Genomic DNA, 144179 nt, shown 5'->3' with positions numbered 1-144179 from the left:
CCGCGCATCCGGTAGCTGGCGTCGCGACGCCGTCTGCGGCTGTGGCGGCGCCGCCTCCAGTAATGGCGGCCATCCGTCTCGTGACCGACGCCGGCGGCGGCGGCGTCGGTGGCGGTCCGCCAGCGGATGCGTCACGCTCTGCAACCGCCCCCACTGTGCGTCGGGGTCTGCCGTTGTCTCTAAAGCGAAGATGAGAGATAGTCTCATCGCTCTGCGGAGACTTAGGGCTTGCTTGTTCTGCTCTGTCGTGTGGATTCAGATGGTCGGAAAGGGCGGAGCGGATACAATGTTTCTTGAGTCTCTTTGAGACCACTTGAGACAAATGAGCACAAGGCTCTGGCAGGGGTCCAATCAACTGTTTCCCGACACATTAGGTAATTTACTATCTCCTATTTACCGAGAAAATCTCGCGCACCGAATTGTCACACGTTCCTGGGGAACAGTGCAGGTCTTTTCTGCTGTGGGGTTGTGCTGTAGAACTGAAGCACATTGTAGGAGTGGGAATTGGTGGGGGCAGGGAGGAGAATAAATCTGTCAAGGTAACAACTGCATTAAAAAAAAAAAACTGAGTGATAATTTCATTTTCTAAGAGCTGATGGTACGATTCGAGTGTGGCGCAGACCACAAGAAGTCATGGACCCAAATTGTCAACTGCGCGCTGTGGAAGTTGGTGGTGGCTCCGTAATGGTGAGGGCTACATTGTACATGGAATCGACCCGGCTTTCTGGTCAACTGAACCGAACTTTAGCACGAACTCCTTTGCACACAAGAAAAGGACATTTTAATACGAAAAACCACAATGAATAAAATATTTCCGTAGATTAAAATTCAAGCAACAAAAGAATCTTTTTACAACAATTGTAACTGTCAGTTCGTAAGATACTATGACTCTGCTTTTAATGGGCTGCAGCATTCACGTTTGTAAATGAAATCCGACCTGTAACAGAACAACTTACTTTACACAGGGCTTCCCAGGGGGAATGGTCAATATACAGCGTTATAAACAATCATTCGAAGCCAAAAAGTCCAATAAACATGGGCACTAAAATCCATACCTTAAGAGTGATAAGAACTTCTTCGTCTCCAATATTGGGAAAAAAATCTCTTCTATATCAGCCTCTTTGCTTTCCATATTTTTAGACCAGGTAGTACACACCAAAACAAGATATAACTGCGCTAAACATGAGCTTAAAATTACGTACCTTAAAAGTTGTTAGCACTTGTTCAATACAGGAGATGTGTTTCACAGTAGCGAAGATGATCAAGTGCTCATAGCTCTTAAGGCATTCGCTTTAGAACTCATGTTTACTGTACATTTTTCTTCTCGTTTTGCTTGTTTTGGTCCATACTACCATCTCTAAAATATGGGAAGCAAAGAGCTTGCAGCAGAAGAGATTTATTTCTCGTTTCTGCGAACACGTGCATCAAATTTCCTCTGTGAGATACAATGACTTAACGTGTTGGCTGAAAACTCCATTGAAAAACCAAATAATCTCGCCAATGAAGACAGATTATTTTCTTTCGCTTTGAAAAGTAATGAGACTAACTCCAATCTTCTCGCGAATGAGGTTCTTATGTGCCCACCTACACGAATTAACAAAAAGATCGAACGAGTGGAAAACTAGTTCGTAAGGGTCACTGGTTAACACTGAATAACTTTGCATAGGCCTGTAATACAGAAAAAGTAAATGCAAAGCTGTCAGTCTTACATAAAAGGGCCCTTCAATGGACTACGTGATTTTGTATATAAAAACCCGGAGAAACAGTCGTATACACACCTTAACGCGAATAGTTTATAACGCGCGGGAAAGCAATGGGAGAGGAAGAGACTAATTGCAGACCCAGCTGAATGAACGGATATTAATTCCCAAATGTTCTGACCAATTTGTGGAACTGAATAAAGAAATTAACAGCCCTCACATGAAAAAGAGAAAGAAAGAGAGAGATCAGGTACGGTGTAAACACACAAAGGCTTTGCTAACAAGCAGATACACGGAACAGTCACATTAATGTCACCACCGCCTGTTCGACGCCAACGTGCAACAACCACTCACAGACGGCGGGTAGCAGCACTAGTAGTGTGTGTGTGGGGTGGGGGGGGGGGGGGTGTAGACACTGATCAGCCAGAACACTATGCTCATACACCTACTACCGATAAAACCCGTCCACGCAATAGCAGCGTCACATGGCGAGGAGTGACTGGTATTCCGGCACAAACACAGTGTATGTAGAATTAATGAGAATGCTGTCCGTCTGTAGAATGGGGAAGACGCTCGATCTATATCAGTTCGAGCGAGGGAGATTGTGATGGCCCGGAGGCTCGGGACGAGCACTTCGGAAACTGCCCGACTTGTCGGGTGTTCGAGGAGTGCTGTGGTGATTGTCTCTGACACGTGGCGAAACCAATGTGAACCGTGACGAAATGTCACGGTTGGTTCTCTGCGTCTTCTTCTTGTCCGTAGTGCGTTCCTTTTGAAATTACCACTTAGAGCTCTGTTTCCTTACCCTAGCCAGTGGGCGCTATGGCGTTGCTGCGGCCGGCTGCCTGCCGGGTTTGCGAGAGAGCGTCGGCCGGGAGGAGGGATTCTGATTGCGGACGTCTGGGAGGGTACAGGAGGCCACGCCGTTTTGTTGATGGTTTGGCGTGACTCGTGTCAGGTGTAATGCAGCGTTAAGGCCGCGATAGCAGCCAATGTTACTGTCTTGGTCGCAGATGGATCAGAGGGGATGAGGCCTGATTGTCAATTGAAACTCCTATCCTATGCACGTCGTCGGACTTAAAGAAGGACGTTTTGACCATTATTTTGTGTTATTTGCAAGCAACTGAGCATTCCGGCGTCTACAGTAAGCCGGCGAAGATTATTTGTTCCGTCGGTTTGTAGATAACTAATTAGCTGGCCGAAGTGGCCGTGCGGTTAAAGGCGCTGCAGTCTGGAACCGCAAGACCGCTACGGTCGCAGGTTCGAATCCTGCCTCGGGCATGGATGTTCGTGATGTCCTTAGGTTAGTTAGGTTTAACTAGTTCTAAGTTCTAGGGGACTAATGACCTCAGCAGTTGAGTCCCATAGTGCTCAGAGCCATTTTTTTTTGTAGATAACTGGACAAGGAGCAGTTTACTTAACGTACACCTTATGCTGGTGTTCTGCGTGTGCTGTTTGCGAGTGTAAACTTGACTCTCGACTATCTCTGTTGATTTTGAGCGCATCGTCAAATACTGGATCCAAGTTGTGACTTTCAATTAATTAGCTGGATTCTTCCCTTTCCTCGTCAGAGCCGCGTGTTAAATGGCAAAGTAGAATTGTAGATCTTAACTTGCTACCTCATTTGCGTGGCTTCATTGAAAGAGCGTAACCTGTTAACTGCGGTAAACAAAGGTATTTAAGTATGCTTTTTAAAATATTATCTGAAATTTGTCAATGGTTTATGTCGCGATACTTGATTCTGGGGTATGAACGGAAGTGTTGGCACGTCTGCCGTGTAAGGGAATTCTGCTAGTTTTGTTTGTTTTGGAAACTTAAGTTGAGAGAGAAACTAGTGTGTTTTAGTCCTGCCTTGAGTTAAGGCTATATTCGGGTTTTGGCATTTGTACTGCAAGCTGCAGTATCACCCTGTTGTTTCATGGTTGTTTTGTTCTCAAACTAGGTGTTTGCGCTAAACATGCTTTGGGTTGGGCGTTTCGCTCCTCAACATTATACTTGGTTTTCAGCTGAGTGTTCCATCGTGCGCCACATCGGTAATGGTCAACCTGTCATCAATTTCAATGCTGTAGTTAATTATAAATTAGTACTGGTTCCATTATCTTCTGACCAGGGTTCTATCTCGACGCTTGTCTTTAAATATGCCGCTAACCTGTTTGGCGTATGTCGTGGCTAGTTTAAATTAATCACTGCACAATAGCCCAACAGAGTTTGTCGACCGTCAGAATCCGTGAATGTGTTATTTATTCCTTTATTCTAGTCAATCGATAATCATGCTAGTCTTAATTTTGCTACTCCAGGTAGCCATTAAGTTGCCATTTTTGGGCTCCTTTGAGTATAGATTTATTTCCAATTCATTGTTATTCCACCAGGTCTAAATGTTTCTTATATTACTATTGAGCTGTACTTAATGCCATATTGTAAAGAGAGGAACTTACTGGAGGTTAACTGTCGCTGTAAGGTTTTGTGGACGGTGCACTTTCCTGTTATTCATCTTAATGTTCTAGTCAAACTTGCTAATTATTTTCCCTTTGAATGGAGTGTGCCAGCTTTGATGTTATAAGTGACTGTTACATAACCAAATCTTTAACGCGCAACGCGCATATTTATATGTAGGGTGAAATTAAATTGTGGTCGCCTGTTAAATTTTAACTAAAGTGCAGAAAACTGAATTAGGTGTTTATTATTGTTCTAGTGCTATTATCTGTCAAGTGTAACACACAACATTTTCTTGGTCTGTTATCAAATGTTACAATAAATGCAAATTGCAGTGATGCGATGAGCTATTTCAGTTGTTCCCGTAATTTCCTATCTCGGCATTGGTTAATCTAAACTGACAATATTTAATTGTTTCAATATTTTAGGGAGGTGCGTGTATCCCACAAGGTGGAACCATGCCCAGGCGACGTGGGCTTGGTCGTCCACCTCTCATTTCAGATGTAGGACGTCGTAGGCAGGGCAGACTGGTGAAACAGGACAGGCGGCGAACTGTGGCGGAACTAACATCAGAGTTTAAATGCTGGGCAGAGGACAAGTGTGTCTGAATACAGAGTGCGCTGGACACTCCTGATCGATGGGACTGCACATCTGTCGGCCCATGCGTGTGCCAATGTAACCATGACATCGGCAACTACGACCGGAGTGGGCACGTGATCATCGGCACTGGACGTTGGTGCAGTGGCAGAGCTTTGCATGGTCTAATTTATCCGTACACCTTCATCATGGTGGTGGAAGGGTGCCACTTCGTCGTCCTCCAGGGAAGCAGCTCTCTGACACCTGTGCGGCGGGACGGAGTTAAGCTGGCGGCGGCTCTACGGGACGTTCACGTGGGTATCCATGGGTCCAGTAGATCCGGTGCAAGGTGCCATGACGGCTGACGAGTATCGTACACTGGTTGCAGACCGCGTACAACCCTTCATGGCGATCCTGTTTCCTGATCGCGGTGGCAGTTTTCAACAAGATAATGCGCCGTGTCAGAAGGCCAGGAGTGTGATGGAGTACCGTAGTTCAGGGAACGCAGTGGAGAGTTCACGTTGGTGCGCTGGTTCCCCAGCTCGCCAGACCGCAGCTCATCGCCCCACTCCCCGGAATTTACGGGAGTTAGACGACTTGTGTGTAGAGATGTGGTTTCATCTCCCACCAACGAGCTACCAAGGCCTCATTGCTTCCATGCCACAACGCGCCGTTGATGTTATCCGTGCCAAAAGTGGGCACACCGCTTATTGGGCGGGTTGTCATAATTCTCTGGCTGATCAGTGTATAAAGTGCGTCCAGGGGACGCGGAAAACAGTGCAGTCGTTGATGCAAACGGAGTAATTCGGCTGATGTTAAAAAAGGGCATGATCACTGACTTTTGGCTAAGCTTGTAAACTGCCTGCGTGCCCCCGTGGTTAAAGTATACCGTGCATGGCAAAATGAAGCTTTCAAAAACTGGCGCCGAGGAAACTGATGCACCATAGGCCGTAGATGATGGGGGTGAATGAATTCTGGTGAGATGAGTAGACGTGCAACTGCTGAGCAGCTGACCGCCTAGGTGAATCATGGGGCTACCGATAGTGTATCCTCAACGACCGTTTCCACGTATGGGCCTCGGCAGCAGAGGCCTGATTCACGTACCCATCCTGACTGCTGATCATTGGCGACGACGGCTGAAATTTGCTCACTAATACCGCAACTGAACGCACACTGAGTGACAAAAGCTGTCCTTTTCTGATGAATCACGTTTGGGCTCCATCGGACAGATGGCCGTTGGCGTGTACGGCGTGAAACGTCAGAAAGCAAACATCGTACAACAGTCGTCGGAAACTTATAGTCTGGGCAACGTTTTCCTGACATTCCCACGTCATTATGGAAGGCACAGTGAATCAAAGCAAGCATGCATCTATCCTTCGGGACCATGTCCATCCCTTCACGCATTTCGTTTTACATCCGAACAATGGCATCTACCAGCAGGAAAATGCAAATTGTGACACAGCTCGCAGCGCACGTGCGTGGTCCGCAGAGCACATGATTTATTTACCGTACTGCCCTGGCTACCAGTCTCGCCTGATTTTAACTCAGTCGAGAATCTGTGGGATGACGTCGGTCGGGGTGCTGGCGACATGTATCCTCAAACCTACCGCAGCTGGCAACGATAATGGAGTTGAAATGGCTCCAAATCCCTATCGCTACCTCCCATGACCTGACTGACTCTCTTGCTGCACAAGAAATGATGATGATGATGATGATGATGATGTTTGGTTTGTGTGGCGCTCAGCTGCCCTGTTATCAGTGCCCGTACAAATTCCCAACCTTTGCTCAGACCAGTTTCACCACTTTCATGAATGATGATGAGATGAGGAGGACAACAAAAACACCCAGTCATCTCGAGGCAGGTGAAAAATCCCCGCCGGGAATCAAACCCGGGATCCCGTGCTCGGGAAGCGAGAATGCGACCGCGAGACCACGAGCTGCGGACGCGACAAGAGATGCTTATTAGGGCCCTTGAAAGGTGGTCACATTAATGTGAATGGACATCACACATCGCCACAATACTTGAAAATGCCGCTTCAGTGTGCCTATTACATTATGAAAAAGCAAACGTCTGTAATGACTACAATGTTGTGCCAAACTTAAGATTGAAAGCAAATTTTGCATGATATGTCACTGCCGAGTGACACTGTGAGACGAAACATAAACCATACATAGATGGAACTATTACAGTATAGCACAGAGGGTAATTGATAAAATTACCAAGTCAGATGAACAGGAATCGCGTTTTATTCAAAGACAATAACTACACCAAACTAACAGTGGTTCCTGATGGATCTTTGGGCACTGCAAAAGACTGGACGTGGTTCTTAGTAGGGTGTGAGATCACCACAGGCGACAACGCACACTCTTCAACGTGCTACAAGCTGGGCGCAAAGCTGGCAAGGAGTGTGAGTTACGTGAAACTCGAGGTGGCACACTGACAGGAGTTCTCGTGGCAGGGCATCCCATTCTTACACCAGCGCGGCTGATAACTCTTGGATGCTAGTTGGTGCATGTCGACGTACTGCGGACTAATCCACCCTTGAAAAGACGCACACATCAAGGAGTAGAGTGACATAGTATCGTTGGCCGGAGAGTGTAGCATGTTCAAAGATCTGAAGGTCTATACGTCCATGCAACATTATGTCTCCCCTCACCGTAACACTGGGATCACCGAAGAAATTATGTTCGACCTCGCTGGACCTGCGCTCGTATGGCGAAAGGTAGGTACAGGTAGTGCACTGAGATACATCGTCCGCTATTTTCGCTTTGGTGGTCCACATGTAACTATGTCGGGAGGTGTAACGTTTCATGGGCGTACAGACCACCAAATCTTTGAAGGCAGTAATCTCACCACTTAATGATATTGTATCCCTGTACTCATTCCCCATGTGCATCATTTTGAGGAGTGCGTTCAGCCCTGACTTCATTTTCGTGGATCAGAACACCCGAACGCATCGACAATCACAGCCACATGTACCAACGTCATGCAGCAGTCGTCAACCACGCTGGTGGAGGAGTGAAATGCCCTACAACACGAATTCTTTAACATCGTTGTGGCCAGCATCGGAGAATATTGTAGAGCATTCATTGCCGTCCGTGATGATCACATACCCTGTTAAAAACCATGTGTCACTTTTTCTAATGTCTCGGGGACCATGGTAAATATGGTACTGACTTCAGCGTAGTTATTGCCTTTAAATAAAATTTCAATTCTGTTCTTAACATTGCGTATTTCTTCCAGTTACCTTCTGCATTATACGTAGCAGTTCTTTCTATGTACGATCTTAGTTTCATCGATATATACTACTTGGCAGTTACACATCATGAGAAAGTTACCTTTTTTCATAAGTTTTGCACACCGTTGTTGTTCGGCATGTCGACGTAGGGAAATTAGAGGTCTGTGTCCGTTAGAGATGCATGACCTCGCTAACCGATCCTCGACGATAAGCAATCTATTGGTTAGTTAATCTCAGGTGACATACTGAAGACCTTCCTTTGCAACTGCCAACCAAAGACAAAGACGGAAGAACACTGTAGTTTCTTTGAGACATTTAAGTGCCTATTGATACAGGTATGGACACGCAGAAGGTCTATGTCTACAGCAGACACCTCCCGAAATGCAAACCGAAGCAACGATTTCTGTAACTAATTTCAACAGCATATCCGCACTATACTACAAACGAACTACAAATTCACTAAGTGAACTAAAGGAACATCAACATTTCGCATTAAGCACGGGCGGATGTCTCACTTAGCAAGTTCAGGGTTCGACGAAGCAGACGCGTGATTCACTTGTGGACCTAAGTACAAGGCACAGTGAACACGACACCAGCTCCACCAGGCGTAACCTCAGTAGGCACTTTCAACGACCCTATGCCCTCTTTTCTACACGTAATTATAGTGTTCTCTTATCGTCTTTTATTACGAGTGTGAGATCGCGACTGTTGAGTTGCGTGACCTGCTAAAACATTGTCTGCCTATTGTAATGTATAACGTCGGAGTCGCTACTAAAATAGGAAATATTAAAACTTTTAACAATATTTTACGGTAACCCTAACTGTCTCGCTAATGTTAATTACGTATGAACCTGGCTGAATATTAATAAGTACGCTGAAGCGCCAAAGAAACTTGTATAGGCATACGTATTCAAATACAGAGATATATAAACAGGGAGACTACAGCTGTGCTGTCGGCATGCCAACATAAGACAACAGTTATCTGTTGCAGTTGTGAGATCGGTTACTGCTGCTACTATGGCAGGTTATCAAGATTTAAGTGAGTTTGAACGTGGTGTTATAGCCATGGGCCACAGCATCTCCGAGATAGCGATCATTTCAATATCAGGAATCCGGTAAAACACCAAATCTCCGACATCGCTGCTGCCGGAAGAACATACTGCAAGAACGAGACGGACGACAACTGAAGAGAATCTTTCAGTGTGACGGAAGTGCAACCCTTCCACAAATTGCTGCAGATTTCAATGCGGGGCCATCAACAAGTGTTGGCGTGCCAATCATTCAAGGAAACATCATCGATAGAAGAGGGATATTAGAAATTCTTCATTGGTGTTTTTATTATTTCTTTTCATTGGTGAGAACCCGACGCGTTCATTGGAGTTTGCATTACTACTTATGACTAGTGGAAATCGGCGAATGAAAAACCAGGAGGCATTTGTGACGTGGTGTTTGCCGGCTTTCTAGCGCTGTCTTAGGCGCGCCAGTACTCTATGTACCTGAGGCGGTCTCACGCGCACCTACACTCCTGGAAATGGAAAAAAGAACACATTGACACCGGTGTGTCAGACCCACCATACTTGCTCCGGACACTGCGAGAGGGCTGTACAAGCAATGATCACACGCACGGCACAGCGGACACACCAGGAACCGCGGTGTTGGCCGTCGAATGGCGCTAGCTGCGCAGCATTTGTGCACTGCCGCCGTCAGTGTCAGCCAGTTTGCCGTGGCATACGGAGCTCCATCGCAGTCTTTAACACTGGTAGCATGCCGCGACAGCGTGGACGTGAACCGTATGTGCAGTTGACGGACTTTGAGCGAGGGCGTATAGTGGGCATGCGGGAGGCCGGGTGGACGTACCGCCGAATTGCTCAACACGTGGGGCGTGAGGTCTCCACAGTACATCGATGTTGTCGCCAGTGGTCGGCGGAAGGTGCACGTGCCCGTCGACCTGGGACCGGACCGCAGCGACGCATGGATGCACGCCAAGACCGTAGGATCCTACGCAGTGCCGTAGGGGACCGCACCGCCACTTCCCAGCAAATTAGGGACACTGTTGCTCCTGGGGTATCGGCGAGGACCATTCGCAACTGTCTCCATGAAGCTGGGCTACGGTCCCGCACACCGTTAGGCCGTCTTCCGCTCACGTCCCAACATCGTGCAGCCCGCCTCCAGTGGTGTCGCGACAGGCGTGAATGGAGGAACGAATGGAGACGTGTCGTCTTCAGCGATGGGAGTCGCTTCTGCCTTGGTGCCAATGATGGTCGTATGCGTGTTTGGCGCCGTGCAGGTGAGCGCCACAATCAGGACTGCATACGACCGAGGCACACAGGGCCAACACCCGGCATCATGGTGTGGGGAGCGATCTCCTACACTGGCCGTACACCACTGGTGATCGTCGAGGGGACACTGAATAGTGCACGGTACATCCAAACCGTCATCGAACCCATCGTTCTACCATTCCTAGACCGGCAAGGGAACTTGCTGTTCCAACAGGACAATGCACGTCCGCATGTATCCCGTGCCACCCAACGTGCTCTAGAAGGTGTAAGTCAACTACCCTGGCCAGCAAGATCTCCGGATCTGTCCCCCATTGAGCATGTTTGGGACTGGATGAAGCGTTGTCTCACGCGGTCTGCACGTCCAGCACAAACGCTGGTCCAACTGAGGCGCCAGGTGGAAATGGCATCGCAAGCCGTTCCACAGGACTACATCCAGCATCTCTACAATCGTCTCCACGGGAGAATAGCAGCCTGCATTGCTGCGAAAGGTGGATATGCACTGTACTAGTGCCGACATTGTGCATGCTCTGTTGCCTGTGTCTATGTGCCTGTGGTTCTGTCAGTGTGATCATGTGATGTATCCGACTCCAGGAATGTGTCAATAAAGTTTCCCCTTCCTGGCACAATGAATTCACGGTGTTCTTATTTCAATTTCCAGGAGTGTGTGTGTATTACTTCACATGAGCAATCGTCCCGTATCGCTGTTATTGCTGGCAGCCAAGACGTCGAAAGTCGGTACCCGTCTTTATCCAGTAAGTAAGAGGCGCTTTCGCCAGTACGCGAACTTCACCTAAATATATCTGTCTGCCACACTAATCCTGGTGTTCTGTCGCCGCTGACTTGGTGTGTTGTCTCAATCAAATGTATCTTCTGTGTTCAGATATCCGTGTGTTGATGGGTCGCCCCGTCTCGCCTACATACACTAATCCACATTCGCACCTGGTTTCGTAAAGTCCAGCAGCATGTAGTTTGTCAACTGCATCTTTCGTTGTGCGAAGACATCTTTTATTTTGTTGCTGCTTCGGAAAATCGGTTTGATGCCTGCTCGGTGGAGAATTCTGTCCACATCTTTAGTGACACCTTGAACGTATTGTACCAGAGCGAACTTTTGTTCTTCCTCCTGCTCTCCTCTCTAGCCTTCGAGGTTTTGTAATTCACTCTTTAGATATTCCTTATAGCTGATCCTGTGAGCCCTATTGGTTAAAGTGTGCAGGGTGAATTTGTTCTTCGTAGGTGATGATGAGAGGAGGCATGTAGGTACTTGTCAGTACTGGTTGGTTTCCTATATATTATATGATCCTCTTTATCATCAGGCTTTCTGTAACCGTCTCTTACTTTCCGAAGGAAGATCAGAGGGGCACTAAAAAACGCCAAGCGTCCCGCCAAGTTGAACAGAGAAGACGGGTATCGACTTTCGTCGTCTTGGCTGCCAGCAATAACAACGATACGGGACTATAGCTCATGTGAAGCAATAAGCATAGGCGCGTGAGAGGCCGCAGTTATGTAGAATACTGGCGCGCCTCAGCCAGCGCCAGAAAGCAGGAAAACACCACGTCCCAAATGCCTCCTGGTTTTTCATTCGTCGATTTTCACCGATCATAAGCAGTAATGCAAACACAAATGACAGCGTCGGGTTTCCACCAATGAAAAAAAAAAACACCAGTAAAGTTCTACTACTCCTCTTCTTCATCCTTAACAGCCTATCAGAATTAGATAACAACCAAGTCTTCAGGTATATAAGAAACAAAGTTTTCTCATTCAGTGGTGAACGAACACACCCTGAAGAAGGTCACATGCTACAGTGACCGAAACTTCGGTAGTTTTACATATTGCCAATGTGGTCGCAAACCCAGAAAAATTTTACAGGCTGTGACAATGTCAGCGGAAGCCTACGTTTATATTACTTTCCGAACTTATGCAATGACAAATTGATGTTAGTAATTGTTATTACACTACTGGCCATTAATGTGGCTACACCACTAAGATGACGTGCTACAGACGCGAAATTCAACCGACAGGAAGAAGGTGCTGTGGTATGCAAATGATTAGCTTTTCAGAGCATTCACACAAGGTTGGCGCCAGTGGCGACACCTACAACGTGCTGACATGAGGAAAGTTTCCAACCGATTTCTCGTACACAAACAGCAGTTGACAGGCGTTGCCTGGTGAAACGTTGTTGTGATGCCTCGTGTAAGGAGGAGAAATGCGTACCATCACGTTTCCGACTTTGATAAAGGTCGGATTGTAGCCAATCGCGATTGCGGTTTATCGTATCGCGTTGGTCGAGATCCAATAACTGTTAGCAGAATATGGAATCGGTGGGTTCAGGAGGGTTATGCGGAACGCCGTGCTGGATCCCAACGGCCTCTTATCACCAGCGGTCGAGATGACAGGCATCTTATCCGCACGGCTGTAACGGATCGTGCAGCAACGTCTCGAGTCCTGAGTCAACAGACGGGGACGATGGAAGACAACAACCATCTGCACGAACAGTTGGACGACGTTTGCAGCAGCAGGGACTATCAGCTCGGAGAGCATGGCCGCGGTTACCCTTGACGCTGCATCACAGACAGGAGCGCCAGCGATGGTGTACTCAACGGCGAACCTGGGTGCACGAATGGCATAACGTCATTTTTTTGGATGAATCCAGGTTCAGTTCACAGCGTCATGATGGTCCCATCCGTGTTTGGCGACATCGCCATGAATGCACATTGGAAGCGTGTATTCGTCATCGCCATACTGGCATTTGACCCGGCGTGATGGTATGAGGTGCCATTGGTTACACGTCTCGGTCACCTCGGCATTGACGGCACTTTGATCAGTGGACGTTACATTTCAGATATGTTACGACCTGTGGCTCTACCCTTCATTCGGTCCCTGCGAAACACTGCATTTTAGCAGAATTTTGCACGAACGCATGTTGCAGGTCCTGTTCGGGCCTTTCTGGATACAGAAAATGTTCGACTGCTGCCCTGGCCAGCACATTCTCGAGATCTCTCACCAACTGAAAACGTCTGGTCAATGGTGGCCGACAACTGGCTCGTCACAATACGCCAGTCACTACACTTGATGAACTGTGGTATCGTGTTGAAGCTGCATGGGCAGCTGTACCTCTACACGCCATCCAAGCTCTGTTTGACTCACTGCCAACAAAGCGTAACAAGGCCGTTATTACGGCCAGAGGTGGTTGTTATTGGTACTGATTTCTCAGGATCTATGCAACCAAATTGCGTGAAAATGTACTCACATGTCAGTTCTAGTATAATATATTTGTCCAATGAATACCCGTTTATCATCTGCATTTCTTCTTGGTGCAGCAATTTTAATGGCCAGTAGTGTAGATTGATGTTACTTTATGATCTTAAGACATTTAGTAACTTAACTTAAAGAAATGGAATTGTATTAAATACTTTAACAGAGGGTCCCCATCAATGTTGTGTGCCTCTACTTTCTCATTTTAATAAATCACATAACCATAGCACCCACTGTTGTTATTTTTATGCGCAGTAAATGGTAATTTTACGATAGCATTAAGCTAAATTAGGTACTTGAAATAAAATAACTGTGAATATATTGGACAAAAGGCACTTTTTGTAACGGATTTTGTTAACACAAATCTGTACTCTCATACATGAATAATGAAGTAAATTGTTTGTATCCTGACTTATCAGGGGCAGTTCTGTTGAGCTTGCAGTGCAAAATTATTTTCACGGATTCTTCACAACTCTTATTAATGAGACTGGCCGCCCCCGGTAGCTGAATGGTCAGCGTGACAGATTGTCAATTCTCTGGGTTTGATTCCCGGCTGTGTCGGAGAATTTTCTCCACCCAGGGACTGGGTGTTGTGCTGTCCTCTTCATCCTCATCGACTGCAGGACACCAAAGTGAAAGATCGGCAGCCGGCGAAAGACCCGCCCAACGGTGGAGGGGGGGGGGGGAGGGGGGGGTAGGCCTAGCCATACGATTAAATAAAAAATTATTTAGATAGACCAGAACATGTCATAATGTCTACCTTTGATAATCATCTTCATCTGCGTCTATAATGCGGCAGGCACCGTGCGATGTGTGACGGTAGGTACTGTGGCATCGGCTGCTATCCGGTCGGCCGCAAGTTTCAAAAACCCGCGCTGCCAGTTACACCGTCGCGTTTCCTACAGCCGCCACCGCGGCAAGAGGGCGCTGCCACAAACGATTACGCCGCTGCCAATGAGATGCGAGCATCCCCTTTCCGGAGCTCCATTCTTGCAATGGCGCCATTTTGTGTGTTTGGCAGATGAACAATATTTACAGGCTTTCATAGTGGCCAGGACTCGACGTATTCTGAATAGACATTGTATTAAAGAGCGACAGACTTAGAAACCTTTTGTCTCTGTATATATTCCGACATTTAAATCTACTGTTAGCAACTGACGCTAAAGCTATAACACCATAGTTACATACTATTTTTACTGTTTGATATTAGATGTAGAATAATTTAATATCTCAATTCTCTGTTAATCAACGGCAGAAACTCTCAACTTAGCAAAAACCGGAGTCATCATGAGGCCAGAACTTATAGAATGAAAGATTCTCAGGAGAATATTAGTACCTCCGAGAAAAGAAGATAGTCAATTGAGAAACAGAGCAAACCAGGAACTGTATACTAAGGCACAAAAAATTTCTGACGTCACTAGGGAAAGAAGGAGCATGTTCTTTCGACCATCCTCAGAATGGACCAGGAAAGGTTAACACGGCGAATCACACAATTTCTAATGAACAAGAAAACCAAAGTACGATGGATCCATAAAGATACCTGGAAGAAATGAAAAAAAAAGCACTCCGTCTTCAGGGCACGAGGGGCCTACCGGGACGATCCGACCGCCGCGTCATCCTCAGTGGAGGAAGCGGATAGGGGGGCGTGGGGTCAGCACACCGCTCTCCTGGTCGTTATGATGGTATTATTGACCGGAGCCGCTATTATTCGGTCAAGTAGCTCCTCAGTTGGCATCACGAGGCTGAGTGCACCCCGAAAAATGGCAACAGTGCATGGCGGCCTGGATTTGTCACCCATCCAAATGCCGACCACGCCCGACAGCGCTTAACTTCGGCAATCTCACGGGAAACGGTGTATCCACTGCGGGAAGGCCGTTGCCCATCTGAAAGAAATGAGAAAACATAAACCAAGATATACAACTAGGTGATTTTTAAATAAAAAATTCAGGCCTACAAAGCTTTCGAGAACGGAACGAGACCCAGAAAAAATCTCTCGGACAGAAGAACGAAGAAGGTTTCATAGTATGAGAGGGGAAGAATATTGGGAAAGAAGAAAGACCAGAAGAAACGAACCTGAAGCCAATTGACGTGGTCCTAAGATGGACAAAACGAAAGAAGAAGAAGAATAACGGCAAGAGGAAGCAATTTATTTGTTGACTCTTCTAAGAACGTAGGCTCCCAGCACTTTAAAAATGAACCACACCCTGATGCAGAATACCTTGCTTGCAGAGTCTGCCACTGGAGTTCGCTGATCATCTCTGTGAGTTCATCGTACTTACTTAATGGACCTGCGCGCTGCTCTTCTTTGGATATTCCTTATTTCCCCTGTCAGCCCTGTCTGGTACGGATCCCATACTGACGAACAATAGTGAAGTGTTGGCCGATACTTCTTAGTTGGTAGACTATATGTCCTGAGGATACTTCTAGCGAATCTGTCTGGCATCTGCTTTACCCGCTGTTAATTTTACATGATCATTGCACTTCATATGGCTCCGTATGCTTACCCCCAGATATTTTATGGAAGAGATTGTTCTCGCAATCGTATAATCATACAATAACAGGTCTTTCTGTCTGTAGTCGGGTGTTTATGTACACCTTGGTTCTTTTGTCACACGTTGTTTTATATCGCAACTAACACAGTTCCTTCGCTTTGTCTACTACGCAGTCCTGAACTGTTTCTGCAGGTAACTTAATTTTTGGTAATCCAAGGAACTTTCGTGTTTCGTCTTTCTTTGGTATTTTGCGCTCGGAATTTATTCAGTGTGTCCTGAAAGACTGAGTCGCTTTCACCGCAGGCAGCCATGTCATCAGCGAAGCTAAACTGATGGCCACCTAACACAACCACGATGTTCTTTTCCACTCTTCTGTAGGGCCATACTATCCTTGTCAGCAATTTGCATACATGAACTGTTAATCTGATTCTCCGATATGTCACGCATTTATCTGCCTTCGATATCTTCTGGGTAGTAATGATGATAATCTTCCGAAAGTCCGACGTGATGTCTCCAGTCATATACATTATAGACAATAAACTGAATAATTGTTTATTTGCCACTTCCATTCTGCATTGCTTTTGATATTACGTAAAAATGTTTCCCATTTCTTCAGCCTAGTTTGATGGCTGCAATTAAAAAGTTCTGTCAAATACTGACTATAACACTCCATCTCCTTTGTCCTCCACACCGTCACCAAATTCTTCTTCTGTCGTTTTTGCAGACAGTTCCTTCCCCGCGAAGAGGCCCTCAGCGCACTCTTTCACCATATCCACTTTCATCTTTGTGTTCAACGATAGAATTCCTGTTTCACCCTTTATGGTTTGCTTTTACTGTCCCCAACTGTTATTTTGACTTTTCTATGGGCCTATGCTGAATTTGCGCTTTCGACAACCATTATAGTTTATGAAACTTCCTGGCAGATTAAAACTGTGTGCCCGACCGAGACGCGAACTCGAGTTCGAGTCTCGGTCGGGCACACAGTTTTAATCTGCCAGGAAGTTTCATATCAGCGCACACTCCGCTGCAGAGTGTATATCTCATTCTGGATTATAGTTTATATTTATTCACATTCTTCCTGCAGCATGTCAGTTAACCCCTTCAATTCTTCCTACTGATTTCATTCCTAAGTGACCCGCGTTGATGTATTCCATTCTTTTTCTAACATTTTTGTATTCCTTTCTTTCGTCCATAAAATGAATTATTTTTTGCTGACGTCTAATGTTTATTTGTAATAACCTTCCCTGTAACTACATCTGTCTGATGAAAATCAGAATCATTATCCGTACTTCACATGTATTTTCGAAACCATTTTCATTACTGCTATGCAGAGGTAATCAGGAACAACATGAAACTCTTGTGTTATTCTTGCAAGTAAAAACTATAAACGACATTTCACGAACACAAGCTCATCAGTCAGAAGGATATATTTTCCGTATGTAGCTACTGATGTATAGGTATACTAAAAACTTCTAGGTGAACTGCTTTTATTTTACAAACCGTTTCTCCTTCTCAGATACCTCCCGGTATAAAAGTACCTCAGCAGGGCACACACAAGTTCTCAGTATGATTTACAAACTCATGCATCAAGTAAATCTGTGCTTGAAATACCATACGAACGAAAATCTCACGTTATATATATTTAATGAGTGATACGAAATGCTCACAGCTATACGTTCGTCAATACCGTTGTAATTGTCCCATATAAGATGCTCGTGAACTGTCTAAAGCCGTATTATTTAACGTTTTGTTATGAGGAAATTATAATCTCCATCATGAATGTCGTGCACCCTTCTTATGTTTCGAAATGAATCATCTCTTATTGTGGTGGCCGAGCGGTTCTAGGCGCTACAGTCTGGAACTGCGCGACCGCTACGGTCGTAGGTCCGAATCCTGCCTCGGACATGGATGTGTGTGATGTTCTTAGGTTAGTTAGGTTTAAGTAGTTCTAAGTTCTAAAGGACTGATGACCTCAGAAGTTAAGTCCCATAGTACTCAGAGCTATTTGAACCATTTGAACCATCTCTTATTGTTGAGATGAACTTCATAGACTAATATTGTAAAGTGTCACCAGAAAGAAAGTGAATGCCGCAAGAAGAAACGATGTTTTAGATCCTCGTAAGATCACTTTAACGAAGTAGTCACAACTTTTGTTGGCCTCTATGTAGGCGCCGTGGAATGTAAATTGCATGTGTTATGAATTTTCTTACGATATTGTTTTATAAGAACTGGAGTGAATGATCTGTCAAACATTAGATACATATATCTCGAGATGAGGACACTCCTGCATAAATAAAACTAATATTCCTAAAAATTCAATTCATCTAATTAGAGGAATTACATTTTCCCACTGAGATCACGAAAATAGTGGATTAATAAATGTTACCTCGGCTAAAAATCGCGTGATTTCTAACACAGTGCACAAAAGCGAGACAAATGAAAGCTGCCTGGAACATAAATACAACGTGAAGGGCATCGGTCACTGCAGAACAATTCAGTCTGTTGCAATTTGGTCACTACCGATGAAATCTGAAAGCAAGATAGGGTCACTGGAATGCCATTTCTAAGAAAACTCAAGGCGGCCTTATCTGGTTGATAAACTCAAGAAAGAACTCTGATGGAAAGAAAGAATTCTCGCCTTCAGTGAAAGGCTATATACATACGATAGCATCAGTTCGTCGACCGTTGAGGACTTGGAACAGAAGTGCAGAAAAGAGACAGGTGAATGTAGAAACACAAAGCATCTCCGAATTAAGCGCTGCTGTGCTGAGAAGACAGGCCTGGTTGCGGTTACAATAGTGACTTGAAGACGGTAGTGCCTGCACATCTGTCCGCGGGCCATTGGTTCACGAGGCTGTCATCTCGACTACATAAGAAGGTGACTTAGAGTGTCCGTGCTTATCTTTCGCACAGCCCCATAGCGGAAGACGAAGCAGCTTCAGATGAGGCGAAGCCGCTTTGCGAATGTGCAAGGTGGTAGCCAGTCAATGAATATTTTAGGGAACTTGTTTAAAAATTTTATTTCAAACGCGCCAGCCATATCAATACAAGTTTTCTTCCAGAGCACCTTCGGTGATCAAACTCGCCAGCCATATCAATACAAGTTTTGTTCCAGAGCAGCTTCGGTGACCTAAGTTGCCTGCCTTTCAGAAACGAGACAGGTATTTCTGGTTAAAGGTACTGAAAACAGACGCCTTCAGCCCTCTCCTGAAACTGCTAGTGAATTCACGCCATCGGTTTTTAGCCAATAGCGTGCCTGGGAGGCAGGTGACGTGAATGGACTCTGGAGTGTTCTGCGGAGCAGAACACAGTTGCTTCGCTCTCTTCTAATCCCAATCTCAAGTATTTTTAACAGACGTCTTCCTATGGATGCAGAGCCTCCGGGTCTGCGCCCCAGAACCGACGACTAACAGAGCGCGAACCTCGTCCAGTTCCGTTGCCCGCTTTATTTAATTGTTCGACTTCCTAGACTGGCCTACACATGGTACCTGCCTACCATTGGTGTGCCCCTTGTATCCCTTACACTGAAATACATTGTCTTTCTGTGAGCAAGTTTCCTGGGCGGTATTGCACTATCATATATCTGTGACAAATATCATCAAATATTCGTCAAACTTCTTTGACAAAGATCTTTGACGTGGCGCTGTAAAGGGGTATTACCCTGTCATCATATTCCTCGTCAAACTCCAAAATGGTGGACAACAATCACTCGTCATGATGCCCTGCAGCTGCTTGTACCACAATTGCATTTTGTATGCATTTGGAAGAGAAGCGGCGGGAAAAAGGAAATATACCTGGGTGACGCCGTGTGTCTTATGACGAAAAGATAAAAGCATTCATCAAAATCCAATAACAAAGCTGCAAGTCAAGTCTTGTATAATGGCTCTGAGCACTATGGGACTTAACATCTGTGGTCATCAGGCCCCTAGAACTTGGAACTACTTAAACGTAACTAACATAGGGACATCACACACATCCATGGCCGAGGCAGGATTCGACCCTGCGACCGTAGCAGGCGCGCGGTTCCGGACTGAGCGCCTAGAACCGCATGGCCACGGCGGCCAGCAAGTCTTGTATAAATCACTCACGAATGGAAGAGAGTGCATTTCAGTATTTGCTCAGTAAAGTGGCACCTAATATTACAAAGTAGAATACTCACTTGAGTTGTGATATGTGTGCACAAGACAGGTTCACCGTAACACTGCGATTTCTTGCTACAGGTGAGAGCTACTCTGCACCGTGCCTGTGTCTAACTAGCAGTCATTCATCGCCAGGTGATGCTGCTGTCTCCTCGGCGGGTTTGTGTAAGCAGTTGGCTGGTGATCGTAATTTTCTGGCCGATCAGTGTTTACTTCGTTACTTTAACATTGATCTTCAAATACGGCACCCTTTGTATTCCTCCAATAATTATCCAAACATTCATCTAACGTTCATTTACAATTTTCAAAACACTTCGTCGTGTCTCTCAATATTTTCGTGTTTAACTGCTCTTTACTCAATGTCTTACGATGCGGATACACGGGTAGCGGGGGCTGTGTGAAAGGGACTAGGAGGCGTTTTAGGTTAGAGGGTCTCAGGGAACCACAGAAAGGGCGTCCGTCTAAAAGGGGGCAGGTAAAACACAGTAAGGTAATTGTAGAAACGACCGGTATTGCAGATTGTTGTAGCTGTGTTGGGAAAGAACCAGAGCTCCAAGCCCTAATAGAAAGTACTGAAGCTCAAGTAATTATAGGTACAGAAAGCTGGCTACAGCCGGAAATAAGTTCAGCTGAATTTTTTTCAAATGATCTAACAGTTTTCAGAATGGACAGATTATATACAATTGGTGGCGGAGTATTTATTGCTGTCAGAAGTAGTTTGTCTTGTAGTGAAATTGAAGTACATAGTTCCTGCGAAATAGTAAGGGTACAGGTTATACTTGACAATCGGACTAAACTATTAATTGGATCCGCGGGACTGCTACGGTCGCAGGTTCGAATCGTGCCTCGGGCATGGGTGTGTGTGATGTCCTTAGGTTAGTTAGGTTTAAGTAGTTCTAAGTTCTAGGGGACTTATGACCTAAGATGTTGAGTCCCATAGTGCTCAGAGCCATTTATTAATTGGATCATTTTACCGACCCCCCCCCCCCCCCCCCCGACGTAGAAGATATAGTTGCAGAACAATTAAAAGAAAACGAGTCTCATTTCAAATAAGTACTCCGCTCATACAATTATAGTCGGTGGTGACTTCAGTCTACCATCGATATGCTGGAAAAATTATACGTTTAAAGCCTGCGGCAGGCATAATACGTCATCCGAAATCGTACTGAATGCTTTCTCAGAAAATTATTTGGAACAATTAGTTCGTGAGCCCACTTGAAGCGTAATTGGTTGCGAGAGTATACATGACCTTTTACCAACAAATAATCATGCTAAAATAGTGAGTATTGTGACGAATACAGGGATTAGCGACCACAAGGCAGTTGCTGCTAGGCTGAATACCGTAACACCTACAACCATCAAAAAGAAACGCAAAGCATATCCATTTAAAAAAAGCTGATTAAAATGCTCTTAACGCCTTTTTAAGAGACAGTCTTCACTCCTTCCGATCTTATCATGTAAGTGTAGAAAAGTTGTGGAATGTTTTCAAAGAGGTAGTATCAACAGCAATTGAGGGATATATACCATATAAATTAATAAGTGATGGTACTGATACCCCATGGTACACAAAACGGGTCAGATTGTTGTTGCAGAAGCAACGAGAAAAGCATGCCAAAATTAAAAGAACGCAAAATCCCCAAGATTGGCAAAGTTTTACAGAAGTTAGAAATGTAGCGTGTACTTCAATGCGAGATGCTGATAATAATTTCCACAACGAAATTCTGTCTCGAAATCTGACAGGAAACCCAAAGAGATTCTGGTCATACACAAAGCACACCAGTGGCAAGACGCAATCAATATCTTCACTTCGTGATAACAACGGTGAAGTCACTGATGACAGTGCCTCTGAAGCAGAGTTATTGAACACGGTTTTCCGAAACTCCTTCACCAACTGCCAAGATGAGAAACATAGAAGTAGATATCCTCGATGTAGCAAAGTAGCTTAAATCACTTAATAAATCCAAGGGCTCCAGTCCAGATTGTGTACCCGTCAGGTTCCTCTCAGAGTATGCTGATACAATAGCTCAGTGTTTAGCAATTATATACAACCGCTCGCTCACAGAAAGATTCGTACCTAAAGACTAGAAAATTGCTGAAGTCACATCAATACCCGAAAAGGAAAGTAGGAGTAATTCGCTGAATTACAGGCCCACATCACTAACGTCGATTTTCAGTAAGGTTTTAGAACGTATACACTATTCGAACATTATCGGGTGCCTCGAAGAAAACGATTTATTGCTGCTTAGCACTGATTCAAAAAATATCGTTCTTTATACCCATGAGTAAATGAGTGCTATCGACAGGGTACGTCAAATTGATTTCATATATTTAGATTTCAGAAGGCTTTAGACACCGTTCCTCACAAGCGTCTTCTAACCAAACTACGTGCCTATGGAATATTGCCTCAGTTATGCGACTGGATTCGTGATTTCCTGTCAGAAAGGTCACAGTTCGTAGTAATAGACGGAAGGTCCTCGAGTAAAACAGACGTAATATCCGGCGTTCCCCAAGGAAGTGTTATGGGCCCTCTATTGTTCCTGATCTATATTAACGATATAGGAGACAATCTGAGTAGCACTCTTAGATGGTTTGCAGATGATGCTGTCATTAACCGTCTAGTAAACTCATAGGATGACCAAAACAAATTGCAAAATGATTTATATATCTGTATGGTGCGAAAAGTGGCAGTTGACCCTGAGTAAAGAAAAGTGTGAAGCTATTCACGTGAGTACTGAAAGAAATTCTCTAAATTCCGATTAGGTGATAAGTCACACAAGTCATAAGGCTGTAAATTCAAGTAAATACTTAGGGATTACAATTACAAATAACCGAAATTGGAACGATCACATAGATAATATTGTGGGCAGAGCAAACCACAGACTGCGATTCATTGGCAAATAACTTACAAGGTGCAACAGGTCTACCAGAGAGACTGCTTACACCACGCTTGTCCGCCCTGTTCTGGAGAAAGGCGTTTTTCGTTTCGACGGGGTCTTCTCATTCAATTTAAAGCAACAGTCTTCTCTTCCGATTGCGAAAACATTCTGTTGGCACTCGCCTACGTAGGGAGAAGTGATCATCACGATAAAATAATAGAAACCAGGGCTCGCACAGGAAAAGTGGCCGTTTTTCCCTGGTGCCGTTCGAGAGTGGAACGGTAGGTTGACAGCTTGAAGGTGGTTCATTGAACCCTCTGCCAGGCACATTATTGTGAATAGCAGAGTAATCACGTAGATGTAGATGTCTTGGTTGAATTTTGATATTTTAGAACCCTTTAACAACCAGAACCATTTATCAAAACATTTAAAATAATAATTTTATTTGCTAGATTTAAATTATATTTAGTGTGGACTTGAAAACCCTGTTGACAAGCTGTTAGCTATTGGTCTGTAAACAACGTGATAGGGGCTTCTTCAAACGAGCGACTCGTGGATATTGAGACATTCCAATGAAAAGCTCCTGAAATGAACCATGATACGAATTACGAATAATGTGAGACTTCGCGCAAGTAGTCGCTATAAAAAATATCTTCCAGTGAAGAAGAGGAAATTATTTTGTGAATGGATTCACCCGGAAATGGAGATAGATACATCTGAGAAACAAGTTATTAATATTCAAATATACCACCATCAGTAAAATAAACATGGGTGCACACCAGGCTACTGAGTACGTTGGGTGACTTCATTGCTCGATTATGTGCGACCGATAAGTTGAGAATGAATATTATGCAGGAAATGACGCAAGAAAAACGGTCGTCACATTAATCTCAATGGTGTTCAGCGTTCGATTAACGAAGAGATAACGATGGAACAGGGACAGTATTCGGTGGTTCCGTGATCGAACAGCCCGCTTCTAACTTCACACTGTTTGGAGCCGCATATCGCGAAAATTCAATGTAAATTATGTTCATGACGAAGGGAGCGAGGAAGGTAAATAATTTTTAAACAATTATAAACGATCAAGTGCAATAAACAGGTCTGTTACTGCCAGAAAGCAGAAAATACACTCCACTTACGTCCAATCTCTCCGAGCTCACAGAGAAAAAGGATACAAAAACATTTACCAGACCAATGAACTTGCTCATTCGTTTATCATAACCAAGACAGAGTAGTGATGCTTCGAAATTCGAAGAGCCTGACAACAATTTACTTTGATTACGAAGACAACATAAATTCTTTGATTTGCTTTCTAATTATCTTACACAGAGTGCTTTACATAGTACTTAAAAATGTAGTGTTTCATCACCCCCTTGAATGCTGGAATTCATGGCGTAAGCGGCCTACACCTCAGGCATTCAATCACATCGTTGCGTAATAACTTTCAATCTGATATACAATTCCAGTTTTAACAGAAATCCACAAATCATTGAATGAATGACTGCATTAGTTAGACAGGCGAAACGGTCGTCTACTAGGGAATAGGGAAACAATAGGAATGCCTGGACCCCTTTTGTTACCACTCGTTTTATTTAACAATCGTATCATCAGATTCCTTTACAACAACACTATCTTAATCCTGATTACTTTAGGTAATAAGAATAGTAAGTCACAAGAATTTAGTGAATCTGCTACCAATGTCTTTTTATGAAACAAAGTCTATCTCATATATAAGAAAATTTTAAAACGACTGACAATTATCGCCTGACGGCTTAAATTAAGACACACAATATTTCTGACTAGTCTTCGGACACTGAGAACTGATGTTCTCAAAAAACATTTACCTAAATAACTACCTGCCAGAGATGCACCCAATAAAGGCTTACTAAGGTTTCAAACTTCGGCTCCAAGGCCCCGTAACACAATTAGTCAGCGCAAAATCTTACTAAGAGTAGCACAGCAACAACCTTTCACAATCGTATGTTGCTCTTGAGACAAGGTTTAATAAAAATAATGAATATAATAAATACCCTAGTAAATATAATTAGCACCACAATTAATTAGCGAGGAGTGACGCCAAGTCGCCCGAAGGCAGAACGAAAACTTAACTTGCAGAAGCCAAGGCGGAAGGCGGCAGTTCGCACAAGACCCACTTCTTGAGATTCGACCCAGATCGTCACCTCCCGCTAGCCAGAATTTCACAACCCCGTTACCATAGGTGGAAAGCTAGTGCTTACTCCAAAACACCAGCCAGTCAGCTGTCACGTCTAACAAGCACACAGAACAGGTCCGCAAGGAAAATTTAAACAACCACCAAAAGATATTAAATAACATGCTAAATGATTCACTAATAAGAGGCTACAATGCCTTTGCCCCACTACAAATGAACTACACAGGCAAGGTACAACCAACAGCGCAAATGTTATCAATAACCTTAAGGAGAATTGTCTGCTATTAAGATATTTAAAAATCTTACAATTACTAGCAATGCCAGCGGGCACTCCAAATAAAGTACTTGAACTTCACTCTTCAGTAAAAACCGTAACGAGCACATTTCTGAAAATTTCATTATAAGCTTTACTGGGGCTCACTGCGCTAAGGCTACCAAACACTCGAATGCAACATATTTGATAAACATATTACGGCCTTGCAGCTGATTACGTATTACATCAAACAACAATTTCCCACGAGCTGGAAGAGGCACGCTCGTGCATTATATTAATATTTAACATCTGTCTTAAACACCATGAACTCTTCATAGGGAAACCTTTGCTTCCATGGTAGCACCCATGCGCTTACAGTTACCAGAAGTGAGGTGGCAGCCCTCAACACCTTCACACAAATGCCCTAAGTACAATCTCAATTAACTTTTCGCTGGACGTCCGATATGGCATGCGTCGGGTACAGCAGGCGACAATAAGGCAATGGACGACCGTGGACAGCCGTGTCCGGAACTGCCAGCACGCAACCCAAGGCAGCAAGCCTCCTGACAGGCGACAGGAGAGGCTCTCAACCAAGCTGCCCCACACACGTGGTCGGTTCCCGCTCCACTACAAGTGCGCCTCAGGTAACATCGAACGCCAAATGTCCACGTACTTGGCAAGAGCCTTCAGGCAACTTCTCTGGCAAAGACAAGGCAGCCAAGACTCAGCACGGCCACAAACAAAGATAAAAGCGCGAAGGCGAGGTACTTGCAAGCACGCTGGCGCGCCAGCAAAACGCCACGGCTCAATAGGTATTGTTAGAAATTTTCATTCACTATGATTATTTGAAATCGATTTTGACAAGTACTGTTACGCCATGTATGTTTATGTTGCCACAAGCTTTCTAGCATTTTAGCGAATAGATATTTTGTTTAAATTGGTGACCGGTTTTGATCTACTGTACTTTGATCATCTTCAGACCTTGTATATTCGACGATAGTGACAGGAGCTGGGCTGGCTGGTAGAGCAGCGCAGCGCAGCTCCTGTCACCATCATGGAGTATAACGTCTGAAGATGATCAAAGGACAGTAGATCGAAACCGGTCAACAAAACAAAACAAAATATTCATGCCATCAAGACTGTTTTAGCAAATTTTTCGCTGTACCTGAGATCGCTGTTTTCCTAGACCGACATCCCAGAAAATATTTTAGCGCTTTATGAGAATTTAGAAATGAACTGACCTATACCATTCATGCAAATATTGCACTTCAAGTTCCGGTTCTGTCCCTCTCCAGCAGGGCGCAGCTCACGGGAAAAAGTCTCACGTTAAAGTCTTTTACACATTTTATTGATAGACGAGAAGTTAGATGTCAGGCAGTAGCAGCTGGCCGACACAGTAAGCGATTTTGTGACATTTTACAAGTTCCTAACCAGGAACGAATTGCATAGTTTTATTTGTGTGCTTTGGTAGTTTAGTTTCTTCAATTTCTGAGTCTTAATTTCATATTTAATAGACACAGTTCTCGCGTTTTGTTTGTGGAACAATTTAGTCTCACCTCAGTGACGCAGATCTTGCGTTTTCCTCCGTGTGTACAGGAGAGTTCTGTAGTGCATGTCACTTGTCCTTCTTTGTCTGAGAAGTATAGTTTTCCATGCAAGCTGAGTTAGTGACACTTCGTTCTCAGCTCCAGGCTGTGATGACTTCGGCTACACAATTTGAAGATGCAGTAGATGTGCATCACCGTTGTGGGCCAGGTGTGGGGATCCAACAGATGTCCAGCACATCCAAGTTCTCTGGTCAGCCCACACCATTGACCTGCCCAGTTACATTTCGCACTGGGGCTGACCCGTCACCTATGTTTGAGCAAGTGGTCGCCTCATGGCGTGACAAAAGACTTCTCAGGGGGCCGCAATTGTAACCTCTGTGGGTAGTCGGACAAACAAGTTCCAGGTGCTGTTTGTGGCTGACACTGTTCCTCAGCCAGATGCAGTTGCTTGACCTGTTTCAGAGGAAACCTCTCAGCTTGCAAGATCTGGGCAGTCACAGAGGTGGGGTATTGGTAGTTGGAAACTCCAAAGTGAGGCGCGTTGTGGGGCCCCATAGGGTCATGGATACCAAGGAGGGGAAGAAAGCCAATGTGCACTCAATGTGCATGCCGTGTGGTGCCATTCCAGGCGTGGAAACGATCCTTCCGCATGCTACGAAGAGCACATTGTGCAGCCAACTGCTAGGGGGGCTCACGTTGGTGCCAGTGGTGTGCGTCACGCAAGCGATTCTCTCTGGTTTCCAGCGGATAACAAATGGTAAAGGCTATTACTCTTGCTTGTGAGACGAGAGCAGAGTTCGCCGTTTGCAGCATAGTCGACAGGACCGACTGCACACCTCTGGTACAGAGCCGAGTGAATGGTGTGAATCAGAGACTCAGACGGTTCTGTGGCCGTGTAGGCTGCAGATTCCTCGACGTGTGCCACAGGGCGGTTGGATTTCGGGTAGCGCTGAATAGTCGGGAGTCCACTACACGCAGGAAGCGGAAACACGGGTAGCGGGGGGTGTGTGGCGTGGACTGGGCCGTTTTTTAGGTTAGAGGGTCTCGGGAAAACAGAAGTAGAACTTCAGTCACAAAGGGTGCAGGCTGAACACAGGAAAAATGTAGATACAGGAACCACTGGTATAACAGTTGTAAATAGTCGTAACTGTGTTGGGAAAGTACCAGAGCTCCAAGCGCTAATAGAAAGCACTGATGCCCAAATAGATACAGGCACTGAAAGCTGGCTAAAGCCGGTTATAAGCTCAGCCGAAATTTTTGCGAAGAACCTAACGGTGTTCCGAAAGGATAAGCTAGACGCAGTTGGGAGCGGTGTATGTGTTGCTGTTAGAAGTAGTTTATCTCGACGCGAAATTGAAGTAGATACTTCCTGTGAGTTAATATGGACAGAGGTCATTGTTGGCAACCGGAATAAAATAATAATTGGATCCTAATACCAACCTCCAAACTCTGATGATATGATTGCTGAAAGTTTCAAAGAAAACTTGTGTTTACTTTCAAACACGTACCCGACTTATACACTTACAGTTGGTGGTGGCTTTAATTTACCCTCGATATGTTGGCAAAAATACACGTTTAAATCCGGAAGTACTCAGAAAACACCATCCGAAATTGTACTAAACGCATTCTCTGAAAATTATTTCGAGCAATTAGTTCAAGAGCCCAAGCAAACAGCAAATGGTAGAGAATACACATTTGACCTCTTAACAACAAGTAATCCTGAGCTACCAAGGCGCATCAAAATGGATACAGGGATTACTGAACACAGGGTGGTCGTAGCGAGATTGAATATTGAAACCTCGAGACACTCCAAAAATTAAGGAAAAATATACGTGTTTCAAAAAGGAGCTAAAGATTCATTTGACACCTTCCTGAGAGACAATCTCCGCTCCTTCCAAATTAGCAGTGTGTGTGTAGACCAGATATGGCTTAAATTCAAAGAAATAGTATCGACAGCAATTTAGAGCCTTATACCAAATACACTAACAGACGACGCAGATGATCCCCCTTGCTCTACAAAACGGGTCAGAACACTGTTTCAGACACTATGAAAACGCATGCCAAATTTAAATAAACTCAAAATCTTTCAGATTGGCGATCCTTTACAGAAGCTCGAAATTTAGCGCGGACTGCAATGCAAGATGGTTGGAATAGTTTCCACAACGAAACTTTTTCTCGAAATTTGGCAGAAAATCCAAAGAGGTTCTGGTTGTATGAAAAGTATGCTAGCGGCAAGACACAGCCAATGCCTTCTCTGCGCCATGGCAATGGAAATACTAACGACGACACTGCTACCAAAGCAGAGTTTCTTAGCACAGCCTTACGAAATTCGTACACCATTGAAGACGAAGTAAGTATTCCAGAATTCGAATCTACAACAGCCGCCAACGTGAGTAGCTTGGAAGTAAATGTCCTCGGAGCAGTGAAGCAACTTAAATCACTTAATAAAAGCACGCCTTTCGTTCTAGACTGTATACCAATTAGGTTCCTTCATATATGGTGATGGAGTAGCTCCATGCTCAACAATCATATACAACCGCTCGCTCGATAAAGATCCGTATCCAAAGATTTGAAAGTTGTACAGGGTACACAAATATTCAAGAAAGGCAGTAGGAATAATCCACTTAATTACAGACTCATACCATTAATGTCGATGTGCAGCAGGATTTTGGAACATACACTGTTTTCGAACATTATGAGTTTCCTTGAAGAGAACGGTTTATTGACAAACAGTCAACATAAATTTAGAAAACATTGTTCTGTGAAACACAAATAGCTTTTTACTCTCACGAAGTGAGTGCTGTTGACGAGGGACTTCAAACTGATCCCGTATTTACAGATTTCTGAAAGGCCTTTGACACTGTGTCTAACAAGCGGCTTGTTGTGAAACTGCAAATCTTATTTAATATCGTCTCAATTATGTGAGTGGATTTATGATTTCCTGTCAGAGAGGTCACAGTTCATTGTAACTGATGGAAACGCATCGTGTAAAACATAAGTGATTTCTGGCGTTCCCCAAGTTATAGGCCCCCTGATGTTCCTTATCTATATAAATGATTTAGGCCACAATCTGAGCAGCCGTCTTAGGTTGTATGCAGATGATGCTGTCGTTTATCGTCTAGTAAAGTCGCCCGAAAATAAAAAAAGACTACAAAACGATTTAGAGAAGACATCTGCATGTTGCGGAAATTGGCAGTTGGCCCTAAATAATGAAAAGTGAGAGGTCATCCGTATGAGCTCTAAAAGGAATCCTTTCAACTTTGGTTACACAATAAAACAATCAAGTCTAAAGGCCGCAAATTCAGCTAAATACCTAGGAAATCTAATTACAAACAACTTAAATTGAAGAGAACACATAGAAAATGTTGTGGCGAAGGCAAACCAAAGACTGCGTTTTATTGGCAGAACACTTAGAAAATGTAACAGGTCTACTAAAGAGACTGCCTACACCACGCTTGTCCGTCCTCTTTTGGAGTACTGCTGCGCGGTCTGGGATGTTTACCGGATAGGATTAACGGAGTAGACCGAGAATGTTCAAAGAAGAGCAGCACGTTTTGTATTATCGCAAAATAGGGAACAATGTGTCACCGATATAGTAAAGGTTTTGAGGTGGATATGATTAAAACAAAGTTTTTCGTTGCGGCGGAGCCTTTTCACGAGATTTCAGTCCCCAACTTTCTCCTTCAAAAGCGAAAATATTTTATTGACGTCGACCCACATAGTGAGAAATGATCAGCCTAATAAAATAAAGGAAATCAGAGCTACGGATGTCCGTTTTTTACGCTCGCTGTTCGAGACTGGAATAGTAGAGAATTATTGCGAAGGTGGTTCGAGGAGCCCTCCACCAGGCACTTAAGTTTGATCTGCAGACTGTCCACATACATGTAGACGTACGTAGCGGAATCCCATGAGTGTGTTTACACCATGAATTTACATATTTCTGTAAGTATTTTTGTCAAATTTTCACAAAATTCATTTGACAAGCCACACTTCGTATTATTAAAAATATGTTAAAGAACTGAAAGTAACGACGTCACTTATTTGTAAGAAAACCATTTTTCTTTTAATACACTCCTGGAAATTGAAATAAGAACACCGTGAATTCATTGTCCCAGGAAGGGGAAACTTTATTGACACATTCCTGGGGTCAGATACATCACATGATCACACTGACAGAACCACAGGCACATAGACACAGGCAACAGAGCATGCACAATGTCGGCGCTAGTACAGTGTATATCCACCTTTCGCAGCAATGCAGGCTGCTATTCTCCCATGCAGGCGATCGTAGAGATGCTGGATGTAGTCCTGTGGAACGGCTTGCCATGCCATTTCCACCTGGCGCCTCAGTTGGACCAGCGTTCGTTCTGGACGTGCAGACCGCGTGAGACGACGCTTCATCCAGTCCCAAACATGCTCAATGAGGGACAGATCCGGAGATCTTGCTGGCCAGGGTAGTTGACTTACACCTTCTAGAGCACGTTGGGTGGCACGGGATACATGCGGACGTGCATTGTCCTGTTGGAACAGCAAGTTCCCTTGCCGGTCTAGGAATGGTAGAACGATGGGTTCGATGACGGTTTGGATGTACCGTGCACTATTCAGCGTCCCCTCGACGATCACCAGTGGTGTACGGCCAGTGTAGGAGATCGCTCCCCACACCATGATGCCGGGTGTTGGCCCTGTGTGCCTCGGTCGTATGCAGTCCTGATTGTGGCGCTCACCTGCACGGCGCCAAACACGCATACGACCATCATTGGCACCAAGGCAGAAGCGACTCTCATCGCTGAAGACGACACGTCTCCATTCGTCCCTCCATTCACGCCTGTCGCGACACCACTGGAGGCGGGCTGCACGATGTTGGGGCGTGAGCGGAAGACGGCCTAACGGTGTGCGGGACCGTAGCCCAGCTTCATGGAGACGGTTGCGGATGGTCCTCGCCGATACCCCAGGAGCAACAGTGTCCCTAATTTGCTGGGAAGTGGCGGTGCGGTCCCCTACGGCACTGCGTAGGATCCTACGGTCTTGGCGTGCATCCGTGCGTCGCTGAGGTCCGGTCCCAGGTCGACGGGCACGTGCACCTTCCGCAGACCACTGGCGACAACATCGATGTACTGTGGAGACCTCACGCCCCACGTGTTGAGCAATTCGGCGGTACGTCCACCCGGCCTCCCGCATGCCCACTATACGCCCTCGCTCAAAGTCCGTCAACTGCACATACGGTTCACGTCCACGCTGTCGCGGCATGCTACCAGTGTTAAAGACTGCGATGGAGCTCCGTATGCCACGGAAAACTGGCTGACACTGACGGCGGCGGTGCACAAATGCTGCGCAGCTAGCGCCATTCGACGGCCAACACCGCGGTTCCTGGTGTGTCCGCTGTGCCGTGCGTGTGATCATTGCTTGTACAGCCCTCTCGCAGTGTCCGGAGCAAGTATGGTGGGTCTGACACACCGGTGTCAATGTGTTCTTTTTTCCATTTCCAGGAGTGTATTTGAGTTCCTTTATGATTTTATGCAAGGTGATGTTTTATCGACATTGGTTGATCGATGGCTGCGAATGTGTGACATGGTGGCGTGGGTGCGAGATGAACGTCCGGCGTTGATAGACGCCGACAGGTCTTTGACCCCGGTGCTCTTTCACAGATTGGTGCAAACCTGGGAATTGATGTAGCAGCAAACAGCTGACGATCACACACCAAGTCGGTCTGGCAGGTCCTGTTTCCGTCTTCAAGCAGCTCGTCACAGAAAAGCATAAAACAATCAAAAGGGAAGTGTCAATGCTATACAGAAATGTGGCTTATGCTGTGCTACCCTGGTTAGTACACTCATTTTACGAGAAAATTTTAATTTACTTCTTCTTCTTCTTCTTTCGCTTGTGCCTTTATCCCACGTTTCACAGGGTCGGCATTGTTAGAATCGGATTTGGCAAGTTTAATGTTAAGGGATGGCTGGGTGCCCTTCCTGCCGCCACCACTACCCCCTGGGACAGAATTAGTGTACCCCAGCTGTCTGTGTCTAGTGTAATCCATGGAAGAGTGTGAACGACTTCACATGTCTGCGAGTCGTGTTACTGAGGCGGGACGTGGGAACCAGCCCGGTATTCAGCTAGTTGGATGTGGAAAACCGCCTAAAAACCACATCCAGGCTAGCTAGCACACCACACCCCGTCGGTAGTCCGCTGGGCGGATTCGATGGAGGGGGTGCGCCTACCCGAGTTCAGGAAGCAGTGCATTAGCGCTCTTGGCTAACCTGGCGGGTCCGAAGATTTTAATTTACTTAAGTGCACATTAATACGATCTGCAGTCTTTAGCGACTTAAATTTGTCTTCGTTTGTTAGTTGGTAACTCGGTTTACTGTCTCTAATTTGATACATCATTTCAAACTAAACTTTCGTGCCGACGAGCGTGCTCTGCGCATTTTGCAGTTTTTACCCGATATGCACGTAGATTGACACGCGATGACAATTGGGTCTGTAGCAATTATAATTACTGGTCACCGACATGCTAGTCGTTGATTCGTTGCTGAAGTTGTAGGGTTCTCGAGTGTAAAATGAAATCCTTGCGATTAACTTAGACAAAATAGGTATCCCTGGATGAAGCACATGATTCCACCGTACTTCCAGTGTGGCAGAGGTGAGTGAACCTCAATTAGGGCCATTCACAAACAACAACTTAAGTACACATGTTATTCCAAAAACGTTATCGTGCAAGTAGGGGCCTGGAGGTGCTGGTGAAAAAACGCACATTGATAAGGTTATCTTTTGTTTTAAAAAGGCTTTCTCAGTAATAAATTTTTAAGTCTGGCATATCTTTAAAAAAATTATTTCTAAACAATTTCAAATAGCTTGACAATTTTCATTATGAAAAGGAGGTTGATTACCAAGTATCACATTAACAACTTTCCAATAATGAGATTTTAACTTGACATATACATATATATATATATATATATATATATATATATATATATATATATATATATATGTATGACAGCAGTAAAAAAACTTTTAAAAATAGCTCTATGTAAAGGATATTGCAAGGTTTGACGTTAACAATAAGAAGATTTTAAACTTGTTATATCAATAAGGAAACAATTAAAAAAACTTCAAGTACCTAGCTTGTACTAAGCAAAAATAGTTGTCTCTCGCCACTTACATAACTTATATATGTTACAAGATAAATGTGAATAAGCCAGCACACAAATATTCACATTAAAAGTAGTTCCCAAAAAAATTTTTTTCCTTAGCTCGGTGAGGGAGTGACATGCGTAAAGGGAGCCAAATCACAATAGGTGGAATAGTTATTGGTGGTCTACAGAGTCGCAGCAGATCAGCCCCAAAACTTGCATTACAAGCCACCATCTCCCCTAGTTACCCAAAACCAGAAGATGTAGCAAGGGCAGTGCCTGTACAGACTTCGAAACACCGAGGCGCACGACACTGACCCTAAATCACCCAATCGAGGTGTGAATGAAAACGGCGCGACCAAAAAGCAATTACCACATTCCCGCGGACAGGCAAACGAAAACTGTGGTGGGACGACCCCAACAAACCCACTGGTAAAGAAACTCATACACTTCACTAGAACTTGAAAACCTTCTCTGTTACATAAAACAGTACTCAACTTCTCACACTCCACCCAAGCGCCGGGAACACGTCGCACTTCCAAATGTTCGACAGAGCCAACCGATGCCAGTGGTTTCAACGGCCGATAAGAAGACATACGGTCCCACGCGCTGATCTCCTGCACCACGGCTTCTAAGCTTCATAAGCCCCGTACATGCGGGTAAGGCAGACTTAGCCCCTGACAGCCAAGAGGTCGGCCAAAGAACGTGGCGAGCAGTTGACGACCCCCAACAGCAGGGCCCCGCTCGCGCCACCACCTCTCTCGGTCACCGCCCAGTACGTACTCCTCGATCGTCACGTGACCGTACACTCGCTCCACCTCCCGCCAGAGAGCGGTAGCGATCCAAACACCGCGCCAAACCGAAAGCGCCACCGCAAACACTAGACGCGAAGCGAAAGCACTCCGCCTGGCGCGCTTCTCGAAGAGCCGGACACAACTATGGCTCAGTAAGTACACATTCAGTTTGAGTCTTCAGACGACAATACTAAGTGAGACTACATGTAAACATTTCCTTTCATTCTCCGTAATATACTTAAGAACATATTTTCTTTCGTTGGCTTCCAGTGCTGCATCAGACTGGAGGACAAATGACCGATAAGTCTCTTGCGCATCAGAATATTCGCCGCATTTACCGTTGTAACTTAGGGAAGACTGCACGTCGATAAACAGGGTGACAATTACTTAATGACCACGTTTACACTGGGTGTTTTGTGTTACTCACTTATTTTTCTGTTTCTTCTCAACTGAAGGTTAAGCCCAACATTTGCGACATTTAGTGGTATATCATGGAAAGGTGGAATTTTATGTGCTTGCAATTACACAGTTGTAGCTCAAAGAAAGTTCCGCGCTACATTTGGTGGGCATGCGTGTTCTTCATGAAAGTAAATTCTGCGACGTGTTGAATCTCACAGAGCTAGAGGCGGTGTAATTGATAGAGGCATAGATTTGCATGCGATGGAGAAAACACTGAATGGGCGTGCGCTGCAGTCACAAACAGTCTATAGAAATATATAAGACTGTTGTCACAAAAAATTGTGTCAATAGAGAAACAGATCTCAACATTCTGAGAAAAAGTCTGAACTTGTTTCCATGCAAACTTCAGGCGTGGCACAAGCTGAATTTTGAAATTCGTCTGTCGCTATTCGTCACGATGCTTGGATTTAACTCAGCCAATCAAAGACATAACCAGAGAGACTAATAATGACAGATGACGGATACTTGAATACCCAGAATGTGAGAGTGTGGACGGAACAAATCCTATGTGAGGTTCATGAATGCCCTTTACATACTACATACTTTACAATATCGTGCGCAGTTTCAAGATCGTGGATAAGAGGCCGACATACTGTAACTGTTGATGGTGATGCTTAGAAACACTTAGATAGTTTTTTGTTCCTGACTTACAGCGATGGAGCCGCAATTTTGTGGACACGTCCTTTCAGTAAGAGAGCTCAAAAAGCAACACGAGGCTTGAAATGAGAAAATTATTCAATCTACATTTGCCATTTTGAGGTTAAGTGATACTGAATAGACACACCATACCCCAGGTTTAACTGCTCCAGATCTTCTTAGTGGGTTATTTACAATGTAAAGTGAAACTCAACAAACCAAACGACTCAGTTGATATAAAATACGCCATATGAAATTAAATTCCATTCATATCGAATGAAACACTTACCAGAGTTGTGGGTGAGGTGTCATTTCGTAGTCACGAACGCATACAATTCAATGGAAGATAGCTAAATACCGTTTTCTTCTTCTTTCTGCGAGGTTTCCAGACCATGTGTCGTCTATCTCATCCAAGTTTCCATCTCCTTCTGTCTTGCCAGTTCCTTTCTTGGATGGCTTTGTCGTGCATCACACACACAACTCCATTTTTCCTATGCAGCCGAGGTCTTCCTCATTTTACTGTGGTGTGGAGGTCTTCACTGTTATGTGTCTTTCCTCTTGCATTGTCCTAAGATGTCCATGCCACATAAGTTGCTTGATTTCAACTGTATCTACAATTTTCTTCGTAACTTCTATCTGTTCGCGTAGCAACTGATTTGTTATTTTGCCTGTCCTTGTTACTTCGCAACTTCGTCTTCAAAACTCAATTTCCATTGCCTTTAAATATTCTCTACGACTTCCCACAGCTCTGCACCATACAGATCACTGCCCTCAGCTATAGTTTTGCATATATTCTGTACATATCTTTTGATGTATTTTTAATGCAAATAATTGATCTTACCTGCTTAATTCCCACCTTTCCCACTGTGTGCTTTCTGTTGAGTTCCGATCAAGTTCCGAAGCTTCACTCTGGTTCTCTCTCTCTCTCTCTCTCTGTGGCCCTTTCTCTCTCTCTTTTCCCAATATCTCAAGCCCGAATCCAATTTCGACTACCAGTGTACCTCGAGTGTTGTTATGGATTTCGAACGCCGTCAGCCCTGTTTGTAATTAAAAGAATGACACTGCAGCTGCTTAATTCTCACGTTTCCCTTTCCTGTTCTATGTTTTCGGTTTAATTCCGATGTTCTAGTTTTGAAATTTTTACGGGTTGAAATTTTCCAAGTGATGGGGAGCAGGTTGACTGCCTGAACCTCCAACCTGGAGCACCACGTAATTTTTAATCTAGATTTTTTTCCGCTATACCGACTGTCGTTAGTGGAATTAAGGGCTCGTTACTCCCTAACTCTATCTTTCAAGAAAAGCAGACAGTGTATGTTATTCTCCGGTATTACTACTTACTACTTCACTTTTGTGGCTGAGGGTTTAACTCGAATAGAATTACACTAAGTATAAATGAGGTGGTTAATTTTATTTGCCAGCCTGTGTTTACTTGTTCTGGATGTAACTGGTGGTCCCCCTCAGCGGCCCCACGCTGTGTGCTGTCTGCTGATAGAGGCGGCATTGCCCGGTGTCAGCCGCCGATGGCGCTGTATTGTGTCAGCGGAGCGCTCCGGCAATTTGTAAGGAAGGCCGCGTTTGTTTAGCGCCGGGATATAAACGGTGACGCGGCGCGCGGAAAACCCCCGGCGGGAAATTTATGACGCGTGCGCGGCGGGCGGCCTCGGAAAACAGGCGGGGTGAGCGAGCGAGCAGCGGCCCGTCCGCCGTGCCATAAGCCGGACCCTGCCGGAGCTCTTAAAGCCACTGGCAACACTTACGCACTTTCGCCCAGAGCGCAAATGTTTGCTTGCTACTCCGCGCCGGATGAATAAATAGTACGCTCGCCTTGCGTGCGCACGCAGAGGTAGCCGCGCTCAAAGGAGACTTATTTCGGGATGCGCCACGCCTCTGATCCGGCGCCTAACCTCTGGAAATTCGCTCGCGCGAGGGGTCAGTTCATTAATCAAAACGCTTCACGTGACGTTACTGCGCTCGCGGAATGCTACCAGCTGTTTTCTGCGCGGTATTTCCGTTCCTCAACAGACCTTTACGATATCAGTTGCACAGATTCCGAGACTACCTCGTTCGTACTACTGTTTATCACAATGAAAAGAAGCGTTGCTAAAATTAATATGCGAGAGAGATCCAAAAAACCGGAATTATATATAAAAGATATATATGAAACGCCTGGTTAAATCCGCAGGATAGAACAAGTAGTTGGAATTGTGGAAAGGGGCCAAAAATGAACGGCTGTCAGTTACACTGGAACACATATAACTTTATTTAGTTGCCCAAACATTACAGAGCAAATTTCCGAGCTTAACTATCGACTGAATATGTCACAAAATCTTATGGCTTAAGGGCACAACCTCTTTAATTTTTAAAACGGCCGAAGGCCCATGGTTTAAAATTCAACTACAAGAAATTTTTAAAAGGTAGGAAGCGCAAGGTTTCATCCTTAATTAATGTTTCAAACGAAGCTGAAGGACCAAACAATTTAAGCCTTGAAAGGTAAGGAACTTTAATTTTAAAACGGCTGAAGGCCCATGATTTAAAAACACAAATACAATAAATTTTCAGAGGCAGGAGGCCCAAAGCTTTATCCTTAAATAATTTTTTAAAAAAAGGAGGCTGAAGGCCCAATCAATCTAAGACTTAACAACAAGGAATTTTACTTTTAAAATGGCTGAAGGCTCATGATTCAAAACACAACTACAATAAATTTTTACAAGGCAGAAGGCCCAAGGCTTTATCCTTAAATAATTTTTTTAAATGAGGCTGAAGGCCCAAACAATCTAACACCAAGAAAGGAATTTTAATTTTAAGATGGCTGAAAGCCCGTGACTGAACAACAAAATTCAAAAGGCAGAAGGCCCATTATTTAAAACTCAACTAATAGCATACAGATTCATACCATCGACTATGAGCCATTAAAATACACAATCAAACACAAATAAGAAAATGCAGTACAGCCAGTGGCGCTCAGAAGTTTCCGGGGGTCAGTCTGCACTTGAAATATTAACGCTCGCTTAAGGAAGACAGGTAGCTGGTCCAACTGTATTCGATCCGCCAGCAACCCAACCAAGAGACAGTCAACGGACCCACCGACAAGACGACTTGCTTTTCACCCGACCAGTACACAAGGAACTCCAAAGCCAAAACGTAGAAGGCGTAGCTGCCCACAACCAAGTATGCATAAGCTGTCAAATCTACACACATGTGTTGGACAGCGACAACACGGTGAGGAAAGGACACTGCCTGAATTTTACGTCAGTGGCCAGTGCAGGTAACCGGAACGCTAACGGCCACATGGCAGAAAATTCCGCTGATGCACTTGGACTTCAAATAACCAAAGTACAGTTAAACTCCACCGGATTGTGGCCAAACTTTCACCAACTCGAACATTGGCTGGTGCTCATGGGAATAACCCTAACAGACGACCATGAAAACCAACGGCTCAATGTGAAAAGACTGGCTTCGGTAATTAAATAACCACTCAACTCTGATGTGCTGGGTCGGTGAGCCACGAACCTCGTAGCAATTGGAACAGCTCCCACACACTCCGACACTGCGAAGAGACCGCCAGCGGGCCCAGCCCACTGCGCCGCACGGAGATTTCCTGGCTGATACACACCAACCGACCGTCTGCCGCACAGCAGCAAGGAGACAGCACTAAAATAACTCAGCAGCCGACATCACAAGCTATACACAGTTTCACGAACACTTGCATGAAGGACTAGACAATACTAATTGCAGAAACTGTGCTATAACAAGAACGAATCACGAGTCGGCACACACCGGCAACCCATAAGCGATCGCCAGCCAACATACACGTCATCTGACAAGACAACCGACCGACGACCATTCAGGGTAGTCCACACTCAAGCGATATGTATCAGAAACTGTCAGGCGAGCCATGGCTGTCCGGACATCACTGCAGCTGAGCCCTGACCAAACTTCTGCCGCGTCGTAAGTCAAACACTGCCAGGTCCTAACTGCACTGCTAGCGTCTCCCAACTCACTGGCAACCCCAACTAATCCGAACACACGACAAGCGAGAAGTAATAGCCGTCAGCAAAGATAATACGCCAGGGCTTATAACGATAAGCGTCGCTGCTGCCGCTCACAGGCAGGCAAGGCAGCAACTCAGTGACACCAGAAACTGAAATCAACATAACGAGGTGGTCGTACAGTAAAAACAGGATGTCAAATGAGTTATTGCACAAACATGAGCCACGCATGGCTCAATATATTTTCAAATTGCTTACAAAGAACCCTTCAAAATATTCTCCATTACAATAACACATTTGTGCCACCGGTGCTTCCATTGTTCGAAACGTTTTTTGTAGGCATCTTCAGAAATGGCTGAAAGTTCTTCCACCGTTTTTTTTCTGTGACTTCTTCAATGTTGTCAAGTCGGTGTCGTTCCATGAGCCTTTTCGTGTGTGGACATAAGAAAAAGTCACACAGAGCCAGATCAGGCGAGTATGGTGCGTCGTGCAGCGGAACCACCCATTTATAGCAAAAAAAAAAAAACTGTCAAACAGAGAGGTGTGGAGGTGCGTTCTCATGGCGCAAGAACAAGTCTCCTATCTGCCACAAGTCCGGTCTTTTTTTAATGAACGCTGTTGAGCAACCTTCTTAACACTTCCAAATAAAAACTTTGATTGACGGTCTGCCCTGGGGGAACAATCTCTGATGGAACTACAGTCTTGGGATCCGATATTTCGATTTGACTTGACGACATTTCTTCGGACGGGTGACTATGACGTCTTCCATTGGTTTCACTGTTACTTTGTTTCTGGATTGCAACTATAGCACCATGACTCATCACCAGTAATGACCTTTGACAGAAAACCTGGATCACTTTTAAGCTGTTGTTTCAAAGCACGACATGTTTCAACTCGACGTTCCTTTTGATTGCCTGTCAGAACGCGATGAACAAACTTGGGAGCAATACTTTTCGCTCCCAAATCTTCCGTTAAAATGCGCTGAACCGAGCTCCAAGATAACCCACTAATCTACGACAGTTGATCAATTATCTGTCGACGGTCTGTGAGTACAAACTCTTGAATTTTTTCAATGTTTTCGTCGATTTGGGCAGCTGATGGACGCCCAGAACGAGGTTTGCCATCAGTCAACATATCGCCATTTTTAAATAGAGCAGACCACTCGTACGCATGAGTTTTTCCCATAGCGTCATCTTGGTGAGCTGTTTGCAACATTAAAACAGTTTCTGGATTGTAACTATAGCACCATGACTCATCACCAGTAATGACCTTTGACAGAAAACCTGGATCACTTTTAAGCTATTGTTTCAAAGCATGACATGTTTGAACTCGACGTTCCGTTTGATTGCCTGTCAGAACGCGAGGAACATACTTGGGAGCAATACTTTTCGCTCCCAAATCTTCCGTTACAGAGTACAAAACAAAATTTCACAGCTGCACTTTGTTCAGTTAAACATGTCATTATAAAAAAAGAAACAAGAAGATAACAGCGCTAGTAAAAACCATCACTACATGTGAACAGAACAGAGTTGTGCTGTACACGCCCAGCGGCAGAAATGTGTACTACAAAGCTCCGCCCAAAGTAATGTTATTCATTTTTCTTTTCTTTTTATTGGGCACCCCTAGTATAAAGGGCTGCCAAATGTTTTGTCTAAAACTGTAGGTCGGTTTTCCCTTTCGTGTGTACATGAGCGTGTTTTTCATGTAGAAGAGAGTGTTGTTGCTTGAGACACTTTTCAGACGTTCGCCTCTAGGCAGAAGTATAACGTACACCTAATTTTGACTCCATTTTTAAATGATAACATTCCCTTTTTCTGTGCTGCAATCTCTTTCAGAAATAATAAAAATTACTCTAGGAAAGTAAGGTTATTCCAGTTGTGGAAAAATGTTCCAATGTACTACATTGTCACGTACCTAGGAACACATATTCTGCAATTACAAAAATTGCTCCTGGAAACTGAAGTTCATCTACATCTACATAATATCTCTGCAATCCACAATTAAGAGCCTGGGAGTGGTTTCAACGAATAATTTTCAAGCTATTTCTGTACCGTTCCACTCTTGAACAGCGTGCGTGAAAAACGAACACTTCAATCTTTCTGTGCAAGCTCTAATTTCTCTTATTACGATTGTCGCTCCCTCCTATGTACGTGGGCGCCAACAAAATATTTTCCTCTCGGAGGAGATCCTGCTCCTTTGTTTAATGATAGCCACCTCAACTCACCCGTCATATCCGTGACACTCTCTCCCCCATTTCTAGATAGTGCAAAACTGTCTGCCCTTCTTTGAACGTTTTCGATGTCTTCTGTCAATATTACCTAATGCGGATACCACATCGCACAGCAATACTTCGAAAGAGAACGTACAAGCTTTTTGTAGGCTGTCTCCTTAGCAGACTGATTGCATTTTCTCAGTGTTCTTCCAATAATAGTAGTTTTTGGGTTGTTTCAATCTATGTGACTGTTCCAACTTAAGACATTCGTAACTGTAGTCCCTAGGTATTTTGTTGAATTTACAGCCTCTAGATTTGTGAGATTTATCTTGTAACCGAAATTAAACGAGTTCCTTTTGATAGTCATGTGGAACACTTCACACTTTTCATTATTTAGAGTCGATTGCCACTCTTTACATCATACATATATCTTGCCTAAATTATTTCAAAATTTGTTTTGATCATGTGACGATTTTACGAGAGGTTGAATGACAGCATCATCTGCAAGCAACAGTGCTGCTTAGAATGTCTACTAAGTCGTTTATGTATGTGAGGAACAGCACAGGGCATTGTTTTTCGTGAATTACTACGAACTGTGACTTCTCGGACAGAAAATCACGATTCCTGTCGCCCCAGTGAGATGATAATCCACAGGCACGCAGCTTGTTTGAAAGTCGTCCGAATGTGAAAAGATGTTCCAAAGTACACCTGATAACAAATATACTGTTGAAATTTAAAAGGGTTGCAGTCGAGAAAACCTTATCATCTGTGCGTTTAACAGTCTATCCTGTAACGTTATTATCCTTCTACATACTAATAAGCATTAACTGAAGTCACAGTTACACGTTTAATACATTTTGCAATAGAAACTATTAAAAAGTAAAAGAACATTTGTACAAGTAATGTATTTGCAGTTGCGAATATTACCAACCATCAGCTGTATAATGGAATGACGACAATGAAAAAAATCGTGTCGTACGGGGACTTGAACCCAGCTTTCCCGTTTATCGCGACCGGTTTCCTTTCCTTTTGGCCAGGCATGCACGCCTCACGGCCAGACCAAATCCTCCGCATCAAATGATTATTAAATCAACACCCTAATCTCTTGACAGGCGTTGATATACATCAACTGGGACAGGTGAAAATCTGTGCCCCTACCGGGACTCGAACCCGGTATCTCCTGCTTACATAACACACGCTCTATGCACCTGAGCCACCGAGTGCACAGAGGATAGTGCGACTGCAGTGATTTATCCCTTTCACGTTCCCCGTGAGACCCACATTCCGAACTTAATGTCCACACACTACATTTGTAGTGCTCCTGCCTATTACACTCGTTATTCGCGGCAGACAATCTTACTGAGTTCCGTAAGAGTTCGGGCAATGCGTGTGCATCCAGCACAGAAGAAGGTCAATGGCTGGTTAGCCTTAACTATATGAAAATGTTATCTGTTCTTTCGGACATGTCCGAAAGAACAGATAACATCTTCATACAATCCTCCGCGTGTCGTCAACTATGCAATGAAAGTGCCGTAAAGTAATGCTCTCTAATTCTTTATGCGAAAACACTTAAGGCTTTTTAAATCTACCAAACGTTACTAACATTCTACTCCTTTATTCGACATACCTGCATATTTGCAGCCCTCTGTCATACGAGGGTTTCGAACTGTAGCGTGTAACATGGCGGGTGTAACGTAATTACGTCAGTGCGTGAGAAACGGGGTGATGTAATCGAGTTTCGAGTTCAAGGAGTTCGTACACATGGAGCAACTTCTCCTTCAGCGTGGCAATGCCAGACGACAGCCGGCCGCTGGTGGCCGAGCGGTTCTAGGCGCTTCAGTCTGGAGCCGCGATACCGTTACGGTCGCAAGTTCGAATCCTGCCTCGGGCATGGATGTGTGTGATGTCCTTAGTTAGATTTAAGTAGTTCTAAGTTCTACGCGACAGATGACCTCAGAAGTTAAGTTCAAATGGCTCTGAACACTATGGGACTCAACATCTGAGGTCATCAGTCCCCTAGAACTTAGAACTACTTAACCCTAACTAACCTAAGGACATCACACACATCCATGCCCGAGGCAGGATTCGAACCTGCGACCGTAGCAGTCACGCGGTTCCGGACTGAAGTGCCTAGAACCGCACGACCACCGGGGCCGGCAGAAGTTAAGTCCTATAGCGCTCAGAGCCATTTGAGACAGACCACATACGAGTGCTGCGAGATAAATATGTAGACAGGAGGAATAAAGGTGTAGAATGATAACAAGGTTGGTTTCATTCGAAACTCCTTAATAACTTTAACACGCACACGCACACACACACACAAAAAAGAAAACGGAGGCATTACTTTTCAGCATGTCCTCGTACAAACTGTATCTGGAATGCGATAGGCAGCTAACCCAGAAATTGTTAGAAAGTTATTTGAATGTTTAGATTCAATGATTATGCACTGCTTGACAATTGCTAAGGAACAACTGGCACTTGCTAAGGAACAACTGCCAACTGCTGCGGAACAATCGACAGTTGCTGCGGAAGACTCTCCCAGTAAAAGAACATCTAGAGGGCCGGGCTGTTAACTGCAGCTAAGCCCGTGCAAAAGCTGTGTGTGCAGTCGATGCTTGGTGGAGTATCCCTCAATATATGAAGAACTAGTACTCGCCTTTATTCTTCCACTGTAGAAAAGAAAGATTTTGGAATATATTCGAATTTTAATAAAACCCGAAGTATCTCAGTTCCTTGTGTGTGTGTGTGTGTGTGTGTGTGTGTGTGTGTGTGTGTGTGTGCGTGTGTGTTAGCTCGGGGTCTTCCGTTCTAGTACTGTTCTCAGTTAGTACACAGGATGCTTATGATCGCTATGAATTTGAAATAACTAGGTTTGTGATTAATAAATAAGATTTATGATCAAATGCTACTAAATGAAAGGTCGTTTGTATTGTGCCACATGCTTTTCGCTTCTTTTTACTTGTGAAGCATCTTCAGTGACCTGTAATATATGTTTGCTTTTGTACACAATAATTTAATCATGTAGTGACTGCAGATTTGTTATTACTGTAAGGGGAAGTGGGGTTATGTTAATCAGAGATATGCAAGTGGCTCTGCAAACAACCTTTCATTTCGATGAATTAGATGGAACACATCTCCAAGAAAGCATTAATTCCTTTGCTTTCTCATTTTTACAAATTTTTTCAGTACACTTTTGTATTCTGCCCATGTTCTCTATTTTCACCGCCCCTAGTCTTCTTGGTTTCCTTCTATATTTAGTATTTTATTCTTATTTCATTTTTCGTCTGTCATTTACGATTTTTGATATTAATTTCTTTCCAGTTCTTTTGTTACTCTTGTTATCAAAGCCATTGTCGACTTCCGACATACGCGAATATTTCATTTGTTAGTCTCTCTTCTTTCAATTACCAATCTAAAAAATTATCTTGTTCTCTGCCATTACTTCTAATTTCATCTAGGTATTATCTTTAATTAATTAACCTATTTAGTTCACTTTTAGACCAACTCTTACATCTGACCAAACATCCATAGTAAGAGTTATCAGTATAATATAGTTATTACGTCTACAGTACTTGAAGATAGTAATAAGAATCCTAATAATAATAATGATAGTAGTCATTAGAAGATACATAGTATATTAGCGGTGCTATGGCATTTAGGTACTGATTTTCATACAGTTTCTTATGACCGTTCTTTAAATCACTATTTCATTAAACTGGCCGCATACAGTTAAGGTTGCTACTTAAAGTTTCTCCCTCTCCGTTTCTGCAGACATAACCTTTGCTAGAAGTGCTTTTTTCCGGGAGAAATGGGGCAGGGTCAGGCGACCTGAGAAATACACGAAACATGATGCAGAAAAAATGGATGATTTATACAAGAAAAAGTTCTTCAGTAATCCAGCAGGTCAATAGGCTTGGCCCACCTCTGACCCTTTTGCAAACAGTTATTCAGCTTGGTATTGATTAACAGTTGGATGTCCTCCTAAGGAATATCGTGCCAAATTCTGTCCAATTGGTGCGTTACATCGTCAAAATCTTGAGATGGTTGAGGTGCCCTTCCCATAACGCTACAGACGTTCTCGATTGGGTAAGATCCGACGACCTTGGTGGCCAAGGAGGGGTTTAGCAAGCACGAAGAAAAGCAGTAGAAAGTCTCGCCGTGTGCGGGCGGACATTATCTCGCTGAACTGTAACCTCAGGATGATGGGCAAGAAAACGAAGCGTAGAATATCGTCGACATGCCACTCTGCTGTAAGTGTGTGGCGGATAACAACCAAAGGGGTCCTCCTATGAAAAGAAATGACATCCCACACCATCACTCTTAGTTGACGGACCAAATGGCGGGTCGATAAGGTGCCCCTCCCCCCCTTCCCCTAGTCTGGCTAGTCTGGGCAGTCTCCAGACACTTTTTCGCAGGTCATCAGGGCTCATTTCGAAGCGTAACTCACTACCGAACACAATTCTACTCCAGTCCAATAAATCGGAGGCCGAAGACTCGTCTGGTGACTGCTTTCCGTGCAGTGGTCGGATACCAACCTGATGGTCGCACGCCATACGACCCCACAACCGGGAGCGATAGTCTGTGGTGCCATTTCTTTTCAAAGCAGGAAGACTTTGGTTACCATCCACGGCACTCTTAGAGCACAGTGGTATGTCGACGATATTCTACGCCCTGTTTTGTTGCCATTCATGGAGAGCCATCCTGAGCTTACATTTCCACAAAATGATGCCCGCGAGCACACTGTGACTATTTCTACAGCTTGTCTTCGTGCTTGCAAAACCCTATCCTGGCCAGCGAAGTTACCAGATCTTTCGCAACTGAGACCGTTTGGAGCGTTAAGAGAAGGGCCCTCCAACCAGCTCCGGATTTTGCTCATCTAACTCGCCGATTGGAGAGAATGTGGCAAGATATCCCTCAGGGGGCATCTAACAATTGTGTCAATCAGTGCCAAGCCGAATAACTGCTTGCGTAAGGGCCTAGGGTGTATCAATGCTCTATTGACTTGCTTTTTCTTTTGAATAAATGATCCACTTTTCCTGAAATTGTAATCTCCGTTTGTCTGTAAATGTACATCATATATCGATTTCGGTACCAATCGGGTAATTTCTTGGTCGCTTTTTTCTCTCAGAGTGTAACTTGCTTCTGTCAGTCCACTGTGACCCAAGGGATTAACGTTACTCGTTCATTGCCAGTAGGATGACAAAGAGAACATAGTTCTGCGTCTGCGCTGTAGTGACGCTCTGACCACACAGTCGTCGGGCATTTTACTGTTGACAGTTAGCAGTTTTTCAGTCGAGTGTGCTATGATTTTTGGTTGTCATAGTGATTCGTTAGAATCGGGTGGATGGAAACTCAATTTTTGATTGTAACAGAAACAGGTATGAAATATGTGTTTAATGTTGGCGATGAATAAAGCAGGATTGAAAATAGCTCAATTAGGTAAAATTAACCATCGGGTGTGAACTAGAAGAAAATGTAACTTTCACATACTATAGTACAGTACGTTTTTCGTGGTTTTCATGGAGGACAAAGCAAAACAACACTGACCACAGTGAAAATGGTAGCGCAGATCGTGAGTGCGCGGACTGAAATGATAGTCAGGCAGAGATTATATTCACATGTTTTACTCCTTCTGATTTATCGAGAACTGAACAGTCTCAGACTGATAAATTAAAATACAATAATAATGCAACAATTTAAATCAAACGGTGAACGCGCCAGGATAACCGTGAGCGCTAACGCGCTTCTTCCTGAACTCGGGTAGGCGCGCCGGCCCTGGATCGAATCCGCCCGGCGGATTAACGACGACGGCCGGTGTGCCGGCCAGCCTGGATGTGGTTTTTAGGCGGTTTCCCACATCCTACTAGATGAATATCGGGCTGGTCCCCACGTCCCGCCTCAGTTACACGATTCACAGACATTTGAAACACATTCACACTATTTCACGACCTTTACTCGATGCAGACAGCTGGGGTACACTAATTCCATCCTGGGGGGTATGGGGTGGCGGCAGAAAGGGCATCCGAAAACCCCCTAAAAATTAAGATGCCAAATCCGGTTAACCATGGCTGACCCTGCGTAACCGCGGGACAAGGCGCAAGCGATAGATAGGTAGATAATTGAATTTAAATTAAACCGTGAGAATGAGCTAGCTTACGGTCAGAACTCCTGGCCTTGCCGTATTTACCAGTGTGGAGCTCTACGCTACACGTAGTTTACAACTCCTGTAAGATAAATTTGCGATTCAGAATGTCATTGAAATATAGCATGGAGTTGGAACGGAAGTTCACATGCTGCTCTCTACAGGAAATCCCCGCTTGCGCCCACACTGAACAGAAGAACTTAAGACACTTGCACATCGCGAAACAAGGTGTCATTTTCCGCTAGGAAGGAAAAGGCTCTGTTATTTGGTAGCTGAAGAGGCCGGCAGGGGTCTACTAGCCAAAAATGTCACACTTTCTTATCTTTTTTCCGAATTTTCAACTCAGGAGATATGAGTACAATAAACGATCCGCGCTGAAAAACTGACTTTTGGTGTCTGATAGTCGCGCACTACCATTTCACGTTTAAAACGATTCTGTCATACATCATGTTGTAACTTTGCGATAAGAATGCACTCCGACACAGTCTGTGAAAGAAACAGGTGTGGTGCTACCAGAAGATGGTTAAATTCCTCGGACTTATTGTCCCTTTCTCTAATGGTGAAACTAGAAGGAATAATATGTGACGAAATGAAAAGAGGTTGGAAGTGATCATGTCGATGCCTCACGCATTCCAAAGATTTCCGTTCGACGGCACCTTTCCTTCATAGTGGCCACTGGTTTCTTCCAAAAATTCGTATTGTAGATGTAAGTAATGCGATACGCCTACAACAAATGTGTACGAATTCCTAAGGGACCAAACTGCTGAGGTCATCGGCCCTAGATTCACACACTACTTACACTAACTTATGCTAAGGACAACACACACATCCATGCCCGTGGGAGAACTCGAACCTCCTGCGGGAGCGGCAGCGCAATCCATGACACGGCCCCTAGACCGCGCGGCCACTCTGCGTGGCTACGCTTACTTGTTGCATGAGGAGCCACGATGACGTTTTTCCTCTATAAACGTGACTCACGAGGAATAGTAAACATTTTAGGAGGTGGTTGTTTAGAACTGGAAGGGCAGATGCATGGAGTTGCTATCATCTTCAAAATAGATTCTAAGATGAGCGACAACAAAAGTAAAACGGGTGGTGGAATGTAGTCGAATTAAATCAGGCGATTCGGAGGTAATTAGATTCTTAAATGAGACACTAAAAGGAATAGATGAATTTAGACATTTGACCAACAAAAAACTGGTGACTGCTAAAAATAGAGGGGGTATAAAACGCAGACTGGCGATAGGAAGTGAAGTAGTTCTGAAAAAGAGGAATTTGTTAACATATAATACAAATTTTCATGTTAGAGTATTTTATTTGAATCTATTTTAACTGAAAAGTTGCCTTGTACTGGAGAGAAGCGCTCACGGTAAGCAATTCCGACAATATAGAAGCTTTTGAAACGTAGTTCCATAGACGAATGGCGAATATTAGCTGTTTACATCTAATGAGGAGATACTTAATGAAATTATGAAGCAGCGAAATATATGGTACAACTTGACTAAAAGGAGGGATCGTTTGACAGGACACAACCTGAAGCTTCGAAGAATAATCAGTTGGGTAATTAAGGCCACAGTTGGGGCAAAAATTGTAGAGGGAAACCTAGGCATGAAATTAGTAGGCAGGTTGACATGGATGTAGCTTGCAGCAGGTATTTGGGTATGGAGTAGCTTACACTGTATACAGGGTGTCCCATTTATCTTGACGACCCTAAATAACTGTTTGTCTAGAAGCAAATTGCAAAAGATTTCAAGCAAATGTTCCTTAGCCGTCAGGTGGACATATTAACAACGGTATGACTTTTTTAAATGGCACCCAATATTTTTCCTCTCCTAAAAACCTATTCAAAAATATACCACAGTGTTTCATTCACTGAAAAACAACGTTATGAATTAAATAACACAACAATGACTTTGAGCCTGGGATCAGAAACTCGTCCACTTGCTGGATTTGTCAGAAAACAAATGAAAACCAATTAAAAACATAACACAAAATTGACTTTTACTCTTCTGTGCCATTGCCCATGAGTAGAACATTCAAAGGTGCTCGAAGTGGTGACCCTGGACACCAATACACTGGTGTACTGGCCGAATGAAATAATTATTTACTGCTTCTAGTGTTGCCTGCTGAAGAGAACTACAAGCAAGCACGATACGTTCCTTCCTGCATTTCCTCTGGAGTTATTTGAATATCGCGAAAGACAACGTCTTTACTGCATCTCCAAAGAAAAACATACGGAGGATTTAAATCAGGAGACCTAGCAGGCCAAGTAACTTCCTCCTCGACCAATCTATCTGCCAGGATACCTTCGGTACAGAACATGATGTGCACGCAATGCATTATGGGCTGCACATCCATCGTGTTGGTACCATACAAGCATTCTGGTTCTTACCAGCACTTCATCCAGAAGAGGAGGAAGAATTCATCTCAGGAAGTTGGCATACGCTATGCCGTTTAGAGTACCTCTGATGAAAAAAAGGGGCCAGGCATCCCACACCAGACGTTAACTCTCCATTGCTGCTGATGTTCCGCCTGTCTAAGCCATCGTGAGTTGTCGCTGGACTAATAATGCATGTTCCTTGTATTGCCTTTGTTTGAGAAGGAACATTCATCGGTAAATAAACCATTGGAAAAGAAGTTCGGGTTGGCGAGGATTTGCTGCTGGGCGCACTGACAGAACTGTACACGATTCCGGAAACCATTCCCATGCAGTTCTTGATGTAGGTGTACATAGTAAGAATGGAACCGGTGACGTGTAAGAATACGATGTACACTGGTTTTAGGAATGCCAGTCTCGTGTTCAAGCTGTCGTGTGCTCACGTGTGGAAGCGAGAACAGTAACTTCGGCAGCTTCGTCTGTGCAAGTGCTACGACGATTGCGTTGTCGTGAGTTGAAACGTCCCGTTTCCTGAAGCGTCACAACTAGTCTTCGGGAAGGTGGGTTCCTGTCAGGATATCGCTCTCTGTACAGTTCCGATGCCTGCGTAGTATTTCGCCTACCTTCAACAACAACAAAAACAACAACAATAAAAGAAACGTTATGTCGATGCAGTTTGTGGGAAAGACAGCTTTTACTGTATGCCTACTCTACGAAACAGTATTTAAAAGGAGTAAACTACTGTACTAAATTTACCCGTACATAAGAAAACAGTATTGGAATTACTGTTCTGCTAACTTACATTCCCCATAGATGAGCATCATTTCTACCTTCTCTTCGTTGATGTACATTCTACTCACACAACTGTTCAACTGACGGTGATTGACGGAATAACGGGTGTGCAGTCTACTTACGTTTACATTTGTCCTCTGTCAACGTCAGCACGTGGATGTGTTCCATTACCCCGAGTACCTGCACTAAGCGCTGGGAGCATCAACGTCCATGTTGTGTTATGTAATGAATAATGTTGTGTTTCAGTGAATGGTACACTGTGATACATTTTTAAATAGGTCTCTAGGAGAAGAAATGAGTTACCGAATAAAAAATACAGTGTTCCATTTAAAAGAGTCATACCGCTGTTCATATCTTTGCACAAAAAAAAGGAAAGAAAAACAAAGCTACAACGAAGGCGATCATGCTGATTGATGTCCGCCTGACGGCTAAAGAACATTTGCTTGAAACATTTTGTAATTTGCATCTGGACAATTTAGGGAGGTCAAGATAAATGGGCCACCCTGTATACCAGCATGAAGAACTGCATCAGATCAGGCTTCGGACAGCAGATCACTGCTAAACGACAGTGTAGACTAATTCCGGTAAGACATGCCGTGTAACACTTGCTACATTTCTAATGGTTACTGGGAAATAACTGTCAGCTATACTAATACTCACACAAGCAACAAAAATTGATCAAGTTCAAAGCTGGTTTTAATAAATTCCGCTTCCGGCTTGAACGCACTTTCGAATTCTCTTGTCAGCACCACGTATAGACATTCCGTGGTATTCTTGGCCTGTTTTTATAAAAGCGGCGCTATTCATAATCCAGACTTTCTCTTTGTGGCCATCGCCTTTCAAACATCGTCGAAGGCAAGTGTCTGAAGTGGTATGGTGTGGGGATCTATGTAGGCAAAAAGAGTAACAACTTCTGCCGTTGGTTCATTAGCAAACATTACTATTGCGATTACTCAGCGATTTGCAGTAAACCAACAACAAAATTCGGATCATCTACATTCACCTTGAAAAGCGACAGTCCATTCGGTTTGTCTCTCCACATTTGTTTATGATAAATAATTCGACTGAATGGTAGCCGAGCTAGACAGCATCTGTCATTGTAAAATTTTGGATAGATTAGTGAGACTGCAGTGATTGTATGTACTAACATCATTTACTCCTTTTAAACATTCTTTAATTTAAGCTGGTGCTGGCTATATTCATTGCTTTCCTGGGTGAACTTCAGAACTGAGTAGTGGTGCAGGTATAGGATAGGAGTTGTAAGTGGCATGTGGAAAGCGGCCGCCTGTGGGGCGAAGGAAAGTGGCCTACCTTCCCAGAAATGTGAGCGGCGCAGGTAGCCATCGTGATATCGTTTTGGGAAAGTTGTCTTGGCTAGTGTTATATTTGCGCCTGGCCTATTTTGTAGCTTATTGGGCACATCCATCTTGGACAGCTGTGCTGAGCGCCTTTGTCCTGGATGACGGAACTCAGGCAGCTGGGGGTAGGCCACGTTAAGATAAGCACATTTAAGTGATAAACATTTCCTGGCTTTCGGAAAAGAGAAAAAAAAAAGCCAAACAGCTCTGACATACTGCAGATTTAGAAGGTACCGCAGAGTTGGTAGATAGACTGAAGCAGCGTTTTTCAACTTTTCCCAGGGCTTGTCACGTGACATGGTTAGCTACTGCTCGAGAGGGCTCAAAATGGTTAAGCTGATGTGAGGCTTGGACGATGTAACACATAGCGCAAAGTGTTAGGATAGTTGGAAGGAAATCGAGGTTATTCAATTCTCGGTGTCTCGTCTCTTGTTGGTGGGATACTTTGTTAAGGAAGCAATCACACCATTGGCGGTCCGATATAGTTTTTAAGGGGATTAATTGCCCAGATTTTGAACAGGAAGAAGGGTGCAATCAGTTCTTTACTGACTAGAAAGAAAAGACTTAGTGTCTGGAGTTGGCACTGAAAGCATCGGATCGGTACTCCGAAACTTGCACTGCCGGCTGCAATAGCAGACGCCTTCAGCAGAGGGGGGGGGGGGTCCAAAGTTCGAGTCCTCAGCAGAGCGATCCTAGCGTTGTACCCAGTGGCAGCCAGGCATCGTGTCACCTTCCTCCCCATATGACAGTGACGATAGTCGTGAACGCAATTAGTATCCCTGGCATGTTAGGACCATAACGAACTAGAAGTTCAGATTAATGATCAGTTTTCCTTTTCTACGTTTGTCAGTGGATTCTCTTTTTCGTAGCTTTCTTTGGCTTTCCGTGCTGACAACAATGACTATAGTTGATGTGTTGGCATGGCAAAATAAATTTAAAGAAATTTTGTAATAAACTGAAGAGTTCACTTAAATCACGTCTTTGATTGGAGTAGATATTGCCTCCCTTTTCACAGTTGAAATTATGCGGTGATAAAATGCAAATTCCCCACCTTAAGATTCACTGCTGCGGCCGCCATCTTCCATACTGTTAGTCAATCAATTGTATCAATTTACCCTAGCATTGGTTCTTAGCGGTGAGTCTGTGTAACGATTATTCTGATTCAGCTAACTTAACTCTCACAACCACGTGGTGTTTCGCAAAGTACTTCTCAAAATTGTTGATTCCAAAATAAATTATGACGTTGGAGGTCGAGCAGAGTAATATCCGCATATTTTGGTACGTGGAAGTCTGATACGTGTAGGAGGACTACTAAACCATGTGAATGATGCAGTTTACTTCGTCCACACTGTGTTCATTTGCATGATCAGACTAAATATGACTGACGGGCATTTTACCACACTCCTGCAGTTTAGTGAAAACATAAGTTGAGCAGCCTTGAATGTGATTCTCTGCCACTATGTAGTCGTTTACCGTATTCTCCACAAACCGCAACATCATTTGTTGATGGTATCCTTGGGTTTGCTACAAGAACCTACAACAAAAATGACTCGACGTTTCGACAATCCATCTGTCCGCCATCTGCTGCTGCCGAGCTCGGTTGACAGTTTGTCAGTTAGCATCTCGACTCACCAGCAGAAGCTTTTCCTGAAGATGGTTGACAGATGGATCGCCGAAATATCAAGTTATCTTGATTTTAGGATCCGAGAAGATTGCCAAGGATTATTACGCACGGAGAGCCTATGGAGTCACAGCACTCCTTACACAAAATTGCTGTAATCATCACCTATAATTACTTGCGACACGCTTAAATAATACACTACAAATAGACAAGAAATCACAATCTCAATTGCAATTGTAAATTCAATTGCGCGAACTCAAGGACCACTTCATAATTTGAATTTCAAACTAAAAATGGAAATCGATATGTAAACCTACAACAACTACATTACCAACACGAGGAATGAAATCTTATTTGTGTAAAAAGCTGCGTCTCCCTAACAGCGTAAGCAGCCGAATGTCCCTAACCAATAAAATTTGTTTACTTCATATATGCATCGTATATTTTTGAAGAAGTCTATAATACTGACTTCTAATAATATATTTACTTTTCCTCCGGAAAAACAATGTGTATATCAACTTGGAAATTCCTGGTAAGGTCTTACGGGACCAAACTGCTGAGGTCATCGGTCCCTAAGCTTAGGCACTACTTAATCTACCTTAAACTAACTTACACTAAGTACGACACACACACACATTCATCCCCGAGGGAGGACTCGAACCTCCTACGGGGGAAGCCGCCCGGACCGTGACAAGAAGTGTTATATCCTAGCCAGTAATGCCACCCGAGCCCGCTGCCAAAAAGGTTGGCAGCATCAAAGTCCGGCCGCCGTCCGCATAAGCAGCGCCAGCGAGACAGGAAATCGCCGCAAGTCTGCGCGCGCCACCGCTGGCTTCTGGTTTCTTAAGCGCTGGAGTCGCGAGCGCTAGGACAGTTCTGTATTCGCCGCTCAGTTGTATACTCGCCACCGAATTGTGTACTTGCTAGTCAGTTGTGTGTTCATCGCAGCAGAGTTGTTGTTTGTCGTCAGCCGACGCTGACCTAGCCGCTCCGACTCGAACTAGACAGATCTCTGTAGACACGGAGTTAACTACTGTGTTTCTGTATCTTCGTTAATAAAGATAAGTACCGACTTTTATTTAATCAGAGTGTTTGGGTTTTCATGTTCTGCTCACTGTTCCAGCAGACCGGTCGGCCCGCTATTAAAAGTGTGGCGGTGACTTCGTAAGCCGTTTCTACAGCGAATTGTTTGTCCCTACGAACGCCGCCACAAAACTGGCGACGAGGACTTCCGAACTCGTGTGCAGGGCTGGTTCAACTTGTTTCTGGTTATACTAATTATAGCGATAAAATTTTGGGGGCTGGTTTAATTTGTGTTCACTATGTCTGCCGAATTACAACAGTTGATCTTGTTACAGAGTCAGCAAATACAAAGTCTGGTGGAAGCAATCGCCAAACAAGCGGCTAATCCTCCAACACAACAGGAACAAGCACAGGCAGCACCACCTTTCCGTGCTTTTGATGCATCAAGAGAAGAATGGCGAGAATATTTCGCGCAGTTGCAGGCGCACATGACAGTCTACAAAATCACTGGTACTGAGCGGCAGCTTTATTTAATTTCCACTGCAGGCGTGGAAGTCTATCGACTACTTTGTAAGTTGTTCCCGGAATCCAAGCCAGAAGCTTTAGACTATGACGTTGTTGTTAACAAGCTTGCTGAGTATTTCGAGTCGCGAGTTCATGTGGCAGCAGCCAGATTCAAGTTCTTCAGATTAAAGAAACTGCCACATCAATCTAATAAACAGTGGTTAACAGATTTACGGGGCCTCCCCGTCAGTGCCGATTTAATTGTGTGTGTGGAGCTTCCTACAGTGATGTCATGTTACGAGACGCTATTACTCAAAACATTGCAGATTCTCGTATTCGTGCTGCTATCTATCTTAAAGTTGCCTGACCCGTCATTAGAGACTGTGATGAACATCATTGAAGCCCAAGATACTTTTGACTATGCTGAGTGTGAGTTAGATCAGCCATGTATTTCTCAATATGCCTGTGCTAAGCAAGTTATGTCACGCCCGCGGCCCCACCGGCAGAGTCAGACTGTAAACACTAGCCGGCCGCGTCATGTTAAACACGTTCGTCAGCCGCGTGTGCAAAATGATAGAGTTAAGTCTTGCCCTAAGTGTGTTCTTGCTCATCCTCGTGAACGTTGCCCGTTGAGAAACGCGGTTTGTCACTTTTGTCAAAGGAAAGGACACATCCCGACTGTTTGTTTGCGTAAACGCAAGAACAATTCTAGTGCTGCCCAGCCCATGGATATTCATGTTCTTCAAAGCCAGCCCGCCCAGAAGGTCGCGTTTAAAGACTCTTCCACGGTTCGTGTGGGTAATGAACTTGTTCGCAATAAGCCACCCACCCAGCCCTCTGCTATGCGACCCAGGCGTAATTCAAACGCTGTAAAACGTAATGTACAGACTGCAAGTGAAGCGGGAGTTGTTGTTCCACCCTCCCAACCCACGAGTTGTCGTAAGCAGCGAACACGCGCTAAACGCGCTGATTTTGTGTCTTCCGCCTCCACTGCACCGATCCAGAGACAGTGTAATAAACTATTTGTGAAGCTACGCATCCAGGATAAGACCTTCAATTTTCAATTAGACACTGGTGCGTCTGTGACTCTCATAAATAGTGCTACGTATGCGGCTATCGGCCGCCCTAAACTTTCAGCGGCAAAACATTCTTTGGCTACTTATAGTGGAGAACAAATTCCTGTGTTAGGTGTATGTAGCGTGCCAGCCACATTCCGTGGCAATACAAAAACAGTTCCATTCACAGTGCTCCGCGCTTCAGACAGTGTAAACATTTTCGGATTCGACTGTTTTGACTTGTTTGGCCTGTCTATCCAAGACAATGTGTTGCACATTAATTCTGTTGTTGTTCCTCAAGACAGCATAACCGATTTGTGTAAACAATACAGTGACATATTTAAAGACGAACTAGGTTGTGCTGCGAACTTTGCCGCTCATATTACGTTAAAAGATAATGCTCAGCTTCGATTTTTTCGTGCTCGTCCAGTGCCTCACACCCTCCGGGCACCTGTAGCAGATGAACTTCGTCGTTGGCAAAACAACGGCGTTATTCAACCCGTTTCAGCGAGCCAGTAGGCTTCTCCCTTAGTTATTGTAAAGAAACCGTCTGGCAAGTTACGTTTGTGTGCTGATTTTAAGTCGACAGTTAATCCTCAGACTGTCATTGATTCTTTTCCTTTGCCTAGACCGGACGAGCTGATGGATAAGTTAGGGGAAGCTCGTTTCTTTTCCAAAACTGATCTCCGTGAAGCATATTTGCAATTGCCCCTCGACGAGCAATCACAACAGTATTCTGTCATAAACACGTCGTTGGGGTTGTTCCGTTTTCTGCGTTTGCCTTTTGGTTGTGCGTCAGCTCCAGCTGTTTTTCAGCGTTTTTTGTCACAACTTCTGGCTAATGTGCCATCGTGTTGCAACTATTTAGACGATATTGTTGTGTCCGGTCGGACGCCTGCTGAACATTTCCGTAATTTGGAGTGTTTGTTTACAGTGTTGTCTCAGGCAGGCCTACGTTGCAACATCGATAAATGTTCATTTTTCCTTACGGAGTTGGAGTATCTGGGACATGTTATTAATGCTCAAGGCATTCATCCCTCCTAGTCACATTTAGCAGCTATTCGTGATTTGCCCGCCCCTCGCAATCTGCTGGAATTGCAAGCACTTCTTGGCAAATTGACATATTATGTTAGGTTTATACCTAATGCATCACAGATTGCTGCACCGTTGCATCGTCTCCGCCGTAAGAATGTTCCGTTTGTGTTATCAGCTGATTGCCAATCAGCCTTTCAGCAGCTTAAAGAGGCTTTATTGAATGATCGTTGTCTGGTCCATTACGACCCTAACAAGCCTCTGGTGTTAGCTTGTGATGCCTCTTCTTTCGGCCTCGGTGCTGTGTTGTCTCACCGCGTCGGTAACACCGAACGTCCTATTGCGTTCGCATCTAAATTGCTAAACAAAGCTCAGTGTAATTATAGCCAATTGGATAAGGAAGCGTTGGCTATTGTGTTCGGTGTCACAAAATTCCATCACTACCTCTATGGTAGACCATTCTATTTAGTAACAGATCACAAGCCCCTGACGTCGCTGTTTCATCCGTCTAAACCAGTTCCTCAGCGGACAGCTCAGAGACTACAACGTTGGGCTCTTTTGTTATCACAATACCAGTATGAGATACTGTATCGCCCTACAGCTCAGCATGCAAACGCTGACGCGCTTTCTAGATTGCCGATTGCTGCGGATGATGTCTTCGATTCCTCTAACGACTCTTGCCATCAGATTGACGCCGATGAGCATCAATCCCTCCGGGATTTTCCGATTGATTATCGTCAGGTGGCACGTGAGACAGCTACGGATCCTCATCTGAGTTTACTATTACGTTTTGTTCAACGTGGTTGGCCGTCCAAGGCAAAGGACATATCGGATCCTGTGGTTCGTCGCTATTATCCGCAACGTCATCTGTTGTCTATTTCGCACGGAGTTTTGCTGTTACGCACCGAGAATGACCAGCTTCGTGTAGTGGTTCCCCAAGTGCTCCAATCCAAGGTCCTCGACTTGTTGCATCAAGGTCATTGGGGAGTGGTCCGCACCAAGCAGCTTGCCCGCCGTCATTGTACATGGATCGGCATTGATAAGCAGATTACGCAGATGTCTACAGATTGTTCGACGTGTGCCGAACACCAAGCTGCTCCGCCTCAACGCTATTTTGAGTGGGCACGCCCTGCCGGTCCCTGGCAGCGAGTACATATTGATTTCGCTGGTCCATATTGGCATTCTCGTTGGCTCATCGTGATAGATGCATTTAGTAATTTTCCGTTTGCTGTGCCCATGCAGTCTACAACGTCTGCACAAACTATACAGGCGTTGACTTCAATTTTTTGTATTGAGGGTCTTCCAGAAGTTTTAGTGTCTGACAATGGTCCACAATTTACCTCTGCTGAATTTGAAAGTTTTTGTTCTGCCAATGGCATTCGCCATGTTCTTACTCCGCCGTTCCACCCTCAATCGAATGGTGCAGCGGAACGTTTTGTACGCACATTCAAGGATCATATGGACCGCCTTCGTGCTACGCACTCTCGTCAGCAGGCCCTCATCACGTTCCTGTCGTCGTACTGGACCACGCCACGCGACGGCCCTCCGCCTGCGGAGCTTCTCCACGGCCGTCGTCATCGCACCCTACTACGGTTGTTGCACCCCCCGGATCGACCCGCCGCTTCTGAGCATCGCACGCGTTTTCAGCGCAACGACGCCGCTTTTTTTCAGAGTTTATCACGGTCGCCGTCGTTGGGAACGTGGTACCGTGATAAGTGTCCATTGTCGCGGTTTTTATACTGTTCAAGGTGCTACTGGGGTGCACAGGAGGCATCAGAACCAGTTGCGCCGCGCTGGCCGCCCGGATTCTGCCGCTCATTCTTTGTCCACAGATTTGGTCCGCGGCGGGTTCCAGCCGCGCCTTCCGACTTCGCTGCCGCCCCCAGGGCAGCAGCAGCAGCCGTCGCCGCTACCACGCCGACAGCCCGTCCCGTTGATGCCTCCCGCGCAGCTTCATCCGGGAGCGCCCCAGGTGGTCCCTCCGGCGCCTGCGGTCCCTCTTCAGTCGCCACCGCCTTCGGAGCTGATGGACGTCGACCCCTCAGCCGGGCCGCCGTCCCAAGCGGTGGCTGTGCAGCCTGTCCTGCAGCCGCTTTCCTTGGGCACCCCCAAGGAGTCTGACACCGCAGCGCCTTGTCCGGCGCCCACTCAGCAGCCGTCGACGCAGCGTCAGGAGACGCTGCCTCTCTTCGTGGGTCCCGACGCCCCGTCGCGTCCAGTACCAGAAGCTGCGCCCGTGGTCACAGGCGTGCACCCTGACCTCGGTTTTCAGTCGGTGTTTCCCGAGGCCCCGCGCAGCCAATGCTGGGGTGCGGACCGGGGACTGCCACCGACAACAGTCTCCGCCCCGGTCTCGTCCGCTACGCCTGCGGCCAGACCCCTCCCCCGCCGTCGACGCTCGCCACGTCATTATTCAACGACGGTGCGGCGATTTGGAGGGGAGGAGTGTTATATCCTAGCCAGTAATGCCACCCGAGCCCGCTGCCAAAAAGGTTGGCAGCATCAAAGTCCGGACGCCGTCCGCATAAGCAGCGCCAGCGAGACAGGAAATCGCCGCAAGTCTGCGCGCGCCACTGCTGGCTTCTGGTTTCTTAAGCGCTGGAGTCGCGAGCGCTAGGACAGTTCTGTATTCGCCGCTCAGTTGTATACTCGCCACCGAATTGTGTACTTGCTAGTCAGTTGTGTGTTCAACGCAGCAGAGTTGTTGTTTGTCGTCAGCCGACGCTGACCTAGCCGCTCCGACTCGAACTAGACAGATCTCTGTAGACACGGAGTTCACTACTGTGTTTCTGTATCTTCGTTAATAAAGATAAGTACCGACTTTTATTTAATCAGAGTGTTTGGGTTTTCATGTTCTGTTCACTGTTCCAGCGGACCGGTCAGCCCGCTATTAAAAGTGTGGCGGTGACTTCGTAAGCCGTTTCTACAGCGAATTGTTTGTCCCTACGAACGCCGCCACAAAAAGAAGCCCTTAGACCACGCGGCTACCGCGCGCGGCCGTATATCAACTCAGAGACGTTTAATTCTGTGTAATCCTGTCACACACGTGTGATAGCAGCAGATGTGGTCAGTGATAGGTCGAGAGTAACCGACTGAAACTGAACTACTGGGCTGAGTTTTCGGACGAGGTCGGCACGAACGAGCCAGCAGCGGCTGCCAGCGAATTCCTCGCCAGAGCTGAGACGTCATTTTTCTTCCTGTTTTACGCATGGCGAACTTGTATACGAGACGTTAGCGAGATGTCACTATGCCACACACGAGCAGAATTTGCGCCCGTTCATTGCTACCCTCACTTCATTTTGTGTCATTATCAGGTGAATTAGTTCCTTTCTTCGTTAACATCTTTAGACTAGTATATTCCAGAGTCGACAAATGGCGACGTATTTATATACAGAAAGAAGAGGGGCGACCCAACTGCTTTCGAAAGAAGCACGGGAAAATTATTCAGGAAGTCTTTTTGATGGGTTTCGCTAACCGGACGCCAATCTACTCCTACATCGATACCTCGTAAGTTTCTGCAGGGTGGATGGTGGGCGATACATAATGCGACGGTAATATTTTCCACTTCATCCTGTTTCTGCCGTTGATGATACAAGAGAAGAGAGACTGGCAATATCCCACAGAATGAATGCGAATTTCTCTGATTTTGCCGTCGTGGTCTGTATGGAGTCTCATGTGACAGTGAGTGGTTGATTTCTTAATTCGTTTGGAACCTGCGCTCACGGAAGTTGTTGAGTAAGGCTCTTCACGTAACACAACATCTCGCCCCACGTCGATTAGCCTCTCCGATTTGTTTAATAAACACACAAGAGCGCGGCTGGGTAGCTTCCTGCTCTTTTCCAAAGTGTCGTAGTTCTGAATGGCTGCCCTGACTAGCTCGCTGCCGCATTGCATCGTGTAGCCGTACGTGGTATGTCTTACGGAGCTCAAAGTCTTTGCCTTGGGACTGCCAGTCAGCGGCTTACCGAGAGCATCGTCTGCTGGAAGGGACCCCACTCCGTGCCAAAGTGTTGGTAGAGTGTGGACGCTCATTTGTCATTCCGTCACGCTCCAACACTTACTGGGGAGAGATCGCTACCTGCTCCTGGCTTAAACCATATTCCCAAGTTTGCTTCACTTATGTTTCTTGCAGGACGCGTTATTTAAAAAATGTGTTTCCTGCTGAGTAATTTCTGACGTAGCATGTTTATTTAAAATTGTAACGGAGCACAGTGAGTTTGGAAACATGGGTCCACGTGGGTACACATTCCGCTTTCAACCTGTCCATGCTTGCCTGTTAGCCAGCTAGGCAAGAACGTTATCAGCGGAACGGGCAGGCTGCTTTAGAACCACCGAAGCCAAGCTATGCAAACCCTAGAGAGCTAAAAGAATCCTTCTGCCTGTCCTTCTTTCCGCTGTGCTGCGCTACATAGCACTCTGCGGGCCTTCATTGCGGTGTTAAGAGTAGTGTTAGCAAGTTGATGACAAGTCTTTTTCACCTGAGCATCACAAGAAGAGATTCTTGTGGGCCAGAAAATTGCAGATTTTATTTATACTTTTCGACTTTTCTGGGATTATTTATTTATTTTGATATGAATCGTTTTCTCTGCTACCTCACCCTCTTTGAAAGAGTAGTGGCTGTCCTCAATTCTAACCATCACAAGGTCACCTCTAAAATACGTTTTGGCTGGCTGGCTGATTTGGGTGGGGAGGGGGAACCAAACAGCGAGGTCTTCGACTTCATCGGATTAGGGAAGGATGGGGAAGGAAGTCGGGAGTGCCCTTGCATAGGAACCATCCTGGTATTTGCCTGAAGTGATTTATGTAAATCACGGAAAACCTAAAGTATAATGGTCGGACGCAGGTTTGAGCCATCGTCCTCCAGAATGCGATCCGGCGTGCTAACCACTGCGCCACCTCGCTCAGTTATACCGGGTGATCAAAAAGTCAGTATAAATTTGAAAACTGAATAAATCACGGAATAATGTTGACAGAGGGGTACAAATTGACACACATGCTTGGAATGACATGGAGTTTTATTAGAACCAAAAAAATACTAAAGTTCCAAAAATGTCCGACAGATGGCGCTTCATCTGATCATAATGGCAATAATTAGCATAACAAAGTAAGACAAAACAAAGATGATGTTCTTTACAAGAAATGCTCAATATGTCCACCACCATTTCTCAACAATAGCTGTAGTCGAATAATAATGTTGTGAACAGCACTGTAAAGCATGTCCGGAGTTATGGTGAGGCATTGGCGTCGGATGTCGTCTTTCAGCATCCCTAGAGATGTCGGTCGATCACGACACACGTGCGACTTCATGTAACCCCAAAGCCAATAATCGCACGGACTGAGGTCTGGGGACCTGGGAGGCCAAGCATGACGAAGGTGGCGGCTGAGCACGCGATCATCACCAAACGACGCGCGTATGAGATCTTTCACGCGTCTAGCAATACGGGGTGATTTTTTTTGGTTCTAATAAAACACCACGTCATTCACTGCATGTGTGTCAATTTTTACCTCTCTATCTACATTATTCCGTGGTTTATTCAGTTTTCAAATTTATACTGACTTTTTGATCACCCGGTACATTTTGTGTAGTAGGCAAAAGCATCTCTGAAAGTTGACATCCTTTGAACCTAAGAACGCTGTCTCTAGTAGTGCAAAGCCTACTACAGTAAAGTTTTGGAAGTCTAGTTTCTGTAACCTTTGTGAGTGCCAGTCAGGTGTATCCCGCGTTATACCAGTTGCGATTACTTCTTCTAGGATGTGTATTCGGTCGCTGAATTCAGACCTATCGATTTATTTGAAACTGCCTCATAAACGAACCACAACTTTTCCCTGATGGATGCAAGCTCTGTTTCGTGACTAGTATGTATTCCCCAATTGTTAATTTCTCCTCAATCTCCTTTAAGTTTGGCTTGTTCATTTCGATGCTCTCACCGTTAAGACAGCTGAGCTACAGTGAACCTACGAGCGCAAACAAATACCTGGCTAGTAACGTTGGATTGATAGCACAACCTGTTGTCAGATGCAGCAGGCCGAACGGGTCCCGTGAAGCTTGCCAGGCTATCTTATTGTTTGTTTCCGGTGGCTGCAACAATCCCACGGGAAAAAGCTTACAACACTGCATCACTGTATTCATTATTCGTCTGTAGATATCTCAGTTAGTGACGAACAGCTGAAAACGTTTTGAAAAATTGAATTGATTATGGTTAATTTCATACACAGAAAATAAATACATTTCAGTTAGATAACTCCCCTATATCCCTCACCCCCCTCCCAGCACACACTGAGAATTTCTGCTGTTTGTCACAGTGCTGGCAAGTCCTACCTCGGCCAGCAAGGTCGCCGGATCCCTTCTCAGCTGGGACCGTTTGGTACATTATGGGCAGGGCCCTCCAACCAGCTACGGATTTTGACCATTTACCACGCCAGTTGGACAGAATTTGGCACGATATTCCTCAGGAGGACATCAACAACCCTATCAATCATTTCCAAGCCGAGCCTGCATAAGGGCCAGATGTGGACCCACATTTTATTGAATAGCCCAGTTCGTGAAGCTCTTTCCCTTGAATAAACCATTACAATTTTCTCAAGTTGTCAACATTTGTTTATCTGTACCTGTACATCACCTGAACGCACATTCACACGTTATTTTCTTTATAAATTCGATCCGTCTAGTTCTATGAATATTCACACTCCCAAATTGTCGATGGATCCCAGATTTCCGGATACTCACAAATTAACAGAGCAGCAATAAATGCATTCACATAGTAATTTAACAGTGTTCGATGGCTTCAGTTATCATTCCATACCAATAATCACACATACAGGGATACGCACACGCATGCACGCACTCACACATATCTCAAAGTATCATTCATAACCTGGTAGACAAAGATAATCAAAATTTATACAACATAAGTAACATGTCGACAGAACGAAAATAATATTAACTAGCGAAGAGAAAATGTTAAAAGAGGTGCCTGGTTGTGATAAGTAGGATTATAAGACGTGTAGAATAGGCTGTGTTTACTTGGCAGTGTCGTTCGGTCAAAAGGTTTTCGTTTTTACAGAAAAAGATCAAGGAAAATGCTTAAAATAGCTTAGGTAATATGTACTTCACTATAAATTTCCCAACAAAGCAGCGTCTTTCACCATGTCAAGAGGATTTCCATCTAGTATCAAATAACGAAACACGTTATTTTCTTTGGATGGAGAAATGATATATAATTCATCTTTATGTTTCTGTCGTATGTTCAAAGTTGGTGAAGGATCAGAGACAGATTAAGCCCCAGCATCTGAATGTAATTCAACAAAGCAACAACGCAATGGAAGCACAAGATCCGACCGACCATACGAAGACAGAATGCAAGTTTCATTACTACTGCGGGGGTGTATCATCATTAGAAGAAGAATTCACGTGCGAACATAAATTTACTGCAAATGACCTATCCTTCAGATACATGGTCACGAATAAGTCATTTTATGAATAAACACTGTTTTCTTACAATTTATCCTGATATAACTGGGCTAGCACACATCTCAGTAAGGAATAAGATAAAGCATTCAAATGATTAGATGGTAAACGGAAAAGAGCCTGACTGTTAGGAAATGAAAATCACGCCAATTCTTCTTCCTTATACTCACGCTTGGTTTACTTTTTGTTTTCTTTCTTCTTTATTTGTCCCAGTTCGACAGCCCTTTGCGGTCTTTGCTGGTATCTGTAATTTGGACGTTTACTGCCAAATCCGTGATGCACGGTCTATGCTTCGTTCTGTAAATTCTCCTTCATTGACACGAGCGCATAATCAAAATTTGTTTTGCACAAAAACAAGAACACATTAAAAAAAGCTGAGACTCCTCATCTAGCTTAACTTTACAGGACCTTGTCACATGCTCCATTAGATCACCCTAACTTTGATTTTCCAAGCCTTCACTCACTGCAAGGAGCCGGCTTGAGTAGCCGTGTGGTTCTAGGCGCTACAGTCTGGAACCGAGCGACCGCTACGGTCGCGGATTCGAATCCTGCCTCGGGCATGGATGTGTGTGATGTCCTTAGGTTAGTTAGGTTTAATTAGTTCTAAGTTCTAGGCGACTGATGACCTCAGAAGTTAAGTCGCATAGTGCTCAGAGCCAAGCCATCACCGCAAGGAAAGGAGTGAATCTTGTTGCTGCACAAATACCCTGCTACGGACTCCTAAACAACAAGCATAACTTCCCACGTCCGCCTTATTCCTCAAGGTCCCAATGCTCCCTGGCCTAAATCACAAATACTAGGGTCCGGCGTGCTTTTTAAGCGGACCAAACTATTGTAGACGTTGTAACACAAATAATCGATAGATTTAGGCATATTTCGTACAATAGTTTATCTGTTTATTCAAGATCTTTGGTCGTGTAACTATGTAATAATTATGTTAATTATCCTGGGGTTATAAGAAATTACGCAGTAATCGTACCCTTGGCTTTATATCTAATGTTCTGTGAGTGTAATAATTCGTAAAAACTATATTTTAGTGGTTCATAAGGAGGGAAGCTAAATGTAAAATCAGTAGTAAAGGGTCTGGAAAAGCTGGACGTGGTGCGCAATGCGCTTGATTCCTTTGTGGTGACTGTCATATTCCAGTTCTGACTGAGACACTGCGTGGTCAGCGGCAGCCTTGGTCAGCTATTTTGGCTAATTTGGGTGTATAAATTGAGGCCAGAAGAGCTTGCGAGCATGTAAATCAGCCTCGGATGGAATGTAAAGTGGCCTGTCGACCACAGTATCATCCTTGGCACTGTTTGGTTAAATTAACGACACTAAGAATAGTTACATCAGGGCGTGGAAACATCAAGAACTACGGTTTCTTACCACTAATTTTATAGTCCCTGTAATTTTCCGCGCCAGCATTGGCGGCCGAGCGGTTCTAGGAGCTACAGTCTGGAACCACGCGACCGCTACGGTCGCAGGTTCGAATTCTGTGTCGGGCATGGATGTGTGTGATGTCCTTAGGTTAGTTAGGTTTAAGTAGTTCTAAGTTATAGGGGACTGATGACCTCAGAAGTTAAGTCCCACAGTGCTCAGAGCCAATTGAACCATTTTTTTTTAATTTTCCGCAAGCACCACCACCTTCAGCAAAACTGTTATCCAAATATGTACATCTAATGGACCAGATATTATGTATTGAATAATAACATTTTGTTTAACTCATAACATTCGTGTGCAAACCAATGATTATCCTCAGTCACATTCCTAGACTGGGTCCACTTTTTATTAAACTGATAACTTTGGCAGTAAAACTTTTTGCATTTTATTAACTGTGCGGAGTATGAAGTTTGGTTATATTTCTGTACTGTAGAATATGATTTACCCATATAATTTTTCATCTCAAACTTTCCTAAAGGTTGTTCATGAAGCTTTTCACTAAATAACAATTTCTATTAGAGTAATCAATGACAAAAGTATAAAGTGCTTATAGCTGTCTGTTAGTATAGGTTATAAAGAGACAGCAGTATTATTTCACTTTGGACAGATTTGTAAACTTTTAATTGTTTGTTTCTTTGTATATGTTGTTTTATAGTAGTTTTTCAACTTGTGTAGCCATTTACAAAGCCAGCATGACTTTGAGTTCATTGAGAGACTAGTTTCTAGGTCCCTTGTTAACTGTTGAACTAATTTTGCATTATGCAGTATACTTAAAGTAGTTACTAAAGATACTTGCCGTTTTTTTAATTTTGTGTATTACCTCTTAAAACTGGTTATGGTTGTCAAACCATACCAGTTTGAGGGATCCCATCAGCTACTTAGTTTATGCGATACATGAAAGTAAAGGCACTTTCTGAGCAAGTGCAGCAATCCGTACAATCATTTTTTCTGCACCAAAAACTTTCTTATAAATAATTTCTGTACCGCCAACTCGTGTAGAGTAACTTCACGTGCAAATTTCTGTAGCCCATAGTAATCAGTACTTTTTCAAATCATGATATTTTTGTGGTAGATAGTTAAAATAGTAGTAGTTCATGCTATTGCCAGTCAGGTTTTGTTAGTAGGTTCATAGTCCTTCTGCATATGTTCATTATACTGCATAGTAGATTTTACCAACAGTAAGTGCTATTGTAAGACAGTGTGCACTGTTGCATTTGTTGGTCATTCTGTGTTCTGCATAAGGGTTGGCTGTTGCATTGCTTGCTAGAACAATTTACAATATAATGTTGAGAGTAACTGTGGAAGAAGACATTAGTCAGGGTATCAAGTGAGGTTAGTTTTCTTCGGTGAAGTTTACTTCCTCTTTGCCATAAAACTTGATAGCTCATTGCCTAATTAGGTGGTCACCACGTGTGTGTTTAATTACAGTTTACTTTCGTATTCGCAGAAATTGAAATCAAAACCCATCAGCTTTGCTGTTGTTACTGTTTCACCTACCTCGCGATTACGAAATTATAGTCCGATATATTGTCATGGTGTACAGTCAAGGTCAGGCAAAAACTCCTCGTAGAAGGTTGAAATTATCTGGGACTGCCAATTTGGTAAGGAACGGTGGTTTTAAAACATCAGCACGAAAAGATGAAAGAGGTAATTCAAAGACATTCATTTAAAAACGTTACAAAGCCAAACGTCTTAAATAATGCATGGTACTGAGCTGAAGTCTGGTTAAATGGATCAGATTATCGGCTGATAAGAAGAATGATCACTAATACAGCCGTGTCAGTTTTTAGCGCACATCACCAACGGTATGATTTTTTGCAGAGACATCTTACACCCAAGTCCAGAGGTGTTACGATCCTAATTTATCACCATCTTCCTCAGCACTTGGTCTCACTGATCCTGGCGGAATGCTCAGTCAGGTGTTCAGAGAGGCAGAAGCAAAGACCTGAAGATTTAAGAGGGGTGCTTAAGTGTGACGGTGATCTTGATGTCCAAGTGTGTGTGTCTGTGTGTGTGTGGTTGTAGGCAAAGAAAAGTAGAGAAAGACAAAACGGTGTTTAATTCTTTTTTATGTTATTCCTTAACCTCTGTCAATTGTTCCAACGCAGAGGGACTGTAAATTAGATTCAACGACTGAGGCATTGCACTTTTTATCTAGACAATAGCGTCAGATTGTGGGGGTTGGAAGGTCACGTTGATTTAGGCCTTGCTTGGTTTGCACTTTTGGCAAATGCCGACTCATTCCTTAACGAAGGCTCCGGCCAACCACCTGTTCCATCTTCGTTTAACATAAGTGTATAAATATTTATACGTTATTAGGATTCTCTGTCTCAGTCGATAAAAAACGAACCTTTATAAGACCACTCTATTGTCTATCTGTCTGTCTGGCAAAGTTTACGAACCCTTTTTCTCATAAACGGGTGGACGTGTGAAGATGAAAGTTATATAAAAAAGTAAGGTCTATCGTCCCCTGACGGAGTAAAAACTTCTGAATAAATGCCATCATAAGATATGGTCCTTTATGTCTCATACTTTGATTTTCCCAAACTGACTCATCAAAACCTAAAGGGTACTTCACGTTGATCTAGAACCATGAAATATGGCGGGCAGCAAAGCTTCACAGAAAACCTAATATAAAAATTGGGAAGTTGTTAACTTGTATTTATATCACACGGAAAAAATATTTCTTACCACTCGTTATCCATCTGTCTGTCTGTATGCTGTGTACCAAAACAACTTTTTATCAGGAGGGGTTAAACTATCAAGTCTAAATTTACGTTACATACGAGATCCTCAGGCCCTTGGTGGCGTAAAAATTTTAAGGTTTTAAGTCAATGTAATGAAACGAGGCGTCCATTTTACTCGCAATCTCTCATCAAAACCTACAGAGCAGGCCCTACTTCCCGTTGAGTTTGAATCATGAAATTTGACAAGACTCAAGGTTTCACAGTATAAGTAAGGGAAAAAATCCTAAAATTATTAATCTGCAATTATATAACATGAAAAAAATACTTTTTGCTTTCGTTATCCGTTTGTCTCTCTGCCAGCCTGTTAAGACCATCTTTCCTCAGAAATTACGATGTCAATTGCGAAGTTACTCAAAAAATTCAAACTTAAAACATTTTCGAAAGTTTCAGTATTTCTGTGACCGATATCTTGCAAGTATCGACTTCGATAATAGGCAAAAAATCGAGTTTCACGATTATCCAGATAAATGAAATATCTACATGCATAATTATGTTTGTACGGAAGCCTCAGATGGCGAATCCTATTCGCAATGGGGCAGTTTTTTTTGCATATGACTTGCAGTTTCCTAGTACTTACAAATGCTACATTAATGCAAGATGGCCCTTGGACGAATAAATTATTGTGTGAAATCTTATGGGACTTAACTGCTGAGGTCATCAGTCCCTAAGCTTACACACTACTTAACCTAAATCATCCTAAGGGCAAACACACACACCCATGCCCGAGGAAGGACTCTAACCTCCGCCGGGATCAGCCGCACAGTCCATGACTGCAGCGCCCAAGACCGCTCGGTTAATCCCGCGCGGCAATAAATTACTAATCCTTATATTAATTCTATGTGTTTCACCTCCTTACTCTTAACTAACATCATGTGTTCATCGTATTGAATTTCATTTTATAAGACTGCGCATAATGCCCAAGCGGTGTGTGTGGCTACAGAAATTCACAACTGAGGTTGGCAGACGATGTGATAGCACGTGTATTCTGTTGTGTACAAGCGTCAATGTTGCCCCTATTTTAAAATTTCCTCTAGAATGTTAGTTAGATTTTTTTAATTCATACATAAACAGTTTGGTCATTTACATAATGACATATCTGTGAATAGTACGTAATTTGAGGACCAGCATCTTCAGAATCCCCTGCATAGTGATGTTTGGGTTCTGAATTGTTTTACAGTTCCAAACAGTCGTGATCCCAAAATGTGTGCATAACACTATCAGTAAACAATTGCGGCGTGCTCTGTAATTCACAGCGATGTTGTTTAGTAACGATCCCTGGGAGCGTTCGCAACAATGCAGAGTCGCTGCAAGCGCCCTGTGTCGTTGCCTAGCAATACTGCGATTTCTGCCGAAGCTACAACAGTGTCGTTACGAAATCGTGCGCTTTCTTAAACCGAGAAGAAGCTATCGATATTCTTTTGTGAAGTGATAGACCTTTTCTTACAGCACAAGAGCAGCTGTCAAAACCTCATTGTGAGCTTGTGAGCTTCGCAAGAAGTCTTTGCTCCACTTTTGAGGGCAAGAGAGGACACAAGTGCTAACAGGTATGACGCACAGTTTTGCTTTCATTCATTACTCGTCTTGCAGCACGCAATATAGTGTAATTACAGTCACTATAACGCAGGCGCTTCTGTCTGAGCGTGTAAGTAGAGAATTAGTGTGGCACACTGAAGCTTTGTTTCCCAATGCTGATGCGAGCTGCCGACACCTGTTTACCTATCGGAGGTAAATCTCTCGGTGAGATTTTTATAGAGCAGCAGTTACTGTCAGCTTGCCACGTAGTTTAAAAACTTCGTTGAATATATTTGTGTAACCTGCTTACTGCATAATGTGATGGTGTATATGTAGTGGATTCGCGTATTCTCAGAGTGTGTCAGAAGCTTAATGGGATAAAGTAGTGATTCTTATACTATACGTCTATTTTGACCAGCGATGTAATGACCAATGCACCTATGCATAATGAAGGATGCATAATCTACATGACGTCACATCCATGAAAATATTTTAACAGTTAATGAAAGAAAAACTTTTCATCACTTGAGTTACGCAAGGGGGTAAAAAGTAGCACCAGTTACAAATACGACACTCAGTCATAGATTGATAATGTAGTACAGTTACCAGAGAGGGGACCGAAACGTATCGCAGAGAAAGCTGTACAACGGTACAGATTTTTATTTCTAGCACGCCGCAGTATTGCTTCTGACTCACTGCACGGACTCAAAAATGAAACCACCGAAAACCATTAAATTAGCCATCGGTACAGAGCAATTAAATTCTAAACATACTACAAGAGGTGACGTCATAGCAAGTTATTACTATTACATCACTGGTGAAAGCTGCCTTTACAGTAGCATCGTAAATTCCTCCAGATCCGTTGCATGTTGCCAAATTACCACCAAACTTTTTCCCTTATCGATGACATATCTGTACCGTCTCTTATTACTCTTTCATCGTGTACTGTTATTTTTTGCCGTCTGTGAAGTGGTAGTCGAGTTGAACACTGTTGCCCGGTGCATAGAGCCATGCTCAGTACACTTATCCGCCAATCCCTGGGGTGTTCAACGTAATTTCAGGTAACTTTGCTCAGTTTTCACATTTCTGGGCATTTTCTCATTGCGAAAAGTAATTATTATGTCGTACGCGTAAGTGTTTTGCCCACGTGGTGGTTAGCATTTAATATGGACTTTGAGCTGAATTTGTGCTGCGAAATTCAGTGCGCTCTGTTCCTATAGACAACGGCGCTCAGGTTGGTGTCGTGTTCCTTGACTTTAGGGGGACATTTAACATAGTCACGCATTGTCGATTAGTAGGGAAAAATACGAGCTTACTGAGGACCGGGCTAGAGTAGTGACAGGATTCAGTATTTCCTCGCAGATAGAACTCAACATGTCGAGCCTGACGGAATACAATCTACACACGTCAAGGTAATTACTTGCGAAGAAATAAATGTGACAGAACACTCTGTTACGGTTTCCACTGTATATAAATGATCTAACAGAAAACGCCCGAAGCTCTTGAGGACTGTTCGTAAGTGATGCAATTATCTATAATAAAGTAGCAACGCCAGAAGACAGTCTCTGGCAATTGACCACGAACGTAAATAAATGTAACACATTGCGGATACATAGGAAAAGAAATCCACAACTCTACAACTGGACTACAGATGACAAATTACTGAAAACTACACACACCGTAAAATATTTAGGAGTAACTATCCATAGCGACCTTAAACGGAAACGACTACTTAGAACAAATAGTGGGAATAGCAGACGCTAGACTCATCTACGAAATAAATGGCTGCCAGGGCACTTCTTCGCCTGGTTCTTGAGTGTTGTTCATCATTACTTTCACAAGCAGACACAACCCACGTCGTAAACCATCATATTGCGTTTCAACCAAAATCATTTGGTCCTCTAGAAAGAACGTGGTGGCTAGAGTAGTGTTATATATTTTTAAGTGTTTGATACTGCATTTACTTTATCTATGACACATAAATGAAAGAGTCTGTCGTAGAGGTTACTGTTATTTAATCCCTAGATTATTGCAGATTCCGAAGTTCCGTTATAATTTTAGTGTATGTTGTGCCATATGTACTTTTCATTACTCTTGCCAACTTCAGCGGAAGATCCTTAAGCTTTACATCTTCCAGTAATTTATTTGGTTTAAACTTGTAAAATAATTTATATTTCTAATAGCTGTTACCCGCGTTATGATGAAAACGATCTGTGTAGATCTCCCTTTACAGGATCCGTTTTGTGCATAATTCACAACTGTTTCTGCTCTTACACTATCTGTTCTCTGTACTTTGTACGAAACGAAAGAGGGAGGGTTAGGCTTTAATGTGCCGTTGACATCATTACACAGAAACACGCTCGCAATTTTTTAAGCACGGGGAATGATATGGGCCGTGACCTTTCAAAGGAAGCATCCCGGCATCTGTCTGGAGCGATTTAGAGCATTCACGGAAAACAAAATAGACGCCCGCGGGATTGAACCGTCGTCCACTCGAATGCGAGTCCAGTGTTCTAACAACTACAGCACCTCCCTCGGTACTATCTACGAATATATTTCATAAGTTGTGCAAAACGAAGCTGCAATCCTGGTTTTCGTTATGTGTTCATTTTCAAATACGGGATACACTGATGACACGCTACATTCCTATTGCACCTATTCCAACAACAGTTTAATATCTTTAAATTCTATCTTTCAGCTTTTTATGCACGCTTAAAAAATGCAGAATTCCTACCATCACATCCAGGGATTTTTTCTTTCTAAGGAGGAAAATTTTGAGCTCGAACGCTCAGAACCGCACGAAACCATGCTTAGAGTTAACACTCGACTATAATAACAACAGCGATCTGTGTCATTTCCATGCAAGATTCCGGACTCGCCTGCTAGCACCATCAGATGGTGACGTGTTGTAGCTGCACTAAAAAGTGCTCGACTCGAGTGAATGGTACAGCTGCAGTACGAATGAGTCACTTGGAGTGTTCGCATGCGGGTTTCTGTGTATGCTGTGTACAGGGATATAATGAAGGGAATTAATGCTGCGAATGTGATCCAAATATTAGGGAGAATATTGCAACGCGCTAAATACGGGAATTCAAATGGTTCAAATGGCTCTGAGCACTATGGGACTTAACATCTTTGGTCATCAGTCCCCTAGAACTTAGAACTACTTAAACCTAACTAACCTAAGGACAGCACACAACACCCAGCCATCACGAGGCAGAGAAAATCCCTGACCCCGCCGGGAATCGAACCCGGGAACCCGGGCGTGGGAAGCGAGAACGCTACCTCACGACCACGAGATGCGGGCAAAATACGGCAATTAAATCGGGATCGAGGACAGAGAATGCGCAGATGTGTTATATAACTTAATAATTCAGAGATATAATGGGGACGACACAGAAATAAATGATCAATAGATAGGTCAATAGATATTCTGATTTTGAGGAGCAGGAAGAACCCGAACCTAAAGGTGGCTGTTCAAGCAGTAGCCGACGTTTTCTCCAGAGCAACAGGAATAGTCCAGGCAGGAGTGAGTACCAACTGTCTCCACCCAAACAGTCGAGGCCCAGTATTAGAAGATATTGATGACAGCGTCCTGAAGAAAATTGATGAAGACTATTACAGTCGTGGCTTCAGTTCCCATAGCAAACTAATGAGACGTAAGAAGTGCATAGAAAGTAAATCAAACTGCAAGGTAAACCTAAATTATGTGTCTTGTAAAGACGAGCAGGATCTCTTTTTAAAGGAAACAGATTGTCGCCATTACATTTTATAGAAGATCACGCAATATCGTAATTTGATAGCGCATGGTCGTATGGGTCTAAAAGTTCACTATTGACATCAGCAAATGTGGGCTCTAGAAGCGTCTCAAACAGTTGGATTGGTCAATTTGAAAGCTTCTGTTTCTTTTATCGAGAATCTTCAGGCTGAATATGGTATTTCATCCAAGTATATTTTTAGTTTTGTTACGCATAAGGACGTAGAAGACGATAATAGTATACGTCAGAAGGCACGGCAGTTTGTGGAGGAAGTGAATGTGTTTATCGCAGAACGGGGTGGGAAAAGAAGGTGTTTGCAACAGTGGCCAGAGTCATGTCCTGTGTGACGTGTCTTCATCATGAACACTGCCTCACAAAGGAGCGAAAACTACAAAAATGCCGTTGCAATTTGCACGTAGCTCTATCCACAGCTACACAATTGATGTGGCTTTACAATGACAGGCAGGTTAGCAAACAGGTCGTAGATCTGTTTCCAAGAGGCACAAGGTGCTTTAGGACCAAATAGTTCAAAGAAACCTGATACAACCTGCCCACGATGCATTCAAGAGCAGACAAGCAAGTGTATGAATGATTAAAGAACACCTGAAACGTTTTCCAACTTCAGTCATCGGTGAACATGTGACACGTGAAAAGAGCCTATTTCTGTGTGATTCCTGGTCAGGTCATACAGATCGTAGCCTTCTAGATGCATGTTCTCCAGGCAAAGGTGTTGTACGCAAGATATTTCCACTGAAAAGAGCAGAATGTTGCCAACCCCTTGACGTTTACTTCTTTACGCAATATAAACTCTGTTATTATTATAACTACTGATTTTGCAAACTTCAACGTGAGAAATCCCAAATGAAGATAGATGATCCTTATTAAATCATCAAACTTCACTCTGTGATTTACGATCTGTTTTCTGTACCAAAGTATACGATGATATTGCAGTACCCTTGGCGAAAGGCAAGCTATGACACTGACATACCCACGTCATCATTCGAAAATGTAATTGCTGTGACTTTTGATATTGGATGGGCTGCATGCGAAAGTGATTTTGAATGTAGAAAAGTGGCTTTACTGATGTGTGTACACTGTTCTCTTCTACTTTTTTGAACCACTTCAAGCAAATCCCGCATTTTCACTGTGAGGGCTAACATATACAGTACCAGCTGTGTAGGATATGCGTACTTTGCGCCATTATAATTATATTAAGCAGACAGTTTTTGGCACTATTGATTGAAAATGATTCACTGACGTTATTGAATTGTGAGGCGTGTTCTTTAAGTAAGTACCGTTTTGAAATTAAAAAAAAAAAAAAAACATGCTAAGATGTCTGAATAATTTTATTTTTACATGAAAGCCTGTACCTTAATTTACCTTTCTACATAATTTCCGTCAATATTGAGGCACTTGTCATAACGGTGTACCAGTTTGAGAATACCCTCCTCATAGAAGTCTGCCGCCTGACTTATTAACCACTGCACCACCTCTGTTTTGAGTTCGTCATCGTCTTGAAGACGCTGACCGGTCAGGTGTTTCTTCAAGTGCAGGAATAGAGGGTAGTCACTGGGCGCAAGATCGGCGGGGCTGTACGGAGGATGATTTAGAGTTTCCCATCGAAAAGATGTGATGAGATCTTTGGTCTGATTCGCCACATGAGGGCGGGCATTGTCGTGCAGCAAAACGATGCCCTTACTCAACTTCTATAGACTGTTGCTTTGATTCTGGTGTGACGTAGGCCACCCGTGTTTCATCGCTGAAGAATTATCTCCTTCGCTGTGGTACCGCTCAAGGAAAATCAATGAACGGTCTAAACGTTTGGTTTTGTGCACATCCGTCAACATTTTCGGTAGCCAACGTGCGCACAATTTTCGGTAATTCAAGTGCTCGGTCAAAATTCCATACAAAACACTACGAGAAACATTAGGAAAGTCATGCCGCAAGGAGGAAATCGTAAATCGTCTGTTTTCTCTCACCTTATTGTCCACTTTCTGCACCAAACTTTCATTAACGACCGAAGGACGCCCACTCCGTCGTTCATCATGCACATTTGTGCGGCCATCTTTAGATTCTCTCACCAACTTTCTTACCATTCCATCACTCATAATGTTTTCTCCGTAAACTGCACAGATCTCACGATGAATATCGATCGCTTTTAGGCCTTTAGGACTAAGAAATCTTATAACAGCCCGTACTTCACAGTCGGCGGAACTCACGATTATCGGAGGCATCTTAAACACTCGAGTACACAACGTAAACAAGGAAGAATCAGACTGTAATGGCGTCAGTGCGTAGATTAAGGTACAGGCTTTCATGTAAAAATAAAATTACTGAGATATCTTATCACGTCCTTTTTTAATTTCAAAATGGTACTTACTTAAAAAAACACGCCTCGTACATGTAATTTCACTCCCATGGTGCTGACATCTTGTTACTTTGTTTCCCCTTTTAAAATATCACCTTCTTTAGTGTCGTTCTAATCACCGTTTCGCGCGGTTCCCAGCGTTCTATGTTAAAGGTGTCGCTGACTAGTATCTATTAGTTTTATTGTGATCATGTATTGTTATTGGATCTACATAAATATCTGCACCTGCTGTTGTGTCTACTTCTAAAGCTTTTCGTTGCTATTTACCCCAGACGTCAATACAGAATATTACTTCCCAAATACAATGACAAAGTTTTTAGTATCCGCAGAAGTCACAGCAACGCCGCTACTCAACACGGTTGGTGCACTTACTTGACAGTTCGGCGATGACTCAGTAACAAGGTCGGGGAAGAGTGTAAGGAACTCAGCGTGCGAATTGAACTACGGGAGGCGGAGCATCCGAGCCCACGTAGATACGCGCTCGCCAGTACACTCAACCCGGGAGGCTGGCCACTGAGCACACGACAGCTGTCGGCACGAAGCGGCTGCTCAACTAAGCCGCAGTACTGGCCAGGTCTGCTTACTGCCGCTCGGAAGTACAGTAAACACTTCCGTCAGAGGGTCTGCCAATATGGCGTGTTCTCCCTTCATGGCAGCTTTCTGAGCTACACCGTTGTTCTACCCCTGCCACCCCATCTTCCTTCATTGCGGATACTGAAAAGTCCTTGGACCGAGAACTGTTAGCAAAAGTAACCCTAGGAGATACTTATTCCGCAACAATTACCCCACATGTAACCCTGAACTTCAGGTCTGAAAGAACAGTCATTTGTTACAGTATGTCGACGCTTAATGTGTAACTGCAGATTGTGAGTCTTAAGGTGCGTTTACACCTGTGCGGCTGGCGTCTGGTCGCTCTACACCTGTAGCTTGACGCAAACTCAAATACAGGGTGTTCCCGTAAGTGCGTGCCAAAATGTGACAGGACATAGACAAAGGTCCACTGAACAACTTGAGATGGGCAACATCGGGTCAGAGAAGTCAGTTTAAGGAGCTGTGGAAGTAACCCCGTCTACAGCTTTGTCTAGCATTGTTGGTTTCCCGCTTATTTACAACTAACATGCATAAAAGTTTACACATACTGTGCTGCTTATTTATGTGTACATTCTTCATTTTCTGCAAGGAAACAATGAGGATGAGCCTGATTACTAGGAGGTCATGATGCATGTTTTTGTATAATTTACTTGTCCATGAGGTGGCTCTGTTGTATTGTGTTTACATTGTCCCATGAGAGAACTTGCTATGAATCATCGACAGACCCATTCATTACTCAGTGCTATTCAGAGACTTACAGACAATACAACGGAGCAGTACCGGTACAATATTTCCTGGTCGCTCGAGTGTAAGGGGAGGTCCCACTCCACTGCCTGCGAAGTCGCCTAACCTGACTCCTCATCATTATTTCCTATGGGCATATCTAAAGTCACTTGCCTACGAGGCCCAAGTGAATACCGATATAGAGAGGGAATTAATTCTTTTTCTATTTCTGTCATTTCACTATGGGACTTAACTGCTGAGGTCATCAGTCCCCTAGAACTTAGAACTACTTAAATCTAACTAACCTAACAATATCACACACATCCATGCCCGAAGCAGGATTCGAACCTACGACCGTAGCGGTCGCGCGGTTCCAGACTGTAGCACCTAGAACCGCTCGGCCACTCCGGCCGGCAATTATTTCTTTGAATTGTGGTTGCCCATGACGTGATTCGAAACACACCAGGGATGTCTGTCAGGGTGAGTCAAAACCTTGTTCGCCGATGTCTTGCTTGCACTGAGGTTGATGGCCGTCAGTTTCAGCACATTTTGTAAGATACAGTACAAAGGGTACGTTCATTGTGTCAGCGTTGCTATTCGCAGTTATCTGTAACTAATGAAATTGAAAAGGTACATAGTAATATGATTCTACTCCTGTTACCTCCTTAAACTGGCCTGCCTCGGGCAGGGGTGTGTGTTATGTCCTTAGGTTAGTTAGGTTTAAGTGGTTATAAGTTCTAGGAGACTGATGACCTCAGATGTTAAGTCACATAGTGCTCAGAGCCATTTTTAAACTGGCTTCTCCCACCCTAGTTTCCATACTTCAAATTGTTCGTTGAAGCATCCTCTATGTCATGCGTGCAAGTGCATGCCTCTTCCACAACATGTGTGTGCGAGTGATTCCATTCACACCAGTGTTCACAGTGGGCGCCTCCGCATCCGTGTGGCCAAGCTACAAGCAAACGGTGACTGGCCGCAAGGCGCACAGGTGTGCTGGTTCAAATGGCTCTGAGCACTATGGGACTTAACATCTGAGGTCATCAGTCCTCTAGAACTTAGAACTACTTAAACCTAACTAACCTAAGGACATCACACACATCCATGCCCGAGGCAGGATTCGAACCTGCGACAGTAGAAGGCGCGCGGTTCCGGACTGAGCACTTAGAACCTCTCGGCCACCGTTGCCGGCTTTAGGAGTACTGCTACTCAGTGATGAATTCTGTAATGAATGGGTTTCAGCAGTGGGTAATACAAAATAGAAGCACTGATGCTGAAATTGCTACAGGCACTGCAATCTGGCTGAAGCCGGAGATAAGCTCAGCCGAAATGTTTGCGAAGAACATAACTGTGTTCCGAAGGGGGAGACTAAACACGTTTGGCGGTGGCGTGTTTGTTGCTGTTAGAAACAGCTTATCTTGTCGCGAAATTGCAGTAGATAGTTGCTGTGAGTTAGTATGGGCAGACGTTGTTATTGCAAACCGGAATAAAATAATAGTAGGATCCTTTCACCGACCTCCAAATTCTGATGATACAACCTATTGAAAGTTTATTTAAAGTCAATACCACCATTAGACTGTTGTTCATTTACAGTGTTACATTTACACTTACACAACCACGATTTTTACTTCAAAGTGCCATTATCAAGTGATAACAAAACACTTGACAATGGCACTTTGAGGCCGAAATCATGATTGTGTAAGTGTAAATGTAACACTGTAAATAAACAACAGTCTAATGGCGGTAATGACTTTTAAGATATATATTATGACTGTGGCCCCGCAGAATGAAAAAAAAAATTGTTAACTGATGAAAGGTTCAAAGGAAACTTGAGTTTGATTTCAAACACGTACCCGACTCATACTATTATAGTTGGTGGTGACTTTAATTTACCCTCGGTATTTTGGCTATAATACGCGTTTAATTCCGGAGCTACGCATAAAACATCAGCCGAAATTGTGCTAAACTCATTCACTGAAAATTATTTCGAGCAGTTAGTTCATGACCCCACACGAATGTGAAACGGTTGTGGAAACACACTTGACCTCTTAGCAACAAATGATCCTGAGTTAATAACGAGCATCAAAACGGATACAGGGGTTAGTGAACACAGTGCTGACGTAGCTACAATGAATATTGTAACACCCAAATCCTCCAAAAATAAACGAAAAATATAGCTATTCAAAAAAGCAGATAAGAATTCACTTGACGCCTTCCTGAGAGACAAACACCATTCCTTCCAAATTGATAATATAAGTTTAGACCAGATGTGACTTGAATTCAAAGAAATAGTATCGGCAGCAACTGAGAGATTTATACCAAATAAATTAAAAAAAGACGGAGCCGATCCTTCGTGGTACACAAAACGCGTCACAACAGTATTGCAGAAACAACGAAACAAACATGCCAAATTTAAACACGCGCAAAATCACTAAGACTGGCGAACTTTTACAGAAGTTCGAAATTTAGCGCAGACTTCAACCCGAGATGCTTATAATGGTTTCCACACCGAAACTTTGTCTCGAAATCCGGCAGAAAATCCAAAGAGATTCTGGGCGTATGTAAGGTATGCTAGCGGCAGGACACAATTAGTTCCTTCTCTGCTCGATGGCAATGGAGATACTGTCGAAGATACTGCTGCCAAAGCACAGTTATTAAAGAGAGCCTTTCGAAATGCCTTCACAAAAGAAGACGAAGTAAATATTCCAGAATTCGAATCAAGTACAGCTTCCAATATCAGTAACATATTAGTAGATATTCTCGGAGTAGTGAAGCAACTTAAATCACTTAATAAAAACAAGTCTTCTGGTCCAGACTGTATACTAATTAGCTTCTTTTCAGAGTATGCTGAGGCAATAGCTTCACACTTGACAATCACATACAACTGTTCGCCCAACGAAAGATCCGTACCCAAAGGCTGGAAAGCTGCACAGGTCACACCAATATTCAAGAAAGGTAGTACGAGCAATCCACTAAATTACAGGCCCATATCATTAACGTCGATATGCAGCTGGATTTTGGAACATATTTTGTGTTCGAACGTTATGGATTACCTAGCAGAAAACGGTCTATTGACACAGAAACATGGGTTTAGAAAACATTGTTCTTGTGATACACAACTAGATCTGTACTCACATGAAGTGCTGAGTGCTATTGAGAAGGGATTTCAGATTGATTCAGTATTTCTGGATTACCGGAAGGCTTTCGACACTGTACCACACGAGCTGCCTGTAGTGAAATTCCGTGCTTATGGAACATCGTCTAATTTATATACTGGATTCGTGTCTCATTTATATACTGGATTCGTGATTTCCTGTCAGGGAGGTCACAGTTCGTAGTAATTGACGGAAAGTCATCGACTGAAACACAAGCTATTTCTGGCGTTCCCCAAGGTAGTGTTATAGGTCCTTTGCTGTTCCTTATCTATACATACGATTTGGGAGACAATTTGAGCAGTCGTCTTAGGCTGTTTGCAGATGACGCTGTCGTTTATCGACTAATAAAGTCAGCAGAAGGTCAAAACAAATTTCAAAACGATTTAGAAAAGATATCTGCGTGGTGCGAAAATTGGCAATTAACCTAAATAACGAAAAATGAGAGGTCATCCATAAGAGTGCTAAAAGGAAATCGTTAAACTTCGGTTACACGATAAATGAGTCAAATCTAAAGGCCATTAACTGAACTAGATACTTAGGAATAACAATTACGAACAACTTAAATTGGAAGGAACACAGAAAATGTTGTGCGGAAGGCTAACGAAAGACTGCGTTTTATTGGCAGGACACTTAGAAAATGTATCAGATGTGCTTTAGAGACTGCCTACACTGCGCTAGTGCGTCCTCTTTTAGCATACTGCTACGCGATGTGGGATACTTACCAGACAGGATTGCCGGAGTACATCAAAAAAGTTCAAAGAAGGGCAGCACGTTTTGTATACCGCGAAATAGGGGAGAGAGTGTCACAGAAATGATACAGGATTTGGGGTGGACATCATTAAAACAAAGGCGTCTTTTGTTGCGGTGGAATCGTCTCACGAAATTCAGAATACCAACTTTGTGGACACCGACGTACATAGGGAGGAACGATAACCATGACAAAATAAGGGAAATCAGAGCTCGTAAGGAAAGATATAGATGTTCGTTTTTTCAGTGCTCCATACAAGATTGCCGGCCGGGGTGGCCAAGCGGTTAAAGGCGCTACAGTCTGGAACCGCGCGACCGCTACGGTCGCAGGTTCGAATCCTGCCTCGGGCATGGATGTGTGTGATGTCCTTAGGTTAGTTAGGTTTAAGTAGTTCTAAGTTCTAGGGGACTGATGACCTTAGAAGTTAAGTCCCATAGTGCTCAGAGCCATTTGAACCATACAAGATTGGAATAATAGAGAATTGTGATGTTGGTTCGATGAACCCTCTGCCAGGCACTTAAATGTGATTTGTAGAGTATCGAAGTAGATGAATATGTAAATGTAGAAAATGGAATTTCATTTTCACGAAATATAACACTAACGTATATCGATCAAAGGCAGAGGCTACATAGGCATAATTAGGATCACGTCCTGCAAAAGTATATGAATTGACGTTACAAAAGTCATGGGATACTTCCTAATATATGTCGGACCTCCGCTTGCGTGGCATAGTGCAGCGACTCGACGTGGTGCGCTTCAGTCTGGAGCAGCTCGACCGCTACGGTCGCAGGTTCGAATCCTGCCTCCGGCATGGATGTGTGTGGTGTCCTTAGGTTACACTACTGGCCATTAAAATTGCTACACCAAGTAGAAATGCAGATGATAAACGGGTATTCATTGGACAAATATATTATACTAGAACTGACATGTGATTACATTTTCACGCAATTTGGGTGCATAGATCCTGAGAAATCAGTACCAAGAACAACCATCTCTGGCCGTAATAACGGCCTTGATACTCCTGGGCATTGAGTCAAACAGAGCTTGGATGGCGAGTACAGGTACAGCTGCGCATGTAGCTTTAACACGATACCACAGTTCATCAAGAGTAGTGACTGGCGTATTGTGACGAGCCAGTTGCTTGGCCACCATTGACCAGACGTTTTCAGTTGGTGAGAGATCTGGAGAATGTGCTGGCCAGGGCAGCAGACGAACATTATTTGTATCCAGAAACGCCTGTACAGGACCTACAACATGCGGTCGTGCATTATCGTGTTGAGATGTAGTGTTTGGCAGGGATCGAATGGAGGGTAGAGCCACGGCTCGTAACACATCTGAAATGTAACGTCCACTGTTCAAAGTGCCGTCAATGCGAGCAAGAGATGACCGAGACGTGTAACCAATGGCACCCCATCCCATCAAGGCGGGTGATACGCCGGGATGGCGATGACGGATACACGCTTCTAATGTGCATTCACCGCGATGTCACCAAACACGTACGCGACGATCACGATGCTGTAAACAGAGCCTGGATTCATCCGAAAAAATGACGTTTTGCCATTCGTGCACCCAGGTTCGTCGTTGAGTACACTATAGCAGGCGCTCCTCTCTGTGATGCAGCGTCAAGGGTAACCGCAGCCATGGTCTCCGAGCTTATAGTCCATGCTGCTGCAAACGTCGTCCAACTGTTCGCGCAGATGGTTGTTGACTTGCAAACGTTCCCATCTGTTGACTCAGGGACCGAGACGTGGCTGCAAGATCCGTTACAGCCACGCGGATAAGATGCCTGTCATCTCGACTGCTAGTGATACGAGGCCGTTGGGATCCAGCAGGGCCTTCCGTATTACCCTCCTGAACTTACCCGATACCATATTCTGCCAACAGTCATTGGATCTCGACCAATGCGAGCAGCAGTGTCTCAATACGATAAACCGCAATCGCGATAGGTTACAATCCGACCTTTGTCAAAGTCGGAAACGTGATGGTACGCATTTCTCCTCCTTACACGAGGCATCACAACAACGTTTCACCAGGCAACGCCAGTCAACTGCTGTTTGTGTATGAGAAATAGGTTGGAAACTTTCCTCATGTCAGCACGTTGTAGGTGTCGCCACCGGTGCCAACCTTGTGTGAATGCTCTGAAAAGCTAATCATTTGCATATCACAGCATCTTCTTCCTGTCGGTTAAATTTCGCGTCTGTAGCACGTTATCTTCGTGGTGTAGCAATTTTAATGGCCATTAGTGTAGTTAGGCTTAAGTAGTTCTAAGGTTTAGGGGACTGATGACCTTAGATGTTAAGTCCCATAGTGCTCAAAGCCATTTGAACCTTTTTTTTGTACTCCGTTTCTTGTACAGGAACTGGAATGTCCATTATACTTGAGACAGATGAATCTCACTGCCAGACTGTTACTCAGAGCCTATCGACACTGGATCAAGAAAACGCAGAAACAAAGCTATATTTCGATGGGTCCTTATAGCTGCTGGATTTCTACTTGGCTGAATTACTCAACAATTTCTTTGACATACGACGGTTGTGATACGTCACTTTCTGGTGAGATAACACCCTATACGAAGATAAATCCGGAGAGAAATTAAATAGATCTGCAAGAAATGCTCAGAATACTAAACGTTGTTGGCTGGACAGTACAAACTGCTTTAGGAGCTGCGAACGACGTAAGCGGAACTTGCTGCAATACTTGCAGCTCTTAAAAAACGCAGGACGCGAATGCGGAGATATACCGCCACGTTATCAGTCTCCCATCCTGCCTCACTGATACCGGAACGTCAGTACAAGCAACGACAAAATCATCGTGCTGCATTTACTATTTTCAATGCAACGCGACGAAATGCTGACTATGGATAAAGAGATATTATGAAATAGTTATGAGAGGATATTAACATTCCAGGTTTGTACTCATTTAGCTCTAAAATAGAAAAACTTGACTGTCTGCAGTAGAAAGGACTGCAAATCTGTTAATATTCAAATACTTCACCAGCAATGGTGCATATGTTGCAAGAGATTCCCAATAACGGTTATAGTACAATTAGCTCTTCTGGATAGGTGTGTCTGATACACGAAAGGGACAGGAATAAGAAAAGACACGAGACATTGTTGGCTGCAGATACATAAAGACGACCTTAAATCATCTCTCAAGGAGATTATTGGATGTAGGCTATATGGAACCTGCAAGCTGACATTGTCAGATTCTAATAATGTAAGCGTATATCATTATATATATATATATATATATATATATATATATATATATATATATATATATATCTGAGTAATGTTTCTTTTCAGCATATACCTACAGAACTAATTTTCAGTTTTATTTGAAGTGAATGTAAGAAAGAAACTGCAATGGGACAGTCAAGGGATAATTGTGTGGTGAGAGTGTTTCTCTGTCTCGAAAAATGGACCATTTGTAGCTCTGCATGTTTTGATATTTAGTTTTATAATATTGACTGTTAAAACATGCAGTACATGTAAGTTAAGTCTATTTACCAACTGTGACAACTGTCGCCCTGCAACCATCTGTTAAGTCGAAATGCCATCTCAGACATGAAGAGTTTCTGTCAGCTTCACTTATTGAAATGGTTCAAATGGCTCTGAGCACTATGGGACTCAACATCTGAGGTCGTCAGTCCCCTAGATTTAGAACTACTTAAACCTAACTAACCTAAGGACATCATATACATCCATGCACGAGGCAGGATTCGAACCCGCGAGCGTAGCAGCAGTGCGATTCCGGACTGAAGTGCGTAGAACCGCTCGGCCACAGCGGCCGGCCATTCTGTAATCACCGAATATTATCACAGAATATTTCTCCCTCGACACATCACGTACATTGTGAGGTACTATTGTTAAGAACCAGACATGGTCATTATGAAATGTTTAGCTTCTTTTCCGGCTGCTTTCACGATTTTTTCACAGCTGTCTTACGATAAATATGAGGAAGAATAAGGCGATTCGGATTAAATGGTTCAAATGGCTCTGAGCACTATGGGACTTAACTTCTAAGGTTATCAGTCCCCTAGAACTTAGAACTACTTAAACCTAACCTAAGGACATCACACACATCCATGCCCAAGGCAGGATTCGAACCTGCGACCGTAGCGGTCAAGCGGTTTCAGACCTTAGCGCCTAGAACCGCTCGGCCACCCCGGCCGGCCGATTCGGATTAAAAATGGATGTTGCTACGTTATCATCAACTCAACTTGTGTTTTCATGCTTCTACATGAACAGTGTTGACAGATAAAAAATAGGGTTACAACTGGGATATCGCCTAATATTTAGACATGATTCATCGTGTTTATAATTTATCAAAGTTATGAAAACCTATGAAGCGTTGTATTTATGCCACAGATGTTCTTTTATAGACCTGTCTGTAATGGCGAATAGTTCAAATTATCCTCAGACAAAGTGAACTGTGACGAAATTCGGTACAAAATGTCTTGTCAGTGGAAACACCATTGTAAAATAAATGTGTGTCCTTCTGTATCTATGGAAGTGGAGTAAAAATTCACGAATTCATGCGAACCACAGAAATTCATCTCAGTAAAGAACAGTTCCAGATCTTAGGAAACAGTTATTTGAAATCAAGGTGTTTCATTCATTTTGCTAACGTTGGATTCATATGCAGCATGAAGCTACAGCTATATTGTTGCGTACATAGTTCCGCGTAGTCAGCGCGTACACAACTTTCCCACTAGAGCGCGCCCCACTAAGCACAACAGCGCAGGCGCAGCGCTCGTCCGTCTCCGCACTACGAGATGGCGCTGTCTTAGAGACGGACCAAATTCTGCTTCCGCCGATCCGCGTATTAATATGTCTCGCAGCCAATGAGATTGCTGCTAAGGTAGAATCTTTTCTCCTCTCGGATCATACTCGCGCAGTGATACCTCAACGCTCGAGGTATTATAATGAGTGTACAGACCTCCGATTAGTCAGTCTGCATTTGTCTGCACCAATCTGTACTAGTCTGCATTAGTCTGCATTAGTCTGTAGTCAAGTTTCAGTCTGCGCCTAATAAGATTACCATATTCCTGTACATAGCCATGAAGATAAATGTATAGACACTTTGTCAAGTATCAGGGATATGCGAGAATAAGATTAACGTACCAAGACCAAAGGAATGTCAGATTGTCAATTGTAAATAGCATCCAGAATCAAGTAAAGTAAGGTTTATGATTGTTATTATTTTAATAAATGTGTGTGAAAATTAATCAAGTTCTGTTTAAAGTTGGTCACCGTCAATCGGCTACTCTAAGCGTGCAAGTGGCATTTCTATCGTCTCACCTAACGGCAGAAGATAGACACGCCACGATAAGACCACGAGACATATTGCTGACACTCGTCTACTTCGTTAGAGCGACAAGTCAAATAATCTGATGGTGTGTGTACCAAAGGTCTTACAGTACGCACACCACATATATCTACATGGTTACGCTGAGATTCACAAGTACGTTCCTGGCAGATGGTTCATCGCACTTTGAAGTTGTTTTTCTACCATTCCACTCTCGAACAGCACAAGTGCGAGTTCTGATCCCTTTTGTTTGATTATGATGATAATTTATCCCTATGTAGTGGGGCACCAACAAATTACATTCACATTTGAAGGAAAAAATTTGTGATTCCGATTTCACGAGACTGTTCTACCAGGACAAAAATACGCCTTTGAATTAATTATTGCCATACTAATTCGCGTATCATATTTGTGGCATTCCCCCCTGCCCCCCCCCCCCCCCCACACACACACACATCGATATTAGAAAACGAGCTGCCCTTCTTTGAACTTTTTCGATGTTCTCCCCGTCAGTCCTACCCAATTCGGATCCCATACTGCCCAGCAATAATGCAGAAGGGGACGGGAAAGCGTAGTGTAGCGCTGTCTCATTTGCAGACCTGTTGCATTTTCTAAAAGTCCTGCCAATAAATCGCAGTCATGGCTTCACTCCCCCCATACATTACATATGATGCTGTCTCATTGGCAGACCTTTTGCATTTTCTAAAAGTCCCGCCAATAAAATCGCAATCATTGCTTCACTTCCCCTGTACATTATGTATGTCTGTGTGTCAAGTTAGATTATTGGTAGTTTGTTTTGTTTTGTTTTAGGGCGCAAAAGTCACACGCACCCATGTCAGAACCGTAGACAATGAGGACGAATAAGGAGTGGAAAACAACTACACGTTAAACCCAGTTGACGGAAGGAAAGACATCTAAAATCAGGGACTTGGAGTATGGTCTATAAAGTCCGCCATAGAGACAATGGAGGTTCTGAACTAAAGATTAGACGCTGTTCGCCAAATTGCTAGGGCGGATAAAAAGTAAAACGTGGTCAACAGCCAGCGTGTCGTTCGCAAAACGGCCGATGACTCGGACGGAAAACATAAATGAGAACGTTAGTCGTTAAGTTAAGGGCATTCTGTCAGGAAATGGCGAACTGTCAAAGATTGAGGACAATGAGCACAAAGTGTTGGCGTAACCTCGCGGAGAAAGGGCCTAGAGGAGGTCGGCCAAGCCACTGCAAGCGGTTTGATTCCCCGGAGCTCATTTCCACGATGAGAAGACCAGTGGTGGTGCCGAAGTGATCTGCCTTTAGATTTGTGTGATCTATCGTGCAATCAAAACGTAACAGAATTCTTTTTGTATTCTTGCGAATGACCTCACATTTTCCTTATTCACAGACAATTGTCACTTGTCGCATCATGCACGTATGTTCTCGTTCTTATGATAACATTTCTAGATGATAAATAACAGTCTCATCTGCAAACAGTCTACGAGAACTGCTCAGGTTTATAGTAAATCGTGAGAATAAAGAACTAGTTGTGTTTCGTGGGAACGATATTTTCCTCACCCGTGTTGGCTGTTCGTCAATGAATTTTTTCCTGTCGGTAATTCATAATGTTAAAGCAGAGTGTTAGTTCCAAAAGGCTATTGCAAATCGACGTTAGTGATACGGGTCTGTAAGTCAGCGAATAACTCTCATATCCTTCCTTGAGTATTGGTGTGGCCTGCGCAACTGGACAGTTTTTAGGTACGGATATTTCGATGAGCGAGCGGTTGTATGTGATTGATAAAGAAGGAGCTATTGTTCAGCATACTGTGAAAGTACCTTAACTGGTATCTAATCTGCACCCTAGACCTTGCCTTTATTACGTGATTTAAGCTGCTTCGCTACGCCGCAGCTATCCATGTCTAAGTTACTCATGTACGCAATTGTTCTTGATTACAGTTCTCGAATATTTACTTCGATTTTTTTTTTTTTGGAGGCTGTTCCGGTGAACCGTGTTTAGTATCACTGCTTTAGTGGCACTGTTATCAGTAACATTACCATTGCTGTCGCGTAGTGAAGATACTGCTAGTGTCTTACCACTGGTGTACTTTACATACAACCAGAATCTCTTTCGATTTTATGCCAGGTTGCGAGACAGAGTTTCCTTGCGGAAACCATTAAAATCATCTTGCACTGACGTTCGAGCTAAATTACGGGCTTCTGCAAACTTCATCAATCTTGGGGCTTTTGAGTTCTTTTAAACCTGGCATGTTTTTTTCGTTGCTGTAATAGTAGAGTTCTGAGCACCTTTTCTTTTTAATGTGTTTGGAATATATCTCTCAACTGCCATCGATACTACGTCTTTGAACCTAAACCACACCTACGCTACGTCTATGTTGTCAGTTTGGAAGGAGTGGAGACTGTCTCTTACGAAAGCGTCAAGCGAATTTTTGTCTGCTTTTTTAAGCAGATATATTTTGTGTTTGTTTTTGGTTGATTTGGACGTCACGGTATTGAGTCTTGCTACAACGACTTCGTGATCAGTAATCCATCTATCCGTCATGATGCTACCTATTCGCTTAGGACTGTTTGTTCCTAAGATGACTCAAGTGTGTTTTCGCAACCATTTACACTTGAACTAATTGTTCATGTTAACTTCCGGAGAGAGCATTCAGTACATTCCTACGAAACACATCTATTTTTCCAACATGTCGAGGGTAGAATGAAGTCACCACCAATTATAATTGCACCAGTGGGGTAGGTATCTGAAATGAGACTCAAGTTTTTTAATTTTTCAGCAACTGAGCAACTGTAAAGTCCGGGGTGGTGGAGGGTGTCAGCAAAAGGAACCAATTATTAATTAACTCCGGTTGTTAAGTATAACCCCTGTCCATACTGATTAATCGGAACTTGTAGATTCGTCGACCTACGTAATGAGGTGGAAGGTTGCAGGACGCCCCTCGATAGATCAGTGGTGCACTACACACAGGAAGCAGCTACATGGGTAGCACAGTACTTGTGGCGTGCACATTTATTTTTTGATTGGGTGCCTCCCCACGGGAAACAAACTGTTGGCCTGAAATATTACCAGATCATGACACTAATGTGAGCGTGCCAACTGTAATAATTGTTCGTTCGCCTAAACAGGTCATTCTAAGGGATCTGAATATTCTAAATCTCATGTTAGTAAATTGTCGAAATGTCTGTAGCAAGACCCCGACCTACTCTCCCAAATAAACAGTAGCAATGCAAATATTGTATTAGGTACTGAAAGCTGACTGAAACCAGACATAAATAGTAGTGTACTTTTGAAGTCGGATTGGACAGTGTTTAGGAAGGATGGGACTGATGTTGTGGGAGGTGGTGTGTTCATTGCAGTTAAAAGCTGTTTATTTCACAGTCCGACCCAGTATCGATGTCAACTGCGTTTAGTCTGGATAAAGCTGTCAATCAGACAAGGATTGGCCATTGTATTAGGATGTTTTTATAGACCACTAGCATCCGCAACAAACGCCGCAGAACGTTTCAGGGAAAGTCTTCAGTACATAGGAAATAAATATCCAAATTATCCGTTAGTTATAGGTGGAGACTTTACTCTGGCATCCTCTGACAGGGAAAATTACACGTTTATCACAGGGAGCAGAAGCAAAGACTCGTGTGATGTTATTCTAGGAGCGTTCTCAGCATACAACCTTGAGCAACTGGTTAGAAAACCAACTCGAGATGGGAGCATATTAGATATCTTTTCGACAAAGAGACCTGATCTTTTTGAGGAAGTTAATGTAGAAGCAGGTATTAGCGACCATAATGTCGTTGTGGCTTCTATGCCAGTGGAAGTTGTACAAAAATAAATAAAAAATAAAAAAAATAAAAAATAGAGTTTTCTTGTTTGGGAAAGCAAATAAAAGTGTCATTAATGAATATCTTCATAGTCAGCTCCAAGCATTCACCGCGGGGCACAAAGATATTGAGCATCTTTGGTTGGAATTTAAAGGTATTGTACACCACATGCTAGAGAAGTATGTACCTAGCAAAAATACAAGGGAGGAAAAGGATCCACCTTGGTACAAAAAACTTCTTAGGAAGTTGCTGAAAAAGCACAGAATTTTGCACAGTTGTTTTAGACATAGTCACTGCCCCGTTGACAAACAGAAATTATGTGAAATGAAAGCAGCTGTCAAAATGTCAGTGAGAGATTCTTTTAACGAATTTGAAAGTAATATTTTATCCGCAAATTCTAAATATAGCCCCGAAAAATTTTGGTCTTACGTAAAATCTATGAACGCTACAAGTAATTCAATACTTTCTCTTGCTGACAGTACGGGTAATGTAACGGATGATGATAAACGGAACGCCGAAATTCTAATCCTAGCTTTCAAAAACTCGTTTACGGTAGAGGACTGCAGCACCATTCCCCCTTTGAACTATTGAGCAAACGCAAGAATGGCTGATGTAGTGTTTCGTGTATCTGGGATTGTAAATCAGGTAAGATCCTACGACGCCAGGAAGGCATCTGGCCCAGACAGTATCCCCGTAAGATAATACGTTGACTATGCTACAGATATAGCACCATTCTTATCCATCATCTATCAGAGATCACTGGAACAGAGGGAAAATTCCACCAGGTCATAGCAATCTATAAAAAGGTTACAAAATCGGATGCACATTATTACCGGCTAATTTCACTGACATCGATATGTTGCAGAATCATGGAACATATTTTGTGTTCAGACATAATGACCTTTCTAGACTCTGAATGAGCAGCTCATCTGCAGAAACCAGCACGGTTTTAGGAAACAGCGGTCATGCGAGACACAGCTGGCCCTCTTTGTGCATGATATACAACAGGCTCTAGATACCGGCTCCCAGGTTGATGCTATATTTCTCGACTTTCGAAAGGCGTTCGACTCAGTTCCGCACATTTACATTTCTTTACGTACTACACGAATATGTAATAAAAAATGGTGATTCCTATTTTTAAAAGACGCAGTTGATATCTGTTTGACCTATGGCAGCGCCATCTAGCGGTCCAACCATAGCGCCATCTGGTTTCCCCTTTCAAGCTAGACGGGTTTCGTTCTTTGCAGTTTTTTTGTTTGATATTTGGCCCGGACCCTGTATAAAGCAAACGGGATTTGCATCCTCATAGTAGAGCTACTAGCATCTAGGGCGAAATTTGAATAGGCTTCATCTTTCAGACGCAGTGTCGCTGTCACGTTTTGTTTTCCGTAAGTGTACAGTGGTGCAGAAAACAGTCTTGGTCTTTATTTGTGGACTGAGACTCAGGACTGTATGACCAGTAGCATTTTACAGTATTTTTTTGGGTGTGATAAATCCATTTCGTAGGACCGATGTAGGATCTTTGTAATGTTAAACGTTTTCTTCTAAAGCAAATAGTTGCTGTACTGAAGTTATAGGGATTACGTCACGCTGAGAGGTGCCTTTCAACAAAGATGAAAGCGGATAAACTGCTTGTAGGAAGAACCCTGTAGAGCAGTTGTAAACTGTAACAGTTTTATCCGTCGATGTTACATTTTCTGACACTTTTATTGCAACAAACCCTATCATAAACAACGCATTTCAGTATGCACTATGTTTCCTTAGTGAAGGAGCAAATATAAAAAGGAAACTTCCTAGCAGATTAAAATTGTGTGCCGCAACGGGACTCGAATCTAGGACTTTTGACTTTCAATCCGCCGACTGAGCTACTGCACATGATCCCCCTCACAGATTTGCTTCTGCCAGTATCTCATCTGCTACCTTCCAAATGTCAAAGGAGTTCTCTTTGCTTATCTTGAGGGAGTAACGCTCCTGGAACCAAGGTTATTGCAGACACATGGCTTAGTCACGGGCTGAGGGGATTGTTTCCGGACTGAATTTTCACTCTGTAGTGGAGTATGCTCTGATCTGAAACTAATATCGTAAAGATGATGATGATGATGATGATGTTTGGTTTGGGGGCGCTCAACTGCGCGGTTATCAGCGCCCGTGATATCATAAAATATGAGTTGTTACATATATTAGGGTAGAACACTTGTTGAAAACTACTGAGTCACGTAGATTTTGTAGCGATCAGCATGCAGATGTGTGTGCTTGTGAACTAATATTGAAAAATAGTTCACATTCAATTGCATACAGAATGCTACTGGGAAATGTTGAAATGTTTACGAGAAATCTGGATTCCTTGCTGTTCTGTTTGTCAGACAACAGGAAGCGGTTGATAGTCTGTGGTAGCTGCAGTGCAGAGTTTCTAAGGAATTCCGGCAGCAAAAAATAATCTGGAAATGTTTTCTGAATCCTACAATTTAATGTCAATAATTAACTTTCCAACATGGGTGAACAAAGACAGTAGTACCGTAACTGTTCATGTTTTCTTAGTTGAAGATCAAAGCAAGAAAATAACTTTTACCGAGTAACAAATGCTCTCTCTGGTCATGATGCACAGTTAGCTAGGATAAATAACATAGTGCTTGAGATATGGATACTCCTCAGTGCAAATCACAATAATTAATGACTTGATGATAAATGTTTTTAAGAATGCTTTACAAGAGAAAACCTGCTACGAAATTAATAATCAACCAAATGTTAACACATAATTTAATCTGTTCCGTGATAAATTCGTGTAATTATTTGAAAACAGTCGGCCGCACAAATTAATCCGAAAGTACAATAACAGCCACGTAAGAAACCATGGATCACTACAGGGATTAAAGTATCTCGTGAAATGAAAAGGGAAATGTATCTGCAGGCAAGTACAAGCAGAGGTCCTGCAATAGCTGCACATTGCAAAAATTTTTTAAAATTACTAAGAAAGGTCATTAAAAACCGAAGGAACATGTACATAAGTCAGTAATTCCAGCAACAGACTTAAGAGTAAAGCTGTACAGGAAGGAGAGGCAGGACAAACAGCCACAGAACAGGATAACACCAAATGCTAACACAAAATTTATTCTATTCCATGATAAATTCGTGTTATTATTTGCACATTTCTTAAATATTGTAGAAAATATCGCAACAAAAGACTCAAGAAGAAAATTGAAAAAGCATGCTGAAAAAGTAACTCTAATAAAATCTAGTCATATGAATATACCACCAACTCTTCCTTATGAAATTAAGAAAATTATACGTTGCCTCAAAAATAAAAGATAATATATTTTTGATAGTGTTTCCAACAGAGTACTAAATCTTTGTTCCCATATAATAAGCACGGTCATATATGAAATGTGTAATGCATCACTAACTCAAGGCATTTTTCTAGAGAGACCCAAATATGTCATTTTTAACCCCCTTTAAAAAAAGTGATAAGTGTCATAATTTCTCAAAAACTTTGAGAAGATGATATATTCTAGAATAGAATCTCACCTTCACAATAATAAAGTCCTCAGCAGATAACAGTTTGGGATTCAGATTAGATTGTCTTTTGAGAATGCCATTTACATGTTGACTCATCAGATTTTATAAGCATTAAATAATGAAATAACAGCGGTTCGTATTTCCTGCTATCTATGTAATCAATTTGACTGTGTGAATCACGGCATTGTCCTAGATAAATTGAAGTTTTATGGGATTGATGGTATAATCTACGAATGGATAATGCCATGTCTAACAAAAAATGCAGAAGTTTTTCTTAGCAATTCAGCCAATACAGTCCCGGGAAAAATCATGTATGGAGTTTACCAAGGCGTAATCTTAGATCCAATATTATTGGTCATTTATGTGAAAGGTCTTCCATCTAATATATAACAAGCAGAATTATTTCTTCTCTGCAGCTGACGGTAATATGTAGTCACTCCATGCATACATACAGAAAGAGAAGACGAGGTAAACAATGTTCTTAAAAGTCTCATTGACAGGTTTTCTGCGAGTGGTCTCACCCTCAATTTAAAAAAGACGCAACATATTCAGTTCTGCATAACACCAATGATAAGTGCAACACACAGTGGCGAAATAATGAGTATGGTGGAAAATTCAAAATTCTTAGGTGTCCAAATCGATGAGACTTTTAAAATGGAAAAAGCACATTTTGGATGACCAAAAACAACTTATTTAAGCCACATTGGCACTTAGAATCGTTGCAAATCTTTGAGGGAGATAAATTGACTTAGTTAGCGTATTTTCATTCAGTTCTGTAATATGGATTAATGTTCAGGGGTAAAAAATCTTTGGGAGAGAAAGTCTTCATTACTCGAAAACGTGCTGTAAGAAAAATATGTGATGCTCAACCACGATCGTCTTGCAACACCTGTCTAAGAATTTGGACATTCTGACTACTGCTACGCAGTATATTTATTCAGTCATGGAATTCTCTGTAAACAATCGACTACAGTTCAAAAGGTACATACTTCCCAGAAAAAGAATAACATCCATTACCCTACGTCAAGGTTGTCCTTAGTACAAAAAGGTTTGCACAATAATGCAAACGGTAGTTTTGATCACTTTCCTGGTGATATAAAATGTCTGACAGAAAGCAAAGTAAATTTGAAAACAAATTGAAAAACTTTTTCCTTGACAACTCCTTCTACTCCGTGGAAGAGTTTCTTACTAACTGACAACCGTAAATTTAAAAACTAAAAAACTGGTTAGGTTGGGGTCGGACTTGACCACTGAGGGTTCCGTACAAATCTAATTATGCATACAGACAGTTTCTCCATTCTGGGAATCGAGCATATTGACGATGCTAGCCTGTTATCGACGTTTATACTGGCGAGATATCTGTCCCAGGGACTCCGAGACTTTAGAGAGTGTTTTAATTTGAGGTTTGAAGTTGGATAACTAATGAAAAATGAAATATTTTTTCGTGTGATTAAAAGTTAATAAATTTGGGTACTTCCCTCTACTTGTCTACTGTTCTTCTTCTACTGTTCTCGCTTCTTGTCAAATTTAATGATTCTAAGTCAGTGGGAGTGCCTTATGGTTTTTGATGAGGGAGTTGTACCTTTTGACTGAATTGACTTAGAAGCTTAAAAGTTTACACAAGTAACGGACCGTATACCTTAGTTTAGACCTTAATATGTGCCATAAATTTGATGTTGATACTCCAAATTGTACCAGAGAAACGCGTATTAATAGGCGAACAGACAGAGAGATAGAAGGATGAAAACTGGCAAAAAATATACAAATGTATATAATTTTCGTGTTGTATAACTACGAATTAACAATTTTCAATTTTTTCTTGTACTTGTAGCGGGTAACCTTACTTCTTCACAAAATTCGTGATTCTAGGTCAACGGGAAATACTGTATAGGTTTTGACGAGTGAATGTTCGAGTATAAAAGTATGTGACAGAAATGGCCGTACCTTCTGACAGAATCGACTTTGAAGCTTAAAAGTTTTACTCCGCCGAGGAACCATCGACCTTAGTTTGTGTCAGAAAATTCCAATTTAATACGACAACCTGTTCCAGAGAAAAAGTGGTCTACATAGGCGGACAAACAGGCGGATGAAAAAAGGATAAAAGTATTTTTCGTATTGCTTAACTACAAATTTAAAAAAATTCTGATTTTTTCCTTCGAAAGTACTGTGAATCCTTGCCTCTTCCCAAATTTTGTCATTCTAGGTCAACGATTTAGACATCAGTCTTCTGACTCGTTTGATGCGCCCAGCCACGAATTCCTCTCCTGTGCCAACCTCTTCATCTCAAACTAGCACTTGCAACCAACATCCTCAGTTATTTGCTGGATGTATTGCAATCTCTGTCTTCCTTTACAATTTTTATCCGCTACAGCTCCCTCTAGTCCCATGGAAGTTATTCCCCGATGTTTTAATGATGTCCTACAGTCTTGTCCCTATTTATTGTCAGTGTTTTCCAGATATTCCTTCCTCTTCCATTCTGTGGAGTACCTCCTCATTTCTTACCTTATCAGTCCACCTAATTTTCAAGATTCTTTTGCGGCACCCCTTCTCAAATGCTTAGACTATCTTCTTTCCCGATTTTCCCATGTTTCCTATCATACAATGCTGTTCTCCAAACGTGCGTTCTCGGAAACGTCTTCCTCAATTTAAGGATTGTGTTTGATACTAGTGACTTTTCTTGCCTAGTAACGCCTTTTATGCCTTTGGTAGCCTGTTTTTACGTCATCCTTGCTCCTACCCTCATGGGGTATTTTACTGCTTAGGTAGTAGATTTCCTTACCTTGCTCTACTTCGTGTACATCAATCATGATATTCAGTTTCTCACAGTTCTCATTTCTGCTACTACTCATTACTTTCGTCATTTTTTAATTTACACTCCGACCATATCTATACTCATTTGACTGTTCTTTCCATTCAGCAGATCCTGAAATTCTTCTTCGCTTTCACTGATTATCTACATCTACGTGGATGCTCTGCAAATCACATTTAAGTGCCTGGCAGAGCTTTCATTGAACCATCTTCATAATAATTCTCTATTATTCCAGTCTCGAACAACACGCGGAAAAAACGAACACCTATACATTTTCTTGCGAACTCTGATTTCCCTTATTTAATTATTTACCTCCTTATGTAGGTCGCCGTCAACAAAATATTTTCGTATTTGCAGGAGAAAATTAGTGATTTAAATTTCGTGAGAAGACCCCGCCGCAATAAAAAATGCCATTGTTTTAATGATGTCCGTCTCAAATCCTGTATCATGTCAGTGACACTCCCTGTTTTATTTCGCGGTAATACAAAATGTGCTCCACTTCTTTGAACTTTCTCGATGTACTCCGTTAATCCTATCTTGTAAGGACCACATACTACACGGAACTACTCCAAAAGAGGACGCAGAAACGTAGTCTTGGCAGTCTCTTTAGTAGAATGTTTCATTTCCGAAGTGTTCTCCCAATAAAAAGTAGTCTTCAGTTTGCCTTCCACACAACATTTCCTATGTCTTCTTTCGAATTTAAATTATCCGCAATTGGACTCTTAATTTTAGTTTGGATATAAACTATACCTTCTCTCATGGGAATGGATGGTTGACAGTTGCCATAGTAAGAGGTGGTAGCGGAGTTCCAAGTGTACATGGACTAGAAAGTTTTAATGTTAGAGATATAATTTCGTTTCGCACTTATCATATGTTTGAAATTGCTAATAAAGACTTTGGTAAATCTGCTTATGACTCTACGTCTCCACTTGTATAGTATACACCTAGCTATTTAGTTGAATTTACGCCTTTAGATTTGAGTGGTTTATTGTGTAACCTAAGATTAACAGATTCCTTTCAGCACTCATGTGAATGATCTTACACTTTTCAATATTTACGATCAATTGAGAATTTTTGCAACATTCAGATAGCTTATCTAAATCGTTGTGCAATTTGTTTTGATCTTCTGATGACTTTGTTAGACAATAAACGGCAGCATCGTCTGGAAACAACCTAAGGCGGCTGCTCAGATTGCCTTTCAGTCAATTACTACGAACTGTGACCATTATGACAGGAAATCACGAATCCAGTCACATAGCTGGGACGATAGTCCTTATGCACGCAACTTCACGAGAAGCCTCTTGCTTGGTACAGTGCCAAAAGCCTTCTGGAAATCGGGAATTACGGAATCAATTTGAAATCTCTTGTCAGTAGCACTCATGCTTCGTGTGTGTAAAGAGATAGTTGTGCTGCACAACAAACATTTTGCTAAAATCCGTGTTAACTGTGTGTCAATAGACCTTTCTCTTCGAGGTAATTCATAATGTTCGAACAGATGATATATTCGAAAGTCGTGCTGCCTATGGATGTTAATGATATGGGTCTGTAAGTTAGTGAATTACTTCTACTACTGATCAGTGCAACTTTCCAGTCTCTGGATACGGATCTTTGGTCGAGCGAGCGGTTCTGTATGATCGATAAGTTTGAAGCTATTACATCAGCATGCTCTGAAAGGAACCTAGTTGGTGTAGAGGCTGGACCAGAAGACTTGCTTTTATGAAGTGTTTTAAGTTGCTACACTACACCGAAGATAACTACTTCGAAGTTACTCGCTGTGGTAGCTGTTGTTGATGCGAATTCTGGAATTTTGACTTTGCCTTCTACGGTGAGGGAAAGCAATGTCATCAGCGAATCTTATCACTGATATCCTTTCACCTTGAATTTTAATTCCTCCCTTAACCCATTCTTTTATTTCCTTCATTGCTTCTTCGATTTATAGATTGAACAAGCTGGGGCGATGGACTCCAACTCATACTTCTTAGTATTCCCCCTTGGTTCTTGTACAAGTTGTATATTAGCCTTCTTTCCCTATAGCTTATAACTATTTTTTCTCAGCATTTGGAACGTCTTGCACCATTTGGTATTGTTGAACGCTTTGTCCAAGTCGACAAGTCATATGAACGTTTACTGATTTTTCTTTAGCCTTGCTTCCACTATCGGCTTCAATATTAGTACTGCCTCTCTCTTGCCTTTACCTTTCCAAAAGCCAAACTGATCGTCATCTAACACGACCACAATTATCTTTTCCATTCTTCTGTGTATTATATTGGCCATCAACTTAGGTTCACAAGATGTGAACCTGATTTTCGGCATTTGTCGGTCCTTTCAATCTTCGGAATTGTGTGGATGATGTTTTTACGAAAGTCAGACGGTATATCGAAAGACTGATACATTCTACACGGCAAGGTGAGTAGTCGTTATGTTGCCACTTCCCCCATTGGTTTTAGAAATTGTGATGGAATGTTATCTGCTTTATTTGATTTTAAGTCTTCCATAGCTCTTTAGATTCTGATTGTAATATTTGGTCCCCTATCTCTTCTATATCGGCTCCTGTTTCTTCTTCTGTCACATTATCAGACAAATCTTCCCCGTTATAGAAGCCTTCAATGTATTCTTTCAATCTGTTTGCTATTTCCTGTGCAATTAACAATGGAATTACCATTCCACTCTTGATGTTACCGACATTGCTTCAGTGAAGGTTGTTTTGACTTTCTCACATGCTGAGCCGATCCTTATGACTAACATTTCGTTTTCGATTTTTTTTATATTTTTCATGGAGACATTTCGTCGTAGTTTCCCTGCAGTTCCTATTTGTTTCATTCCTGAGTGACTTGTACTTGTGTGTTACTGAATTTCCTTAAACGTTTTTGTAATTTCTCCTTCCATCGATCAACTGAAATATTTCTTACGTTAGCAGCGTTACCTTCTTTGTACTGACGGTATTCCTTCCAACTCCTGTGATTGCCCTTTTCAGAGGTGACCATTCCTCTTCAACTGAACTGCCTACTGAGCTATTCCTTATCGTAGTAACTACTGCTTCATAGAACTTCAAGCGAATTCTTCATTCCGTAGTACTTCTGTATCCCACTTCTTTTGGCATTGGTTCTTGCTGGCTAGGCTCTTAAACTACAGCCTGCTCTCCATCACTACTAAATTGTGATATGGGTCTGTATCTGCTGCTGCGTACGTCTTACAGCTCAGTATCTGATTTCTGAATCTTTGTCTGACCACGATGTAATCTAACTGAAATCTTTCTGTACCTCCCGACCTTTTCCAAGAATACCTTCTCATTTTGCTATTCTTGAACAGAACGTTCTCCATTACTAGCTGACATTTATTGCAGAACGCAATTAATCTTTCTACTCTCTCACTCCTAGTACCATGCCCATACTGTGCTGTAACACTTTCTTCTACTCCTTCCCCTACAACCGCATTTGAGTCCCCAGTGACTATTAGATTTTCATCTCCCTTTGCGTACTGAATTACTCGTTCAGTATCCTTGTATGCTTTCCCTGTCGCTTCATCTTCGGCTTGCGACGTCGGCATGTATACCTGAAGTACCGTTGTCGGTGTTGGTTTGCTGTGGACTCTGATGAGAACGATGCTTTCACTGAACAGTTGTCCCGCCTTCCTATTCATAAAGAATCCTACTGCTTTTATACCATTTTCTCCTGCTGCTGATAATACTCTATCCTCACCTGACCAGAAATTCTTGTCTTCTTTCATTCCACTTCACTGCCGCCCAATCTATTTAGACGGAGCCTTACCATTTTCCTTTTCAGAATCTCTAACGTACCTACTACTGAAAACTTCTGACATTCTGCGCCCCGTCTCGTCGAACTTTATCTTTTCGTTTTGTATTCAGTCTTTTCCTCATGGTCACCTTCCATCCCTGAGATCTGAATGGCGCTTTAGTCCGGGATCTTTTACAATGGAGCTATGGTCATGACACTTTTCAATTACAGACCACAGGTCCTGGTGGATACCCACTATGTGTCTCTAATGCGGTGGTTTCCATTGCATTCTGCATGCACATGCCGTTGATTATTCTGAATGTTCCGCCTTTGGGGAAGTTTCCCACCCCAATGCCGAAAGAGTGTTCTGAACCTTTGTCCGCTACTCCGCCCTGTTTGACAAGGTCGTTGGCTGAATGAGGGGTGATTTTCCATGCGGGAACTCTTCGGCTGCCTCTGCTAATGATTTTAATCTGTGGCTGGGTTCGAACTGGGAATCGACGTTTTGATTACTTATCAAAGACGCTACCGCAGACCGCGGGTGTACTGGATACAAAATATGTGACATAAATAGCCGCATATTTTGATTGAATTGACTCAGAAGCTTAAAATGTTTACACTGCAAAGGGCCATAGACCTTAATACCTGACACAAATTTGAACTTGATACATCTAATGATTCTTGAGAAAAAGGGACCGAAAGAGAGTCGTAATTGGACAACCAATCAATCGTATAAGAGTTCCATTTTTGCAGGCTGAGGCACGGAACAATAAATATAAACGTGCGGTATGTAGGCACGTCACGTTTATAAATTAATCTGCGATGTGAATGTTCCAAATCATTACGATTCATCGTACAAAATTACCCACGGAATTTGAAACTGACTAACTTTCTTGCAGGTTAAGTGTGGGAGTCTGGGAGTGGAGGAAGGAAAACTATCGACCAGAGTACCACACCCACTCGGAAGTGAAAATATTAGAATACCTGTAGTATGGTACTTCTGATTGACAGAAACGTAGGATCACTGCAGCTGCTCGGTTTCTGCAGTCAGTCATACCTCAGGCTATGCACTTGTTACTATGAACTTTATCTTTTTTTTCCAGAACACGGATTAGGGACAAGCTGTCCCCGGATACGAAGTTACACAGGCTTACACTTGTCATGTGACACTATGTAGGTGACTTCCGTCTCAGTTATGACCACACGAGAACAAGGACATATATTTTTTTCTATTGGTCGAATAAAGACCTCCTGCCTGTTTTTATATATTGTATTGTGTGATTTTAAATGTTATATCAAACGAATTCAGTCTTATAAGTATTAAATTTTTTGTTGAAAATTTTCGAAAAGGATAAAGTAAAACAAAAAATAACAAATAAAAAATTTATAGAATACGTACAAATTTATATACACAATTTTGTTTATACTTGTTGCTAACTTAGATAATGATAAATAAGATTCATAATTGGTTGTGGATGTATTTTAAATCAAAATTAAAAGTGTATTTAACGAATGAATCAAGAGATGGCAATTTGAATTAGATATGATGTAACAGTTTTTACCTTTATACCGTCTACTTGTATCGCTATACCTGTCATATATTTCCTCTTGACAGTGGTAATACAAAATTTAATATATTAATTATTTAGCTTGTAATATGTTTCCGAACTTAAGGAAACAATGGAGACTGGGAGTTGACTTAAAATGTCATAGCCAGTTGCATCAGATGCGAAGGTTCGGTAAAACTTCGAGGTAGTCACTCCTGATGTAATGAAAGAAGAAGATTTTTTGAAAGACTTCTTGATGCCTTCGGCTGCCGTTCGCTTATATCGTGTACGATTGTGCAAGTTCGGCCTTAAGCCATTTTCAAGAATTTTATGGATGGTTTTTTAATAATAAATTATGTCATGTACGTCTTTGCTTTTATGATACCATCTTACGCTCATAAAAGAAATCCGAGATGTGCTACCCACACAGTTTAGCTGCAAGACTTTGACAATGAAAATTTTGTAAAAACAAAGAACTTCGGCCAGCTCTGGGTGTAATCGTGGGACACGCGTCCATGCCCCCTTAACAGGTTCAAATGGTTCAAATGGTTCTGAGCACTATGGGACTTAACTTCTGTGGTCATCAGTCCCCTGGAACTTAGAACTACTTAAACATAACTAACCTAAGGACATCACACACACCCATGCCCGAGGCTGGATTCGAACCTGCGACCGTAGCAGTCACGCGGTTCCGGCCTGAAGTGCCCAGAACCGCACGGCCACCGCGGCCGGCCCCTTAACAGGTCCTCGTAGACATTGTCAACGTTAAGGTCTTCATATATTCGTTCAGATGATTTACGTAAAAGATTCCAGAGTTCGAGTTAATCTGTTGGCAGGTTTTCGGTTAATAGAATAATTGTTTCAGGTTGTTTAGTCGTGGGGTAGCATATAGTCTCACCAGTGGATGATTCAGTTATGTTGCCAGTCTTAGCACAGTTCGAAAAACTTTTCCAGTCGTCTTATTCCCGATTTCTCTTGGATGTCATCGTAGTCTATTTTGATTCTTACCTCGAGGCGTTGTGACGCTGTTTGGTATACTGGGTCGTGGTGTTTATTTATCTCTACATGTAGTTTCCGGTTTTGGGTGATTTGATATCACGTCAGTTGATGATTGTTGAGACTTTCCATTGTGAGCTTGTAGTGTGTTCACGTTGTTTATTAATATCGGTATGGTGTGTGATCACTTTCTGTTGTGTGAAGTTTTCTGTTTGCGTTTATTTCTCACTGATAACTATTTCTTGAACCTGAGTTGTCCTTTACTGCGTATTGCCACCGTAAACGAAGCGTACAGTTTGCATGTATGGCCACGTGGAGTGGCCGAGCGGTTAGAGGCGCCATATCATGAACCGCGCGGCCCCTCCCACCGGAGCTTCGAGTGCTCCCTCGGGCATGGGTGTGCGTGTTGATCTTAGGGTAAATTAGTTTAAGTAGTGTGAAAATCCAGGGACCGATGACCTCAGCAGTTTGGTCCCATAGGAATTCACACACATTTGAACATTTTGGATGTATGGTTTACATTTTGATGTGTCATATTCATATCTTTCTGACGTTTTTGTTTCATTATATGGTAACCAATCCTCGGGAAAGGGAAGAAGTTGTGTCGGTGTGTCCAGATGTACTGGTGTTATGCCTGTGTCATCATACTGTTCTGGATGGACTTGACCGTGTCTCGGACGTCTGTTGTTAATGTTATTTACTTCTGTTCAGTGTGGTGTGCTGTGTTTAATGACTGTTCTTGATGAGCACGACAGTACCTCGGATGTCTGTCGCCATTTATATGTACTCCTATCGTCTGCAGTGTATTGTTTTTAAAGCCTTCTTTACTCAGGGCTTACTCTTCCAGTTCTTCTACTGTAACAAAGGTCGCCTTTTGGACTTAGAAACACCCATCGTCGATGTTAGCTGTTAGGTTAAAATACTTTTCTTTTACAATGTTGCAACTGTAGATTCATGTCCATTGGAGAGTTTGTGGTCAGCAGCAGCACAAGTTGTTGCCTACAGGCCACTACACGTCGCCACTCTCTTGTTTCTAATGTTGGTGATTTGCGTTTTCGTCTGCGAGGTGGGATGATGGTGTTCATATCCGTATCTCGTTGGGAGGACGTCTGTATATTTCCATAGTTGATGTTGTTGTTGTTGTTGTTGTAGTTGTTGTCTTCAGTCCTGAGACTGGTTTATTGCAGCTCTCCATGCTACTCTATCCTGTGCAAGCTTCTTCATCTCCTAGTACCTACTGCAAACTACATACTTCTGAATCTGCTTAGTGTATTCATCTCTTGGTCTCCCTCTACGATTTTTACCCTCCACGCTGCCCTCCAACGCTAAATTTGTGATCGCTTGATGCCTTAGAACATGTCCTACCAACCGGTCCCTTCTTCTTGTCAAGTTGTTCCACAAACTCCTCTTCTCCCAATTCTGTTCAATACCTCCTCATTAGTTATGTGATCTACCCACCTAATCTTCAGCATTCTTCTGTAGCACCACATTTCGAAAGCTTCTATTCTATTCTTGTCCAAACTATTTATCGTCCACGTTTCACTTCCATACATGGCTACACTCCATACAAATACTTTCAGAAACGACTTCCTGACAATTAAACCTATACTCGATGTTAACGAATTTCTCTTCTTCAGAAACGCTTTCCTTGCCATCGCCAGTCTAAATTTTATATCCTCTCTACTTCGACCATCATCAGTTATTTTGCTCCTCAAATAGCAAAACTCGTTTACTACTTTAAGTGCCTCATTTCCTAATCTAATTCCCTCAGCATCACCCGACTTAATTCGACTACATTCCATTATCCTCGTTTTGCTTTTGTTGATGTTCATCTTATATCCTCCTTTCAAGACACTGTCCATTCCTTTCAACTGCACTTCCAAGTCCTTTGCTGTCTCTGACAGAATTACAATGTCATCGGTGAACCTCAACGTTTTTATTTCTTCTCCATGGACTTCAATACCTACTTCGAATTTTCCTTTTGTTTCCTTTACTGCTTGCTCAATATACAGATTGAATAACATTGGGGACAGGCTACAACCCTGTATCACTCCCTTTCCAACCGCTGCTTCCCTTTCATGCTCCTCGACTCTTACAACTGCCATCTGGTTTCTGTACAAATTGTAAATAGCCTTTCGCTCCCTGTATTTTGCCCCTGCCACCTTTAGAATTTGAAAGAGAGTATTCCAGTCAACATTGTCAAAAGCTTTCTCTGAGCCTACAAATGCTAGAAATGTAGGTTTGCCTTTCCTTAATCTATTTTCTAAGATAAGTCGTAGGGTCAGTATTGTCTCACGTGTTCCAACATTTCTGCGGAATCCAAACTGATCTTCGCCGAGGTCGGCTTCTACCAGTTTTTCCATTCGTCTGTAAAGAATTCGCGTTAGTATTTTGCTGCTGTGACTTATTAAACTGATAGTTCTGTAACTTTCACATCTGTCAACACCTGCTATCTTTGGGATTGGAATTATTACGAGGGTTATTCCAAAAGTAAGGTCCAGTTATAAAAAAAAATCAAAACTAAAATGTTTTTTCAAAACAATTGTTTTATTTACATTCCTTACATCTTTATCTATTTTTCTACATAACTTCCATACTTATTTAAACATTTGTCACATCGTTCAACAAGCTTTTGAATGCCCATGTTATAGAAATCGGCCGCCTGTGACGATAACCAGTCCTTAACTGCTTCTTTCACTTCATCATCTGTGTCGAAGCGCTTGCCGCCGAGAAACTCCTTTAAGTAACGGAACAGGTGGAAATCACTTGGCGCCAGGTCCGGACTGTAAGGAGGATGGTCCATCTGTTCCCATCCAAATTTCTTGATCAGAGCTTGCGTTTCATTTGCAGTGTGGGGTCTGGCATTGTCATGCAACAACAAGATTCCAGACGACAAAAGACCACGTCACTTATTCTGGATTGCACGTCGAAGTTTAGTCAGGGTAGCGCAGTAGGCGGCTTTATTAATCGTTGTTCCTCTCTCCATAAAGTCGACTAACAATACTCCACGTCTATCCCAGAACACAGTCGCCATAACCTTACGTGTTGAGATTGTCTGCTTTGCCTTGACCTTGACTGGCGATGACGTGTGACGCCATTGCATTGACTGACGTTTAGACTCTGGAGTGATGTGAGAAACCCATGTCTCATCCCCTGTGACAACATTGTCTAAAAGACTGTCACCTTCCTTATGATATCGCTCCAAAAAATCAAGAGCAAAAGCCATTCTTTTCATTCTTTGGGGCTCAGTAAGCAGCCTGGGAACCCAACGGGCACACAATTCTGTACAAAGTTGTTCTACTCACATTCGGAAAATGCATGTCTACGTCTGTAATAGTGAATCGGCGATCTTCACGAATTTTTTTGTCAACCGCATTGACCAAATCGTCTGAAATCACTGATGGTCGGCCACACCGTGGTTCATCGTGCACATTATACCGTCCTTCATTAAAAGCTCGCACCCACTTGCGCACTTTACTGTCGCTCATTATGTTAGTACCGTACACTTCAGTAATCTGCCGATGGATTTCCGCCGCTGAATTGTTTCTTGCAGACAAAAACCGTATCACTGCCCTTACTTCACAATCGGCGGGCTGATCAATTGTCTTAAACATTGTAAAGTGACACTGTGAACTACACTCAGCAACAGTAACAAAGCGAATGGCGGCGTTTGACGCGCAAGGCTTGCCGGGAGTCGGCGCGCATGCGTGTTTTGTCATTGGCGCCAAATTTCAATAGTTACGGCGAATCGGACCTTACTTTTGGAATAACCCTCGTATATTCTTCTTGAAGTCTGAGGGTATTTCACCTGTCTCATACATCTTGCTCACCAGATGGTAGAGTTTTGTCAGGACTGGATCTCTTAAGAGCGTCAGTAGTTCTAATGGAATGTTGTCTACTCCCGGGGCCTTGTTTCGACTTAGGTCTTTCAGTGCTCTGTCAAACTCCCTTCTCATCTTCATCTACATCCTCTTCCATTTCCATAATATTGTCCTCAAGTACATCGCCCTTATATGGACCCTCGATATTCTCCTTCCACCTTTCTGCTTTCCCTTCTTTGCTTAGAACTGGGTTTCCAACTGAGCTCTTGATATTCATGCAAGTGGTTCTCTTTTCTCCAAAGGTCTCTTTAATTTTCCTGTAGGCAGTACCTATCTGACCCCTAGTGAGATAAGCGTCTACATCCTTACATTTATGTTCTAGCCATCCCTGCTTAGCCATTTTGCACTTTCTGTCGATCTTATTTCTGAGACGTTTGTATTCCTTTTTGCCTGCTTCATTTACCGCGTTTTTATATTTTCTCCTTTCATCAATTAAATTCAATATTTCTTCATGACAGTCGAATTTTCTATGACAGGTTTTCGCACATTTCCCACAGACAGCTTCCCTGTGTCATCTCTACGGCGAATGGCAAAACTCCGAACAATTGAGGCACTTTTGTTCTGACACATTGTCCCTAATCCGTAAACATTCAAATTGCATGTACGCACTATCCCTCTGTAATAATAGCAATCTGACCCTAGGCGTCACCTCTAGTATATTATTTACCATTCTTTTCCCTTTCGGACCAGTTTTGAATCGTATTTTGAGTTCTTTTTGAAACTCCTCTTAGGTGATGTGGTCAATCAGTTCCTCAGAAAGTCATGTTCTGTGAGTGTTGTTGGAACGCTGTGTACTGGCAGCAGTGGACTTAGTTTTCTGGGTTCTTCGCATCGAATGTCCTTTAAGTATGATATTTTTTCAATAACTTCCTCTTTTCTGCTTGTGTCTCAGTTCCTAGAACCACTGCGTTTGCTCTTTTCCTTATTGCTTTAAGTTTTATTGTATCAAGTCCAAAGTTTATTGCTTTTGTTAAGGTTTCCCTTATGGCTTTAGCGTCCCGGTTGTTCTGTGATTTAAAAAAGAGGGCAAATACCTATTTATTTTTTGCCAATTCAATTTGTTCTTCAACCCTGGTTTTCGGATTTTTGACAGGACAACTTGCCGTGACTACAGCGAAGGTCAGTGGTGTTGGCCTCATTTCAGTGCGTAAATTTTGATTTTCTTCCTTTAGGGCTGCGATCTCCATTTCCAATGGCTGAAATCTGTCTGTTACATCAGGGGCATTTGCCGTCGCTAATTCCCTACGTAGTCTTCCGGTCTTTCGTAGGACAACACAACTACCCGTCCCCGGCGGAGAATCTCTTCTACTCGATTGGGAATCGGACCCGGACCCACAAGTTAGGAACATGCCGCACTTACCACGCAGTTAGTGTTTCGTGAAATACTCAAACATTTTCAGTGAATACTGAAAATAATATTTCCAGTATTCTGCTTTACTGGCAAAGTCACATTCGTCTGTTGTCACGTGTTTGCTGTGTGAAAGGCTTACAGAAGAAAATCGAGCATGCGCCATATTGACTAACAAATTTGTTAAGCGAAAGTGCCATATTTGTTCAGTTTCCGATTTATACTGGCTTTGTACGGTTACACGAAGTTTGACTGATGCACGACATTACCTACTACAGAAGACGAGACCGTTTACGTACGATTTTTGCAGCGAAGGAAACGGTAAATGCGACCCCGGTAGAGTACACAGTTACCTCTATTTCGAGTTAATACTTCTTCAAGATGGACTTGTTATTGTCGGAAAAGGAATATTGATTGTGGAAGTAGCAAACTTTTGTAAACAATTATGATTTACATACTTCTGGCACAGGTAAGAGAAACGCTGAAACGCGCTGTGTTGGAACTTCAAACTAGTTGTGCAAATCTTATGGCTGCCCTCCCCATCTAAGTCTCTGTCGACAGCAGTGGATCCTTGTCTCATGACTAGGACGACAATGATAAACTCTGTGCAAGTTGATCCCGTGATGATGTTACAAACTTTTGAGGATGATGGAAAAATAAAACGACCAATCGAAAGATAACCGAGGAAATGGTTTTGATGTGTATTACAGTGGAATACGCACACCGGTATTGTTTTTGCTAGGATTACGGGGTAGGTAACTTCCAGGGGTGGTAGTATGGACCGAAATAAGAAATAATTGTCAAGAAACATGAACTGTGAAATGAATACATTAAGACCTATGAGCACCTACTCATCTTCGATGCTATGAAACATACTTTTCCTACTGAGCAAGTGCTCATTGCTACTGAGGTGTGCATTTTAGAGCCCTTAATTACAACACACTTTTTCTTGGTTTGATCCATGCTGCCTCCTGAAAAAATATGAAAACCAAAGAGCTTGCAGTAGGAAGTATGTGTTTCACAGCATCAAATGTGAGCAAGTGCTCATAAATCTTACGGTATGCATTTTCCAGCTCATATTTACCAGTTATTTTTTTCTTCTTTCGGTCCACACCACTATCTCTGAAAGTTTTGTATAGTACATTCTTAGCAACAACGGTACCAATACATGTATTAGACTGTCAGTTGTGTCAGAACGACTTTCGTTCATCACTACCGACAGGAGTCGTTTCCTGACCAGTGTCTCTTACGTCAAATTCACACAGATCGCTTCCAAAAAATGGTGCAAACGGCTCTGAGCACTATGGGACTTAACTTCTGAGGTCATCAGTCCCCTAGCACTTAGAACTACTAAAACCTAACTAACCTAAGGACATCACACACGTCCATGCCCGAGGCAGTATTTGAACCTGCGACCGTAGAGGACCGGCGCACGGCTCCAGACTGTAGCGCCTAGAACCGCTCAGCCACTCCGGCCGCCTATCGCTTCCAAGTTAGAGGAAAAGTAACTACATGCCAGCAAAAATATGAACATTGAGAAATGTGTACTGTGTTGCTTCTATGTTCACAAAAACACTCTGAGTGGCTTGCCTTCCCACTGTAGCGACGAGTTGGCGGACCGGCAACTTAATTTCTCGGAGGAGAGCATAAGAATTTTTTAAATGTTACCCTTTGGAAAACTTCCAACAATGTATTTCTTCGGAATTCTATTTTTTTTACTGATTAGATTTAACAAATTTAACATGAATTTTCTTTTTCTCAAATCATGGAAATCAATTTGATGTTTAAAATGGTAATATAATTCATAGGGATATTTTAATTTTGAACTGTGAAGAGCAGTGATATAAGAAAGAAAGCAACATACATGAAAAACAATCGCGATAAAGTAACAGCGACAATGATCTTAACAACGGAATGACTTTTTCCTGTCTCTAGCTATAATGTTTATCCCTGTGGAACGTCTCGATGACGTCTCACGCGGTGTCCTCTTTGCAGAGATGTTTGCACGTGTGAAGAAGTGGTTCTGCCGTCCTTCAGCAGAACAGGGCAGGGGGGAGGAGACCCGCGTGGAGAACCCCATCGTCCACGTGGCGGCCAGCTCGCAGGTGAGTTACGTCCTAATACAATGCTCGTGAGAGTGAAACCAAAACACCGCGAAATGTTCGATACTTGCTGAGTGGTTGTTTCGAGTCTGTTAAGTCTAAGCCGAGAGACATACAGTTTAATGTAAAGAATGAAATTAAGAGACCAAAAAAGCTCAAAAGGAAGTTATGTAAGGCTTCAGCTACGAATAACTACTCCGTAATGACGCTGCGCCCTAGGGCGGGGACAGGAAGTGTCCGAGTGAAGCATCTGGTGGAGGCGTCGCAGCGTTTTGTGTCAGGGGAGCCTCACTCACGAGACCTGGTGTAGCACCCGTCGTTGGATGGTGCCAGTGTAGATTGTCTGGCCGATCAGCTCTTGGTCGGCTGGTCCATGGCTGGGTGGGAAGTCTGTGCCAAGCGATGAGGATTCCCCGGGTGTGCTCCTGCTGGGATGCGACCCATTTTGTGAGGGGGAAGACATGTAATCAGTCTTCCGACTCGTTTCAAGCGGCCGCCACGACTTCCACAACTATGCCTACCTCTTCATCTTTGAGTACCAGTTAACGCCACCGCCTTGGAATACTTTTTCGTTATATTACAACTTCTATTTTCTGTTGCGAATTTCGCCCTCTTTGCCTCGATCTCATAAAATGGAAAGCATTACCTGACGTCAACACATGTCTTGTAGTCCATTCCCTTATTATGATCATTTCTTTCATATATTCTTGTTCGACCTGCGTACAATATCCTCATTTCTTACCTTATAAACCTCCTCAATTTTCTGCGTACCTCTGTAACATCACATAACAAACGTTTCGATTCTGTCCTTTTCAGGTTTTCCCTGAGCCCAATGAGTATTCCCTTTCGCACAATATTCTCAGAAACTTCTTCCTCAATTTAAGATCTGAGTTTAATGTTAGTTGACTTCCTTTTAGCGGGGAATGCATCTTTATCTGTCCTAGTGTACTACTTAAATCCTTGCTTTTTACGTCATACGTTGTTTTACTATCAGTATACCACAATTCCTACACCTCGTCTGATACAAGGTCTGAAATCTGATCTCCAGTTCCAGATACGAAACGACCAATGTTGACTCGAAGTGACGAATATGTCTTTCATACTTTAATCAGACAACATAGATATCGATACTGTCGAGGCTCTAAAAAGTATGATATCTGTTATAGTGTCGCACTATCTATACTTGTTAACTATTACAACATCCTAACACTTCAATTAAATGCTCGTTGTCTACAGTGGCCTTCTCTTTTCCAACAGGTCCGAGCGTTCACTCTGGACGAGTTCTTTCTTCTGTTGATGGAAAACCGCCTGTATGGAGAGGAAGAGCGTGGAGGTGGTGGGGTGAGTACCACAGATTCCATGCTCTTCCGTTACTGGAGTAATCTGAAGACAGTTATTGGATATTTATTTTCCTCATTAACGTTAGCAGTGGAGGTGTCACCTTGCACTCATTGAAGGAACTTTTTCCTGACATATTTATTCTGCAGCTGTTGATGACAGGCGCCATTTTGTGTGTATGTGTGTGTGGTGAGGGATAAACCATTGCATGACTACACTAAACAGGTTAAAGTGGATGGAAGTCGTAGTAGTTGTGCTCAGATCAAGAGCTTTACGCACTAATGATTAGCTTCGAGAACTGTATCAAACAAGTCTACGGGCTGAACATAACACCAACAATAAGACAGGCTGTGGCTAAGCCATGTCTCCGCAATATCCTTTGTTTCAGGAGTGCTAGTTCTGCAAGGTTCGCAGGAGAGCTTCTGTAAAGTTTGGAAGGTAGGAGACGAGGTACTGGCAGAAGTAAAGCTGTGAGTACCGGCCGTGAGTCGTGCTTCGGTAGCTCAGATGGTAGAGCACTTGCCCGCGAAAGGCAAAGGTCCTGAGTTCGAGTCTCGGTCCGGCACATAGTTTTAATCTGCCAGGAAGTTTAATATCAGCGTACACTCCGCTGCAGAGTGAAAATCTCATTCTGGAAACATCATTATCAACAACAACAACATATATCCCATTGTATTAGCTAACCACTGACTCACTACTACTACGACGCTAATAACGATGACAGTGCTATAGCTTTAAACACAATTACTCCACAGTAACTTTAACCTGACAGGCCTTGAGCGACACAACTTTTTCCCAAGTTTGTATTCACTTTGTCGGTAACAAATTATTTTCAATACTACTCCAGAGACTTGGGTTTACGTTAGAGTTAAATACTTACCAGACCCAGACGTTCAGAATTCTTAATTTCTTCTCCAGGACGCTGCTGGCGCCTCATCTGCCTGCTCGTCTAGTCTGGACACCGAGCCGTCCCGCTCTTCAGAGACACCACACCGGGTGGCGCGCCAGTGGCGTTGGCGCCCTCAACCCACCGGAAGGGGAAGACGCCACAAGGTACGTCCCCCAAACAGCGGCCACTATCGTTCGAATCCACAGCTGCAGTTGAGATTAAGGCATAGGCAGAGAACCACACGGTCTTACTGTTCAGTAGGAATGGCGAAGTAAAAGAGAAACAGTCGCATGATATTGTTGGGTCCGAGACCATCAGGAACTATTGAGTGTATCGCATCGATGATACAGAATATACTGGAATTTCTTTATAGAAGATAAATGCTGCTTGCTAATAACACAGTTGCGTGATCTTCATTTTCAACGTTTATTTGCAAGTTATGTACACTACGAAATTATGGTTCCACACACTCTGAACGCCGTCACGTGTTTTTCATTAAAGAGAAGGATGCACGTAATTCTTGCAGGACCTGTTCTGTGCAGCGTCACCCGGAAATATTACACCGCATCGCATATCGCGTGTTAAATAGCGCTATAGCGTTTACTTACGCACGACGTCTGGACACTGCCTCACACGTTGTTCTCTGTACACAGATCTTCCAACGCCTCAGGAAGATGAGCTGCCTGGGCGCCAGAGACCAGGAGATGGAGGAGGACGTGGAGGTGGAGGGGCAGTGCAGCGATCTGCTGTCCGACATTCTGCAGGTGAGGCCTCTCGTGTTACGTCACTCACCAGAGCGGAGAACAGAACAGTGGGGACTGAGGGCGGCTTGATTGCATTTAATACGCCTGCTAGTTACTAAACGCAATCACGATTTACTGTAACCCCACCAAGTCTTTGATAGAATGTTTTTCCGACACGTTGGTAGAAACAACACGACTCGAGTTACATTTCTCCTTTGTGTCCTCACCGCAGCAATTTATATTAGCATGTGTAGTATCAATCTGCAAATTACTTTCTCCAATTAGTGCTTGCCACCCGAGACACTTTAGTCTCGCTGCTTCATCAGCATCTGCATCTGTGCTCCGCAATCTACCTTGCGGTGTGTGAAGGATTACACATCCAGTAGGCCGTTTCTGCTAAGTTTAATGTTTCAGCGTGCTTCACTCAACAGTAGTGAAAGAATACAATATACGTAAGGGAGGTGTAGAATTGCGTGATACGATGGCTAAGATATACCGATCTAACATCAAAATTCGTTCCTTCTACCTCAGAAAGATATTTCATTTGATGAGTATGGTAAATGCTTATGCGTTGCCCTTGTGTAGATGACACTCTGTTCGATAAAAGATCAAACTGTTGGCTACCCGATGTCGCTGCAGGTCTTTTCAAAAAGGAGAGGAACGATGCACAGGCAAGAGGGCGACCATCAAATCAGAGTGGTGAGAAGAACAGAGAATTAAACGCACCTCTTCCTAGAAGTGATGTTTGCTTTGGTAGTGGCGGTCACAGGCTTGCATAGTTACACAGACGTAGATGGAACCGATATTAAAAGTTATAGATGTCGGAAATGTAGGACGTGTATTGTTGTCTTCGTTCCATCATGGTGAATAATAATTGTTATAAATTTTCCAGGCAGTTTTCAGAAACCGAAAATGGTTGCATTAGAAAAAAAATCACTTAACGAAATTATAGGCTGCCAGTCATTAACTAACAAAGTAGTTATGAAAGGAGACACCGTTTTACTTGCATTATTAAACACATTACCCTGTCGCAAAGAAGCGAAGTCGAATCACTCAGAATTTATAATTGAGGTTTCTTTTTAAGAATTATTTTCATATTTCTCTCTTCTGGCACATAAAATTAATGTTTATACAATTTGAAAGAGAAACGTCTTTCAAGTAAAAAAGGCGAGGAAAAGCATATCCTTAGAAAAGGATAATAATAATTTCGCTAAGGCTGTAAAACACGCCAATATGGCTACGATGGCATATAGTCTACATATGTTAAATATTAGAGCGCCCTACCTCTTCGACTACATTTTCTGTATCTAAACTCGTGTGTTCTTTTCCAGCATTGGCGCCTTCTCACTCTGGTCAAGTTCCTGTTGCTACTGGTGGGACCCGGACAGCAAGGGGAGGAAGTTCGAGACACTGATGGGGTGAGTACCGCATAGTACAGCTTGCTTGTGACAGCGGCTCGTAAATAGTTATATGATTCCCTCGTCCGTACCCGCAGGCAGTGGTTTGTTGCAATAAGGAGATTAACCACGCTTGCGACCACTGTGTTCCAGTACTATTAAACTTGGAGTTGAAAATATAATTCAGTATCAATTTGCATCTATGTATTACTAGGAAAACTAGTCGATTCTACGGTATGTGATGTACTGATACCAGATGTGATGGCAGCTACCGTTTTAACCAAACAAACGTATTCTGTTACTGTCCCCATAGTATTCACTGTTAACTTGATGTCAGGGTTCACCGACGGCTTCGGTGACATCTGCGTATACATCCATACTCTGCAAATTACTCTTAAGGGCATGGGAGAAGGTGCTTGTGATTGCACCATTGTCTTACGTTTCCTTTGCGTACCATTCACATTTGGAGTGCAGGAACAATGACTGCTTACATGCCCATTTGCGCGATATAATTATTGCAGTCTTAAACATCATTACGTAACACGGGAATCTTGTTTGATGTCTTAATAGTACGCATTCAAGATCACAACATTTTTTTATGTTAAAGTCTGGTTAATGCTTTCGGTCTGCAAGACCATATTCAGACCAAGGCTCCAGATGACGTGAGGGTTCAGTTCACGGATCTGCTTGTGGTACCGACTGGTACCTGTCACAAAGTGCAGTTGTCAACATTTTATTTCGTAAAACTTCTATAGTTCTGTAGATCGAATGGTTAACTGTCTAACAGCCCCGAGTGATAGTGAAGTCACCACACAAATGTGTCTCAACCGTGAAGCCGATCAAACAGTATGCTTTCGGCAGTTTGAAATTCTGAACAGCATCGTTGCGACATACATGCTAACTCATAGCCGTAGAAGTTACCGTATTTTTCTGAATTTTTTGATGTAATTTACTGTGGTGATGGCGAAATTCTGAAGGTTCTGTATTTCGCTTACCAGGACGCCGTAGACCCCATTCCGTCCACCTCGGGGGCTGTCCCCATCTGAGCGGCCAGCACTTCTGAGCCGCCGACACGCCCGATAAGTTTGCGAAGGCGTCGACGTCGTCATCGTCAGGGGCGCGTCATGTGGAAGCGAACCGGACACCAGACGTTCGTCTCAGAAGCCGCGGCCATTTCCACCTACTTTCGCGGCTTCAGTTCTTGTAAAGGAAATGTGGGGAGGAGGGGTGGGGAAGAAGAAAGGGAGAGGGAGAGACGAGCATCGTGGTGGGGGGGAGGGGGGGGTGGGTAGGGTTTGTAGGGGGCCAACTCTGTCTTACTCTTCAATAAAGTGTAATACAGACTTACTACCGCCTTTCCTTTATTATCTATCTACTTATTTGTTCTTTCATTTTTAAAGTTTTTACTAACAACCGCTACATGCTGCTATGGAGATGCCACGCTACTATTGTTCTAAAATGACTGTTTCGTGCTGCGAAGATGAACAGAAATCAACAAAAGTGTATCTTTCTTAATACGCCTTCGAAGAAAATTATCGCTTGTCTTTTTCGTTTCACTAGACGTGAACTTAATAGGATTAAAGAACAGTTAATGCTGTAACAAATCAAGTTTCAGGAAAGTAGTAACAAATTATTCCATGATACTGCAACATTGTAAACATTCATACACATTCCACATATACACATCTTATCACAATTGGTGACATCCAGCATAGCTGTCTTCCAGTGTACCCATTTCCAGTATAAGCATTTCCCAGTGTAACTGTTTTACATTGAAACCATTTACTTGTGTAAAGGTTTTCTACTGTTTCAACTATTTCATTCTAACTGCTTGTCAGTGCAACTTTCAGTGTAACCAATTTCCAGTGTCATAATTTTTCAGTGCAAACATTTTCCATTGTGACCTTTTTCCAGTGTAATCATTTTCCAATGTAGCTATTTTCCTGTGTAACTGTTTCTAGTGAAGGCATTTCCGACCTAACTGTTCCCATTGCAACCCTTTCCAATGTAACTATTTTCTAGTATGACTGTTTCCAAAACATCACTTTTTCAGCCAACTCATGTTCTGGAGTTACATTTGTAGTAAAACCATTTTCCCGTTACTGTGACCCAATGCTGCCACCTTCAAGGATCAACGTCTAACATCATGATGACTTGTAACTTATGAGCTGTATGGCTTCTGACAACAAAGATAGTGTCGAAATGAGTATGTAACATCACGAAACAAAGTGTTTTATTCGTTGGAACAAGTCATGAGGAAATAACTACACTGGAAATTGTTATACTGGAATTACACTGGAAATAAGTCACATTAGATGTTTGTTATGCTGGAAGATACTTACACTTGAAATGGTTACACTGGAAAACAGTTACACTAGACATAGTTACATTGGAAAACAGTTAGAAAGGAAATTTTTGCAATGAATTATTTTGTACTATAAGAATAGTTTGGTAATGGTTATGCTGACAATGGTTGCATTGTAAGATGGTTACATTCGAAAAAGATTGTACCAGAAAATGGTTGCAATGGGAATGGTTACATGAGGTAATGGTTACATCTGAAAATGTTTACGCTGGAAAATGATTATAGTGGACAACAGATACACTGGAAAATGGCTACAATGGAAAACCGTTACACTGGAAAACATTTTTCAGGAAAATGTTTATATTGGAAAATACACTGCAAAATAGTTGCACTGGAAACTGATTAAATGGCGAAACGGTTACAATGGAAAATAGTTACAGGAGAAAATGGTTATACTATGCATGGTCAAACTAGATAATAGTTACACTGGGAAATGATTTCACTGGCAAAACAGCTACACTGGAAAATGGTTACAATATAGAACTACTACACTGGAAAACTGTTGCACAGGAAAATGTTTACACTGGAAATTACTTACACTGGAAAATGATTAAACTGGGAAGTGGTTAAACTGGGAAATGGTTACACTGGGAATAGTTACATGAGGTAATGGCTACAGCTGAAAATAGTTACACTGGGAAATGGTTACACTGGGAATGGTCAAATGAGATAATGGTTACGTCTGAAAATGGTTGCACTGGCAAATTATTACATTGGAAAACAGCTACATTGGAAAATGGTTGCAATGGGAAACTGTTACACTAGAAAACTGTTTTACAGGAGAATGCTAATACTTGAAAATGCTTACACTGTAAAATGTTTACACTGGAAATGGTTACACTGGAATATAGTTGCTCTGGAAAAAGCTTCCAGCGGAAAATGCTTCTACTGGAAAATGGTTACAATGGAATATGGTTACCTCGAAAATGGCTACACTGGAAAATGGTTAAACTGGGAAATGGTTACAATGGAAATGTTTATACTGGGTATGGTTACACTAGGTAATGGTTTCACTGAAAAATGGCTACACTGGCAAATCGTTATAGTGGAAAACAGCTGCACGGAGAAAGTTACACAAGAAAATGGTTAAAATGAGAAATGGTTACAGTGGAAATGGTAAAACTGTAAAATGGTTACAATGGAAGCTCGTTCTAGTGGAAACTGGTTCAGCTGGAAAATCAATGAATGGGTACACTGGAATTGGTTACACTGGATAACGGTTAAGCTGGGAAATGGTTACACTGGAAAATGGTTACACTGGCAAATGGTTACACTGGAGGAAGGGTATACTGGGTTTAGTTACAATAGGTAATGGTTACACTGGAAAATAGTTACACTGTCAAATTAGCTCAGTGGAAAACAACTACACTGCAAAAGGGTTACAACAGAAAAATGCTGCACTGAAACTCTGTTGCACAGAAAAATGCTTATCCTGGAAAATACTTCCAATGGAAGATGGTTAAACTCGGAAATGGTTACACTGGAAAACGGTAACACTGGAAAACTGTCACACAGTAAATGCTTGCACTGTAAAATGCTTACACAGGAAAATGGTTGCAATGGGAAATGATTGCAGAGGAAAATGGTCACATTGGAAAATGATTACAGTGGTAAGTAGCTATCGTGCAAAATACCTACAGTCGAAAAACGCTACACTGGAAAATTATAGCACAGGGAAATAGATACACTGGAAAACAGTTGGCTACACTGTGTTACTGTTTTATCCCAAGGTACAGAAGACAGACTGGAAAACAGTTGGCTACACTGTATTGCAGTTTTATCCCAAGGTACAGAAGACAGATACCTTGCAAGTTGTCTGTCTAATGGCTTGTAGGAGCAAACAAATTGGTTTTAGGTATCTCGTGTGAATATTAACAGAATTTAAAATTTTAAAATACTACCGGTAGTCATTGAGAGGTATAGTCTTATGTGAAGGTTCAACGAAGTGAGACAAGTATAATAGTTACAAACTGTAAATATATCTTGAGGCAGCGTAACACCCTTTGTGCAAATACCCAGAGTATATTCACTCAGTATTTGAGAATGAGAGCACTTAGTAACTTACAAAAGGTTCACACATCCTCTCAAACATTTAAGAAAACTTATCCTCTCTCATCCTGCACAAAATGGTGTTCATGCAGTAAATCTGCTGCAGCAGGTCTGAGGATGAAATATATTTCTTCTTTACGACTAAATGTGTACGCAGCACATTTCGCAGATGGGTTCCACGTGTAGCACTGAGTTTACCTGGAAAACTATTTCATCGTACGACACATTGTCGGAAAGAAATAACTGTTATAACACTGAGATGCGTGAAAAACTAGGTTTTGCTCTAAACAGAGCACAAATAGCCGAGAATACACTTATCCATTGTCTCATAATGATAGCAGTTAATAACATCTACAAACTTCAAACGTATTTTCTAACCTGACCTAAATTTCTTCGCGACTAAATCTACATCAATAATCCGTAAGCCACATGATGGTACGTGGCGGAGAGTATTTTTGGTGCCAGTAATAAATCCTCCCGTCCATACCCTGTTTCATTTGCAAATGGCGTGTGGGAAGAATGATTGCCTGTAAACCTTCATATTATCTCAAATTTCTAGAGTTTTCTCTTTGTCGACATTTCGCGAGATGTATGTGGAAGGAAGTGATATATTGTCCGACGCTGCCTGGAATGTACTCTGTTGTAATGTCAGTAACAGACCTCTCTGTGATGCATAACGCCTCTCTTGTAGCATCTGCCCCCGGAGTCTGATGAGCAACACCGTAACACCCTCTGGCCGACTTAATGATCCCACGATGAAGCACGCAGTCTTTCGTTACATTTTCTCTATATCTTCTATTAGTCACACCTTCTTAAAGTCCCAGAGTGGAATCGAGAATAAAGAATGGCTCGAACACGTCTTTTGTACGTCACGTCATTCGTGGATGAGTTACATTTCCTTAAGAGTCTTTCTATCAATTTCAATATGCCATCTACTATCCACAGTATAAGTTTAGTGCAGTCACTGTACTTCAGTTCGCTGCGGATCGTTTCTCAGTGATGTTTTATGACCGATACTCTTTCCAGCAGTTTGTTACCAGATGTATAGTTGTACAGCAGTGGATATCATCTCCTGTTCGTAAACAGCTCCCAAAGCCGTTTCCACTTACGGAAGCAGTCTTGGCACGCCTCTTGTTGGATCGCGCGAAGCGCACTTCTGTACACGACCAGGATGCCGCAGTATTTTCTGCTGTAGTAAAGGCTTTTTGACATTTCTAAAAATAATATGGCCTGGAGGTTAAAAAAGAAGTATAAAGGAAAAGAACAGAATAAGAAATCTGGTAAACACTAAATATATTCTAATAATTCTCACAAGCAATTAGAGCTACTTTATAGACAGCATAACTTACATAAGTAATTATCTAACTCTATGGTGCGATCACATTTCAGCTCCAATGTTCGCGTTTTTGTCACAAGTTACAGTCACTTTTCTCCTTCGTTGAAGACAATTCTTGCACTGTCCAACACCCCCGATAACAATAGCTTGCCGAGTTACAATTTCGAACATAAATTACTTGAATGTTATTAATTAATAATGTTGTCTGCACGCTGGCAAGACCGCTCACTCTTTTAGCTTAAAGTCGACCTCCTTTACGCTTTCACACCACAAGCAGAAGTACATTAAAATCTGAAGAGCTGCCCCATTTATGAATGATTTCATTTGCAAATGCATTTTTTTTTACTGTTCATTGTTAAAGGTCCCTTAGGTAATTATAAAATTCATACTGATTACGTAAAGAAATCCGGGTTGTTCTTTTCCAAGTAATAGAAGTCTTTGCGTAATCAAAAACTAGCCTCCTTCTGACAACGATCAGGAGCCGACCAGAAGACGGACGTCTTCGACCGCTTTCGTGTGTCCTGTGGCAAAGCTGTGCCAAACTGGGAACACGACATTCTAGTATGAAACACAGATTTAAATTGATAGAATTGAAATATATTTAACCTAATAATAGTAATAATTTTTTTTATCATACTAGATGTGGCGCCCGAACAGGGACCTGATAAAAAAAATTTTAATCTGTTCTGTTATTGTTTCATGACATCATCCGGTGGACATCGGGAAGCCGTAAAGGAAGTACTGAACGAAATCGAGGAAGTATAAAAAACAAAGAGAAAAATTCGAAAAATAACAGCAGTGCGCAAAACGACTGATGTAAGTACGGTTTTCATTACGCATAAAATCTCGCGTCTTGTATAATATAACTGATTTCCGGAATTTCTTTCCTTACTGCTTCATTTTATCCTATCGCTGTTATTTCCTTGCAGAGTTGCTTATTTACGTAGTTAGAATTCATTTCTGATCATCTCTTCATGCAAAGTTTATTTGTTAGTATTATGAGCATCTTCATTGTTGCTACGGTTAAGAACACAAGATGGATGCCATAATAGCAGGATTCAGTGTCTAGTAGGTGTTTGTCACTTATTTTCAAAGTTAGGTGCCATCTTGTCTTCTACCCGGTATAGCTCTGCAATTGTCACCTACCGCGGTGTGACGTTTGACTATCAGCGCGCGCATCTGAGAGTTGACGATCGGCGTACCGCGAAATATTTCTTTGAGCAGTTACGTCACAAACTTGAAAATAAACATGGTAGATGACAAAGGAAAGCCGACAAACAGTCTGGATGACGGTGATGACACAGTTGTCAAGTCATACCCACTACGTTCGCGAACGGGAACAGGCAGACCCGAATCGCGAATGGAGACAACGGTAGACGATGATGGTGTGCGTGACGTATCGTCACAGCAATCATCGTCACAGCAAGCGGGAGAAAATTTGATGGTTGAAATGATGAGAATTTTTTTTCAAGAAAGAGAACAGGAGAAACGGGAAAGGGAAGCTTATAAATTACAAAAACAACGAGATAGACAAGAAAGGGAACAAAAAGAAAGGGAAAAGGAACGGGAGACAGAGCGAAAATGGTTTGACCTGAATACCATGATTGGTACAATGAAAAATAGGTTAGATAATATTGATGCCAACTTAGAGGCAAGAATTAGGACAGTCACGGTGGAATATATTTCGGAATTAAGTACTAAAGTTAATGAAAGGATAGAAGGTATTCTGCAGAAGGTAGATGCATGTGAGAGCACAGTAGGTAACGTGCACAAAGACATCAAAGTACAAATCGAAAGTTGCCAGGCAGTTACAACAGAAGTTTCAAAAAAGTTCGCTGAGGTCGGAGCTAAAGTAAACAAGCTTGCAGACAATGTCGTCACTCTGCAAGGCCAGGTCAATGACCTGACACAGGCGCTATCCGAAATAAACATTGAAAAGAGGGTGAATGATGCTGCAGCCAACGTACGTTCCACGATAGGAAAAGAATTTGTAGAATGGGTCGAGCTCATGAAAGAAGAAAGCGTTCTCAAGCACCGCGTATTCCAGCCTTTTCTGCCAGAGAAACGCAACATCCACCCAATGGTTTTTCTGAAGTCATTTAATGGTGTTTTTCCTGAGAGCTGGGATGACAAGCAACGTATGCGCTTTATAGTAGGTTACATTCAAGGAGAGGGTTCTGTCTGGGGAACAGAAGTAATTGACAGATGTAATAATTACGCTGACTTCGAAAAGCAATTTCTGAACAAATTCTGGAGTTCAGGCATACAACAACGCCTTAGAAAGGAGGTATATAATGCTGAACCATTTAACACGAGAAGTGCTGGTCTCCGTAGGTACTTCGAGAAATACCTGCGAAAAATACAATATTGGGACACGCCCATTTCCCCGAAGGACGTAATTATGATTCTTAAGTCAAAGCTACCGGTATCAATCAGGGAGAAGTTAGTAAATGTCAGTGACGACGACACGGAGGCTTTTCTGTCAGTACTTGACAACCTTGACATGATTCAAGAAGACGTGCGTGCTGGTGCGCGGAGTAATTGTAATCTTGGCCCGCACACTACACAGCCGCACGGTGTAGGCGCAGACTCAGGTATGTCATACCAACCCAACAACAGTAAAGGACACGACGTTCCGTGCGATAATAACAACTACTATTGCCGTAACGGGAAGCAGACACATAAATTCCAGGATCAAAATAGGTACCACCCCATATACCAGACAACACAACAGCAATACGGTAATTCACCAGTTAATTATAATGATCGCTATAATAATAATTTCAATGGAAAAGGACGGTGGCTTAACACCAACAGTCAGCAGCAGTATGGTAACCAGCCTACATTCCAGCACCGTTCTCAAGGGAGAAATCCTCCAGATCCTTCCAAGCAATACAAACAACAGTATGCTCCAAACTTTAGGAATAGTCCTCCGCCTTTTACCAACTATCAAAGTCACAATCATGAACCTCAAAATTCTCGCATCTATTATGCCCGAGCAAACCCGCCAACACACACCATCTCGACTGAAATTCCGGCAAATAGCTCGCAACTTAGGTGGAATACGGAAGCAAACCTCGTACCGAGCGTACCGCCCGGTACTTCAAAAGTAATTGTGAGCGAAATTCAATCTAATGAACATGCGGAAAACTAAAAGCAGCTTCTTTTTCTTGCCTCCTTGGGGAAGCTGCGGAACATGTTGGGGGCGATTTCATTAGGGGGCAAATCAACCTTATACGATATGACAATGACTCTGACTTACGAGATGACTTGCTGAAGGAGAATGACGTTTTGAATGGTGAGGATTTATGGGAAAACCAGGTTCAGGCATCCACTATGATTCATATTCATGATGTACCACTTGTCGCTATAATAGATACTGGTGCCAATATCAATGTTTTGTCTTTATGTGTATATAAGAAAGTGTGTTCTGTAGCAAAAGTTCTGTCATTGCCAGTACAAGGGTGTACCGTCTCCGGAGCTGTAGGCTCTCTAGTTCAAAAGGTGACGCTACAAATTCATGTACCAGTGAGATTTGCATCAGACACCATACCATGTACTTTTCTAGTTGTGAAAAATCTGTCAGTACCTTGCCTCCTAGGAATGGAGTTTCTACGTAAGAATCGTGTCATCATAGATTTGCATGAAGGTACATGTACTTTCAGATGCAGTGATAAGAGTATAGTGATTCGACTTATGAGGACCAAAGTTAAGTTGTCCAGCCAAGAACATAAAGTAAAGCTCCGCAAGCTCACATCTCGGCAACAATATTTCAATTATTTAGACGAGTCAATAGATGCAACCGAAGACTTTGACTTATTACCGACACATGAAGAATTACTGACGAAGGTTAATGAATCTGAAGGATTAGGTGACCGACAAAGAAAGGAACTATACGATCTGTTGACACAATTTACCAAAGTGTTTTCTAAGAAACCGGGAATCATAGCCAACTATGTATTCGACATGAAGGTTAAGCCCCACAGCACCTACTGTAAAACCACCTATGCAGTTCCGCATTCCCGCAAGGAAGCAGTACGACAGGAAATCCGCAAAATGTTGAACTGGAAAATAATTGAGCCCTCTGACTCTCCATATTCGAGCCCATTATTGTCTATATTTAAACAGGACGGAAGTGTTAGGCTTGTTCTAGACGCTAGGAACATCAACAAAATTATTGTTCCTGTGTGTACCCGACCGGAAGCATTGGAGGAGCAACTGCAAAGGTTTTATGGTATCAAATTTCTAACCTCCATCGACCTTCGAAGTAGCTATTGGCAGGTGAAGTTGTCGCCTTCTTCAAGGAAGTACACGGCCTTTATCTTTGCGGGTCGGTCATATCAATTTCGTGTCGTACCCTTTGGCTTGAATATTAGTTCAGGTGTCTTTATTGCCGCACTTGACCATGTCTTAGGTCATGATTTACTGGACAAAATAACTGTCTACGTCGATGATATCTTAGTAGCCTCGACTTCATGGGAGGAACATCTTGACTTGATTCGGAAAATCTTCGTGAGGTTTGCTAACTTTGGCGTTACTGCCAATTTACAGAAATCAAAGTTTGTAAAAAAGGAAGTAAAATTCCTTGGTCATATTATCTCTTCTGAGGGAATCTCTCCCGATCCTAACAAACTGTCTGCAATAAGGAACTTCCCTGTGCCCTGCACCAAAAGACAATTAAAAGGGTTTCTAGGGTTAACGTCTTTCTTTCGTCGCTTTACACCAAATCAATCCATGAACAGTCCAGTGTTGCACAATCTATTAAAGAAAAACGTTCATTGGGTATGGACCTCTGAATGTCAGCAAGCCTTTGACAAAATCAAACAAGCTCTTCTGAATAGCAATATCCTCAGTCATCCGGATATGAACTCCGAATTCTGCATTTCTTGTGACGCCTCATTTCAAGGTTTGGGCGCTTGTTTGTTCCAGCTAAAGAAAACTAGAGATAAAGAAGAGATTAGGATAGTTAGTTTTGCCAGTCGTGTACTGACGGAGTGCGAAAGATCGTATTCTGTTACAGAGTTAGAAGGATTGGCAGTTGTGTGGGCGTTCCGCCGTTTTAATTATTACGTTTATGGCCATCCGATCAAAGTGTATTCCGACCATCAAGCTCTTAGCTTTCTCCTTTCGTGTAAGCTCTATCATCCGAGGCTTACTCGCTGGTGCCTATTTCTACAGGAGTACAATTTCGAAATTGTTTACGTGAAAGGCAAGAACAACATCGTTGCAGATGCACTGTCACGCATGCCGGAAGGTATGCCGGAGCCTACGGAACTTGTAGAACAGATTTCCAATCACAAGATACTCCTTATGAAAGATCCCTTGAATCGTAGTTATTTTCTACGTCTTTGCCGACAGATGGGTACTCTGCAAGAAAGTGACCGAAAATGGAAGAGAGTCAAACAGCTTCTACAAGACAACCCCAATCATCGTTTGTCGAAATTTTATAAATCACACAATGGTGTTTTATTTCATCGTACATCTATGTTGACGGAGCAATGGTGTGTTTGTATTCCTGAGGAGTACGTTGAATATCTCATATGGTACACTCACCTATCCTGGGGACATTATGGCCCCGAGAAGTGTAAAAGAAAGATTTCTGCCTATTGCTACGTACCCAATCTGCATAAGAGAATTCACAAACTGCTAAGCACTTGTGTAATCTGTCAGAAGGCAAAGCCCTTCAATCTTTCGAATGTCATACCATTGAATCCTATCTACACTGAGCGTCCTAACCAAATAGTCAGTCTCGACTATGCAGGTCCACTTCCTAGAGGAAGAGGAGGTGCTAAGTACCTTGCTGTTTTGCTAGACCTCTTCACTAAGCACGTGCGTTTATACGCGATGAAGTCTTCCAGTGCAAAATCTTTAATAAGACGAATAGAAAAGGATTATTTTCCTCGTTTTGGTAAGCCGGAAACCATGTTGTCTGATAATGCTTCAAACTTCGTTGGAAAAGAGTGGAGACAGTTTCTTGCCAATAATGGTATTAGACAGATTCTAATCTCAAGATTTAGACCGCAAAGTAACCCGACAGAACGAGTCTTCAAAGAATTTAATCGTTTTATTCGCACCTATGTACCGAACCAGCAAACACGGTGGGTCGATTTCGTTACTCCATTTGAAGAGATTGTAAATAATCTTCCGCACACTTCGACCGGTTTCACACCTTCAGAATTAATCTCAAGGCAAAGGGAAAGCAATGAATGGATTGATCCCATTCCCAAGATAGAAGGTCCAGAAGTCAACCTAGATAATAAGTTAAGACAAGCCCTGATCTCTCTCACAACTCATGCCAATTTAAGAAAAAAGGCATTTGACGAGCATGTCAATAAAGTTCTGTCGTATCGCCTGAACGAGCGTGTTCTTCTGAGGACACACTTCAAACCATCTCTCATCTTACGTAAAAATCGTAAGTGGCAACACTTATACGAAGGACCGTTTGTTATAGTCAGGAAGCCACATATTGGTTGTTACGTGTTGGCAGATCCAGTTAGTGGACGAATAAAAGGACTTTACCACCATGTAGACCTGAAGAAGTACCATGAAAAACATTTAAAAAAAAAATCATTTATTATGTTAAGCTGCAACTTGAAACAAGAGTGTGATCTGTTTAGAAAGTAAGTGAATCAACAGCATGTACATGTATTCTGCAGGTGACGTAATCATTTGAGTGAAGTGGTCATGAAGTAATGATGGAGCTTGAAGTGATTGAAGAAGGTACTCTACGTATTTGGAAAATAAGATTTGCTTTAGTTTTAAGGTAGTTTTAAGTTTCTTGAGCACGAGAAGACTGCAGTCGTTGGATTGAGTAAGGGATGTGCCAAAGTGCCACCTGCTGCTTTAGTTTTAAGTTATGGCAAATCTCCTTTTTACCAAGTAGTAAAGGTTTTCTTTAAATCCCTCATTCAGACCAGAATGTCCGTATATGTGAAGTATTAACCTAAGTTAAGCCTTCAAAGGATTGATATTTTAAGTCGCTAGAACCATGTACGATGCAAAACTGATACATTGTAATCTGTAGATTACACCGAGTATAAGCAGCAACATATAGTTAATGTACAAAGAAATGAATAATGGTACTCGCAATTGGAGAGCAACCTTAATTTATTTGTTACTATGAGTCAACCAGTTAAGAAATTTGCATTTATAATAAGAATTAGGTCCTGTATTGGAGAAACTTAGAGAGACTATTCCTATGTCACGAGTATTATACAGAAACCTTCGATATTAAGACACCTAGTTGAGGACTGAGATAATCTGCTTATATTCTTCTGCTATGTCCGCATGCCGTGATGTTGAGATATATTTGAAGATGCTTTGGAAACGGATTTGTGCGAAATTTTAATACTGAAGTCAAGTTATGCCACGTGGATGACATTAAAAACGGTGGAGCCGAAGAATGAATTTGCTCAACTGATTATTTCACCTATTATCCTGCTTCGTATCTTTCATTTCCTTGCACTATCCTATTGTAGTTTTCTTCTTTAGCGTTCTTACCTTTCTACCCTACCCGGTAGGGGAAGAAATTTGGAAATTGGTTCAAAAGACTTGACGTGTGTATATTGTGTGTATTGACGATCGTGGCTCGTTGGTTAATGCGTATCTGCGGTTACTTATCGGAACGTGATGTAAATCTGATTTGCTGTGAGCAAAAGCATCCCAGGAAATAGGAATAATTTTCCCGATTTCTGCTAGATGAAGTTTTGAACGTGAACTGTTCGGCACGCCAAAGTGGGTATATTTACTGATTATTGATGTAACCGAATAAATGAAAAAAAAGGGGCTGTTATAGAACAATAAGAAAAGGAAAAGAATCAGATTTAAAATATATATAAAATCTAACGTGCTTCAGAAGCACCATTCAGAATAGCAAACACGTTTTTCGTTAGGTCTTGGACAGTAATTAAAAAAAAAACTATGTATATTTTGTAAATGATCCTTTCATGATAAGTAATTTTAGCATTACCTGTGCTACTCTGTGGTATAGAGAGACCTATATGGACACGTATGGATTGCTGCGTGTGACTCTGTGACAAAATGATGGACACGTGTGTAAAATAGTAATTTGACACATGTATGGGCACGAGAAACTAGTTATCTCTTGTGTGAATCAGAACTGTAATAAACTTATGGACACGAGTGATGTGCCGCGTGTGAAGTAGCATTACAAGTATTCTCACGTTGCAACGACGATACAGTGACTATCAGTCAAAGGATAGACAAGCTATTGTACTTACTGCAATAGGAGACAGTAGTCATTTTCATCGATGACTGTTCTTCGTCGCTGGTGCAGTCAATTTACCGTCCAGGTTGACCATGTCGCCTTGACGAGCTGCTCCAGTACCCACGATTCAACAAAATGCACAAGTTAAAAGAAAGGTTGGCAGCCACAGAACTATCTGCCTCGTGCAGGACGCGGACTGCCAACGCTGTTAAACCGCCAGTTCGTTACCACGTGACTGTGAAGCACTGTGGCAACATTCAATGACTGCTCGCCGGCCCGTACTCAACAATAAGCATTCCTCTCCATAACGGGCGCAAGCGTGCTCCAGATTTGAGATGAAAATGGACATAAAAATAATAAAACGTTGATAAACTACGCACGATTTTACTATATTTACATTTAAAGGACACTAATGATGACTTTTCCTTAACTATAAAAATTGCTACGGCAATATTGCTAAATACATTGCTTAAGAAAGACCTGTACCAGATGAAACGTGTTTTGCTAATATTTGCTAACGAAAGAACATAAAACCTAGACACAAAATATGAATAATATATAATGTATATGTACATAGTCTATGTAGTAATTTTTATTGTCTTAAATTCTTACTCTATATTCCCTTAGATTAAGATGCTAGTTAATGAGCAAGTCCTAATACAGATTTTTTTTCTGTATTTTCATGTGCTGAAACATGAATTGGAATGAGATTAAGACAGCCACCAAACTGACTCATTCGTCATTGAACCAGTCATCAACTTTCCTGATTCCCGACATGACCCGGTGGATCGTCGAGTCAAGAAATATCACTTCCCCCTTCACATAGTGAAATTCCCAGTGTTTTTCCACCAGAATGTGAAAAGGTGATCCCCAGTTTTAGTGCAGTGAAAAGTGACAGGTGATGAAAGAATTCCCCTGCGAAAATCACCCGAGTTCATGGGAAATACTCCCAACTACAAAGTGAAGAGTGACGTCGCTACGAGAAAGACTGATAAAAGTTTTATGTTCTGTTCACAATTGGCGGAAATGCACCAATACTGTAATAGATTTTTTTTCTTATTGTCAATATTTATGTATTTTGTATCTGTATGTGTATTTAATTTGTACTTGTATTTATGTTAGTATTTCAATGTTTCAATTGACTGAATGAGAGTAATTCTTGAGAACCTATGTTAAATCCTTGAACACTTATGATGACATCATGCCACAACCAAGTTTGTTAATGATCAAGCAACTGTGAGTAGCTTTGACGACTTAGTATGAAACGCATATAATTCTATGTGCCTTATGTTATGTCTGTTTTGCTCCCTACAAGGAGACATCCTTAAATACTTCATTCACTAAGTACGTGAATCCAATAATATTACGACTGCGCGTGAGTCGTAACGATCTTTCAGACTCATTACTCCTCACGCGGGAAACGATGTAATATTATTGGTATTTCCGTACTACGAAAGCTTTGAGTATTCTTTGAAAGACATTTGTTTTGTATAATTTACGTAACTGTAAAGATGCGCATCTAGCGCGGACGCTAATACATCGATTGCGCAGTCAAAGAAACATTTTAACAGAAGCTGAACTGTCGTTCCGCTTCGATCTAAATAAAAGATGACGGTAGAAAACGTTTGTAGATCTTCAGATTTTAATGTACTTCTGCTTATGGTGTGAAAGCGTAAAGGAGGTCGACTTTAAGCTAAAAGAGTGAGCGGTCTTGCCAGCGTGCAGACAACATTATTAATTAATAACATTCAAGTAATTTATGTTCGAAATTGTAACTCGGCAAGCTATTGTTATCGGGGGTGTTGGACAGTGCAAGAATTGTCTTCAACGAAGGAGAAAAGTGACTGTAACTTGTGACAAAAACGCGAACATAGGAGCTGAAATGTGATCGCACCATAGAGTTAGATAATTACTTATGTAAGTTATGCTGTCTATAAAGTAGCTCTAATTGCTTGTGAGAATTATTAGAATATATTTAGTGTTTACCAGATTTCTTATTCTGTTCTTTTCCTTTATACTTCTTTTTTAACCTCCAGGCCATATTATTTTTAGAAATGTCAAAAAGCCTTTACTACAGCAGAAAATACTGCGGCATCCTGGTCGTGTACAGAAGGCCGCTCCTTGTCTCCTATACAATTCATAGCTGCCCCATTTATGAATGATTTCATTTGCAAATGCATTTTTTTTTTACTGTTCATTGTTAAAGGTCCCTTAGGTAATTATAAAATTCATACTGATTACGTAAAGAAATCCGGGTTGTTCTTTTCCAAGTAATAGAAGTCTTTGCGTAATCAAAAACTAGCCTCCTTAGGACAACGATCAGGAGCCGACCAGAAGACGGACGTCTTCGACCGCTTTCGTGTGTCCTGTGGCAAAGCTGTGCCAAACTGGGAACACGACATTCTAGTATGAAACACAGATTTAAATTGATAGAATTGAAATATATTTAACCTAATAATAGTAATAATTTTTTTATCATACTTGAAATCGAGAATAAAGAATGGCTCGAACACGTCTTTTGTACGTCACGTCATTCGTGGATGAGTTATATTTCCTTAAGAGTCTTTCTATCAATTTCAATATGCCATCTACTATCCACAGTATAAGTTTAGTGCAGTCACTGTACTTCAGTTCGCTCCGGATCGTTTCTCAGTGATGTTTTATGACCGATACTCTTTCCAGCAGTTTGTTACCAGATGTATAGTTGTACAGCAGTGGATATCATCTCCTGTGTATGAGCAGTACGTTACATTTATTTATGTTCAAGGTCAACTGCCACAGCTCGTACCACTTACCAACCCTCTGCAGGTCCTTTTGCAAATCACCCCAGTCTTCCGGCATTGCTACTTTCTTATAGACAACAGCTTCAATTGCGAACAGCCTTATGGAGCTTCCGACGTTTCCTACAAGGTCACTTCAGTAATACCTATGTAACAACTCATTTTAACCTTGCTCTCATCTGTGGTGTGCAAATATTTACGTTCCAGTAAATGGGAGACACTATACGAGATCTGTTCAAAAAATGAGCAACTTTCTCCACAAAAATTTTCCGCGCTTAGCTTTTGCTTATTGTGCACGGTCTTCTTCGAAACACTTCCCTCAACAATTCGTAAACAGCTCCCAAAGCCGTTTCCACTTACGGAAGCAGTCTTGGCACGCCTCTTGTTGGATCGCGCGAAGCGCAGTCTGCGAATTTTCGATTATCTATTCTATCATTGCAAATCTTCGTCCTTTAAACAGGGTTTTCAACTTTGAAAATAAAAAAAAAAGTCCTCCGGGGCCAGGTCTGTAGCGTACGGAGGCTGAGGCAGCACTCTGATTTCACAGGCGAAGGTCTCTTTGGTCTTCACTCGTGCGCGGTGGGACGAACCCGGCGACAAGACCGTGCATTCCAAGTTGCTGCATCAGTATTTCATGACATGATCCAATTGAAATGTTACATTCTTCTCCGATCTCTCGTACAGACCGTCTTCGATTGGCACGCACAATTTCGTTGACGTTCCTGGCATGAACGTCTTCGGCAGACGTACAAGGGCATTCTAAACGAGGGTCACCAACTTCCGGCTGGCCATTTGTAAGCCGTGTCAACTATCCATAACACCAAGTATAGCTTTAGCTTTCATCACAGTAGGCTGCCTGCATCATTTGGTATGTCTGTGTTGAGGTGTCCTTTTGTTTCTCACAAACTTTAATGCAGATGCGTCGCTCCTCTAAATCTGCCATCTCGAAATTCGTAAAGTGTGCGACACAACTTTCTACTCAGTGCAGCACTGAACAATAGCTAATAGACAACAACTAATTTTCCGCAGCTACGCACTGAACAAATGCGTGTGTAGCCATCCTAGTTCTATTTATCACCAACACACCACAACATAAAAATGTTAGATGACGTACAATCTTTGATGTGTGATTGCGAGAGACAGGCTATGTGCTCTGTGGTGCGTAGGGTTCTTTCTCGAGTCTGCAAGTATGCTATGAAGGAAACGAAATAATACACACTGGTGTTAATCATTTGACTAGAAGGGCGTGTAGTGAATTTTGTATGACGATATTGAAATCTGTTATTGGAAGTCCGCCATTTTGCGAATTTTTGAAAACCTAAACGTTAATGAAAGAAGAACGTCGAAATAAGTTAAATACGAACATTAATGACTATTTATGAGAAGAATATGGACTCATAGAAAACATTTCGTTGTTTAATTTGAAATGTTAATTACGATAATTTTTTAAAGTGATAGTGTGTGTGAATCCCGATGTGTTGCACATCGTAACAGATTTTCGAACGGAAGGACTCTGGAGAAAATGCACGAGCCTGCGCGCGATCATATCTTTGGTAGGATTTTGTTCACCCGAGAAGTGTTTTCCTCACCTTTGAGGTTTTCCTTGGACGTATAATACTATCAAATTCCAATTTCGAGTGGTGTCATTACTTGGAAAACTTTCAAAAGTTATACTGCGGGAAATCTGATTTCCTTTCGAGTTATGGCCTGCAGCGAACTATACAGTTGGTCTTCGTGCAGCAGAAGAGCAATTTCGCGCAGTTTCAGAGAGCAAATACCATAATTAACGTTCCTTGAACTCTAAGGGCGTTGCCCTTGGTAGTCACCAGATCCCAGGTAAAATTAAACAAGTAACATGTAACATCGGCTAAATTTCAGAGAATTAGATTATATATATATATATATATATATATATATATATATATATATATATATATATATATATATATGCAACAAATATGAATATAAAAACCATTTCATACAGTTCTGAGAAAATACTTCGAAACTACAAGGTTCCTCAAATTCCTAAGGTACACATACCATTTACGGCCTTCGTAATGAAATAGTTGTGTACTCAGAACTCTCCATCACAAGCGCTGCGTCGTTCTCTATGAAAGGTTAGCCAACATCAGAGTGGTGAAACAAAGAAGATATTCATTTAAAAAATTGGAAGTAATCATCAGTTATTTTATTGCGGCTTCTGACTGATGCACAAAGAAACTAGCCGGCCGCTATGGCCGATCGATTCTAGGCGCTTCAATCCGGAACCGCGCGACTGATACGGTCGCAGGTTCGAGTCCTGCCTCGGGCATGGATGTGTGTGATGTCCTTAGGTTAGTTAGGTTTAAATAGTTCTAAGTTCTACGGGACTAATGACCTCCGATGTTAAGTCCCATAGTGCTCAGAGCCATTTGAACCATTTGAACCACAAAGAAACTATTGATACAGGCAATGGTTAACGTCGGGGAACCTTGCCTCAAGAGTGTGGGACAGAAGACGAATAAAAGTGCCACTTCTTTGTTTCCTAATCTTGCGCATACTGCAGCCATTCATCTATCTTGAAAGTTGAAGTTTCTGCCGGGTAATGAATTCTATCCACATTACCTCCAAAATGGACTCCTGGACTCCAAACTTTTCAGTTTTCACTGGAGGTGCATTAGCCTATCTTAAATCAGTGTGTTTATTTGTCGCTATTTGATAACACACACAGTAATCGAATTTGCAGTGGTTGGTGTTCAGTCAATAGCAGAGCTCTGCACGTGTATGTTGTTAACAGGTTTGTAATCATCAATTATCCTGTGACAGCTTGGACCTTTTGTTCTCATTACATCTCAGCTCACCAGTGTTGCTTTTATTATCATCCGAAATAAGCAGAAAATATAACAGGTCTTCAGCAACTTGACACTTCCGAAAACAACATATTTTATGTGTTCTTCGACATTTTTCTCTGTAATTAACATGTGTTGTGTATTAACTAACGGAACACGACGTCTAGATTTTAGTCTGCTAGTCAAACATACGTGAGGCGAGAGATGAATAACGGGGTATTCATTTAATCCTCGACAGGCTCCCGCCCGGGTCATTCCAAGTGCGACGGTCAGTTCCATCGACAAACGCATCCTCCGTCTGGGGTTTGAAGAATTGGGTCCGCACTGTTGCATATCTACGTGGTTTTTATCAACAATTTGGCCTCCATTCCGCAGGTGCCTCGGCTGTCTGTCTTCTCGCAAGAGTACAGTACCTCTCACTGTGCACATAAAAGGGTTTTACTTCATGAAAGTTCCTGTACTGAAGCAGTTATCCGTTCTCCCATCTCTGCACGAAGTTATTCTGCAGCCTTCCTCGCTGTTTCACCATCATCCCGTGAGATCTGTTGCGAGTTGATCGTGGCTTCCATTTTCACCATTATAATCCTAAATGATTCCTTATCTACCAGCAATTTTCAACAAACCTTTTTCAAGCAGCATTTCTTTGGTACCACATGCTCCCACCAGCCTCTCCACCAAACAGGAAGTTATACAATAAGGCCTTAGTGTAATCGAAGGAAGGAGAGAGGTCTTTTAGTTCTGTGTTCGCGGTTGGAAATGTTTTTGTTCCCAAAGTAAAGCTTCGAAATGGCATCAAAAAGTTTGTGTTCATGTTTGATACATGTTCGAGACGAACAAGTGCTGTTCTAACACATGTGAAGAGTAAGTTGTAGTTCTTCTGTAGCAAGACCACGGGCTTGACTAAAAGTGAATAACCGAATTCTCCGCCTATTACAGCAAGTGATTTCGTGAAATGAATGCACTCAGGTGGTAGAAAAGTTTCGCTCTCCCATCTGCGGACTTCTCTGCATAATTTGCAAAGGAGACACATATGTATGGCCTTTTTTGGTGCTTGTCTTCCCTTCAAGATTCAAAATTCGTTGCGTAGTTCAAATTGTACTACGGAAATTCCTAAGTGGTATGAATGTATGTGCAGTTTTGTGAACAGCTAAGAATTGTCTACGTGTAGTGAGTGATTCTTTTGTACGTCACACGTCCAAAGTGAAGTGGCCCTCCAAGTTGTATAAGTCAAACCTGACTAGAGGAGCTTTAACGTTCGTTTGTAGATTGCATTGGAAACTTGGACATTTTCCCAAGCGCGTGGTGTTCGGCCGGAAAGCCTTCATGCTGGGCCAACCGTATTCAACGAGGTTTTGCTGATTCTCGTTCATAGGGGGTGGATTTGCTATTAAAATTTTTTGTATAACGAAGATTATGGGTGAAACCCAGAATCCATTCCATTATTTGCATTATTTTCCAGAAGGAACTCTATTTTTACCAGTCATTGGGTCACACCCACGCAGTAATAGTCAAAGATTGTTGGTATATCTTTCGTGCCTCTGGAAGAGAATCTTACCAGATGCCTTGCTCAGGCCGTGTGTCAGGTGGCTGAGTTAGCCATGAAGACCTAGTCCATCACAGCATGGAGTCAGTGTGTAGGTGAGTACTAACGTTTTTGCCTACCATGCAGCAGGCCCAGTTTCGATTCCCGCCCGAGTTGGAGATTTTCTCCGCTGGGTGTCGTGATGTCCTCATCAACATCTCATCATCACCGACACGCAAGTCGCCAATTCGACGTCACCTGAAATAAGACTTGCAACTCGGCGGCCGAACTTCCCCTATGTGGCCTCCTTACCATCAATGCCACACTATCATTTCATTCCATGGCAGATTGTAATTCCTTCACTGGCATTCCACGTGATACCGAATCTTCCAGGTTGGATGTGGTGGGGCAAATCTCTTATATTTCAATTATTCTGTTACCCGCAATCGTATTCGCCTCGTATCCAGTCGAGAGCCACAGTGGAATTACTCCAAATTTCTTTCGGTTGCGGTAATCAGATGCAGAGGACTGACATTTCTGCCGCAGAAGTTGCGAACCCAGTAAGGCAGCTCATAACTCAAGCCGCGGAAGCGCCACCCCTTAGATAGAAAATACTCCGTTTTTACAGTAGATCAACCAAACACATATCGTTTGAGCCTCGGAAATTCTGAAGTGCAGCACCCTTCATATGTCCGTTCCGTGGCGTCACACAACACATGAATTTATGAAGCCTCTGGCGTCCTTTCCATCTGAGTATTCTGAAGGACTGCCGACGAGTGAGTCGTGAGTTATAAATGAAGACTCTGGATGCTTGCAGACACTTGGAACAGTCCGCTGCTAAACACCAACAAATCCAGTGACTCCATGCACCATATAGCCATGGATACAGTGAGACACAATTGCCCCTTTCTACCAATCTGTTAGGTCCATACATTTACCCAAGTTTACGTACAATGTCCGCCTTAAACATAAATCTCTCACAGACCACTACTGCCTTACGTTCACGCTGCTCGATCGCTGCACCATCTGAGAAGGCTTAACGATTCACCGGTGCGTGCGCACTGGTGTTGCTACGGGGCTATTAATTTCTTGGGTGGTGAGCTTTTGTGGATATCACTTTACACTCGTTCTCGCAACTAGCGGCCGTAGTCAGTGGGTTTTCGTTTTTATTTATTCATTACATTTGGAGTGCATGAATTTTCTGGATCACCAGTGTGTTAATTACTTCAGGTAGCTTGTCATGTTTTCGTGTGGCAAGCACTTCAGTTCTCCGCATCATGCTGAGGTGTTGTGATGCACACGTAACTATAACAATCACACTGTCTTTTGGTGAGGTGAAAAGGGTTTTACTACGTTATTTGTGGAAAATACTTGTTATAGTTACGTGTGCATCACAACAACTCAGCATGATGAGGAGAACGGAAGTGCTTGCCACACGAAAACATGACAAGCTACCTGTAGTAATTAACACATAAGTGATCCAGAAAATTCATGCACGCCAAATGTAAATAATAAATAAAAACGAAAACCCACTGATGATGGCACAGTGTTGCCGAAACATGGTTGGGTACTGAGAAAAAAACAGTGTTTCGCATAACTGGCTGACCTCACATCCAACAATTTTAGCACAATTTTGTTTTAAACGTTGCAGGTAATCAACTAATAATATAGCTCTATATTATTTTAAACGGTACAATCAGTGAATAATAAATCATTTCTGCACAGTCACCGGTGGAAAGCTGCTTTTTGTATTTAGGTCCGGTGGTGTATCAGCGGTGTGTTCTCTACGAGCACTTGCCTTGCACAATGATCCACCGCGTAACAGTAGACTCGGTTAACATGTGAGAAGGAAAACCGTAACTGGCGCACTGTTGTTCCTGGAGTAGCGTGATCATGAATGACGCATGAGCCCGTAAATGGTGGGCGCACGTTCGCCTCCTCACGGCAATGGCACGGTCTGTGCGGGTCCATTCTGACCTGTCTCCTACCCGACAAACGTGAGAAGCACACTGACTGTGCAGGTGGCGTCACAGAACCGTCCTTTGGCACTGTGCGAATTATCCTGCTGCCACAGTCAGTGTTACGAGGTCGGTGTCTGGATCAGTGGCGAAACCGTCTGAGAGCTATAAATGTCTGCTCCACGGGGACAGACCTGTACTGTTTCATCCCACTTCTGCTAGAACGCCTAACTTGCTAACTAACTTTGTAGACGTTTAGTAGGCCACTAAAACAAAATAATGTGCAAGTAGCAAGGTGCACTATCCTGCCAGTTCCGAGAAAATCGCAAATCTATTATGCAACTGATGTACAATACTGGCCATTAAAATTACTATGCCACGAAGATGAAGTGCTACAGACGCGAAATTTAACCGACAGGAAGAAGATGATTAGCTTTTCAGAGCATTCACACAAGGTTGGCGCCGGTGGCGACACCTACAACTTGCTGACATGAGTAAAGTTTCCAACCAATTTCTCATACGCAAACAGCAGTTGACGGGCGTTGGCTGGTGAAACGTTGTTGTGATGCCTCGTGTAAGGAGGAGACATGCGTACCATTACGTTTCCGACTTTGATGAAGGTCGGATTGTAGCCTATCGCGATTGCGGTTTATCGTATTGCGACATTGCTGCTCGCGTTGGTCGAGATCCTATGACTGTTAGCAGAATATGGAATCGATGGCTTCAGGAGCGTAATACGGAACGCCGTGCGGGATCCCAACGGCATCGTATCACTAGCAGTTGAGATGAAAGGCACCTTATCCGCATGGCTGTAATGGATCGTGCAGCCACGTCTCGATCCCCCTGACTCAACAGATGAGGACGTTTGCAAGACAACAACCATCTGCATGAACAGTTCGACGACGTTTGCAGCAGCATGGACTATCAGCTCGGAGACCATGGCTGCGGTTACCCTTGACGCTGCATCACAGACAGGAGAGCCTGCGATGGTGTACTCAACGACGAGCCTGGATGCACGAATGGCGAAACCTCATATTTTCGCATGAATCCAGGTTCTGTTTACAGCATCATTATGATCGCAACCGTGTTTGGCGACATCGCGGTGAACGGCCATTGGAAGCGCGTATTCGTCATCGCCATACTGGCGTAGCACCCAGCGTGATGGTATGGGGTGCTATTGGTTACACATCTCGGTCACCTCTTGTTCGAATTGGCGGCACTTTGAACAGTGGACGTTACATTTCAGATGTGTTACGACCCGTGGCTCTACCCTTCATTCGATCTCTGCGAAACCCTACATTTCAGCAGGATAATGCACGACCGCATATTGCAGGTCCTGTACGGGCCTTTCTGGATACAAAAACTGTTCGATTGCTGCCCTGGCCAGCATATTCTCCAGATCTCTCACCAACTGAAAACGTCAGGCCAATGGTGGCCGAGCAACTGGCTCGTCACAATACGCCAGTCACTACTCTTGATGAACTGTGGTATCGTGTTGAAGCTGCATGGGCAGCTGTACCTGTACACGCCATCCAAGCTGTGTTTACTCAATGCGCAGGCGTATCAAGGCCGTTATTACGGCCAGAGGTGGTTGTTCTAGGTACTGATTTCTCAGGATCTATGCACCCAAATTGCGTGAAGATGTTATGACACGTCAGTTCTAGTATCATATATTTGTCCAATGAATACCCGTTTATCATCTGCATTTGTTCTTGGTGTAGCAATTTTAACGGCCAGTAGTGTACTTCTTCTATTTATTTATTTATTTATTGTTCCGCGGGGCCAAATTAAGGAGAAGTCTCCATGGTCATGGAACGAGTCAATACATGAAATTATAACAAGATTTTAGAAAGAGATAAAATGAAATACAAAAAAACATATTCAGGTGACAAGTCGTAAGTTTAAATGAAGAAAATCAACAATGTACCACTGGAATTTGCTTAATTTTTTAGCTCTTCCAGGAGCTCCTCGACACAATAGAAGGAGTGAGCCATGAGGAAACTCTTCAGTTTAGACTTAAAAGAGTTTGGGCTACTGCTAAGTTTTTTGAGTTCTTGTGGTAGCTTATTGAAAATGGATGCAGCAGAATATTGCACTCCTTTCTGCACAAGAGTCAAGGAAGTGCATTCTACATGCAGATTTGATTTCTGCCTAGTATTAACTGAGTGAAAGCTGCAAACTCTTGGAAATAGGCTATTATTGCTAACAACAAACGACATTAAAGAAAATATATACTGTGAGGGCAATGTCAGAATTCCCAAATTTTTGAATAGGGGTCGACAAGAGGTTCTCGAACTTACACCACATATAGCTCGAACAGCCCGCTTTTGAGCCAAAAATACCCTTTTTGAATCAGAAGAATTATCCCAAAATATAATACCATACGACATAAGCGTATGAAAATATGCGAAGTAGACTACTTTTCGTGTTGAAGTGTCACTTATTTCAGATACTGTTCTAATGGTAAATAAAGCAGCATTTAGCTTCTGAACAAGATCCTGGACATGGGTATTCCACAACAGCTTACTATCTATCCGAACGCCTAGGAACTTGAACTGTTCCGTCTCGCTTATAATATGCCTATTCTGTCTGATCAAAATATTGGAATTGTGAGTTAGAAACTGTAAAAACTGAATCTTACTGTGATTTAGCATCAAATTATTTTCCACAAGCCACGAACTTATTTCATGAACTACATTATTTGTTACTGTTTCAATATTACACACAAGATGCTTCACTATCAAGCTGGTGTCATCAGCAAACAGAAATATTTTTGAATCACCTGTAATACTAGAAGGCATATCATTTATATAAATAAGAAACAGCAGTGGCCCCAGCACCGACCCTTGGGGAATGCCCCACTTAACAGTGCCCCATTGTGACTGAACATCACTACCACTCTCAATATTGCGGAGAATTACCCTCTGCTTTCTGTTCTTAAAGTAAGAGGCGTACCAATTGTAAGCTACTCCCCTTACTCCATAATGGTCCAACTTCTGCAGTAATATTTTGTGGTCAACACAGTCAAAAGCCTTCGTTAAATCAAAGAAAACACCTAGCGTTCGCAATCTTTTATTTAATCGATCCAAAACCTCACAGAGAAAAGAGAATATAGCATTTTCAGTTGTTAAACCATTTTTAAAACCAAACTGAACATTTGACATCAAATTATATGAATTTAAATGCTCCAGTAACCTTGTACATACAACCTTCTCGATAACCTTAGCAAACACCGATGGCATAGAAATAGGTCTAAAATTGTCAACATTATCAATGTCTCCCTTTTTATAAAGTGGCTTCACTACAGAGTACTTTAATCGGGCAGGAAACCGACCACTCCTAAAGGAAAAGTTACAGATATGGCTGAGAACTGGGCTAACATACATAGAACAATACTTCAGTATTCTGCTAGATACCCCGTCATATCCATGAGAGTTCTTGGTCTTTAGTGATTTAATTATTAACTCAATCTCCCTCTTGTCAGTATCATGGAGGAGCATTTCAGGTAACAGTCTCGGAACACTTTTTTCTAAGAGCGCTATATGATTCCCTGTTGGGACTAGCTTTCTATTTAGTTCACCTGCTATATTCAGAAAGTGATTATTAAATACTGTACATACATGCGACTTATCAGTAACACGGACATTCCCACTACGCACTGATTCTATATCCTCGACCTGTCTCTGCAGACCAGCAACTTCCTTTACGACTGATCATATGGTTTTAATTTTATCCTGAGACTTAGCTGTTCTATCTGCATACCACATACTTTTTGCCTTCCTAATAACTTTTTTAAGCACCTTACAATACTGTTTGTAATGGGCTGCTGCATTTAGATTTTGACTGTTTCTAACGTTTTGATATAATTGCCACTTTGTCCTACAAGATATTCTTATCCCTCTAGTCAGCCACCCAGGCTGCCTGTTTGTGCTAGTACCCTGTTTTAAACGTTCTAACGGAAAGCAACTTTCAAAGAGCATGAGAAAAGTCTTGAGAAAAGCATTATATTTATCGTCTACTGTATCAGCGCTATAAACATCTTGTTCCTTTATAAGGTTTACAAAGGTCTCTACAGCAACTGGATCAGCTTTCCTGAACAGCTGATGACTATATTTAACACGTGTTGCAGCACAAAAATCTTTTAAAGTTAAAATTTGTGCATCATGATCTGAAAGGCCATTCACCTTTTTGCTAACAGAATGCCGTTCTAGTAATGAGGAACGAACAAAAATGTTGTCTATGGTTGTTCTACTGTTCCCTTGCACTCTCGTTGGAAAGAATACAGTTTGCATAAGATTATATGAATTAAAGAGGTCTACCAGCATCCTCTTCCTTGCACAATCACTTATACAATTAATATTGAAGTCACCACATATAACTAACTTTTTGTATTTCCTATAAAGTGAACCAAGAACCTCCTCTAGCTTTAGCAAAAATGTTGTGAAATCGGAGTCTGAGGATCTATAAATAACAACAGTTAGAAGTTTAGCTCCGTTAAATTTAACCACACCTGCACAACATTCAAACACCTTTTCAGTGCAGTACTTTGAAACATCAATTGACCCAAATGGGATGCCGTTTTTCACATACATGGCTGCTCCCCCACACCGCAAAGAGCTCCTCGAAAAGCTGCCAGCCAACCTGTATCCTGGTAAAGGAAGCCTCTGAATTATCTCCTTATTTAAGAAGTGTTCAGATATACCAATAATTTCAGAGTCAACATCTATAAGCAGTTCACTAACTTTATCTCTAATACCTAAGCTTTGTCAAAAGTGATTCCCGTGTTAGAGAGACTTCCCTTACGCAGGAATACCTATCAGCTGACTTCAATCTAAAAAAAGTGCAGCTCTAACACCCACTACTGCAGGATTTTTCTCATGAGTGATCCCACCAACCCCACCTATGCTGCCACCTATAAGCTTTGCCAACCTCCCCTTCCCATACCTGTTGAGGTGCAGGCCATGTCTAGTGAAACCCGTCCTGCTGATAGACTCCACCGACACCACTGAAATGTGACCCATGCTTTCTGTCGTCGGCGCACCCCCAAGTCTCATGTTATTACATGTTAAAACATCAGATACAAAACCGGCACTGTAGCTCAGTGTGTTCGGTCAGGGAACGGAT

General features: G+C 42.7%; 1 protein-coding gene across 1 annotated transcript; it reads left to right on the top strand.

Annotated features, from left to right (window-relative positions):
• Nucleotides 1-33550: 33550 nt before the first annotated feature.
• On the top strand, nt 33551-102864 carry LOC126482200 (uncharacterized). Its single transcript, XM_050106178.1, has 3 exons — nt 33551-33590; nt 59910-60295; nt 102853-102864. Exons 1-3 carry the CDS (start codon nt 33551-33553, stop codon nt 102862-102864), a joined length of 438 nt encoding a protein of 145 aa, XP_049962135.1.
• Nucleotides 102865-144179: the final 41315 nt, after the last annotated feature.

Source organism: Schistocerca serialis, chromosome 5 (assembly GCF_023864345.2).
Source record: "Schistocerca serialis cubense isolate TAMUIC-IGC-003099 chromosome 5, iqSchSeri2.2, whole genome shotgun sequence".
NCBI lineage: Eukaryota > Metazoa > Arthropoda > Insecta > Orthoptera > Acrididae > Schistocerca > Schistocerca serialis.
The sequence above is the reverse complement of the archived record's forward strand: the minus strand, read 5'-3'. Positions and strand labels throughout refer to the sequence as shown.

Bases quoted from the DNA above. Each gene is read 5' to 3' on its own strand.
- LOC126482200 (XM_050106178.1), top strand. From the start codon at position 33,551: ATGAAGCACATGATTCCACCGTACTTCCAGTGTGGCAGAG. The intron at 33,591-59,909 runs GTGAGTGAACCT...CTTTGTCCACAG, and splicing joins GTACTTCCAGTGTGGCAGAG to ATTTGGTCCGCGGCGGGTTC.